This window comes from Mchenga conophoros, linkage group LG16 (assembly GCF_057382185.1).
Source record: "Mchenga conophoros isolate Kocher_MC1m ecotype Shallow Benthic linkage group LG16, M_conophoros_male_GT1.1, whole genome shotgun sequence".
NCBI classification, from domain to species: domain Eukaryota; kingdom Metazoa; phylum Chordata; class Actinopteri; order Cichliformes; family Cichlidae; genus Mchenga; species Mchenga conophoros.
In genome coordinates this window covers 4,462,554-4,566,129 of record NC_140541.1, presented here as the reverse complement: position 1 = coordinate 4,566,129, position 103,576 = coordinate 4,462,554, and the positions used below count along the sequence as shown (strand labels likewise).

At 41.7% G+C, this 103,576-nt stretch overlaps 5 protein-coding genes across 14 annotated transcripts; 3 read left to right on the top strand and 2 right to left on the bottom strand.

Moving 5' to 3' along the window:
* Positions 1 to 7,664: 7,664 nt before the first annotated feature.
* On the top strand, positions 7,665 to 30,798 carry pde9aa (phosphodiesterase 9aa). 3 transcript variants are annotated; one of them, XM_085249166.1, is made up of 15 exons: positions 7,665 to 7,738; positions 9,798 to 9,868; positions 17,471 to 17,555; positions 18,647 to 18,701; positions 19,104 to 19,178; positions 19,841 to 19,927; positions 20,077 to 20,181; positions 20,829 to 20,911; positions 22,744 to 22,900; positions 23,776 to 23,889; positions 24,241 to 24,345; positions 24,563 to 24,691; positions 30,138 to 30,233; positions 30,339 to 30,400; positions 30,484 to 30,798. In XM_085249166.1, exons 1-14 carry the CDS (start codon positions 7,665 to 7,667, stop codon positions 30,384 to 30,386), a joined length of 1,284 nt encoding a protein of 427 aa, XP_085105292.1. In that variant the 3' UTR covers positions 30,387 to 30,400; positions 30,484 to 30,798. The 3 variants fall into 3 exon arrangements, 2 of the variants coding, with proteins under 2 accessions (XP_085105292.1, XP_085105291.1); XR_014888925.1 differs by having other exon boundaries at positions 7,667 to 7,750; positions 30,138 to 30,251; XM_085249165.1 differs by having other exon boundaries at positions 7,667 to 7,750.
* On the bottom strand, positions 30,739 to 44,188 carry wdr4 (WD repeat domain 4). Its single transcript, XM_085249163.1, has 11 exons — positions 44,055 to 44,188; positions 41,494 to 41,562; positions 41,168 to 41,314; positions 40,928 to 41,084; positions 40,548 to 40,660; positions 40,386 to 40,446; positions 38,675 to 38,779; positions 36,806 to 36,870; positions 34,766 to 34,952; positions 34,261 to 34,330; positions 30,739 to 32,866 (listed from the first exon to the last, which is right to left on the bottom strand). The coding sequence occupies exons 1-11, from the start codon at positions 44,135 to 44,137 to the stop codon at positions 32,679 to 32,681; spliced, it is 1,245 nt and encodes a 414-aa protein (XP_085105289.1). The 5' UTR covers positions 44,138 to 44,188; the 3' UTR covers positions 30,739 to 32,678.
* Positions 44,189 to 47,065: 2,877 nt separating this feature from the next.
* On the top strand, positions 47,066 to 57,667 carry LOC146556127 (uncharacterized). 2 transcript variants are annotated; one of them, XM_085249603.1, is made up of 4 exons: positions 47,090 to 47,322; positions 50,212 to 50,317; positions 52,777 to 53,808; positions 57,380 to 57,667. In XM_085249603.1, exons 1-4 carry the CDS (start codon positions 47,278 to 47,280, stop codon positions 57,544 to 57,546), a joined length of 1,350 nt encoding a protein of 449 aa, XP_085105729.1. In that variant the 5' UTR covers positions 47,090 to 47,277; the 3' UTR covers positions 57,547 to 57,667. The 2 variants fall into 2 exon arrangements, with proteins under 2 accessions (XP_085105728.1, XP_085105729.1); XM_085249602.1 differs by having other exon boundaries at positions 47,066 to 47,322; positions 52,777 to 57,437.
* A 403-nt stretch (positions 57,668 to 58,070) lies between these two features.
* Positions 58,071 to 73,845, top strand: pknox1.1 (pbx/knotted 1 homeobox 1.1). Of its 7 annotated transcripts, none has more exons than XM_085248721.1 (11): positions 58,129 to 58,196; positions 59,554 to 59,666; positions 66,134 to 66,264; positions 67,097 to 67,268; positions 67,929 to 68,129; positions 68,322 to 68,472; positions 68,582 to 68,679; positions 69,100 to 69,228; positions 69,317 to 69,393; positions 69,918 to 70,069; positions 72,009 to 73,845. In XM_085248721.1, exons 2-11 carry the CDS (start codon positions 59,616 to 59,618, stop codon positions 72,188 to 72,190), a joined length of 1,344 nt encoding a protein of 447 aa, XP_085104847.1. In that variant the 5' UTR covers positions 58,129 to 58,196; positions 59,554 to 59,615; the 3' UTR covers positions 72,191 to 73,845. The 7 variants fall into 7 exon arrangements, with proteins under 7 accessions (XP_085104852.1, XP_085104847.1, XP_085104851.1 ...); XM_085248725.1 differs by having other exon boundaries at positions 58,130 to 58,196; positions 68,322 to 68,439; XM_085248722.1 differs by lacking the exon at positions 58,129 to 58,196 and adding an exon at positions 58,401 to 59,104.
* tmprss3a (transmembrane serine protease 3a) lies at positions 73,839 to 99,932 on the bottom strand. Its single transcript, XM_085248720.1, has 14 exons — positions 99,816 to 99,932; positions 99,666 to 99,706; positions 95,999 to 96,227; positions 95,408 to 95,524; positions 94,822 to 94,938; positions 94,117 to 94,240; positions 92,983 to 93,102; positions 92,228 to 92,274; positions 86,083 to 86,248; positions 80,905 to 81,074; positions 79,905 to 80,000; positions 79,649 to 79,791; positions 78,836 to 78,988; positions 73,839 to 74,031 (listed from the first exon to the last, which is right to left on the bottom strand). The coding sequence occupies exons 1-14, from the start codon at positions 99,841 to 99,843 to the stop codon at positions 74,002 to 74,004; spliced, it is 1,581 nt and encodes a 526-aa protein (XP_085104846.1). The 5' UTR covers positions 99,844 to 99,932; the 3' UTR covers positions 73,839 to 74,001.
* Positions 99,933 to 103,576: the final 3,644 nt, after the last annotated feature.

The following is a 103,576-nucleotide window of genomic DNA, read 5'->3' as shown; positions in this document are numbered from 1 at the left end:
TATTTTCTAATTTCTTAATCAGTGCGTTAGTTTGTAATGGTTCACTTAGCAAATCTTAAATATAAAATGACAGCTTTTTCTTTTCAGTTTGTTTTTGCATGTTATGCTCTAAAGATGAGTGGAGTATCTAAAGCAGAAAGTAATGAAATAACTAGATTATGCAAACTGAAAATATTGTAACTCTTCATTCGGAGGAGAAAATTGTTCTTTCTGGCATTTTATTATCTGGTTAAGAAACTCTTAAACTTCTTGGAAGTTCACTTCCTCAGTTCAAACACTTTTTGACCTTAGGAGCTCTCTTAAGGGCTGAGATGCTTTGAATAACTTCTACCCCAGGATTTATTGCTAAAGCTTGAGGGGAAATTCTTTTTCTAATTCTAAGAATTTTGTACTAGATTAACATCACTAAGCGCAGTTCTTCATACTAGGAAACTGCGTGATTATAGCCCTTGCTCGTGGAATTCACAGAGGTGATTCCTGGTAATGTGTTCATTTCTCATTTATTTTTATTGTGATGACATTTTATGCATGATATTATTTAACAATTCTAGGTGTCACCTGTGTCAGATGCTGCCGATAGCCCTGTCAAAAACAAAATAGGGTAGAAAAACCTTCACCTTTATTCTGCTGCATTTTTCATATGGTATACATATTATATAAATCCTTGTCTGGCACAGCTTTTTATAGTAAAACTACTGATTCACCTGCAAAGGTAATTTACTCCCATACTGTAAGATTGCTTGGACTGCACTCTGAGACCTAAATAAGATTCATTTATGGCTATGGCTTTAATTCATCTTAAGTCATCATGAAGTAAATAACTAGAGCAATAAATGTTTTTTCCTGCTTCCTGCTTTAATTCCTGCTTTAATTAAATAAAAATGTTATGCAATAAAAATGTACTTTATATAATTATATTCTGTTATAACAGTAGAAAATGTCATGCATAATGTTTAATTAGAAAGCTGACACAAGAGCAGTTTGCTTTAATTATCTAAACACCTTATTTCTGTAAACAAAGGCCTCAGTTCAAGAAATAGAATTGAATTGAAATTGGAGTACAGGGTACAGAAACAGAAATCTATCACCAAATAACATGACATGAAGTGAATTGTCACTTCAAAGAAATGAAGAAATTCAATTTCTGAGAAAATCATACATCTCAAAGCAAGACACGTTAACACACATCAGGCTGGAAACGATTACAGAACCAAAACATTTGGACCCAACCAGTTCACAGTCAGAGGTTGAATAAACAAATGCAATTCAAGACCATTGTTACACTCGAAAGAAGAGGTAGACAAACAAAATCGCTCCAAGAAAGAAGACATGATCGTCTTGGAGGCTATATAACTTTTAAGAAGCTAAAAGCATTTGTCACATACTTTAAAAATCGCTAAACTTCAAGGGTCCATCATAATGAGAACAGGGAACAACCATCCTGTGCAAACTTGACCAGATGACACCTAAACTAGAACTGTCTGATTTGAGAAGCATTTCGTTTGGAGACAGTAATAACACTAACCCATGATTGGCCTCAGTGCCATAGATTTGCTCTTTATCTTTCTAAGACTGCTCGCTATCACGGATGGAAATTGGTTCAGTAAGACAGCAATGCTCAGTATACAAGATATTCCATCAGGAATCCAAGAGGAATAAAGTCAGTGTTTTAGAACAGCCAAGTGCTGACCTTAATCCAAGAGAAATGTAGAAAAATGTAGCGAGCAGGTCATTTGAGGAGACCCTCCTCAATCCCAGAGTAAAAGCTTTTAAATTCCTCCAAGCCCAGGTTTAGGACTGCCCAGCGGTTACTATGAATGCTAGTTTCAGTTGTGCCTGCACCAGGATGTCTCACCAGATGCTAAAAGCAGATGTTCACATACCTTTGGCCCTCGGTGATATGGATAATTTTGATATGGTGATGTGGAAATGTCAGACAATTTTCAGCAATGAATAAAAACCACGTCTAAAATATAAGGTGGCGGTGATGCTTTGAATCACAATTTTGCAGAAATATTTGAGAAATGTAAAGAAACTTTAAACTTTTTAACAGTATATGTTAGAACAGAAGAGAGCAGGGAATACTATGGCATTAAAGCAAAGGAGAAGATAACCTGAAAATTATAAAGTCACCAGAGTGCACTTGAACTTTTTACTTAAGTGAGGAAATAAAATATTCACAGTTTGCTTTGCTTAATTGATGATGGGATTCCCTAAAACTTAAATGCTTATTAGATATGTACTCCTGGCTACATTATATCTTTCTGCCATTTTCTTAACTCCTAAGAAAAACTAAAAGTCCACTTCCTCACGCCTAACAGTTTTTAACCTTTCAGAGCTCTATTACAGACTGAGATACTTTGTGAATCACTTTTAGGCTTACCAGGATTTACTGCTAAATTTAGAAGGAAAATTATTCTAATTCTAGGAATTTTCTTAGAATCCATCACTGGGAGCAGTTCTTAGTACTACCTTACAGCCCTGGCTCATGGAATTTGCAACTATAGTTTCTCACAAGATAGTTCCTGGTAATGAGCTAATTTCCAATTTCCTTGTAGTGCGGTGACATTTTATGGAGTAAGTAAGCAAAGTTTATTTAATTACCACTTTTTGTAGACAGCCAGTCATAAAGCGCTGTACATGAAGGTTAAAATAAACAGAATGTTAAGTAACAAAATAGACAATATAAACAATACAAAAGGTTAAATGTAAATAAAAATTCAATGATTTTAAAAAAAGTATATTTAGCCATTTTCAGTGTCACCTGTGTCAGAAGCCACTAACAGAAGAAGAAAATCCCAAACTTTTATTCTTCTGCATGTTTCACATACGCACGATATAAATTCTGGTCTGGTGCAGCTTGTCACAGTTAAACTACTTATTCCCCCTCAGAGCTGCAAAGATTCCAGTGTACTGTAGTTTGTACTGTAATCTACTTGCATTTATTTAGTGTTTTTCTAGTCTTACTGACCATTGCTAAAGACTGAAAATCACATTTTAATCAGCACATTTTTTTATTTTAATTGTTTTACTTAATTCTACACACTTTAAGCATGTGACATCACATTTATAGCCAATTTAGAAAGACAAATCTACATATTGTGCATATTTTTGGACTGTAGATGGAAGCTCGAGTACTCGGAAGAAAGCCACATAGTCACAGGCAGAACATGCAAACTCCACACAGACAGGCCCCAGTCAGGCTTTAGGACTCTTCCTGCAGTGGGGCACTCCACCAATAATGGAGAAAATATGATGGGGTTTAGCAAATACATGTACAGCCAGTATGATAGGTGCCAAGACAGGAATGATGGTACTGCATAAGTCAGGAGTGGCAGAGAAATATGTGAGGGTGGTGCAAGACATGTATGAGGACAGCGAGACAATGTGAGGGTGTGGTAGGAATGAGAGGTGGGTTAAAGGTGGGGTTGGAATTATATCAGGAATCTCCTCTGAGTCACTCCTTAGGAAGGCTGGCTCTGTGGTCGACAGTGGCAGAGAAGAGGACACCAAAGAAACTGATGGAAATTATGGGCAATGCTGGGCATCCTCTGCATATGGTCATAATAAACAACCAGAGGAGTCTGTTCAGTGACAGGTTGCTTCTCCCAAAGTCTACTACCAACATACTTAAAAACTCCTTTGTCCCACACGCCATCAAACTGTTTACCTCCTCACTGGAGGGGAGGGGGACAGGAGGACAAAGGAGGGCGGGGACAACTAAGCTGTAGAGTTTGCACAACCAAACACTAAATAAGAACTAATCACTGTGCAGTGGACTGAAAAAATGTGCAGAAAATCTGAAAAAATACTAAATCAACACTTTAAGTCAACTTTGAATATTATGCCTGAGTCATTTTATGAATGTGTTTCAGCATTGCATTTCAGCCGGTGTTGTTGGGGATCTTCTCAAATTTGTATGAATTATGAGTGCAGAAGAGTGAAGTCAGATTTTGATCCATCATGCATTACTGCCTGGTAAACATTGTTTTTCCAACTGCTCTTTTGTCAGCATGACAGTGATCCCAAACACACCACAAATACAGAGAAAGCATAACTGAAGAGAAACATGCACGATGGAGCTCTACAAGCGATCTCCCCAAAGACCAACCTCAATACCATCGAACCAGTGTGGAATCGTTTTGACGAAGAACAGAACAAAACGACGTCATGTGTCAAAGAAGAGCTTTGAATGTCTCTCAGGAAGCCCGGAGAACGATTTCTGAAGACTACTCACATAAATTACAGTAAATTACACAAAGCTTGGTTGAGGTAGTTCAAGCTATGTTGAAGAATACAGCCGGTCGTACTAAACATTGACTTTTAAACTTTGTTGCCACAAACTCTGTTTTTGTATTCTATACAATATATCCCTGAATATTTGTGCATCCATCCATCTTCTTCCGCTTATCTGGGGCCAGGTCGTGGGGGCAGCAGCCCACACATAGAAGCACAGACCTCCCTCCTCCAGCTTGTCCAGGGGAACACCAAGGACTTCCCAGGCCAGCCAAGAGATATAATATATGTCCATATATGTATATGTGCATGTTTCAATAAGTTGCTGAAAGTATTTCCCATTTTCCTGGCTAAATATAAAGACTTGAGACTTTTGCACAATGTCATAGATCAGTGATCAACAAACAAAAACAAATTCCACTGGAAATGGTCAGGTACAAGGACGGTCAGGTACTGGACTGAAAACAAGTGAAAAAGCAATATCGTTGTTTTTTCAAAGTTGACCTTTACTCTAAAAGCTGCAAGGTCTGGTTGCTTGGAAACAAAAACTAAACAGAAAAGAGCAGTTTCAGAATTTTCCACAGGACTGTACATGCATAAATATCCGTCACACAGCGATACCGTCCGGTTTCTCTCCTAGCTGTTCCATACTTACCTATTAATTTCTTAATAATAAGAGGGTAAAAATGCACTCTTTGGAATTTCAATGTAGTGGTAATATCATAATAATGATCATTGCATTTACTGTGTTCATGGAAAAACAAGTGAAAAATCACCTTGACTGGTGAACTAATGCATCCACTCTATAACTGATCTTCATCACCATCGTTGAGCTCAGAAAGCCGTTCTTCCAATCCGATACCTTAGAGCGGGGCTGGCCCACCGAAGTATCCAAACTGGTCCACTGGATATCTTTGGAAAAACTGGGAATTTCAGACAAGAAGGGCATAAATATTAGACCTGTAAGTCTTCTTTCGGACAGAGTAAGTAACAGACAGATAATTCATTGACTTATGAATTATGACTGTTTTCCTCTCCTGAGTTAGTTTGCCAGAATCTCATCCAGGACGACTGCTGTGGTACCGGCCTGCTTCAAATCCACCTCCATCGTCCCGATACCCAAAAACTCCAACCCATCAAGCCTCAATGACTACCGCCCAGTAGCACTCACCCCCATCGTCACAAAGTGCTGAGAGCAGCTGGTCAACAACACCTACGCCAGAATGCTGTTTATAGACTTCAGCTCAGCGTTCAATACAATCCTCCCCTCACAACTCATCAGGAAACTGACAGGCCTGGGCATCAGTTCTCTCATCTGCAAATGGTTACTGGACTTCCTGACCAACCGGCCCCAACATGTCCGGCTGGATAACCGCTGCTCATCTACCATCACAATGAACAGTGTACCATAAGGCTGTGTGACGAGCCCTTTCCTCTACTCCCTCTTCACCCACGACTGCAGACCTGCTGATGGTTCCAACACCATCATTAAGTTTGCAGATGACACCACGGTGATTGGCCTCATCAATGACGAAGATGAGGCTTAGAAATGTGCTTAGAAATTTCCTCCTGCACCTCACCTCCATCATCAATAAAATCATCCATTTCTGAGTCATACTCATCTTCCTCATCCTCATATTTCCTCTTGTATGCAACACCGAGAAGACCAAGGAGCTCATCGTGGACTACAGGAGGAATGCTGACCCACATCCACCCATCCACATTAAGGGGACGGCTGTGGAGCGTGTGAGCAGCTTCAAGTTCCTGGGAGTCCACATCACATTTCTGTATAGTTTTCATATTTATATCCTTTTCATAGTCTGTACATAGCTTCTACACCACTACAGCCTGTACATACTTACAGTTATAGCATATTCATAACTTCCTACTGTGTACACTATTACATACCATAATAGACCCATTTCTGTAATGTATTTATATATCTATACTATTGCTAATATATATTTGTAATATATCTATATCATGGCTAAAGCACTTTTGGATAGATGCGAACTGCATTTCTTTGCCTTGTACTTGTGACACGTGCAATGACAATAAAAAATTCAAAAGCATCATAAAATTCCTCTCACACCACAATTTTGCTTTAGCAACTGATACCTAAGAGGTATCTAGTACAAATACGTCCAGTTTCCTGTGCACATCAAAGTGATGTGTAACTTTCTAATAAAAACACTTAAAACTAAGGTTTCACTGCTAAAAAGCAGCTTCAGCTCAAAGTGTGCAATATGCTGTTGAAACTTGTGCATTCTGCCTGCAGATTTGATTTTTTTAAAAGCTGCTTTCAGCTATTTGTTGTGGTTTGGCAGAGTTTTATATGAGACGCCCTTCCTACCACAACACCTGGGGCTGGAATCAAACCACTGACTCTTTGCCTGTTAGGCAAATGTGCAAACCACTACAATATGGAGTCACACGTGTGTTATTCCTGTGTTAATAACTAACCACTTTAGTAGCACTTAAAAAAATAATAATAAGGCCACTAAGTCACATCTCTGCTGCTGTAGCTGACGAGTGTTTCGTGCTGTGGAGAGGTTGAGTCCCACAGCAGACGAGTGAAAAAAGTGTCAGTTTTGCTTTTCTTGTGTGACTTGAGCCCACGTGTGAAACTGTTGGAATAAACTACTGTTGTGCTCACACATGAGATGTTGATGAAACGTTACAGAAGATCTTTTCATTTAACATCTTTTGTCACCCCTGACATGGCGCGAGCTGTGACTGTCTCCACACGATGATGAAGCAGTGTGTTTGAGTTTTCGCTCACACACACTAAACACTGGGTTCATCTAGACACGCATGCTCCACCATGTTTCAGCTGAGGCGTCTTTCCAATCACTTCAGCTGAAACAGTTTAACTAAGCACACAGAGCAATGCTGTTAACAAGTCTCCTGTCTGCAATGACCTGAGTGGATTTTTTTACAATTTCTTGTAGCGCTTAGTTTATTGGCCTGTGGCTTTGAACTTTGCCCACAATGCTGGAGCTTTAAGGCAGTAACAGGACTCTGTTTGTACATCCTGCTTGTTCCCACTGTGCGGTAAGAGGAATCAGAAGTGGCTTGTTAACACATTAAGCTGTCAGTAAGTCTCTGTTGTCTTCAAACACTATGTTAGTCACCAACAGCTAAGCCAAAGGGAAGAGGACACACTTTATTTATCTGTTCTGCCCCTGCCTTTTGTTGCTTGGCCTCTGTGACTGGTTTACACAATCTCTGTGTGTTCGTGCCTGTATGACGCAAAGAGAGAGTGTGTATTTATCCTAAATATTCATGCACAGCTCTTCTCGCTGCATTTTGTATTCACAATGAAATATTCTCCCTGAGTGGACTGAAGTTGTTTACACTAAGCCCTCAGTCTGTGTGTGTGTGTGGGGGGGGCTGGGGTGGGAGGGGGTAGTACGTAACACCGCTCCATGCCTACTCTCTCTTCAGATAAAGAGGAACTCTTTCAGAATGTACTGACGCGAGCAGCAGAGCAGTTTTCAAAGTAAGCAGATAGGTGAGTGCGCATGTTTCAGTCTAAATTTACTGTAAATGGTTTCTTTACACTCTGTTCTAACACCGTCTTTTATATTCCTTCTTTCAATTAGCTTGGCTTGGGGGTTTTGTAGAGCATTGTCCAGAAAACAGAAAACCTTGTATCTCTAAAACCTGAAACAGAATGATGAAAATGTCGGTTTTATAACTGCTGTGGCTTTTCTTTCATGTTCTTCACTTTGTATTAATTCAACGAGGCTATAACCCCACCTCGAGTTAACAGCAGCTGCAACTTGTTAATGTTACTGCTAGTTATCTGTTGTTGTCGTCGTATCTCTTCATCCGTATCTGCCTCTTTGAACTTTCACTTGTTGTTCCACAGATGATTCTGCTGCTTTTGCTCTCATGTCATTTTCAAGCCAATGAAACATTTACGCAGTGTTGTTAGTGCTGTAATTCTGCAGTAGAGCAGAGCTTTGGTGGTTTGTCAAAGTCTGAAGCTGAAATAAAGGATCTTCATGTCTGAAAATAAATTTGCTGTGAGCAGTGAATTTGCACCTGCTGTGTTTTAAGACGAGCAGAAGAATATTTAACATTATTTGACTTACTGTCACATTTTTAATACAATAACATGTTTATGTATCTATGTAGCATTCTGCATGTGCTTCCTTATGACAGATGAGGTATGAAGACGGGCACCTGAAAGAGTTAAAATACAGCGACAGGCCAAAAATGAATAAACAACGGATATGGATTAATGTGAACACGTTCACAAGAATATAAATACTCTTGCTCTTACTAAGACAAAAACTATGTGTAAACATAACTGTTCATTGATCATTAAGCTTCTCCATGAGCTCCCTCGCTCCTTTATGAACTGTCAAGCTGGAGCAGTCATGCCAAATCTTGAAGCACCTTAATCTTTGAAGATATACTTACTGTAGACATTAGAAGTAAATATATGGAGTAGAGCAGTGCAGGAATGTGCAGTTCGGTATCAGTATTTGGACCATGACACAATTATTTGTCCTCATGACACCACAGTGTAATTTCAGGTTGAAAGGGAGACTTTGTCTCAGTGAGGAGACTGTGTGGAGTGGAGAATAGGGGACACAAAAGCAAACAATACAAAGCATGGAAATAAGCTTAATATTAACTGAAAGCGAGCCGTTTTATTACAGGCTGGTTTTAACTGTACAAAACAAGAGCCGAAAGCAAAACTAAACACTACATTAAACTGGGTGAACTAAGGATAAACATAAGAAACCCTGAAAGTGAATATGAAAACATGAACCGTGAAGACTTGGCATAAGTACATGAAATCCTGGAAAACATGGCGTGAGCATAGCAGGATAGCAGACAATCAGTCAAGGAATAAATGCAGACTCAAGGACACACAGGATGTGATCAGGGCAAACACATGTGGAAACAGCTGGGTGGAATGAACATAATGATGCCACAGGGGAAGTAGAACTAAACACAATGAACATGGGACACCAGACCTCTTCAAAATAAAAGAGGAAAGATGAACACATGACACATGACAGTCTAAGACACACAGACTTAACATAACAAACTGACGAGGAATACGCACATTATAAATACACACAGAGGAAAAAGGGAACTGGAGATGAGACATAGACATAAGCACGCACAAACTGAACATGATGGGTGCGGAAACACACACACGATGGATGGAAAGGGACTTGAGGGAAAACATGTAAACAAGAGGAGAAGACGGGAGACAAGGACATAAACACAAGGGCCGAAGACACAAGAGGAATCTAATAGAAAATAAACTATAACTGGGCAAACTAGGCAAAATAGATGAGATAAAGATAACTGCATGAACTTAAACATAAATATCAAAATAGATTAAAAAGCAAAGCGCTGGGTCAAATGAGCCAGGATGGTGGCAGATTTTCACCTTTAATTAGTGACTTTTTTAGAAGCTGTTAATTGTTGATTTGATTTTGATTGTTTGGTTTAGAGTCCCAGATGGTGGCCTTTCCATTTTCATTAACAACTTCTCCATTTCCTATTTCCCACCTACTTCCATGTGTCTGCAGGGCATTCAAAATCAACAAGCTGAAGACTGAGGTCACCAACCGTCTCACAATGTTGGAAAAGAGAGTAGAGCGTAAGTTCGTTCCCACCACTCTACAGTCACATTTACTGTCTTCCGTCATCAGCTGTTAATCTTGGATATAAAAGACACATTTGAAAAAGGAATGCAGTGTTTGATTAGTCATCACTATCCTCGTGACTTATAGCCAACTCACCAAAAAGTCAATGATCATATATGTCACATAGAAAGTGACACATTATGTGTTTATAGCCCCATTTTGGATTTGGGAGACAAACCTCCAACAGGTTCTGCTGAAGGGTTCTTCCTGTTAAAAGGAAGTTGTTCCTTTTCACTGTGCTTGCTTAAAGGGGGTCATATGATTGTTTGGGCTTTCTCTCTATTATTGTTGGTTCTCTGTCTTATAATATAAAGTGTTTTGCAGCACTCTTGTCATTTGGTGCTATATAAATTCAATTGAATGGCCGAGGCACCCAGGATCTCTCTTCTGGACTATACCCCTCCCAGTCCACGAGACAGGCCAAACATCCAGTAACCTCATCACAGAGTAGGCAGGTAGTGGCCAGAGGTCACAGACGGCTGGAACAGACTGGTTTAACCCTCGATACATTGCAAGACTTACAAATGTTCATATTTCTGGGTAATTTGAGATGCATGTGACGGGATTTATGACTGACTGAAACCAGTGAAACTGGGAGACAGTTCCCTTGACTGAGTGCGGAGAGGAATGTGTTTAGCAAATAACGAGACTTTCTGACCTGGAAAATATGTTGGAACAGGAAGACAGTGATGATCGATTTGTTGTCTGTTCTGGGAGGAAGTCCTGACCAGTGTGGTTCCAGTTAATTTTCCACAGACGTCTTCAGCGACAGAGATGAAGTTAAACAAATGGGACACTGAGATCAGCTTCTTGGGATGGGAACAGAGGTAGGCTGGAGCCTATTGCAGCTACTATAGTACAAGAGGCAAGGTACACCCTGAACAGGTCACCAACCTCACACAGGGCTAACACATAGAGAGAGACACACTTTAGAATCACCAGTTAACCTAATCTCACTACCTGCATTTGGACTGTACCCAGAGAAAACAAAACGGGGAGAACATGCCAACGCCACAGAGAAAGGCCCCGGCCAGATGGTGGAGTTGAACTGAGGACCTTCTCGCCCTCTCGGCAGGTGTGGCAGGGCATCTAGCATATCACCTACTTCAGAGGGCAGACCCATGCAGAAGAACTGTCTCATGCCTTGACATCCTGGTCAGGAAACTGTCTGAACTGGGATTCCCCCCTCCCACTTGCTCTTGGTTCTTTAGCAACCTTCCAAACTCAGTCCACACCTTTCCTCTGCTGAGCACTGGCTCCCCACAAAGGTGTATGTTGAGCCTATGGCTCTACAGCCTCTACACCTCTGTCTGCAGACCTGCTTACACCAGCAAGACCATAGGGAAGTTTGCAGGTGATGATGATGACTCTGCCACAGAGACGATGTAATGAATCTGTCTGCATTATGTTGAGTAGACAGTGAACACCACAATGACACAGGAGATGATCCTGGACTTCAGAAGACACAGAGCAGACCACCTTTACCTCTACATAAATGATGACCCTGTGGAGAGACTCCAGGATTTCACATTCCTGGGCACCGTGATCTCTTCCAACCTCTCCTGGACTGTAAACACCTCCTCCATAATCAGGAAGGCACAGCAGTGTCTGCAATACTTCACAGTGCACAGAAGAAATAGCATTTGTAAGAAGACCGTCTAACGCTCCACTCATCCTGCATCTCACCTGTTCAAACTGCAGCCCTCTAGGAGATGCTGCACATTCATCCAAACCAGGACCAGCTTCTTTTGACAAGCCGTCGCGGTACTGAACACACACACACACACATCACCCCAGCACAAGACGAGTGCAATACTTCAGAGCAAACCTTGGACATCTGTATAGTCTGGTAGCCCAACTCCTCCAGGATCACAGAGCAAAACAGTCACCATCTACCGGAACCAAATTCCTTGTATGTGTCTGCACATATACTTGGCCAATAAACACAACTCTGATTCTGACTCTGATTCTTTCTGATTACCAGAAGGTTTGCTGTGTCTTTCAAAGTATTTTTGTTTATGTCTGCCAGCACAGCCTCAAGCAGATATCAAAACATGCCATTATCAGAAAATTTGCTGCATCTTTCCCAGCACAGTCTCAACAGCATGGAGGGAATTCCAGGAGACAGGCAGTTACTCTAGCACAGGAATGTCAAAGTCACTTTACATCACGGGCCAAGAACATGCTTTAGGTCATGGAAGATGAAGGCCCTAACACCGCTGGCTGGCACTCACACTTGACAAACTAAATCCAGTAAAACACCTCTGAGATATTAAATCAAACCATAACTGAGCCTCCACCGTGACAAAAGGCTGTAGACACTTACTATTTTGTAAGTGTACATATTTTATATTCACTTCTTAATCCCTGTTTAAGGCTCCGTCGTTTTTTTTCTCGATGTTTCCACTCCTAAAGAATGACGTCTTCTCAGTCACTCATCCACTGAGACAGGTTCTGATAAATCTATTCATGGATCCACAGGGGCGTAATTTCCAGGGGAGTTAGGGGGGTTGTGACCCCCGCAATAATCAGACCCAACCAATATAGCCCCCCCAATAAAATTATGAATTATCTTGTATAAATAGGCTGTTGGTTTTCTTTACTCATTTCAGTTATTATCAGCAAAATAGTTGCATGTTTAATCATCTGGAAATTTACCCAGATTTATTTATTTATTTATCTAGACAGAGACCTTGACTCCCCCAGTGTTCAGCACACCGTCATGGTTCTGGGTCTTTGTCCCAGAATTTTCAATTTATGTTGTGGTCTCATGATTTGGTTTCTTTTAGGATTTGAGATGATTTATGATCTATTTCTATATCTTGTACTTTGGAGTTTTAGATTGTTCCCTAGTTTTGTTTTCTGTGCTCTTCTGAAGATGATCTTAGTTTCTGTTTTTGTGTAGTCCATCTTAGTCTTGTCTCTGTGATTGTATCCCTTTCTGTCCCCATTGTTGTGTCCCTATGTCCCTGTGCTTTGGTTAGCTAGCACCCTGTCTCTGTGCTCACTGTTTAGTTCTGTCAGGTTAGTATGTTTTAGTCCTGGTGCCAGGGATTATTACTTCCTGTTTTATTTTGATAGGTCCTCTTGTGAGCTATTGTCTCCTTGTCTCATTAGTTAGACTGAGTTCAGCTGTAGTTCCCAGTTGTCTTCACTCTGCCCTCCTCTTGTGTATTGATGACCTCCATTTGCCTCTGTTCTGTCACATCCTTCTTCTTGCTGTGTGCCTTGTGTGTTCCTCCAAGTTCCATGGTTTCCATTAAAGTGTGAAAGTTTTTGGTGTCTATGTTTTGACCTTCATTATTTTGTACTCTATTTTTAACCAGATATGGACTTCTATTTATTTAGAAGCCCACATCTGGTTTGTGGAGAGCAGATTGTTGTGTTTAATGATTATGATTTGAATCACCATTATGAGACTAAACACACAGAGAAATATCAGAACCTAATTGATATGGAGCTGGAAAAGTTGCTCATGAGGCTACACTTTTTACTGAGATTTACACCTCCATTGATGGAGTTGTCATGTCATTCTCTGTTACGAGATTATTAAAGTGTTTACTGTCCCTCTAATATGCTCAGAGAAAAAAAAGAAGAATCTGAAAATGTGCCCCTCCCCAGGCAAGTCATAACACACAGAAGGCATCTGTAACTGAAAGAAAAAAAATAATTGGGCAAGAGAAACGAATCACAGTCCTACCCCTACATTTTGTAGGGGCAGAAAATGGTGACAGAGGCTAGCAGACAGCTGTGAGGAGGACTGGCCTGGAAAAAATGTTAAAAACAACATGGAAGAATGAAAGATGTGGAAGCTTACTCATTGTTCATGTGACACGCTTTGCATTTCCACCTCAGATACTGAACATGGCTTTAATACACTATTGTCCAAGCTCAAAAACAGGCTAGATTTCTCTTACTAACCAAGAAAAAAACCCTGAAAACACATGAAGTAAATAAACTACAAGTAACATGACTATAGCATTTTCTATAAAGTAGTCTTTGAAATGTTGCAAAAATATGCTCGTTTCTCACAACTCTTTTGGCGAATGTTGATTAAATACTAATAAAATGTTGATGTTATTACTACACCTACAGTATGTCTATTTACTAAATAAATATTAAGCAGAAACGAGTTTAGCTTATTAATGCGACTCCACAGGACTTGCAGTTTCTCATCTCTCGTCTGTTTCTCAAGGGAATTTCTCCCAAGACAATTGAGCAAAGAAACAATTTGAAATTATTTATTTAGGCACTTTGTTACTGACAGCCTTTTGCAAAAACACATTATTAGCATTAGTTTAAGAGTGCATATTTATGCAACCAGGTTTTTATACGTTTTTCATTTTTATTTTCCCCCTAAAACAGGGGTGTCAAACTCAAATACACAGTGGGCCAAAATTCAAAACTGGAACAAAGTCGCGGGCTAACATTAATATTTATTGAAATATATTTATTCCTCCAGATATAAGAATGAATCTTTTCTTATTGACTCAAACACGTTTTGCTGAAAAACTGAATATAGAACAAGCAAAGCTTAATACTAAACAATATATACATTAGCTGTATAATACCAGTAGGCCAGCTCTAATAATAATTTGGTATGGCTTCGCGGGCCAAATGTAATTAGGCTGCGGGCCAAATTTGGCCCGCGGGCCAGAGTTTGACACCTATGCCCTAAAAGATTGTTTTGCAAAATGAACTGTTTTCTCAAATGTCATAGCAATTCTCTGGAATTCTGTGGCTAAAAACAGGTTTGACATGAACCTCTTTCTGTATGGAGATTTATCAGATCATGGTGTTGTGTCAAATTATGTAGTTAGATTTTCTGAAATTCAACTTTCTGCAATAGAGGTATAAAACTATAGAAAAGACTTCACCATTAGATTACTGTAATGCTCAGCCTTATTCATGCACATTAGCGTACAGGTAACCGAGCACCTTCAATGCATTTTGTCTGAAGTTGTGTTCCTCTACAGTTAATGATACTGTGATTAGATAAGTTGATGCCCCACTGTGTGTGTGGTCTGCTAACCCACCTTGGGAGGCAGTTAACTTTGTGAGATCATTAGAGTCTATTGAACATTGACCTGTTCAGAGTATAAAAGTGTGTGCTGTCATTTTATACTTACACAACATCCAATGTAAGGTCATGCACCAATGCCATTTCCTCTAGCAAGCTTCTACCATTTTATTAAGTGCAAGCGGGAACTTTGCACTTCTGAGGCTGCCGAATTGTTCACCGTGCTGCTAGACTTAGTTTGACCAGCTTGTCTGATGGCGTCTTGGCAGGCAATACAAAGTTATGCAATATGATCAATGAATGTTGTGATCGTCTTACTTTTCTTATTCTTTTATCTTTTATAATATAGGAGTTTATTGTTAAAGTAATTACCAGCAGGAACATTTATTCTGTCGTTGTTTAGCAATGATTGCAGTGATTCAAGCAAGGCTATAATTATAGGCTATAATCTCCCGATAACAAACGTGCATTTTGTGTTTATTTGTGCTATCTTTGATATTTACATTTGTTTGATAATCTAAACATTTAAGTGCAACAAACATACAAAATAGTAGTAAATCAGGAAATGTAGTTATCACACCTGTTTTATTAACTGTGTGTTAACACTTTATATTAAGGTACCACCATAAAGTTCCACATGACTTATTAGCATAGCATGCAAAAAACACCAAAGAAAAAAACCATAAAAGCATAACTAGAACAGGGTTCAAGATTGCGTGATCCAGTAAGCTTGTAAGCTTTTCAAAAAAAGTACATTTGAAACTTAAAAAGTAAAGTTTAAAAGTAAAGACTGTGTCTGTTTTCTGAATCCAAGATGATCAAAGTGGTAGAAACACATTTTTTCTGTTGTATTGCAAATAAAGCTAAAGTAGTTATTCAGAGCAGCTAATGAAGCTCACTAACTCTGTGATGCATGATTTCTGCACTGTGAGGGCATCTTAGTGATGTAATCATGTGTTCAGAACAAAGTGAAGGTTTTTGCCAGTTTTTGATGCAACAGCAGCAGAACAACTCAGCAGGGCATCAAGAGCACACCATGAATTATGGCTTTAAACACAGCTGTTCAAACCTCATTAAATCCTGACTGTGATGACCTCTCAACATCACACTTTGGCAAAACACAACTCAAGATTTCTCCATGAAAGATATGAGAGTGCATCCTCTGCAAGTGCTCTGTCTCTATTCAATTCAATTCAATTCAATTTTATTTATATAGCGCTAAATCACAACATAAGTCGCCTCAAGGCGCTTCATAGAAAAACCCAACAATCACATGACCCCCTATGAGCAAGCACTTTGGCAACAGTGGGAAGGAAAAACTCCCTTTTAACAGGAAGAAACCTCCGGCAGAACCAGGCTCAGGGAGGGGCGGGGCCATCTGCTGTGATTGGTTGGGGTGAGAGAAGGAAGACAGGATAAAGACATGCTGTGGAAGAGAGACAGAGGTTAATAACAGATATGATTCAATGCAGAGAGGTCTGTTAACACATAGTGAGTGAGAAAGGTGACTGGAAAGGAAAAACTCAATGCATCATGGGAATCCCCCGGCAGCCTACACCTATTGCAGCATAACTAAGGGAGGATTCAGGGTCACCTGGTCCAGCCCTAACTATATGCTTTAGCAAAAAGGAAAGTTTGAAGCCTAATCTTGAAAGTAGAGATAGTGTCTGTCTCCTGAATCCAAACTGGAAGCTGGTTCCACAGAAGAGGGGCCTGAAAACTGAAGGCTCTGCCTCCCATTCTACTTTTAAATACTCTAGGAACAACAAGTAGGCCTGCAGAGCGAGAGCGAAGTGCTCTAATAGGCTGATATGGTACTACAAGGTCATTGAGATAAGATGGGGCCTGATTATTTAAGACCTTGTATGTGAGGAGCAGGATTTTGAATTCAATTCTGGATTTAACAGGAAGCCAATGAAGGGAAGCCAAAACAGGAGAAATCTGCTCTCTCTTTCTAGTCCCTGTCAGGACTCTTGCTGCAGCATTTTGGATTAGCTGAAGGCTTTTCAGGGAGTTTTTAGGACTTCCTGATAATAATGAATTACAGTAGTCCAGCCTGGAAGTAATAAATGCATGAACTAGTTTTTCAGCGTCACTCTGAGACAGGATATTTCTAACTTTAGAGATGTTGCGCAAATGGAAGAAAGCAGTCTTACATATTTGTTTAATATGTGCGTTGAAGGACATGTCCTGGTCAAAAATGACTCCAAGGTTCCTCACAGTGTTACTGGAGGCCAAGGTAATGCCATCCAGAGGAAGAATCTGGTTAGATACCATATTTCTAAGCTTTTCAGGGCCGAGTACAATAACCTCAGTTTGTTATAAAGAGAGCGATACAGTTATTTCAGAAATGCTCTTCCTTTGCTCGTGCTCCCTCATATGAATAAAGGTCAGTGTAAACTATAGCATAGACTGAGCATGTTGCTGCAATCCTTCATAGCAAGAATGGTCACTGAAGTTAAGTGTTGTACACAATACCTTGCAAATGCTAACTTTACAGGTCTGGCATGGTTTTAACGAATAACTCTGTCTGCAGTGGAGGGGATGAAGGTGATGGAGATTGAGAAGTGTCGCAATGACATCAAGAAGCTCCGTGAGGAGATCGCATCCAGAAACAACAGGTAACAGCAACACAATGAATTCTCTGCTCCTTTGAGATGACACATTAGTATTAGTGTGCTAAGCCCAGTGATGGTGATAGTTAATGCACTATTGGAACAATTAAAAAAAATTAATCAGTCATTATAAAATCAGTCAACTACTATTTGTAATTTGTTTGGCTAATTTAACCTTAATAGTAGTACATGTAGCAGCAACAGTTCTTCTTTTAGCTGCTTTCTTCAGAGGTCAACACAGTGGATCATTTTCCTTCTCCCTACCCGATCCCTGGCATCCTCCATGGTCACACCAATCATCTGCATGTCCTCCTTCAGGACAAACCATCCAAACTTGCCTCTTTTGCTTAATATCCAATTTGCTCAACCTGAGCTTGTCATGGTCGGCTGTGTGGCAGGCAGGTGGTGGACCCAAAATGCAGGATTCTTAGGAAACGAGGTTTCAACTGAAAATGCAGCTTTATTGCTGGAACAAAACATCAAGATAAAAAAACTCACAAAAGCAAACAAAACTCTAAACTGAGATGCAGGAGGACTGGAAATCATGAACACAGAGCAAGTGAAGGTGAACAGACATTAACGACGCAACGCTGACACAAAGACACACTGGGCTTAAATACACTGAGGGGGTCATCAAGGAATTAGAGACAGAAGGGGGACAGAGCTGGGAGAAATAAGACCTAACGAGACAGGGAGAGCAAAGCTGGAACACTGACATCAGACAGGAACAAGAACCTTCAAAGTAAAACAGGAAACAAAACACACTTTACTAAGACACGGACTAGACAGAGAGAGACAGACTTGACACTGACCAAAGCCTACTAAATAATCATCATAATCAAAACAGTATCACTGATAAATCAAATCATAAATCATAATCTAGAAAAACACCAAAGCATGAAAAACAGAAAGCTGGGTCAACATGACCCAGAACCGTGACAGAGCTGTCCCTCTGACTTAATGTCATGGAGCAGCAACACTAACAGAAATAATTAGGAGTTCATGTAAATGATGAAGGTTATGCTAATAAAATGGTCTTTTGTATTATGATTAATATTACAGACATAAACTGTTGTGATGTTTTTTTTCCTTTTCAGTAATTTTTTGGATGACAACAAGAAGCGGAGTCCTTGCATTCCCTCTGACCCCAAAGTAAGGCTTTTACTCCATTTTATGTCCGTCACACCTCCACAGTGCTCAAATCACAAATCCACAAATGGAGATGAAATTTGTCAAGACAAAATTTAATGTGTCTAATTTTCAGAGATTGGCCACCTTTATTAACACTGATCAGGATAGAGTCGCTGTCTCTTAGTTTGAATGTGTAAAGAGTATAATGAGTGTGGATCGTATTTATGATCCATGCTTACTTACTATGCACCCCAAGCCAGATAGATGTAAACAGGGTTAACTGCAAATCAGCTGCCTGCAGTGCATGCTGTCACAGCAGACCTGTGGAGGCAGTGAACCCACATCACCCACAATATGTGTCTCTCCTCTCTTCTTCTCTTTGTGACTCCTGTGTGTCCTGTTGTCCTTTGTGTGTGTGTCAAGTGCCATCTGTCTAAGGAGACAATGGAAGCTCTTACATTGCCTACGTTTGATGCTTGGCAGTGGGAGCCCAATGAGGTGAGATTAATACATTGATTATTTTATTTATCAATGACGGGTGATTAGCCAGTGAATGTGATTTTAACAGTTTTCTGACTGTTAACTAGTTAGCACTTGTTTTTGAGTCATGGCTTAAAGTAAGAAAGTAGACGGACATTATCACTTAAAGAGAAGTCCACAGAGTTATCACCACCTGACTAGAACTGTGCCTTACTTGGGATGAGCAGTTTAATAAATCTTTCTTGTTCCCATTTTGATTGTGATGTTCCCTATGTTTCCAACAATGTAACCTGCTTTACAGAAGTTTAGTCAGTTATGCTAGGACAGTAAACATCCCTGGATCAGGTCCAAAGCAGAAGATTTTATGGTAAAACTTGAGATCAAAATTCTTTCCTATGCCTGAAAACATAATAATAATAATAATAATAATAATAATAATAATAATAATAATAATAATAATAATAATAATAATAATATTATATCCAAAACATAAACAAATGCACTTCATTTAAAAAATAATAATAATAATAATATAAATGACTATATAATTATACATAATTATATATTTATACTTAGTTTTATGTTAAAATTGTTAAAGGACAGTAACATCTGTTGAATTTTAAGAATAAGCCAAAAATAACATCCTATACTCTGCACTAACAAACTCCTTTGCTGTCCAGATGCTGAGCTGTCTGGAACATATGTACCATGACCTGGGCTTGGTCAGAGACTTTAATATAAATCCCATCACACTGAAAAGATGGCTGGTGAGACCTTGACCCCGTACAGTTGGCTCTACCTTTTTTCTATAAAATAAACCTTACCTGAACAGAAAATAAAGAAATAATTTCCAAAAGCTAATATTTATGTTTAGGGAATTTCTGTGATGAAACTGCTGCTTTCTCTCTCACTGTAGCTGTGTATCCATGACAACTACAGGAATAACCCCTACCACAACTTCCGCCACTGTTTCTGTGTCACCCAGATGATGTACAGCATGATCTGCCTCTGCAGCCTTCAGGTAATGTGATTCTCAGAGACTTTACCACGAGTTTTCTTCCGCTGTACCCGTCATGGCCCTTGGGTCGTTGACCCAGGATTTAGAGTTTGGGGATATTTAGAGGTTCTCTGATTTTGTTTATATTTGTTTTATAGCTTTGTATTCTGAAATCTCGACATGTTGTCTTTTTGTTATGGTATTATGGTTATATTGCAGTTATCTAATTCAGTTAAGTTCAGTTGCATTTTATTTTTATAGCGCCAAATCGCAGCAACAGTTGCCCCAACAATCATATGAGCCCCTATGAGTAAGTGCTTTGGTGACAGGGGAAGGAAAAACTTCCTTTTAACAGGAAGAAACCTCTGGCAGAACCAGGCTCAGGGAGGCTGTGGAAGCCAGAGATTAATAATTATTAATTAAACACAGAGTGGTCTGTAAATAGACCCAGCAGCTTAGACCTACTGCAGTGTAACTAACTATATATATATATATATATATATATATATATATATATATATATATGTGTGTGTGTGTGTGTGTGTGTCAGCCCTCCCTTGCCCTTAAGAATTTTATTTTTGGATTATGTACACCTTTTTCCCCAGTAATAAAGCTTTTTGGTGTTTTACTTTTTAAAAAAAAATAAAACCAATGTTTATATTATGTTTTAGGAGAAGTTTACTCAGATGGAGATTCTGGCTCTCATGACAGCTGCTGTGTGTCATGACCTCGATCATCCTGGATTCAACAACATGTAAGAAAAGACACAGAAATGCAGCAATAGATGGTGCTTCTCTGTGTCATCTGTCTTCTTTTTTGCCCGTTCTATTCTTGATCACATGGAGCAAATACATGCAGACACTGGAGTCATGCCGGTTACACAAACAACAGATCAATTCAATAGGACAAACAGAGGTGCAGTATTAAACTGAGAGGATAAGTCAAAGGGATAGAAATATTAAAAAAAAAAAAAAAACTACATCAAAATAGCACAAATAATTGTAGTAACAGGATAGAGGATGAAAAAAAGAATAACAGGTATGTGTACAAACAATTTGTAAAAGACAAGTCTACACACTGATAGAGAGCTGAGAAGGGAATGAGACATCCCATATGGAAAAGAAATAGTAAAAACATATATGATTAACTCATGAAAGTGGCCACTTTCTCATTACTTTCATATATTTTTTGTAAGTATCCAAAACATACAAGTTTCATTATATAATTTTTCAAGGGATCTTATATGTGTTTTCACTCTTGTATGCTTTTCATACAAGTTTCATACAAGACAGATAAAAACTTTATAAGATTTATATATATCTTTTTCATATGGGATAGGCTGTGTCCCAATTCAGGGTCTGCACGCTTGAAGTACGCGCACTACGTGTACTACGTACGGTGCGTACTATAAGTACGCACCTTAGGGTCCTAAGGCTAGACCCCCTATGCTAAGCAAGCCTACCGCAGACATGAGCGAGACAGATAAATATGAAGGCATGCCGGCTCGACGTCGCCCGGATCAACAAGGTCCGCGTCAGGTGTTGAGGAACCAGGGCACCCTGGCGAAAAGTGGGCTACTGGAACAAGAAGGCATCGGTGGGCAAGAGACGAAAACAGGGCGTTGTTGGAATGCAACTACGCAAGTAACCCCGGCGGAAGGGGCTACATGAATAGGATGCGGGACCTATGGATTCTTTGATACCCAACATCCACAATGACGGCGAAACAACCAAGGGCTCAGAGAAGAGCTCGAGAGGATGTGGAGGGTGAAGGTGACGGTGGTCCCCGTGGTAATCGGAGCACTAGGTGCGGTGACTCCCAAGCTAGGCGAGTGGCTCCAGCAGATCCCGGGAACAACATCGGAGATCTCTGTCCAGAAGAGCGCAGTCCTGGGAACAGCTAAGATACTGCAGGACCCTCAAGCTCCCAGGCCTCTGGTAGAGGACCCGAGTTTGAAAGATAAAACCGCCCGCAGGGGCGAGCTGGGTGTTTTCTTTTTCTTTTTTTTATATAAATATGTGTGTGTGTACAGTTAATGCTGAAAGTACAAACATCACTAATGTCACATAACTTTGCCGACATGTGGCCAACAGCAATGTTTTAATGTTCTTCGTTATTAAACATTCGCACATAAATAAGTGACATCATATTCAGTACTTACTTTTGACAGTTCACTCTTCAGCTGCTCCCGTCTGCCGTATTTTGCGGCAAAATTATCCACACCCACCGCCGCGCTATGAATTGTGGGATATATGGGACCACGAAGCGTGCACCGGACCACGCTTGATATTTGGGGAAATCGACGGCGCATTTGGAGTATGCATTTGAAGTACACTTTGAATTGGGACAGCCGTCGTCGCGTGGCGGTGACGTAATCACACTTAAAATGCGTACTTCAAGCGTGCAGACCCTGAATTGGGACACAGCCATAGAACATGAGACAATTACCTTTCAAACTAAAACAGGAAGTTCTTTGTGTTTTCAATTTTCTATTAACTCAGTCTTCAGTCTCTCTCCTCCTGTCACGTTTGTCCCTGTGCCTCTCACTCCTCTTATTGATCCTCTTTGTCATAATTCCCTCCACAGGTATCAGATCAACGCTAGAACGGAGATGGCCCTTCGCTACAATGATATTTCTCCTCTGGAGAACCACCACTGTGCTGTGGCCTTCCAGATTTTCTCCCAGCCTGATTGCAACATATTCTTCAACTTTGACCCTGAGGCCTTTAAACAGATACGACAGGTACTTATGTGCAGCTGCAGAAACAGAAGTATTGTTTGGGTTAATACATGCACTACAATGGCAAAAATAATTATATTATTATTTGATGAGACCCTGCACAAAATATTTAACAGGTGCTTCAGGACTCTTTCTGCTTGGGACAGTGATGTACAAGGCCTTCATCTTTGTTCGATCTGGGTTTTATCCCTGCTTCTCTGACCTCATGTCTCTTGAGTCTCTGAAAGTCAAGATAACCTGATATTCTTTCCACTCAACCTTTCAGTGAGAGGGGTAGTTGTAGTTCTCTAGATCTAGATTCCCAGCCACCTGCTAAGGTACTTGTTGATCTTTTACTTCATTCCTTTCAGTACAGTAAATGGGACAGCATGCACTGTCATGGGCTACATTAACCTGGGGAACAGGCCATGTTGGCCTTAAACTCCCATGTAATCCACATCTATCAGTGTTCTTCAGCCATCCTTCTACTTGCTTCTCAGTGCTATGGACATTGTGGCTGTCCCTAGTGGCTGGGGTGACTGTAGCTCAGGGGGTAGTGCGGGTTACTGTATGTGCTAATAAGAAGGGCGGTGGTTTAAATCCTGGCTGCTCCAGTCTGCATGCTAAATATTCTTGAGCAAAATAGTAACCCCAAGTTGTCCTCTGATGCATCTATGAATATGTGTGAATGTTAGATTGTGGTAATATGACATTTACAATTTGCATTTTGTTTTAATTCACATTTTACATCCAACTGTTTCAAAATTAGATTTAAATGACTAATTAAGACTATTTCACACCATGCTCTTTATCTTAAACTACATCTACAGAAAATAGCATAAGACACTGAGTTCTCCGTGTCTATACTGATGATTTATTTCCTTTGTCTTGTTTATCAGGAAACTATCACATTGATCCTGGCCACAGACATGGCACGCCACAGTGAGATCCTAAAAACCTTCAAGCAGAAAGTTGACAACTTTGACTACACAAATAAGGAGCATGTTGCCTGCGTAAGGACACATTTATAAATAAATCTTGGTGCTGTCACCTACAGTTAGGATCAGCTAATCTCAACCAACAAATACATGAATTATAACACATGAATTAAAGATTAATGTGGAAAACTCAGTAACTGGACAGTTAGTAAATAAAGTATCAGTCTTGCAAGGACAGACAGTAAAATGAAAATAATGTGATTGGTAACTCCTGCTTCACTTTGCTGAGCAAACTGGAAGAGAGAGAGAAGATTAGTTCGTTCCCCAGCCTGTCCAATGGAAAAGATTACTGAAAAATATGCAAATGTACTTAGCTACATCAGCATTCATGGTAGCCTTGACCCTCTGACCCTGTGTTGTTTGCAGCTGAAGATGGTACTTATCAAATGTTGTGACATCTCCAATGAAGTGCGGCCCATGGAGGTGGCTGAGCCTTGGGTCGATTGCCTGCTGGAGGAGTACTTCATGCAGGTAGGTATAGCAGTCAAGGAGCATTTGAATACAAGCAGGCAGCATTCCAAAGTCTGTTTCATTTGTACACAGAAAGTTCTGGTTAGCTGTGATGCTACACAAGGTTAATAAATAACAATGAGACACCTGCAGTCACTTGAAGTCTAGCCTCATTTACTTTAGTAGGAGGACAAAAAAAGTGAGCTGCTTATGGAAAATATGTGTTTGTGCTGCTCAGAGTGACAGGGAGAAGGCTGAGGGACTTCCTGTGGCTCCGTTCATGGACAGAGAAAAGGTCACCAAGTCAACAGCCCAGACTGGCTTCATCAAATTCGTCCTCCTCCCCATGTTTGAGACTGTGATGAAGGTGAGTGGACGGTGACAGTCAAGGACAGACAAAATAAGAGAGGTGTAAGATAGGAGTGGGTCCTTGCTCTCCTTTATAATTCTTCAAATTGGGTAAAGGGTTCAAACTGAAAGGAAACTAGCTGCTGCTTTAGGCTAACTGCTTTCCTATTACACCTGAAGCGAGACGGCTATCTACTTTGAATTCCTGAATTTTCAGTATTACCCTGCTAATTTTAAGAATGTAGCAAACAGAGATACAACAAATATATGTGAAGGTCTACCGTGTTTATTCCTCTGCATATTATTAGAGCTTTTTATAATTTCATGTTTTGCATTACAATACCACAGAGACACAACAACTGACATATTTAAACTGTACAGTCTGAGGCAGAAATATTTCAGTAGCTAACACATTTATTCAAACTGCATGTCACTGCTGTTGTACATTAAAATCATTTGTGGAAATAGTGTCCTGGACTTTTACAAACAATTCTACAAGTTTAGCAGGTTCATTTGAGAGTGATGATGATAGACCTGAAAAGACTCAGCTTAATGATTCCTCTGCAGAAATGAAGCTCTTGTTCCTGCTGGAAAATGTTAACTGCTAAAAGGAAGATGTTTCAGATGAATCGAAGCAATATGTCCCAGGGGTGTTCTGTTGGATTTTGGTCAGGGGTCCAGTCAATGGTATCAAATCTTTGATCTTTACTGGCCTACCACCAAACCAGTCATGCAGACCGTGTCACCACTGTCACATATGCCCGGGTGAACCTGCCAGTGGCTGACCTGCCAATTCTGGTATTCTATGGCAAAGTGCTGCGCAGTGAGCGCGGAGCCCAGTAGAGGATATCGGACCTTACCTTATGAATTCTGTTTGTGATCGTTTGGTCAGAGACATTCACAGCACTGGCAACGCTAAGCCTGTTCTTCCTTCCACAAGCAAATCCTGTTTAGGCACTAGGGACCTTGTGTTGCCCTGCCCAGCTTTCAGAGAGTAACTACCTGTGCCCTCAATTATTATTATTATTACTGTATGTGAAATCCAACAGGAGTTGGACTACCTCCTGTCCAGCTTTGTGGAGTCTTTTATAAACTGTTTACGATCAGTCTGGAGAGGGTCCCAGTGCTGTGGAAGCTGTTATTGCTTGTTCCTGTACCAAAGATGCCACGCAGCAGGTTTACAGATCTGTGGCGTTAATTTAAGACATCATGCAGACCCTGGATAGGCTGATCCTCGATCAGCTCTGACCTATGGTCAGGCCACATCTGCTTACCAACCCCACCTCGGAGTTCAGAACTCCATTACTTGCTCAATCATGTCTATGCCACTTGGAACAGCAGGTGAGCACTGTGAAGGTCATTTTTTCTTTTGTACTTTTCCAGTGCATTCAACATCATCAGACCAGTCCTCCTGAGTGATAAACTAACAGCCATGCCTGTCTCATGCGCTGGATTATAGATTACCTGGCAGAAAGACCACACTATGTGTCTGACAAGTTGATCAACAACACCGGGGCACCACAAGGGGCCGTCCTCCCCCGTTACCCTATCCCCTGTTCACCCTCTACACCAGGGGTGTCGAACTCCAGGCCTCGAGGGCCGGTGTCCTGCAGGTTTTAGATCTCACCCTGGGTCAGCACACCTGAATCAAATGATTAGTTCATTATCAGGCCTCTGGAGAACTTCAAGACACTTGAGGAGGTAGTTTAGCCATTTAAATCAGCCGTGTTGGATCAAGGACACATCTAAAACCTGCAGGACACCGGCCCTCGAGGACTGGCGTTCAAGACCCCTGCTCTACACCTTGGACTTCAGCCACTGTACAGAGACCTGCCATCTACAAAGATTTTCTGATGTGGTGGATGGATGCATTAGTGGGTTTGGTGAGATGATGCACCAACCTGTGGTGGACTCCTTTGTCATGTGGAGTGAGTGGAATCACTTGCAGTAACAAAGAACAAGGAAATGACTGTGGACTTTAGGAGGATCAGGAAACCAGTGACCCATATTTCAGTTCAGCGGGTCAACACGGTGTGACAGACGTTCCTGCGGTGGAGTGGGTGCTGGGGGCTGCTGCTTTTGGGGGAGGCACAGATGGGGGCTCTGAGCCTAGCGCTAGTCAGGGGAGCTTTGCAGATACCTCCAGGGATGTCTTGGACTGGGCAGGCCTCTCACCAGAAGAACATTGCCAGTGGTTCAGGAGAAGCCAGATGGCAGTGGAAGATTGGCCTTTGGGATGGGGCTACACGACAGCGGAGGCCACACGACTCAGGGGCAAGGTGGCTACGACCTGAGCGACCAAGAGAGAAGCGCAGGTGTTAGGGCAGGTGGTCCTTGAGCAGTTCGTGGAAGGGCTCCCCTGGGAGACAGCACGGTGGCTTTGCTGCCACCAGCCGGAAGAGGAGGACCACCTGGCCATGCAGCCAGAGGAGGCAGAGGGTCACTGGAACTGGTCTCGTCCCACTGGCCGGCTGGCTCCCCAGCCCTGCCCTGGCAGAACCGCCACTGCAGCTACAGCCCACTAACCCCTTTCTCCCCGATCTGCCTCCCCAGGACCTGGCAGCGACAAACACCACGCAGGGCGGCACCGATGCCAAGGCAGGGGTGTTGGGGTTATGGGCGGCAGGGACACCTGTGGTGGGAGTGTGCCCACTGATAGACATGGAGCAGGTGTTCAGCGTCGCAGGGGCTCCAACACCCTCCTCCGGTCCAGGAGGGCCACACAGTGTTCCGGTAAGGTGCCCAGGGGATATATGCCAAGCTTTGGTGGAAATGGGCTTCACAGGCATTGTTGGACGCAGAGTGGGTGGAGGTCAGGTGTGTGCATGGAGACATTCACAAATATCCCCTAGTGGCGCTGGCTGCAGATACAGTTTCAGGGCAAAACACATAGAGTAAAGGCTTCAGTTCTGGGGACAGATTGGCCGGGGTTTAAGAATCTATTGGGTCAGTGTGTGGGGATGCATCTACAACCTGTCTCGCACACTAAAAGAACTGTACAAATTAACTGGCATTAAATCTGTTCGGACCAGTGTCTACCACCCTAGATCGACGGTTTAGTGGAGCGACTGAATAGGACTTTAAGGTCCATGATTCGTAAGTTCATTCACAAGAATGAACACAACTGGGATCACTGGATAGAGCCTCTGTTGTTTTCAGTGCGAGAGGTTCACCAGGCATCCATGGGATTTTCTCCCTTTGAGTTACTGTTCGGCAGGAAGCCAGCAGATCCAAGCCCAGCTAAGAATGAAATTCAATTTTGGACCTGAGAGCAAAGCTGCACACTTTGGGGAGGTTATCATGAGAAAAGGTGTGGATATGAACCGAGTCTCACAGGCGGTTTGATACATCAGCATTTATGGTAGCCTCGACCCTCTGACCCTGTGTTGTGTGCAGCTGAAGATGGTACTTATCAAATGTTGTGACATCTCCAATGAAGTGAGGGCCATGGAGGTGGCTGAGCCTTGGGTCGATTGCCTGCTGGCAATAATACAAAGAAAACTGAGAAAACCCTAACAATGATATGATCTCCTGTGAGCAAGTGAATTGGCAACATCATGGCAAGATTCGTCCAGATGCTTGGCTACAAGATGAACAGCCACAAGAAGCAGTATCCTCCATGGAGAAGGAGACTAGAGACCACACAGAGGGAATGCTGGAGATGGAGATAGAGCAATATTGGAAGAGCACAAGGAAGGAGGCCAGACTTAAAGCCAATTGCACAAGTTGCCATCAAGTGTGGGATTTACCAAAAGAGATGCTTTTTCCCCACTTCTGTTCTGCATAAGTCTGAATCCACTCGTTCAAATAGAATGGCTACAGATACCAACTACAGAATGGGATCTGTAGTTGGTATCTGGGATCCTCTTTATATATATAAAAGAGATGGCCGCAACCACCAAATACCTGCAGAGGGTCAGCCAAGTCCTGAAGAGCAGCTGAATGGGAAAAACAAGATCTGGGCAATCAACACCTATGCCCTGCCGGTGATTAGATACCCTGCTGGGATATATACCCTGCTGGGATATATACCCAGCTGGCCAAAGAAGGAGATAGACGGCAATGTATGCTAAGCGAAAGGAAGGAGGCCAACCACCGATGAAACAACGAACATCCATAAGTACATCGGGAAGATGGAAACAACTGACATGTGCTTAGTGAATACCTCAAGCAGCAGAAACCCAAGAAAGAGGAGGAACAAGGAGAGGAACCATCATGGAAGGACAGTATGACCACTGACAGAAGCGACTGACATTGAGAGATCTTACCAAAGATGGACTGAAAGACAGCACAGATAGCACGGGCACTAACCGCGGCAGCACAGGAACAAACTCTGAGCACAAGATTGTGTCTAAAATTTTGAAGTGACCTAACATGAAAAATGTGGACTAAATGAAGCGCTGTGAATACTTCCCAGGTGTTCTGTATGTGCTGTATGTTCTTCCTCAGATGTTACACTAAATTTCTTAGATAAAGTGAGTGTTTTCTGACCAAGCGTCTTGTTCAAACAACAAACAACATTTCCCTCAGATACGATAATGTCTTTTATTTAAACTGATGTTTGGTCTCTGAATTGTAAGTGGAGACCCAACTCCAATAACACTAATCAGAGAAGTGTTTTGATGCATGCTAAATCATCCCAAAACATTGATTCTGTTCATCTAGAATCAACGTTTTCAGTGGGAGAAACATTTCATCACTCATCCAAGTGACTTCTTAAGTCAAAGTTGGTTAAAGTTGGAAACTAGAACCACTGGTGAGGTCAGTTTCTTGATCATAAATATGCAAATTGTCATGACCACTGATCAGTGACCATTGATCAATAACAAACACATTTTCCCTAAACACGGTGTCTCTGTGGCTTTCAAACGCCAAATCACACTGCGCCAGAATCGAGGAATTGTTCACCAGTGGTGCTAGTTTCAGTCATCATGTAAATGTATCCTTTATACCCTTTATAGTCAGAGAAGTTAACACTTGCTCTCTGTGTAAGTGTGCAAGAATGGGAGAACAGGAAGTGGTGCAGAGGTCCAGTAGCAGATGGCCTTAAAGGGAGATTAGCCAAAATAGATTTTTTTTTGGTGATGGTGCAGAACTTTTTGATCACCTATAAGAATGAGTATATAAAGCAGTTTAAACTAGTTCCACCTCAAGCACCTGTTACCGTAAATGTGTGCTTTAGCAGTGACACATCAGCAATAATGATAAAATGGAGGATAATGCATAAACTGTCAAAGCAATAATTATAAATTCCAACCAGGAAGTTCCTGCTAAAATTCCAAAGTGTTACATTTTACAAGTGTAAACCTGTCTGTGCTAAGGATCTAAATGGACTGCTTATTGTTATACACTGTTACACTGTCTCTTGACTTCACACATTTTGACTCTTAGAGTTACATAAACACAAAATAATGAGGCGTTTGCAGCTTTAATACTGACTGCATGTGTGTGTGTGCATCTGTTAGCTGTTCCCACAGATTGAGGAGGTGATGGTAAAGCCACTCAGAGAGTCAAGAGACCGGTACGAAGAGCTCAAACAGACTGATGATGCCGTGAACGAGGTTGGATGATTTTTACAAGTGTGTGTGTTTTTAAATGCGGCTGCATTTAATTTATCCGATTGGTCCTGAGTGTACTTTGTAACTGAGAAAGTGTGTTTCCTTCAGGTGCAGAAAAAGAAAAGTGAGAATTTAACAATGGATGGTGAGAAGTGAAAAGTTCTGAAAAGGTAGGAACCAAACACAAGTGTTTGCTGCAATGTTTCAGTCAGACTATGCATGAACCGCTTTCTTTGTGATCCGTGTGTTTCAGGACCAGTGAGCACAGAGCACAAGTACAGTGGAATAATGAGATGTGTTGTTCCACTGGGAGCTGTAAGACCTTCCATCACCCTGTCCACTCCTCACATGGAGAAGCATGAAGGGTGTTGTCGTTTCCAGTGTGCCACAGGAAGATGATGGCCGATGTTTAAGAGCAGCTTCTTGAGCTGCTACAGGACTTGAGGACCAGAGGGACTCTGAATTGAGTGGTTTTAGCTGAATGCTAGCATTCGAATACCACAGACTACTTCAGTGAACAATATTTAGATATAATTTGTGTATTGTGTTTGTTTTTACATATTTTTATTGGCTTTTGTTATTTTATACAAAAATTAAAAGTATAATCTTAATAGCAAAGTTCTGTCTAGACTGTTTCTTTTATTTTCACACAAAATAGCCAATTATTCGTCATGGAAAGGCAGCAAAAGAGAAGAGGAAAAAAGGAGGGCAAAGATAGACAAGGACAAAATACAAGAGAGGGAGAAGCCAAAAGTTAACGAAATGCAGTGAAATGAAATGCTTCCTAATTCTTCTTGTGATTGCTCCCTCTCACTGGATCATCTGCATCCATCTTACCCTATCCTCCTCTGTCACACCCTCTGCATATCCTCCTTAACTTCATGGGTCATTGTGGCGCCAGTGTGTATGGCATGCCATCTGCTGCATCTTTTGCTCTCCACTTTGTTTTTGTTGTTGTGTGTCAAGCAAAATGTCAAGTGTCTACCGATGTATGATCACCAGACAGTTCTAAAGCTTTTTTCTACCAACTTCCGTGCTCACCTCACTGGAAGCGGCACAGACGTCAGGGTAAGTGAGGTGGGCGGTTAGCTAAAACGCCTGTTTGGCCTGCTGTCCCAAACTTTTCCTGGCCCAAAAGGAATCGGCTCCTCACCTCTTTGCTTTGTTGCGCTCGTTGGATCAGGTCTATCACATCGATCATATCTTGTGTTGTACAATGTGTGGTACAACACAAGTCTGTGGGGGGTGTGGTGACAGTGTGGGTACCTTTGATGGTGTGATGAAGCCCTGGGAATGTGACGAATCTTTCTGACCAACTGTGAAGTACTGACATCAGCTCATTTGATTTACAGCAGCCCTGCTGTGATAATACATGTGGGCTACGTACCAGTGGATATGTAAACGTAATGATGTATCAATAGCAGAATACCCATATGAGGTCCCGTATAATCTAAATATATACACACACACACATACATAACTAACCATCCACTCTGAGTTGATTTAAGTCTTATGTACATGTACATGAAGTACACGGACACACTGCACAGGTGGTTTCATGTCTGCGCAGCTGCTTTATACGTGTGCTGTGGGGAGTGGGCAGGCTAGGCAGAGTGTCTTAAAGAAGTATCTACACATCCAACCAATGGGGATCATTCCCTGTACATATGGAATATGTAACGGAGTGGAGAGAGAGTCTCGATGTGATAGAGAATAAATTATTTGACCAAAAAAAAACCCCAAAACACACACAGCACAAGAACAAAAAGCATCTCAGCAGCTGTCTGCACTGTGGTGCACAGGTAATGATGTGAGCTTCTTTTCTCGCCGCCTGACCTGGGAAAGGAGGTGTTGCAGTAACTCAAACTCCAGGCCTCAACCCTACAGTGTCAGGACAGCTATGCATAAACCATGTAAAACAGAAGAGGCCCAATTTCCTTCACAATTATATGAAACAGTCATTGAGAAAATGATTACTTCAATTTATTGCTGAGAGGCTGTGAAGCCCAGAGTGTTTAATTAAATCCTAGTCTCATATTCTTTTTAAGCTGTGGAACACATTTTCCTGTTTCATTCATTCTCATAACTCACTCAGCTTTTCCTACACGTCAGAATCCTGCTCTGGAAAAACTCTGAGGAAGTTTAGTAGTCACTTCCTCAGCTGCTGCTAACACGCACTGCAATCGCATGCAATCAGAAATGTGAACAGAGAGCAACTCTAACCCGAAGACAGTGTGAGTGCATATGGTTCCGTGAACAGCATGTTTCCTTCACTGGTGATGGTGGAAACACAGGGCAGACTTTAATGATAATGTTTCTACAACATTCTTCTTTAAAAATAAGAGAAATTTGAGTCAAACATAAGAACCCCTCATCGGGCCTGTGTGGTGAAGCTCACACATTTTATCAATGCATCAAAACAAGGAAATAAATGTTCTTCAAGTGTCTTCAGGCAAATGGCTGAGTCACCGACTCAGTTTCCTTCTTGACCTTCTTGTTGCCCTTTGCTCTTTGACCCCCGCTCCTCTTCAGGTGCTGCTCCTCCAGCCTTTGTTGTTTCCTCTGGAGGTACACCGCCACATTGTCAAAGGTCACCTTGTGCAGCTGCTCAAACCGGTTATTAGTCCTTAAGGAGGCTGGTATTTAAGAGAAGGTACAGTAAGTATATGTCTGCGTCAGTATATGAAAAATATAATCATACAGACAGATGTCCTGATGCAGGCTCAATCATCCAGGTAAGGAAATCCCAAAAGGTTGATTCTGTTCAACCCAACGTAGCGTTTTCAGCAGGAGAAACATATTGTCACTCATCCAGGTGACGTCTTCAGTCTCAGCTGACTGAAGGTTTCCAACTTTATAAACAGTACATTTGCACAATGACTGGAACCGGCCCACTGAATGAACAATGGGCTGGGAGGTCAGTTTCTTCATCAATAATTTGCAAATTTTAGGCAATTTGCAAATTGCCTAAAAATCTTAGAAATATGGTACCAGCCAGATGTTTACTCTGGGTTGTTTTGCCTTTGAGGAACCTTGGAGTCCTTTTTGACCAGGACATGTCCTTCAACGCACATATTAAACAAATATGTAAGACTGCTTTCTTCCATTTGTGCAACATCTCTAAAATTAGAAATATCCTGTCTCAGAGTGACGCTGAAAAACTAGTTCATGCATTTATTACTTCCAGGCTGGACGACTGTAATTCATTATTATCAGGAAGTCCTAAAAACTCCCTGAAAAGCCTTCAGCTAATCCAAAATGCTGCAGCAAGAGTCCTGACAGGGACTAGAAAGAGAGAGATTTCTCCTGTTTTGGCTTCCTGTTAAATCCAGAATTCAAAATCCTGCTCCTCACATACAAGGTCTTAAATAATCAGGCCCCATCTTATCTTAATGACCTTGTAGTACCATATCACCCTATTAGAGCACTTCGCTCTCGCTCTGCAGGCCTACTTGTTGTTCCTAGAGTATTTAAAAGTAGAATGGGAGGCAGAGCCTTCAGTTTTCAGGCCCCTCTTCTGTGGAACCAGCTTCCAGTTTGGATTCAGGAGACAGACACTATCTCTACTTTCAAGATTAGGCTTCAAACTTTCATTTTTGCTAAAGCATATAGTTAGGGCTGGACCAGGTGACCCTGAATCCTCTCTTAGTTATGCTGCAACAGGTGTAGGCTGCCGGGGGATGATGCACTGAATGTTTCTTCACTCACCACGTGTGTTCATACACCTCTCTGCATGTAATCATTAGCTATTATTAAACTGTGGCTCTCCTGCACTGCGTGTCTTTTTGTCTTCCGCCCTTCACCCTAAAATGGTCGCAGCAGATGGCCCCGCCCCTCCCTGACCCAGGGTCTGCCGGAGGTTTCTTCCTGCTAAAAGGGAGTTTTTCCTTCCTACCGTCGCCAAATCGTTTGCTCAGTCTGACTGTTGGGGTTTCTTTCTATTACTGTAGGGTCTTTAACAATATAAAGCACCTTCAGGAGATTTGTGTTGTGATTTGGCGCTAAATAAATAAAACTGAATTAAACTCACCTTCAAGTGTCTCCCAGTGTGGCCTGAAGGCTTTAGTCACTCTGTTAAGTTCAGGTACATGAACAACACACTAGAGAGACCCAGAGAGCAGACACGTCAGCCAGAGTCAACACACCCATACACATTTATGGGAGAGAATTAAACAGGGAATTAAACGATAGCAGCAGACTATATTTATGACTATATACACTGAAACACTGGCCAACATCCCTGGAAGAGAGAACAATACCATGGCAACCATAAAGGTACAGCTGTACTGCCCCATGTCATAGGATCTGATTCGCTGAGCCTGTGTTTCATCAGAGTTAGTGTATCACAAAGAACAAACTCGTTTTCAATACTTAAAACTATTGTCATATATCCAATATGGACCCTGGATGTGTCCAGTCTCCAATCTTGTGTATCCAGTATATGAATGTAACCAATACAGAGACTCCAATCATCTGAAAATATCTGAGTGCAGTTTCTTCTCTACATATATTCATTATGAATTATGGCATTGTACCTCCCAGGAGCTGTGTGTCAGTGAGTAGATTTGAAGTGGTGCATCACTAGAGTCCATCAGCACCCACAGTCGTCCTTCGGGGTCAAAGTTCACGTCCAGGGGACAGCAGGGCAGGGAGATCCTGCTGTGTGGCACAAGCTTCTCCTTGCCCTTCTGAGTCAGTGTGAAAAGCTGGAGTATGGGCACGCTGAGAACACACGGGGCGCAAGCAAATCATCAGTGGGACCCCTCCGTAAGACTCTAGCTTTAATTCTGAAACTGGATTAACTACTACAGAGACTTGGCTTAGTCTCTGTAGACCACATTTTTTCCTGACAAAAGCCAGATGCTAACTAAATAAAAAGTAAAGCACAAGGATAGAAACTGTGATGAAATATACTGACACTTTTTGTCAATGTTTAGAAACGAGATCGAATCAGAACTAATGTGTAGCTGTGTAGAAAGGCGGCCATTCTTATATTTTGCTTGTTTTTATGTTATTGTATTTTTGCACACGTCTGTTGCTTGTGAAGCTCGCACAAGAATTTCACTCACATGTACTGTACCAGTGTACCTGCACATGTGATGTGACAATCAAAGTGATTTGATTTGAAGTGCTTGGTGTTGGCTCTGCAGTAACATTTCCTGTTACAAAGCACAGCAGTGTTTTATGTAGCTTACGTGTGTAGCCCATTTAATTAAACACTTTTACATAACGTCTTATTTGATAGTGCAATTCACATTGGTGCCCTGCGCGAATGCACAGGATGGGTTTAAAGTTGCTGTAGGTGGGAGCTGGCAGCTAAACATAGACAGTGGGTCCCAGGACTGTCAGCAGGATGGAGAGTGCAACTGATTCTGATAACAAAACTAAAGGTGAAGAATGTTTGATCTAATGTTTGGAGAAATCGTTATAAACAAAGAAAGTAAAGGTAAAGAGCTGGACTTTGCTGCACTTCTCACAACACACAAAGTGCTTGTGTTTAGTTTTCAGTCTTGTGACTGACCCTGGTGGGCAAAACATTACTCCATTGTGACCACAGTACCACAGTCGGTGGTACTGCAGGACAAAATGTTTTGTTATTTCCTCATCTGTCTTGAGCCCAGACTACTTGGATTATCTATCAATGGAGGAAAAAACGAACACATGCATAGAAACTACGACTTTTGGGGAAGTGTGATCCATATTCTTCCCCAGCAGCTTTATTTAAATCCCTGAAAATGGCATCTCTCACAGAGTGACATATACAGCCATGATAGCAGCCTTCAAAGTAAGGACAGCAACATGTAATTTTGATCTGGATGGTTAAATAGTGCCATCATGTAGGAGGTGAAGAAGAAATGTTTCATCGTTAAAGCAAAGGTAAGCCTTACATAACTAGCTTAAACCAACTACCACACATAAGCTAGCTACTCCTCAGCCTCTTCCTCGGAAGCCTAAACAGAATCGCTCAGTGCACCACTCCACACGTCCATCTGGCTTTTACTTGGAGTTTCTATCAGATTTCTCAGGTTTTTTTTAAATCCGATTTAGTGCTTAGATTAAATTAAAGAATTATTGTGGGTGATTTTAAAATCCATCTCAACACAGCATTTAATCTATTAAAATATAAGAAATAGCTGTAATATATACAAATAGCTTAATTATAAATATCAAGGAGGTGAAAGAGATTTTACTCCAACCTGTAAAACTTCATTTGTTATTTTACTGTAGAGCAAAAGGGTAAAACTGCTGCACTGTGTATTATATAGAAGAGTTGTACAGAGAGACACAGGCAGGAATCATTTCCTGTGTCGCTCAGTGGTGCATTATGGGTAATCTGTCTCACTGAATGTGCTCCTGTGACTGGCCAGCACGTCACAGAGTGGGTGGGAGGTATAGTCCAGCATTGTCCTTATCTTAGATGACCTCCGCCTGCCACTGAGCATGATGATAAATGATAACTGTATTTGTTGTTCCATTACTCATTTTTCCTTTAATTTGGCGCTCATCTGGTTAAATTTGTAAAGTTGTATATAGTGCACAGTCCAACAACAACAGAGTCACACACGGGGACTCACCTGTCACACTGCACAGCTACATACTGACCGTCACTCGAGCTGGTAATTCGGCACACTGTTGTATCCTGAGCATTGAAATGAAAAAAACAAACAAACATACGTTGGATTGGTTCACTCTGACTACTTGGCCTTTTAACAAAGCGACTTGTTTCGACAGTCCCAGGATTTCTAATATGAAAATGTTTGGTTGGTGAGATAAATCCACAGGTCTTTTTCAGCAGTTTCCCCAACGCCTCGTGACAACTGTCATGATGATCCATGGATTTAACTGTAAAAACGTTCAGATGCCTCCTAAAGCTGTACAGCAGCAAACAGACAACTGTCAAGAAGTAAGAAATGTTTCAGACTTGGATGTCTCTGAACAGGTTTCAGTGATGTGCTACACTGACACCTGTGTCTGAAACGGAGAGAAAAGTGCTACAAATGTCTACCGTATGATCCATCAGCAAAAACTAGGAAGTGTGCAATGATTTGTGTGTAATGTCTAAGGACTCACAAGCGTGTGCTTTAATCTGCATGCAAATACTAACCAATTTGAGCACACACAAACCAATTTTACAAATGCGTGTACCCAAAGTGATCACAGTTCAAGTTCAGCTTCATAAATCGGATCATTTTTCTCTGAAAAAGCCGTCTGTGCGTGCACATGTGTAAAACTACACACACTTCCCTTTCGCTCACAACATCTTAAATGCAAGTGGACGAATCGCCTCACATGCACAGATCACTTTGCACGCCCATGTAGGGTTGTGAGACACACTGCCAGCTTCGCACAGATCCACACAAATGTGTTCAAGTCCCAGTGTGAAGCTCGGCCTTCTGCTTTCTTTTTCCAAAAAAGTGGACATTTCTTTCTCTAAATAAACAAAAAAGCTCTACTAGAAAACAGATTTGCCAATTACAGACACTACACCAGGGGTAGGCAACTCCAGACCTCGAGTGCCGGTGTCCTGCAGGTTTTAGATGTGTCCATGACCCATCACAGCTGATTTAAAGGGCTAAATCACTCCTCAGCATTTCTGAAGTTCTCCAGAGGCCTGGTAATGAACTAATCATTTGATTCAGGTGTGTTAACCCAGGGTGCAATCTAAAACCTGCAGGACACCGGCACCCGAGGCCTGGAGTTGCCTACCCCTGCACTACACAGTTCAAAGATTAACAAATGGCTCAGCTGCTTCTACATGCTGGGCGTTTTTCTGCAGGGAAAAGTGCACAGCTGCAGAGGGAACATCATATCTATACAGAACATCACTGTGGCTCAACTGGAAGAGTACGTGTATATTTTCAATATAGATATAATCCAGGTAATGTGTGATAGCACTTTGAAATTAGGTTACCATTTTCTGATAAAAGCAGGCTAACATTGATATTAGCTTAATATAAATCCCAAACACTTCAGGATGTAGCAGCAGGTTATTCAAACCATATATTAATCTTTAAAGTTTACTGTCTACAGTCTGTAATATGTAAACCTATGCTTTCTAGTAGAAGGATCATTATAGGCCACTTTATGGCCATATACAAAATACAGGTACGAGTGGAAGCCCAGATGTCCCAGTTTTACACCGGGACTTGAACGCAGGTTACATTTATGTGCACAGGAAGCTTTTTGAAAGAAAATGATGATTCATGAAGCTGAACTTAATAAATCCTGTGTAAATCATCACCAACAGAACTGCAACACATGCAGTCCTCAGATGTCACACACATCACTGCACACTTTAGTTTATATGCTATGCATTTTTAACACTTCTGAGGCAATTTCTCTCCATCCAGCTACATCGTGCAGCTTTAGAGAAGCCACACAGGTTAGGTTAGGCTGAACCTGTGTTGTAGCCTCAGTGTTACAGGATGAAACACACTGGATACCTTGTCTTTGTCAGCCTCAGAGCTTGTGGTCTCGTCAAGCTGTCTGAGGTCCAAACTCTGCAGCTCAGAACCAGATTCATAGTCCCACAGCTTCAACGTCCCATCCTGGTGAAGAAGCACACTGACACTCAAACTGCACAGTCAAAGTACTTCAATAAAATCCAACCCCAGCAAATGTGCATTTTTGCTGTTTTGACTTGTTATTTTTTCCAATCTCATTCACATGATTTGTTCATCAGTAGAGTACAGTGTGTCAAAAGACACAAAACAAGACATTGTTTCAATAAAACACATTTATGACCCTTCTATTCTATGACCACTCTTTTTTTTAATGTTGATGTAGAGTGAAGCTCATGGAGAACTGCCCATGACAGGTAACAATGGCCTGACATGCTTTACAACAGTGGGACAAACTGTGAGAAAACTCATACATAGGGGTGGGCGATAGAAACGATATACGATAGAAACGATATAAATTTGGCCAACGATAGAGATTTTAACTATACCGCTCTATCACGATAGCGCATGTTGATGATGTCATCAAGCTGCGCCTGTTTTGGTCGAAAGCATCGCAGCGGCTACAACCATCATCATCTGCAAATTATGCCGACAGTCACAGCAAAGAGATGAAGCACTTTTGAAATATGGGGAAAGCCAAAAACTGCGCTTCCTCCACTTCCGTAACATTGATTCATTAATGTTGAATTCTCTTGCAGCTGCTCTATTCCCATGTTGCTGCAGTATATTAATAACTAACCTCGTATTGTGGATGAATAATCTTAGTTGTCCAGACTGAAGTTTGGCCCGTGTACAGCATCCTGCTATGCGACTGCATTTGTCCCTGACCACCAGAATCCCTCACGTTAACTTTTATCAGTGGAAAAAAAGTTGGCGTTCAGCCTCCAGCTTCACTGTGCTAATGTTATGCTAACATAGCTGTGTCGCTAGCAATCAGGTAGCACAACATTATATACCAGCTAGTCCAACTTCAGTAACCCTGCAAACGCCACTGCTGTTTAGTTTTCTGTCTTCATTTATGTTGGAAGTGGTAGCAGAGCTGTACGTTTGAATTAGTTTCAGAAATCTCTCAGTCAGAACATGCTATGTCATGTTTAGGTGTAAACTAGCGAGCTAACTTCCTGTTAACTTCTACAGTTAACAGGAAGTGAAAACAGAAATTTAATAAATCCTGTTTTCATGGATGCCTGGATGTTAAACTTAATTGTTACACCCGATAAAGCAGCAACGCTGATGATTTTATTAAAGATGAAAGAATTTAGACCATTTTTAACTCTCAGTGTTTGTTTGACTTTGGGACCTGAATCGGACGGAGTTTTGGACCCAGCTTACTCCACGAAGCTCCTCACTACGGCAGCCGTAATGCTCTGACAATCCATCAAGCAGTGCGGCTTACCAAAGTTGTACTAAAACATTTTTTAACAGATTTCTGCAGCCAAAATCTGTTCAAGGTCAGTAAGCACAACCGGAATTCATACATAAGGAACACTCTTGATTTTTGAGAAAATTAAAGGATTTTAAGTCCTTACAGTGTGGAAAATACGTTATACAGAAGAAGAGAATATATCGCGTTACATATCGTTACTGCACATGCTTCAAATTATATCACGATATGAATTTTAGGCCATATCGCCCAGCCCTACTCATACATATACTGGGAGAACACGCAGACTTCATGTTAGATGTCACGTACCCCTGATCCAGACAGAAGCCAGTGTGGATGTGCTGACAGGATCTGCAGGGCGCTGACAAACCTGAGAGAACACATAAAAAACACTGAAGCAAACCTCACCTACACGCTGCTACAGTGAAACCGTGCACAGACAGTGTTCTCCCTTTCTGTTAACACACTCACTGACGATGTCCCAGGCAGAAGGACTGGATGTTGTATGGAGACCTGAGATGGCTCACTCTGATCTTCTCATCACGGTCAGCTGTGATGATGTACTTGTCATCCAGCGCCACTGTCTGAAAGACGGCACAAGAGCATCTTTAGCAGACATTCTGATAAAAAATACACTGATGACTACCCAACGGCAGATTTCAGTGCAGTATGTTGTCAGACAGCTGCCACTAAAGGCAAGAGCAACATGCTATAAATGACTGATGGAAACGCATACATAAAACACACATACTGCTAACATGTTTGTTTATCCACCGTGAGGAATCAGCAGCCAAAACACTTCTTTTGATAGACTTATTTATAAGGCACTGAATGATAGTGGTGTTTCTTACTAGAGCTAGCAGCATAGATAGGTGGCCCATCTTCAGCTCGCCTTCTTTCTGTGGCTCAACCACCGAGAACACGTACACATCTCCTGATTTGTCCGCCACCAGCAGCTCCTCCTCAGCCTGGGTGAACACCAGGGACGTGCACCTCCTCACCACCCACCTGTTAGACACACAGCGCCGTTCTGAACACTTCCGTGCAGTAGATGAAGCTACTGAAACTGAGTGACAGAGGTGAAGTCATACCTGATGCTGATGTAGTGCCATGAAGGCTCACAGCGAAACAGAACTAGTCTCTTGTTGTCATCAGTCAGTGCCAGGAGCTTTCCAGATGGAGATACAGCAAAGGCGAGGACTTTATCACTTCCTGTTTCTTCTGAGGAACCACCATCACTGATGAACAGAGCAGATACGTTATAGCTATATCCTAAAGCCTGACGGAAACTTCTGTGAGATTTCCCACAGCAGTCTAAATGCTGCATAAATCTGCTTCTACTCTGCGTCTATTTTTCTCTTGTTCATATTCTTATTTTCATTTGCACAATACAAACACATTACCAGCCCATTTATACCTGTTCTTCTCATCCTTTGTATTCTTAGGCTTCTTCTCAGCAGTGCTGCAGTCAAACACAAATGGATCTCTGTGATCAAGGAGAGTAAATCAGTTACAATTCCATCTGAAATTTTACTGCCCGTTATCCACTCAACAATCATATATTTCAGCAGCAATAAAGTAACAGGACAGCTGGCAGATGACTTGTTTCTGTGTTCCTATTATTTAAAAGTGTCACATTTGGATTTAGTTCATGTTAATTTGTCCCAACACAAGTTGCTGATGCAAATGAAATAATACTTTCATTAGGCTGGTAAAGAAAAAAAAGCTTATAGGAGAGCAAACACCTAAACATCCATCCATCCATCCATCCATCTTCATCCGCTTTGTCCGGGGCCGGGTCGCGGGGGCAGCAGCCTAAGCAAAGAGGCCCAGACCTCCCTCTCCCCAGCCACCTCCTCCAGCTTGTCCGGGGGAATACCAAGGCGTTCCCAGGCCAGCCGAGAGATATAATCTCTCCAGCGTGTCCTGGGTCTGCCCCGGGGCCTCCTCCCGGTGGGACATGCCCGGAACACTTTACCCAGGAGGCGCCCAGGAGGCATCCTCGCCAGATGCCCGAACCACCTCAGCTGGCTCCTTTCGATGTGGAGCAGCTGCTCTACTCTGAGCCCCTCCCGGATGGTCGAACTTCTCACCCTATCTCTAAGGGAGAGGCCAGCCACCCTTCGGAGGAAGCTCATTTCTGCCGCTTGTATCCGCGATCTCGTTCTTTCGGTCACTACCCACAGCTCGTGGCCATAGGTGAGGGTAGGGACGTAGATCGACCGGTAAATTGAGAGCTTCGCTTTTACACTCAGCTCCCTCTTCACCACGACGGACCGGTGCAGCGTCCGCATTACTGCAGCTGCAGCCCCAATCAGTCTGTCGATCTCCGGCTCCCTTCTCCCATCACTCGCGAACAAGACCCCGAGATACTTGAACTCCTCCACTTGTGGCAGGAACTCATCCCCGACCCGGAGTGGGCACTCCACCCTTTTCCGGCTGAGAACCATGGCCTCAGATTTGGAGGTGCTGATCCTCATTCCCGCTGCTTCACACTTGGCTGCGAACCGTTCCAGTGCGGACAGTGGCTGAAGCAAAAACTTGGGTGTGGGAGGAGTTCGGAGAGGCCATGGAAAAAGACTTTCGGACTGCCTCGAAGAGATTCTGGCAAACCGTCAGGCGTCTCAGGAGGGGAAAGCGGTGCTCTACCTGCACTGTGTATAGTGCTGGCGGAGCGCTGCTGACGTCGACTGAGAAAATTGTCAGGCGGTGGAAGGAATACTTCGAGGACCTCCTTAATCCCACTGACACGTCTTCCGAGGAGGAAGCAGAGTCTGGGGATGAGGGGAATGACCCGCCAATTTCCGGGGGCGAGGTCACTGAGGCAGTTAAACAACTCCTTGGTGGCAGAGCTCCTGGTGTTGATGAGGTCCGCCCCGAGTTCCTGAAGGCTCTGGATGTTGTAGGGCTGTCCTGGTTGACACGCCTCTGCAATGTTGCGTGGAGATCAGGGGCAGTACCTGTGGACTGGAAGACCGGGGTGGTGGTCCCCATCTTTAAGAAAGGGGACCGGAGGGTGTGTTCCAACTACAGGGGGATCACACTCCTCAGCCTCCCTGGGAAAGTCTATGCCAGGGTGCTGGAAAGGAGAGTTCGTCCGTTAGTCGAACCTCGGATACAGGAGGAACACCTAAACATGTACCAACAATTTGTTACTTTTTAGCATTTTATCTGTAGATAGCAACACTTAAAGAGGAGCAGAAAGAAATCACAGGCTGCCAGATACCAAGCAAACCTAGGCCTCTGTAACAAGAGCTCAGTGTTTCATATACAGACAGCTCAACCAGGAGAGCTACAGCAGTATTTTCCAGATGTCCAAAGTCAAAAGATGCCATCATGAATGTACTCAGAGGTTTGAAGCAGCTGAAGGTGGTGGCAGGCGGCAGAGCATCTCAGAGGAGGAAACTATTCGCTAATGTTCATCGGTTCCAGACTTCAAGCAGTCTTTGACGCAGAGGATGTTAATCTAATGTTCAAATAACCCTCATAACTTTGCCGGCTCAGTTTCTGTTGAGCCTGTGGAAATGGAGGAACCCCTTTAATTAAAGCTGAGAGCTTTCAGCTTGTTTTACATCACTTCCCCTGTTGGTGTTTGCAGGAGCAACACTGCAAAAATGTGATCCCCGTACACGTTTTTGTGGAACCAAGTGTAATTCGTAAGTGGCGGTTTTTATCATTTGAAACCATCGTTGTGTCATGATTTATATATCTCTACACAATAAACAAGAGTTACCCCCTATTCACAGATTTTCTTGTATGATTATCCACAAGTATAGATTGAGCAAGGAGAGCGCTTGGTTGGGTGGGGTGTAAGGGTAACAGCACTTTCTTTAAACAGTATAATTAAGTATGACCTCCTATTTTAGAAAGCCCTAAAAGCAAGCTAACCATACGTCCATGTCCCAGTGTATTCGCTCTAACGTGAAGAGCTGCGAGCATTTCTAACACGGAGCCAATGAAAGAGATTTAAAGTCAAACCTGGCTTCCTTTGTATGCACTGCAAACAGTTTTTTGTCGCAGGTGATAATAATCCAGTTTCCACAAAAACCTACAGCACTCATGATGCTTAACGCGACTGGGCACCCATGTGTGCGACGGGAAACTGCCGTATTTTGTCGCGTACGAAATACGTCACGGAACGCCCCTTGAGTACGGGACGCACATAAGAAGCGCGGCCGTGTCCACAGGAGAAGAAGTACGAGTAAAAATAACTTTAAAATCGGAGCAAAACCTTGAAAATTAAGATTTAAAGACTGCTCATACTTCCAGCACAGGTAGCGCTTAGCTTGAAAGGCGGGGAAGTTTATTATTGAGGTATTTTAACATTGCTGTGATGCTGCTGTTCAGGTTTAGGGTCTGTTGTTTTAGTGAATGGCTCATTGTGCCCAGCGCACGCAGGCTGTACAGAAATATGTACAACAGCTCGAGCACTGGGGCCTGGCAGCATGGCAGCCCCACCCTGTCAACATGGCATCTGTTGTTACAGTTTTGCTCATATCCATCATACCCACGGGGATACCCACAGTGAATACTTTTTTAAACGGCATTTGTGGGAAACTTGCACCATGTCACTGAGATGGCATCCAGCCACAGGGAGGGATACACGGGGCAACGCAAGCAAGCTCTAAATGAAACCGTTTCCCTTGTGAAATAGAGCAAGGTGCTGGTGAAAATTCTCCATAAGACCCAGTGACAGAGAAGCCTCATAAGAAACTGGGTCTGTTGTCAGCTGTGGCTGTGGCTCAAATAGTAAAGCAAGCTGGAAGGTTGGTGGATGAATCCCTTGCCCCTCCTGTCCTGTGTCAAAGTATCTTTGAGCAAGATGCTGAACCCTGAGTTGCCCCCAGTATGTCCAAAAGAGTATATGTATGTGAATGTTAGGGTATGAGTGACTGTGTTACTCCCTCTCCATGGCAACCATAGGACCCGGGGGATTGCATCCAAAGCTCGTACAGCTCCACCCTCGCTGGGAGACAGACTGACCTGTACTTTGATTTTTCCCCCTTTTTTGAACATACTGCACCCTTTTATTTATGTCTGTGACAGCGTTGTTCTGCACCTCTTTGTGCAGGATGGCTTGACACATCGGCGCAGTTGGCAACAACTGAGGCAAAACACTTTTTATCGTAATGTCTCTGTGGACCCTGTTGGTGGGACACCTGGTCCTCAGATGCCTGGAAAGGAGGACCCTTAAAGCCTACATTAGCTTTTTCTCAATTCAGGAGCTGCATCCTTCGGGGGACCCGGCCTTCACAGTCTACGTGGGCCAAGTCCTCCGAAGACTGAGAATGCTGGAAGTGAGTGGCTGTGAAAGGGGACGGTCTAGCCTTCAGATTTGTGTCACCAGCTGTCTCAGTGGAGTTTAATAGACTCAGCCGTCTGCTCCTTGTTACTTAAAATATAACAGGACACTGGAGTAAATTCTCTACCAACTCCAAAAGTAGAAAAGTTGTAACACTGTGTAAAATATAAATAAAAACAGAATACAGTAATTCATGATTATAATTTCTCATTTTGAATTTGATGGCAGCGTCAGCTCTTCGAAGTTGGGGTGGGGAGAACAAAAAGCTGGAAAAGTAAGTGTCATCAAAAGAAATATCTTTTGCCATTGATTATGTTAACTGGCCAGGTCAGTGACATGATTGGGTATAAAAAGAGCAGCTAATGCATAATTTATGGTCCCAGAAACACGTCTGTCTACATACATGTTCTAACAGCAAGAGCAAGCTGTTCACCCACTTCAGATATGCTCCCATGAAAGCCTTTAAGATCCTAATTGTACATCGCTGGGAGCAGATGTAAAACTAAATACAGCAAGAAAAGCATAGACAGCATCTGTCGTGGACATTTTTTCATTACAATTAACAGTCAGTTTCACTTCAGCTCTCCAGGTACTTTCGTATATCTTCCCTCTTCACCGCCCTGGCTGCTTACTTTGTACAGCACAAGCAACAGTGGCCCACAGACTATTCATACAAATTGTCATATACAGATAACATTGTAGCAACATGTAGTCCTATTGAAATTCTTAGACGCGTGTCCCCCAACTTTACATGAACATATATAAAGTAAACAGGTATATTAAAGAAAAAATAATAATACTAAAATTAAAAATGTAATAAAAATACTAAAAGTGTTAAAAATTATGGAGAATTTAAAACAAATAGTTTAGCATTTACAGTTTGTGCAAAACTGTGCAGTGAGCATTCAAAGTGGCATTGTTTAAAGTGACAGTGTGTAGAGTCCAGTAACTGTAGTGAGTGTGTACAACACAGTAAAGCACTGTGTTGTACGGATACACAGTGGCTGTGGTGCTCATGCTCAGATTTAGGTTTTATCAAGTCTGGCAGAGATGAATTTGTATTTAAGCTGATGATGCTTAGATTAATTCACTGAACTCCAGCTGTACACTGTCAAGTGTAAAGACAGTATAAACTGTATAGTGTCAGTGTGGGGGATGAAACTGCTGACATCTTGTTAAATTCAGTTGTTTAAGGACACAGAGAGCAGCAGGTCAGCAGATTACAGCATGTGCATAAAGAAAATCTACAGAAGCCCACAATAGAAATTGCTGGGAGTCGATCCTTCTCCCTATGTGGAGCCATTACAGCCAGTGTTAGGGTTTTCTGACCTGCTGAATCCTACTTGGAAATGCAGCTGGAAACCTGTGTGCTTATTGCAGCAAACACAGCAGTCTCCTCTCTGTGTGTTTTACGTTATAAACTGATTTATTGTAAAGAGCAGCACGATTGTTAACAGAGGGAGAATCCATTACAGTCACAGCTTGTTGTCTTTAACAGTCTCAATATTTTTGTTTGTTGTTTGTGTGGATTTCTCCGAAATTTGTGTTGAGTTATTCACAGTCACAGTATAATAAGCAGTTGTGACCACAGCCAAATTGGCCAGCAGGTGTCACTGTGGAGATGGGTTTCATCTCCACGGGGATAGATGGAGGCAGGTGATCCGCTGTGGCGCCGCCACAAGAGTGAGTCTCGCTTATTTACACGAGGAGAAGCCTCCAAATGTCTGTACTGACACAACCTAAATCACTATATAGTAAAAGTAAAAAGAAGGCCTATCGAATCACGTCGCTTTTAAATCCTTTAAAATCAAAACATTGTTTTTCAAAGTTCCATTGGTATCACGGAACTCTTGTATTTAAGCCCAGTTTCCGACCGGAGAATAATATTGGGAACACGAAATGGCGACTTTCTTGTTTCGCATAGGACGATTGGGTCCTCTCAAGGTAACAAGAACTGTACTAGCTCTCAGTGTTTTACTGTATCGGTGTCGTGTTTAGTTGTACTAGTACAGATACAACACTTGGACTCAGTCACATCAACGCTGGCGTCTGTAGTACAGACCAGACGGCAACTGTCGGAACAGGACAGGCCAACCGCAGCACCGACACATGACCCTGAAACTGTCACAGTTACAGGTCACATCGTTTGTTCCTGTTGTTATTGGAAAGAGGCGAACCACTTTGAAAAAGGGGAAATAAATGATCTCTGTGCTCTGATAGTTTAAGCCGGTTTTTATCACGGTTAGGACTGATTTTTTTCTTAGGGGGGATGGATTGCACAGCATACAGGCACAAAACTGAATTGTTGGTGGCTGATGGCTCCTGTCAGATGATGATGATGATGGTCCTCACGTACTTTTTGTCCCTTGGTCCAAAATGTGAACATCGGCATCCTTTATGTGCAGGTGTACAACTGAGTCTTACGCTGTGGTGGCTCTTCCATGTTGTGGGATGGCTGTTTGGTTTCTCCTTTGTAGAAGTCCCAGCATTCCCTGCTGCACTTGACTGTATACATGTTTTATACATGTTTTTAGCTTGTGTTTGGGAGTGTTGGCCTTGGGACCGACTTTTAGAACCCTTCCCAGGCGTGTCAGCCCCAACTCACACCTTTCCTCGGTGACTTGATAAAATAGGTGATAAACGAACATAATAAAGCTAAAATGTCTTCACAGTCTGATTTTATGAATAGATGAATTTACTCATCAGGCATAACATTATGATCATTGACATGTGAAGTAAAATTTTGATTTGCTGACCTGATTTGGAATATATTTGGGAGTAAGTGGACATTTTCTCCCCAAGCATCATGTGTTAGAAGCAGGAAGAAACGGGGAAGCATGAGGATTTGACTGTTTGATAAGGGCCAAAGTGGGATGGCTAGACGACGGGGTCAGAGCATCTCCTAGTGTGACGGCAATGTGATGCTTTGGGTAAAGTTCTGCTGGGAAAACGTGAATCTTTGTGGGTATTCTCTGATGGCCGAGGTAATGCATGCTGCCACGGAGCAAAAAGGTTCAGAAATGGTTCATGGTTCACAACAATGATTTTGAGGCACTCACTTGGCCTCCAAATCCCAAGATCTCAGTTCAGTCGAGCATCTGTGAGACGTGTAGGACAAAAAAGTCAGATCTATGGAGGTCCCAGCTCGCAGCTTACAGGACCTGAAGGATCTGACATGTTGGTGCCAGATTCCACTGCGCACCATCAGGAGTCTGGTGTAGTCCATGCCTCGGCCTGAAGTCAGGGTTGTTTTGGCAGCTGAAGGAGGACCAACACTATGTTAGGAAGATGATTATAATGTTACAGTTGATCAGTCTAAGTAAGAGCGCTCAAAACGAGCAGTGTGTACAGTTTAGGTCAGAAGTTTATATACGCTCATCACTGGGCATGAATGTCACACTAATTTGACTTGTTCTTTTTTCCAGGGTGGAATGATTGTACAGCATATATCTTTAATGGCTTTAAAGTTTGAATTTATTTTGGATTTTCCATACACAGTCAAAAATATACATACTGGCTTGAATATATGCAAACACTGACACCTCAACCAGATGCTTTTGGTAGTCACCAGTAAACCTCTGGCATAATTCTGGCTGGTTATATGACCAATCTTTCTGGTACAATTGGTAGAGTTTATTTAAATTGGTTGGATTCCTGGGATGGATCCAACTTTTAAGTGTAGTCCACAAATTTTCAATAAGGTTGAAGTTGGGATCTTTGGGAAGGACATTCAGTAAGGCTGCGTTCACACTGCAGGCGAAAGCGCATCAAATCCGATTTTTTTTTTTTTTTTTTTTGTGACCCTATTCGACCCATCTATCCGATCATGGTGTGACAGTGTGAACGGCACAAATCCAATCTGGGTCACTTTCGTATGTGGTCCTGAATCCGATACATATCTGATGTTTTAGAAAGCATTTTATTTGTACTGTATAATCTGCAGATTCTGACAGAAATCTGCAGCTATCCTTTGAAGCAGCGCTCCTCTAAAACAGCAATAAGGATCATTATTAGGTTATTTACATTATTATGTCAATAACAAAATAACTTAAAGCAAAAATTGGAAAACGTAAAGTCTGAAGTCTTTACATTAAGGGCCATCAGTCAAACATGCTGTTGTTCTGGGTCTAAACAGAGCGCGTTGTGTGTGACGTCTTCTTTTGCGCATGCGGCCGCTTTGAGCGTTCACACTAGAGCGCGTTTGCTGTCGCATTTTATTTGTAGTGTGAACGAGCAGACAAAAAAACCGGATTTGGTCAAAAAATCTGAATTGAGCATTAAGACCTGCAGAGTGAACGTAGCCTCAGTGTGATGTTAGCCTGCTCTATCCATTCTAAAAACACTTTTGATGTGTGTTAAGGATCATAGTTTATTCAGATGTGTTGCAGCAGGGACACATTTAAACGTTTCAGGACTCCGGCCCTCGAGGGCTGCAGTTTGACACCCGTGCCCTAGTGTGTCCAAGTTTCAGGTGGTTTGAGGTGAAGTCGGAGAATTTGGAGGTAGACCAGAGGTTTCTTAATAGGTCAGCACCCTCTCAGACCATGACAATGTAAAACTCACTTCACGGTGGACAGTGTTGATGGTGTTCAGGCAGTTTCCTCTTCGTGGCAGACTTTAAAATTGGTCAGATAAATAAATGCTTAGTGGTGGTGGATGCAAAAATGGTGCAGATAGACTTAAAGTGACTATAAAGAAGTTGATGTGTGTCAGGTCTTTTCAGACAGGATTAAGAAAATAGGACACTGCGAGAACCAGTGAAATGATCACAAAAACGAGCCTGAATGTGTGGTTCTGTACTCTCACTGGACAATGTTTTGTTCTCTTCTGCAGCGTCTCCAGTTGGAGAACTTGGGAATCCTGAGGACTTCTCCAGCTGCTTCGTTCTGCACCAAGACTGAAAAACCAGCAAAACCTGGGAAGAAGACCAAGAGTGCAGGCAAGAAAAAGACCTTTGGGTTCTGTTAACTGCTTTACGCTGTGGCTTTTTAAGTTGTGCTGGGTGGTTGCTTTTGTTCATTCATACAATAATGCATATGTGCATGATGAGTATATGTGTACTTTCAGTTATGATGCCTTTAAAGCGTAACATGCACCTCTTTCCACAGTGAAGCTAATGTGCCATATGGTCAAAGAAGCTTGCAAAGAAAAGCGTCTGGACTTCTTTAAGTTGCTTGAAGACGTTTCACCTCTCATCCGAGAAGCTTCTTCAGTTCTAAGGTCAAATGGTGGAGAGTCCCAGATATAAACCTAGTGGGAGTGACCCCCCACAGAGGGACAAAAGGACCCCCTGATGATCCTCTAATCGCCTGAGCCAAGGTGTGAAACTGGGTGTGGGTCCCAATCAGCCAGAGTTTCGGGTGAAGAAGCTTCTCGGATGAGAGGTGAAACGTCTTCAAGTAACTCAAAGAGGTCCAGACTAGGGCTGCCACAAACGATTATTTTGATAGTCGACTAGTCACCGATTATTTTTGCGATTAGTCGACTAATCAGATCATCATCCATTGGACGTAAAACTACAGCTTATTGCACCAGCAGCATCTGCTCTTATATAACTATCATTAGCTTACAGCTTTAAGTGTTTAAGGTCTGTGCTAACTAAAAATAAAGACAAGATGATAGTTTATTAAATTTTAATGAAATTTGCAGATTGTTTCGGTGAAGTTTAATAAACTCCTTGCTATCTAAAATATACCCCAGAATATGCTCCAGAATATACCCCAGTGTCCTGGGGTATATTCTGGAGCATCTCACACTTCTGATAATCAGTTGTCTGCTTGAGTTTATTCAGCTGTGTAAAAACTATAACTTTAATCTCAGACAAACTGATTTACTCAGGAACAAATAAAATACTAAAAAAAAAGCCAAACAATAACATTTTAAGTTATCTAAGTGACTCATATATCATGTTTAACCTGAGTAGCGAAAGACGGCGGTGGGTTTGAAAACGATTTGCGGGGAGTCCGGTGTTCTCGCGGCGCTAGTGAGCCTAGCCCCCGGCTCGCTAACGAGCTAGTGGGTAACAGATGTCTCCGAAAACGTCGGAGCGCTTTTGAAAATATGCGGTGTCTTGATAAACTGAGCAGATATTTGAGGTTTACACAGCTACATTCTCGCCTGAAAATATGTTAAACGTTTATTTTGTGACCCAGAAAGAATAATAAGAGTAACATTAAAACTAACTAGCTGCCGCCATTGTTGGAAACTGCGCTGGGCCGCGCTATGAATTCTGGGACACAGCTGCTTCTTCTTCTTCTTCGGGGTTTAACGGCAGCTGGCATCCTTGTATATGCAATGCTGCCATCTTCTGTTTCAGTCCGTTATTACACTCTTAAATCCTGCTATTATTCCTGCGTCTTTTGTGATCTTACAAAGCTTCAAACGACGCTTCGACTATTAAATCAGTCGTCGACGATTTTGATAGTCGACGTAATCGTGACTAGTCGACAAATCGTGGCAGCCCTAGTCCAGACGCTTTTCTTTGCAAGCTCCTTTGACTACGATGACCTGGATGACTGAGAACCTTCACAGACAATGTGCCATATGATTTTTACATTTTAGAGCATGTGGTACATTTGAATCATTTTAATTGAATTCACTAGAAGTCTGTAAGGGAGAAAGCTGCTGCTGTTTTACTCTGTGACATGTTAGTTTTGTGGTCCTTCTGTCTAATAGCCAATTTTCTAAATTTGTACGACGCTATTCTGAATGATCTTAAACATGTTATTTCTTGATAATCAAAATTCCCCATCTCCTATTTTAGTGTAGAGATGCAGACTTTGGGTCGTCCCTCTTCTCTTCAGTGTTCATGCCCGTTTTAATGTTGTGGAGCTTGAAGCCCTAAAAATCCAGTATTTGTTTGCAGCACGTACCTGCTTAGAGATTCTCTTAATTCTGATTCTTTTGATGATACCATGAACTGCAGCTGACGCGATTTCAAAGTCTCCATAATTTTACGTTATACTGAAATCGTTCCACAGTTTGCAGAGGCAGTTTTTAGAAGTTGGTGATCATCTGTTCATCTTTGCTTCTTTAGAAATTCGACCTCATTAAGATGCTCTCTTCAATCATGTCACTGACCTGTTGCCTGTTAAACTAATCGGTTACAAAATATTTTCCCTGCCATTTCTTTTTTTAGTAACACTTTTCAAAAAAGCTTATATTGTTCATAAAATTGTAAGATGTGTCAGAAAACATCAAATGTTTAAACGATGTTCTGTTACGTATACAATAGGTTTGTGAGGTAACAGTTCCAGATTCTGGGATTGGGGAAGTACATTTGACTCGAAGTGGGATTTAAAAGTATCTAAGAGGAGTTGTGAATGCACACCCACAAATCAAATTGAATATATTATTTTATTATTTAACTGTTTATGTTATATTTACCATTTTCTTCAGCAACAGAGGCTCCAGATGAGAGAGCAAACCTGTTAGCCTACAAGACAGCAGTTGCCTTCCCAGTTAGACTTTCAGGGCCTGGATGTTTCCCAGCACAGTCTGTGGATGGAACGGGACCAGCGGTTGTCTCCACTGCAGAAAGCATTGTAGCTGCACAAGCCATCACTCCTGTTACTGCTGCCAGTGAGCAAGTAGCTGCTGAACCAGCAGCCGACTCCGATTCAGACTCTACCGACTCCGATTCGGACTCTACCGACTCCGATTCGGACTCTGACTCTGAGGATGAGAAGAAGAAAGAAATCAAGGGCTTTGCACCAGAGGCAGAACCCCAGAGGATCACAGTCACAGGAGTAAAGGCAGGCACTATCGAAGCTCAGAATGAATATGGGGCTCCTATCACACCTGGTGTAGAAACACCAGCACCCTTAGGAGCAGCTCAAGCTACAGTGACTGTACCCAGTGTTGGTTTTGAGAAGCTGGTGAAGTCAGGCCCAGAAATCATCACTCGAGAGGTGACTGGGTCTGACGTTTCAGCCAAAACTGCTGCAGGAGTGACAAAAGATGCTGCATTTCCTGTTGATGCTCAAATAGAAGCCATTGGTGAGGCTCTAAAAGACCCAAGGTCTTCCTCTGCTGAAGCTGCTCCTGTGGCTGGAGGCGAAGCTGCTGAAGCTGGAGCAGAAGACGCCCGTCCTGCTGAAGCTGTTGACGCTGCTGCTGAAGCTGGAGCAGAAGACGCCCGTCCTGCTGAAGCTGTTGATGCTGCTGCTGAAGCTGGAGCAGAAGACGCCCGTCCTGCTGAAGCTGTTGACGCTGCTGCTGAAGCTGGAGCAGAAGACGCCCGTCCTGCTGAAGCTGTTGACGCTGCTGCTGAAGCTGGAGCAGAAGACGCCCGTCCTGCTGAAGTTGCTGCTGCGGCTGAAGCTTCAGTCTGTGCAGGGAGCACCGAGGAGCAGATGGACCTTGCTCCTATTGTAACTGAAACTGCAGGAGAGGAACTGCAGACAGAGGCCACAGCTGAACACTCTAAGGGTACACACTACACTACCCTGACCCTTAAATCTTTACCTCCCTCTCTTTTTATTTATGGCTCTTCTAGAAATGACCATTGTTTTTCTGCCTGTGCCTCCAAACACAGTCTGAGTGCTGTTGCTCTGTTAACCAGGCGGCAGCTTCCCTCACATGTAACAGTTCATGTTGTATTTTAAAAGTATCGTCCGTGTTTTCTATTTAATGGCCTCCTTTAAGCGTCTCTAGGTGTTGGTTTTATTATCAGAATGCTACTATGTTTAGCACCGTTTGTCCAAGACAAATTTCCCATGTGGGACAAGAGGATAAGAATAAACATTATTAACTTAGAAGTTACAGCAACTAAAGCAATATCTCTGATCCCAACATAAATAAGGGAGATGCAGTAGTTTAAACTTGTCTGTAATATTAGAGAGTACTTTGGGATATGCAACTTGTTTTTCTCTGACAAACCCCAAAACACTGGCAACAATGATGTTCAGGTTAAAGACAAATGTCGGAGGTTTGTTGTTCCTGACATTAGAATATGCCAACTTTACACTGATGTTGATTGTTTTAAGTTCCCTGAAAGTTCTGCTCATCCGCATAAGAGAACTGAAAAAGTAAACGGGATGAAAACCTCTATGGAGGTCATCTTTGCAGATTGAACTGCTTGCCAATTTAGTGCTGGCAAACAATAACGGGACTAGAAAGTAGACTGAAATCATCTCAGGAACATACTGTAGGCACATGAAAACTGGCACAATATCATGTTTGTGACAGAAACAAGCTTCATTGAGTTTTCTTCGTTCTTTCTGGGATCGATTATATTGGAGTGCATGATGCCAGATAGTGTTTTCTGCAGCTCCTGACCCCTCCCACACCCTCTAGTCACAGAATGGCTAAAATGCTTATTTCCTGCTAATAACATTGAAGCGATCATATAGTGGACATATAGGGAACACAGGTTGAGCTGATTTCAGTTGTGCTACAGTGGTTACTGTACTCTAATGTGGAACACTTCTTTTTTTCTTTTTTTAATATACACTGCCGGTCAAACGTTTTAGAGCACCACAGTTCTTCCAGTTGTTTGTTGCAGTTCAAGTCATTCAGGTCCAATGAACAGCTTGAAAATGTACAAAGGTAAGTGGTGAACTGCCAGAGGTTTACAAAAAAAAAGTTACCCAAAACTGTAAAATAATGTACAGAATTATACACAAAGGCCTTTTTCAGGGAACACAACATAGGTTAACAATTTAAGGCTGTTGTGCAGCAAAGGAGGTTGATCAAGCCTTGAAAGCTGCTGCTACTAATTCCTACAGGTGTTCCAACCTTTCTGGATTACTTCCCCCTCTGCCTGCATAAAAGCAGTGTTGGAACACACTGTGGTACCATACCCTCGTGAGCATCAGTTGAACTGTATTGTACTGCTGAAAGTAGAGTGTTGCTACAAAAATAGCGAGAAACAGGCAGTTAAAAATGGAAGAGAGATGGACCATCATAACACTTAAAAATGTCTTCTACAGAGAAACTGCAAAGAAAGTCCAGGTGTCAGTGAGTAGTTTCTTTCACCATCCAAAGGCTCAGAAACAAACTGTGACAGGAAGAGGTCTGCAGACCCAAAGACACAACTGAATCAGAGGACAAGTTTCTGAGAGTTAACAGCTTGTGTGATGGCGGCTCACGGGACAACAGCTCAATAGTAGTCGTAGTAAGCCCCAAACCCCATCGAGCTGGTTTGGGATGAACTGGAGAGAAGAGTGGAAGCAAAGCAACCTACAGGTGCGACATTTATGGGAACTTCTGCAACAGATATTGGAAGAACTTTGTGAAGAATATTTGATTTCTATTGTAGAGAGAATGCCACGGGTGTGTGCTGCTGTTATATCTGCCAAAGTGGCTACTTTGAGTCAAAAGTTTAGAATACATTTTACTCTGTAAATTGATTCTATGATTTGTTTTTTAACTCAAATTGCTCATTTGTACCGTTGTTTCATTTCAGAGTGCAATGAGACATTGAACTGCATAATTTCCACTGAAAATTGGGATGTTCTAAAACTGTTGACCGGTAGTGTATATCACGAGGTGGAATCTTTTAACTTCCTGTTAATCATGATAGAATCATTTTAAATTGGAATAAGTAGTTCTTCTCCAGTTGTGCTTTCTACTGTACACACTGTGGGTCGATGCTTGTAGAGCTTTTGGGCTCTTTTCATCCATACTCTGTTATGCTACTGTTGGAGGATTTACTTGACTTGTATACTCAAACTGAAGTTAATTGTTGTGGAGGATCAAGGGCAAAGGTGTATGTGATTAAAGGTTTGTCATCAGATGAACTTACTTCTTGCATACTGCTACACTAAACCTGCTTGTGCAGTCTTCCTTTTGACTTTGTGACCAACTGAACTCTTTCACAGTTTGAGTGTTCTTGTCCTAGGACTGCTAACAGTGTCTGTTTTCCCTCACAGAGTAGTTGACTGCTATTTTCTCATGTTAACGTCTGTTCACATGGGCTCATTTGCACCCTTATCTTTGTGTGTATGGAATGTGAGTTACAGGTGCCTGAGGTAATGTTGAGGTCACAGATCATTAACCCTGGTGCATCAGTGGCTCATGATTGTAGTGTAGATGAATATACTGCTCTTCCCTAACAGCAGCTGGACGAGGAGAAGCTGGGAGTGGCTGCAGTTGGTGGGAGTACTCCAGGAATCAGGATTGCAGGCCCTTTTTTAAAAACTGAGTCCCAAAAAAGAAGAGTGCAAATCCTTTCAGATGATCCAACTACACAGCTGTTAGATGTGTTTGAAGTTGGAAGTGTCCCACACATCCCAAGACTGTATTCCTGCTTCCTGAAGTAACCTTCCTTCCCCACTCCTCACCTTGCACCACTTGTTTATTTCACATTTTGAAATCCTAGCTTTTGGTTTATCTGGAATCATATTCGTTAAGTGTAGGTGGAAAAAAGTTTTTAATGTATTTTCATTTAAAAAAGAAAAACAAAACTTTACTGTCACAGCATGCTGGCAGATTTACAGGAAATCCCTCTCTCTTGTATCTCTGTTTAAGAGTAACATAGCGCTGTGCGGGTGTCGGACATCCCCCCCCCCCCCTTTTTTTTTTTTTTGGACTTGTTCCATTTCTTTTCTTACCTCTGCAGTATCACTCTTTCTCTATGATGGGCTGTTTTACTCTCTGGAAACATGTTTTTCTTGACATCCTTTTTCCAGTCACAAACATGATCCTTGATGCTCCTTATGCTAGTGTCTCCATACTCCATTGGGGGTTGCTGCCACTGTAAAATGTGGCCACAAACCTCCTTGGGTTGGCATGAGTAATGTGGAAATGTGCAGTCCCCTCAAAAAACTCTTACAAAACTGCATCTTTGTTCTCATTTTTAGAAATTATCAAATGTGGTGTGATGAATCCCTTCAAGCAGCAGTTACTACTTTAAAATCAGTAACAGGGACACAGGACTAAACCTAGTACTGCATTAACTGACCTGGTTTTATTTCTGTTCCCAGACAAGACATTTTGTAAAGCTCACCCTTCTACCAGTTTTCTTACATCTTTCTTTCCCTCCCCCTCCTTACTGCAGAAGCTGCAGCTGTGCCTTCGGAGCCAGAAGAACTGTTTGATAACAGCACTTACAAAAACTACCAGCACCACAGCTACAACCCCTACACATTTGCAGACCTGGATATGCAGATGGCCAAGTTTCGTCTCCCTCAGCCCTCCTCTGGCAAGCCTTCACCCAGGCACTAAAAAGAGCTGATATGACCATAAGTTATGGCTTAAAGATGACAGTGATGGCAGTGTCTCTTTTTTCATTGTCCCCCTACTTCTGTTGTTTTTAAAGTAAATCATTAAAGTCCACACATAAGAATTGAGGTCTGTTTTTTGCCTGACTTGGTTGTTTTGTCTTGTATAAAGCAATTGGTGTATAAAGAAATGGGAAAGATCAAACAGTTCTTTTATCGTGCTTTTCTGCCTTAGGGGCATCATTTGAATAGAGCTGAGTGTGCAAGTGGTTTATCTGTGGTTCTATTTTAATGATTACAATTTTGACTCGTTTAGCATGCCTGCATGCACATAATGTTCAAATTATCCATACGCATTCGTTTAGGAATAAGCACTCAGCAGTCTGTTGTCTTTCACGCATTAGTATGTTGATGATTAAAACGCGTGTATATAAAGGAACGAAGCATAAAGCGAGGGAAGTGAATCGCTTTTGCTAAGACAAAAAAAACAGCAGGGCGCAGGACTCGCAGGCAGCAGAACGTCATGTCTCCGCCCACCTAATACATAATCATGAGTCCTGCGCCCCTGCGTGCCCTTGCGCGATGACGTAACGCAACAACTGCGGGTCCCGATTGCTGCAGCCGCTTGTCAGTGTGACGAAGATTGGCACTCAGGTAAGCTGTCACTCAAAGTCCCTCTTTTTCCGTTCCCTATCAATCAAACAATCTGGGCCGCACGCAAAAATGTCCCGGGGCGAGGAGCGCGGACTTAGTCAGGGCAGCAGAGGGTGTTTTTTAGAGGAAACAGAAGCGGCAGAGCTCTGTGAAGGATAAAAAAAACTGTATACATGGGAGGGGGGGTTAAAAAATATGTCGGCGTTTTGGGGGCTGAGGAGGATTGTGGAAAAGCAAAGGGCGAGCGCTAGAAACGAGGCCCAACACTTTACCACGTAGGGGAGGGGAAGTAGAGGGCAGCTGTCCCCGCTTGATTGATTGACTGAAAAGGGGAGGAATTTAGGATCAACCGGGCTAGCAATCCAATACTTAATAATTTCTTTGCTGCCCAATTATTTCATATAGCTGACAAGAAATATAATTTAATTTTAAATGCATACTGTTAAGCGACCGACGCTGTCTTATTATTTGGTAAAATGGCTTACTTCGTATCAATCCGCAGGAGGGTCTTTTTCTGTACCTGGCTAGATTGGTCAGCTAGCTTGTTTTTTGGCCGCGATTACCTTCGCTAAATATGGCGCTTTGCGTTTTGGTTGCACTACCAACACGAATACACTTTGAAGTTAATACTTAGCTACGTCGAAGACGTTAGCTCGGCCATATGGTTGCTTATTTGACTGAAGCCTAGGTTGGCTTCGTGAACTAGCGCAAATGTGTCGTTTACGTTACTGGATAATTGTTAGCTGTACGAAAACGACCGTTTTCCCAGTCGGGCTGCTTTGTTTACGAGTAACGTTAGTCGGGTTATAGGAGAGTAGGCTAATATTAGCCCAAAGGATTTATTTCACTTTAATGTCCCCTTGCCGCCACGGTTGCCACAGCTAACACGAGCTAAAGGCTAAATCGTGGTGGGTGTGTTAACATCAATTGCAAGACACGCTAAGATATAACATCAGCATTATTATTTGTACAACACCCCTTAGGTTCATGATACCAGCCTCTTCTTGGCTTTTAGAGGTGAGCTGGATAAGCTATATGCAAAGAAGAGTAACGTTGGACCCCGTAGTGTGCTTTCGCTACTAGCACGTATGAAGACAACATTCATATTCAACATATCATTAGCTCCTCTCCATTTCTGTTCTAATATTGACATTTTGTATATATTTTGCATCTTGGTGTTACAAAGGGGAACGGTATTATGTCCATACTTCTGTATTTTACCGTAACAATGCCAACCTAATTAACAAAGCCAGTAACACTGATAATAGTTTAATAATGAAATCAGAACAGTTCTGTCATTTGAAGCTTATGTGCAAACACCTGAGGCAGTCTAACTGAAACTGTGTGTACTGTGTAGGTTGGCCACCAGTCCCTGCACTCTATAATGCCCCAGTGTTTGCAGCATCTGCAGTGAACGTGATGGCAGCCCACTCAGTCTCCATAGATAAGTACCCAAAGGGAGAGCAGCAGGTGGGTGAGAGGGACAAACTTTGCTTGGACCTGCAGGGAGCTATAGTCTGCTCTTTTGAGATACTAGTTAACTAAAGAGAATAAGCACAACAGCAGGACGGGATACTGTTTATAATTGGGACAGCTAAACATTCTAGGCTAAAACTTTGAGTGTTCTGGACTCTGCCTAATAGATAATTTATTTTTAGTGGTGAGAAGTCAGCCTTGGTAGCAGAATAACGTGAACACGCAATCGGTGTCAATGCTGTTACACCAGTTTGAGTAATATATAGACTGTGAGCTTGTCTCTGAAACGCAGTATGGGAGACATCAGTAATGCATTGTAAGCCTCATTTCCTCCTAGTATTTATCTGTATGCATATTTGTAAATTGCTTAAAAAACATCTTTATTTAGGTGCTAAAATTTGTGGGTGTTGAGAGCTAAGAATGAACTATGACTAAGAAGAAATGTTCCTCCCTACGCAGGCAATCATTTTTGGTCTATTTGTGTTCAATCTAAGTCATTGTTGGCTGCAGTCACATGGTTGGGGATGCTCCTTGAAGGGACTGTGTTGCCGGTAGGCAGGCACAGTGTAAAAAGGGAGAAAGACTTTGCTCAATAAAGTATTTTGCAGAGCCTCTGCTCACATTTCAATTCAATTCAGTTTTATTTATAAAGCACCAAATCACAACTACAGTCGCCTCAAGGTGCTTCATATTGTAAGGTAGACCCTACAGTAATACAGAGAAAAACCCAACAATCATATGACCCCCTGTGAGCAAGCACTTTGGTGACAGTGGGAAGGAAAAACTCCCTTTTAACAGGAAGAAACCTCCGGCAGAACCAGGCTCAGGGAGGGGCGGGGCCATCTGCTGTGACTGGTTGGGGTGAGAGAAGGAAGACAGGATAAAGGCATGCTGTGGAAGAGAGACAGAGATTAATAACAAGTATGATTCGGTGCAGAGAGGTCTGTTAACACAGGTGTATAGAAGTTGGGGGAGTGTATTCTCAGTTGTTATTCTTTGGACACCAGAGATGGTAGTGTTTCACTTTCTGGATCATGAGGGTTCTGCCAGACCTATGCACTGGGGACTTAAAAAAATATTTCAGAAAAGGGTTACAACCTAATGAATCTTAATAGCTTTCCATTTCTTTTAACAGTTTGTTTGAAAAAAGTATGGAGATGTTAACAAAGGGAATGGAAGTAGTGACTCTTAGTGGAGGAGTTGTTGATCTCCTGTCTACAGCCCCACAGGATGTAAGCGTGAGCATATCCCATGTGCTTTTTATGTAGCCGGGGTTGTTCAGTTTTAACATCTCTGCTGGTGGTTTTACTGCTCCTCAAGACTCAGGAAATTAAGGCAAATAAAGCCATGTTGGTTTAATTAAAAAGGCACACATCTTACCATACTATAGTTGTATACAACATCTAACATCCTCCTCCTTCATCCTTGCTAATTTGTTAGTTGGATTAGCAGTTAGCACACACACTGTTAGAAGCTTGTTGTTATACACCAGTGTTGCTCATAGTCGAGATGTTTGACTTATTAGTCAGTGTAACTTTGTTATCCTGACTTTAGACAAGAGAAATGACAGCTACATACACACCTCAGAAACACAGTGTTACTGTAATTATCTAAAGATTCAATGTTGCCTTTTGAGATTTTAACATAAAGAGAACTGGAGACTTGCACTCTCTGAGCAGTATAATTTTTTTTCTTTTCATTTAACAACATGACCCAGAGTAGTAGTAGTTTGTTTTTTAAATCAACAGCTGCATTTACTCAGCTAAAAACAAGTGAGGGAGACTATCAGAGCCAACTGGGTCTGGATTCTTGGGTCCAGTGATTTGTAGAAACCTACTATTCTTACAACACAGCTGTCCTGTGCCAGATGTTCGTTTGACCCACTGAGGCAGACATCGTGTCAGAAACATCAGGAGGACTGAGGTTCATTAGAGGGATCAAGAAGAGCTCAGGCTTCAGCATCAGCTCCCTCAAAGGGAAATCTTCAGATCTCCACCGTAGGCCTAAAAGGAGGACAAACCCAGCACTTAAACAGTGTTTCTCAACTTTTACACAATGGTGTTACATTTAGTTCAGTAGAAAATTATTTAAAATCTAAACATATAGTAATCACAGAAGTGTTGCCCTAATATGTACAGAAGCTGAGCACAGCGGACATCATCAGTTTTCTTGAATCCCAAACTGAGTAACTGTTTATGCGCCTAAAGGTAAAGAGGATAACGGTACATATGATACCAATTACATGGATATATAATCCCTTTGACTTTCTTTCATGAACTTCCTCAGTAAGACAGCTGCAGCCTTCACTGACGGTAAATAATCTGGCAGTTTAGCCTTTGTTCTTTTTTAATCAGGTCATTTTTGAGTTACTATAATTTTGCTCCAAAGTTAAATAAGTGAATTTAGCATAAAGAGTGGGCTTATTGGATGATTCGTCTGTCACTGGGTGGTGCTGAGAGCAACTCCTGTAATCAAAGAATCATTGCAGTCAAATGTGAAGTTTATCCTTTAAAGCTCATCCTTTCATTATCCTGACACACTTTGGTTCTGAACGTCTTATATATTTTACAGTCTGCAATTCTGATGACAGCTGACATGCAAAGTGTTTGTTAAAAAACAAAGCTTTATATAGAGCAATACAATAAGCATTAGTTCTTTCCATGGATTTTTAAATTGGATTCAGGTCGTGTGATTGGCTGGCCCTGATGGCAGTTGATTTTTATCAGGAATGTCGGTATATTTTTCCATTCATCCTTCCTTCAGATATATGAAGTGTGCGAGTGCCGTATGCTGGAAAAATGGCCCCACACCATGATGTTCTCACCTCCAAACTTCACTGTCGGTTTGGGGTGTTTGACTTCCAAACATGGTGTGTATTACAGCCAGTGTTGGTCAAGTTACTTGAAAAAAGTAATCAGTAACTAATTACTGATTACAATTCTACTTTTTCTGCATAATCCATCATGCAAAATGTAATCAAATGGAAAAGTCTCTTTTTTTTTTAACTTGTTTTATCAGTTTTAATCTTTTAACTTTATGCATCAAGCAAAAATTAAATTATATGCAACATTCTCTGACTGGAAGAAATTAGTTTAACATTTAAACCTATTTTCTGCACATTCCAGCGCATAAAATAAAATATTTTTTGTGTCTACACTCAGTCTTTCAAAGTAAGTAAGTAAAACACAGCAGAAAATAAATAAAGTCAAAGACTAGTGGTCCTGTTGCTCTATTTTCACCTGTAAAGTAGGAGTGGGGCAGGCGGAGGTTTACCCTGGTGCAGGTGTGCCGCAGCGGTCAGTGGAAGAATCCGCGAGTTTTTGTGAATTTCCCATTACGTCGTTGTGCACTCGGTGCTTGTTTAGGGGTTTTTTTCGCTGTAAAAAGAAGTTTTCTTCCCACGCACAACTGACACTAATGTTTTTGTCACTTTTTATGGAATCAAACTCAAAGTAAGGTCAGTACTTCCACGCTTTAAACGCTGCACGCTCATACTCTCTCCCGCACTCGATATATTATCCACTGTTGATCTGCACACAGCTGTTGTCACGAACGTCGCACTCGCTTACGTCACTGTCTTGAGACATTCTAACGCATTACTGCCCATCTCTGATTACAGTATCCAAAGGTTTCAGTTTTGGTCTCGCCTGACCAGAATATGTTCTCCCAGTATTTCACAGGCTTGTCTAAATGTTGTTTAGTCAGGCTTAAAACACACTTCAACATGCTTTTTCTTCAGCGGTGGAGTCTTGTGTGGTCATTGTGCATACAGGCCAGTCGTACCTGCTAATTCCAGATCTCTTCTCATAATTCTTTTGACTCCTCTATGGGCTCAAATTGTGGTCATAAATATTTTGTACTTGTAAATCAGTTTTGTATGTGTAAAAAAAGATTTGTGTGTGGACTTAGCCAAAGAATACATGTGAAACTCTGCACTCAAGTTTCAAGTTACAAGTACGAATTTTGATCCTATTTTTCTTCCTTTCATCTGATTGGTCAATGTCATGTCAATCACAAATGTAACTATTCAATCAGAAAACAGATGGGTTTGGCTGTCGGAGGGGCGCTTTTTTGAACTGCAGGTCCTTGAAGGGTGATACAGTTTGAAGCTGGAGGATCTCTATATAAATTAGAGATGGCACGATACCACTTTTTTATGTCCGATACCGATATCATAAATTTGGATATCTGCCGATACCGATATGAATCCGATATAGTGTTTTTTAATCAATAAAACTGTTTTTTTAATATCTTGCTGCTTTTTGTATAAGTTCATACTCAAGTTAAAAAAAAAAACAAAAAGCACTAAAGCTATTCTGTTATACCTGTATGCCAAAAATACACTGCACCCAAAATATTTCATAGTTCAGCAACACTGATCAATCTAACAAACTTAAACCTGCTCCATCCTCCCTATTCTGGTATTTTAAAGAGTAAGCAACCTAACTAATAGGGTCCTAAAACTCCCAGCAAAAAAAAAAAAAAAAAAAAAAAAAAAAAGGGAACCACCCACCTCATGATGCTTAATCGACGTAATCAACTTTAATTTGATGCAGTGTGAAAAAAAAATGCACATAAATCAATTATTCTTTTCAAGAATAATTAAATAGATTCAATAGATAAAGTACTATAGCTTACTGGGGTATATTAGACTTAACAGTTACTATATACAGTAATGGACTTCTATACATTTTACATCAGATTAAAACTTTGGGTGTAAGATTCAGATAATTATTTATTAAAAGCTCGACATTTTAAATGAGAATAAGAAAGAAAAGTATGTCTTTGTGCCCCCTTTTCCCTGTTCATGCCCTATCGGCCCCCCTGACTAAACTTTTCTAGATCCGCCCCTGCACAGTTACCAGCCGTCAGCTGTAGAAAAGGATCCTGGTGTAGAAATTAATATTAAATACATTCTAACAGCAGCTTATCAAGCTTAAACGTGCTGCGGTTGTTCAGCCGCTGGTTTCCTCTTTCTGGCGCGAAGTGGGCGATAAACAAAGAAGAGAGACGGACTCGCGACAGAAAAGCCGATCAGCTGATCATTGATCAGTGTCACGATTGAAGTAGCAGCAGGAGAGGGAGGGAGAGAGAGGCAGTCGCTCCATATCGGTTGTTAAGCTTAACACAGGAATGCTTTACAAACATTCAGAGATGAACTTACACACTTGCTTTACTTCTCTCTGGGAAAACTTCCTCGGAGATAAAATGCTGGTTTGGTAGCGAGGCTACAAATACACACAGTCTCTCTATCACGTGAGCATACTGCTCCAACGTTCTAAGGTTATGAGCCGAGTTACGCCATGTCGCAAGTTTTGTGAGGTGCTTTTTTGATATTTAATGGATCGGATTACATTTTTTATTTCTCTCAAATATCCGATCCAGGAGTTTACGTCAGTATCGGACCGATACGTAATATCGGATCGGTCCATCTCTAATATAAATATCTAGCAGCTAGGTCCCCTAACTTTCAGCAGCTGTTGAAAGGATAAAGTTGTGGTATATCTAGTGGTTAGAAATACCATCATTAATTTTGGATTAGTTTAACACAAAGTCAGGGCTGACCCGGGACCATTGCTGTGAATCACAGTGCGCAGCATAAAAGTCCTTTCACATCAGAGGCAGCATGTGCTGCTAATGCTAACTAAAAGCAAAGGATCCAGAATTTGTTACGCTGGCTGGTGAGCTCTGTGGGGTTTTGCAGCAGCTCTACCTGTATTAGATGCACCTGCTCCTTGTCGCTTCTATCTCTGACTTCATGTCCTCTACAAGAGTTTGGTTTTTTTGCTGGTTCTTCAAATGTTCAATAAAACCATGTATGCTAATTCATAACGAAGAAAGCTTTGTAACTATCCCCACCAGTGAAGACTGTCATTTCAAAGCACTTGAATTAATATGTGTAACTGGGTGTAGAAACATGTTCTTTCTGTTAGTCCAGTTTCCTTATTGTCAGTTTGAAACAGCAGGTTGTGGTTATGGAAGGTAAACAGACCTTCTCTCAGTATCTAGACTCTGCCTCCAGTTCCCAAGCAGATACACCCAAATTTCTCTAACTGTTGCTGCTAATCAGACTTCTAAGAAAGGTGACTCCTTGAACCCAAATCAACATGAGTAGTAGTAATGGCAGTACTAGTACTAGTAATCTGAGGTGAACTTCTTTTGTTTTTGTTTGAGCCCTGCCCCATTTGCTAACAGAGAGGGTGGGCTTTATGACCTGTACTGCAGCCTCACACCAGGGGGCAGTAGATACTTTTTGAGGAGCTGTCAGGTCGTCCAGGTTTTCTGTAGTCATTTGTTAGTAACTTGTGGATCTCAGAAAGTAGTCGTTTTGCTTGAAAATTCCTATGACTTTGAAAAGGAGTGCTATTAAAATGAAGCCACACGCTGTCACATGTCATCTTTGTCTTGAACGCTTCGTGCTGTAATTGTCTGTTTCTTGTCTGTTCTCACCTTCCTTGCAGATGCAAGGCATCATAAAGGTAGACAGTGATTCGGAGCAGAAGTTTATGGAGGGTACGTTGGGAGAGGTGCCCAGCCCGGCACCAACAGAGCCACAGACACCCATGGACGCTGACAAGGCATCCATATATCGGTAGGAGTGTATGTTTGTTTAAATAGAAATAGAAAATCAGACATTCTCAACAGTAACAGTATATGCAAGCTGTTTAATTAAAATTAAATCAAACTATATATGAACAAAAGTTTGCACATGCATATTTCCTCTGGAGAAGGAAGCTTCTCCACCACTGCTCTCTCTCACACCTCTTTTTCTCTTCATCCTCACCTCCAAACTGACTTCCTGAACTGAAGTCAAATCTTTAATACATGAAAACGTGCATAGACATGATTATTTATTCCAAATGTTGTCCTAATTACATATCGTCAGCAGATTAGACTTGTAACCCTGCTGCCCCCTGATCGCTTACAATGAGCATCATGTTAGCTTATAACCATTGTTGTTTAGGCAGCAACAGTTGGTTATAAGCTAACATTATGTCAGCTGATGTTAGGCTAGTGTCCTAAAAGGGTCCAGACAAAGAGTTTGGTTACATCCTCACATCAAATGAGAGTTTATTTTCCAAGTGTTAGAGTCCAACAACGTGAGCTCCACTTCGAAGAAAGTTTCACCAAGTTCAGGATATCCTCCACACCTCACCTGAGGAGGGAAGCAGGTTGAACGGTTGAAAGAGTTTAGGACTGTGTGTGTATGTATTTGTGTGTGTAAATATACATATATTAAATGTCTGATGTCAACACAGAGTTCTGATTCATTTAGGTCTCATGTCCTGCTGCTAATACTTTTTTTGTTTTTCCCCGTCCTTGTGGATTTTCCAAGTTCTTACTGATGAAGCTTGAAGTGATCCTTTTTCTGTGTGTGTGTGTGTGTGTGTGTGTGTGTGTGTGTGTGTGTGTGTCTTTCGTAGGCATCCTCTGTTCCCTCTGTTGGCCCTGCTGTTTGAGAAGTGTGAGCAGTCCACGCTGAGCTCTGATTGCATCACCTCAGCGAGCTTTGATGTGGACATTGAGAATTTTGTCCGTAATCAAGAGAAGGAGGGGAAGCCTTTCTTCAGTGAAGACCCTGAACTTGACAACTTGGTGAGACATTGTTGCTTCAGAAAGCTAAACCTTATTTCACAGCATTTATGTTTGTACATGCAGAGGGCTGTGTAACCTATCCGAACACGCTTGCATATTGTCTTCCAAACAACCAACAACTTGGAGCTCAGCAGGGATGTCGATACACCGATTGGTTGAAAAGAAAGGGAGTGACAGAAGGTCAACACAAACCACAAAAACTAAACTATAATAAAAGATAATCAAGAACAGCATGAAAGGCTTTAGTGGACACTTTTCATTGTTTTCACTTCAGCTCTTTGTTTGTTGATTTCACTTCTCTCTGAAGGGCCAGCAACAGTAGAAGCCCACAGACTTTTGTGACAGTAAATGGCTACAGGGGCCAGAATCGGCCTGTTAAAGACAGCCCACGGGATGGCTTTGGAAATGTGAAGGAGGGCATAAATTTGAGACTTTTTTAGGTGTATTTTCCTTCTGAGAAAGACCTTGTGCTACAACAAATAAGTAGTAATTAAATCTTCACAGGGTGGCATCGTGCTGTATTGTAATTCTGTGCTGTGATCGGAAGCGACTGTCATAACTGGACCTGACCTTTGACCTCCCTGTAATACCCTCAGGTAAACATTTGTTAAACAGAAAGATGTTGAGCCTAAGAACTCTTTCCATTCCTTCTATCTGAAGATGGTGAAAGCCATCCAGGTGCTGCGGATCCACCTGCTGGAGCTGGAGAAGGTGAGCGACCTGTGCAAGGACTTTTGCAGTCGCTACATCGCCTGCCTCAAGACTAAGATGAACAGTGAGACTCTGCTGAGTGGTGACCCGGGAAGCCCATACTCGCCTGTACAAGGCCAGGCCCAGAGCTTCTCACCCACCAAGTCTCAGGTATGCAGTGTAGGTGAACTGCAGGCGTCACCACCAAATGCCTCAGGTGAAGAGTTAGCTACCACTGATCAGTGCCCCTGCTGGGGTATATTAGCCAGCTAAATGGGAATACTTTAAAAATGGCGTTATAAGAGTTAGCAGCATGGAAGACATACATGCGCCTACTTTATGTATGCATGCTCTATTACACAGACCCCCAGCTCCATATCAGGGACCATTAGTCCCCAGGGTCAAATTGTAGTTCCAGCATCGGCCCTGCAGCAAGGAAACGTTACTGTGACAACTGTCAACCCCACCCAGGTGGTCGCAGGTATGTCATCTTGGCGTACGACCCCTTCCTCAGGTACTGCACTAATGACTGTAGCCCAGATATTCACATGTACCAACAGGACTCTGATTGAGTCTTCTGCACTCAGCTGAGCAGGTTAGAAAATTGTGTGTTTGTATTTCAGGCGGGACTGTGTACCAGCCAGTCACAGTTGTAACTCCTCAGGGCCAGGTGGTAACACAGGCTCTTTCTCCCGGGACAATACGCGTCCAGAACAATCAGGTAATACATCTGTCTATGTTGCTGCCGTGCTATTAAGTGGAATCCCTGTCATTGAATTTTACTGCTCCCACTTGTGGTTCCTAGAGTATTTAAAAGTAGAATGAGAGGCAGAGTAAAAGTTAATTGAACTAAATGAAGACAAGCTTAGAGGTGTTGGAGGGCTTCATGTTGTAACTTTGTTCTATAACAATGTAACAACAACCTTTGCTGCGTATTGACTATGGCAGATAATGTGTTGTCTGCTCCTAATATCAAATGGTGTAGCTTTTTAAGATCGGTGCTCTGTCATTAAGGGCAAATAATTCAAAATTAGAGCTGAGGTCCTTGGTTAAATGATGTGGAACAGTATTGTAATTTAACATAACCTTTCATTCTGTTGAGATAATTAAAAGATGGCTAAACAAACATCTGTGTACTCAGCTTCAGCTGCAGTTTCACCAGGACTTGAACCTCTTTAGTCATGAGGACAACTCAACCAAGAACAAGCGCGGCGTTCTTCCAAAGCATGCCACAAATGTCATGCGCTCATGGCTCTTCCAGCACATCGGGGTGAGTCTCTGTGCATAAATCATCTGCCTGTATAGAACTCAAGTCCTTACAAAATAGTGATGCATTTCAACCCTGTTCTGTTGTGCAGCATCCGTATCCCACAGAGGATGAAAAGAAGCAGATTGCTACTCAAACAAACCTGACACTTCTGCAGGTCAACAACTGGTGAGTTGCTCTTTACCCAAGAAAATACTAACTACATCACTATTTACAGTCATGTTTGTGATGGCAGGCAATTTTCCACTAATTGTTGTAGTATAATTGGTCAGCCAGGTAATTGTGCAGGGCTTCCTGCGATAAGCTGAGGGTTTCTTCTTTGCTCATCTCGTTTCACTTTTCACTGATGAAACTCTGACTTGTTCCCATAGTTTGCCATTTGACCTCTCTGCTTTTTTGCCTAATGAAAACAAAACAAAAAAGATGACATTTAACTTTGCCCTAAGTTAATAACTGCAACTTCTTTAAGTAAAGGTGGGAAGTGTCACCTTTTTAGCTAAGTTTAAGGAGGTTACGGTGTATTTAATATGTACAGGACATCAGACAGTTCCTATTCTTTGTGTCCTTTGAGTCAGGGTGTGTAAAATCCAGCTAACCATACAGCTGTCCATACCTGACAGTGAGCCTAATCAGCACCTGTTAGCATTTGAAGTGCAAAGGTCTGTACAGCCAGCATCACCCTGTGTCTGCAGGTTTATAAATGCACGGAGACGGATCCTGCAGCCCATGTTGGATGCCAGCTCTTCAGAGACACCCAAAGCCAAGAAAAAGACACCTCAAAACCGGCCACTGCAGCGCTTCTGGCCTGATTCCATCGCAGCAGGAGGAGGGGCCATGCCTGATGGTAGGCAGCACAACACCGTATCGAGATGCTTTCGTTGTTGTACTTGGCCCATATATTAGAGTTAATGCAGAGAAACAAACACTAGTCAATGTAGTGATACCAGCAGACTTCCTGTCCGCTGCTGCTGCTGCTGCTTAACAAACTGTTGTTCTAGTTTGGCAACAAATGTCATCACTGTATCACAAATGTTGCTGCTTTTAACAAATTGCTGACAATGTCACTAGGACTGCAACATTTCACAACTTGATTGTTTAAAAATCCTCGACACAAATGGTTTGATTCAATGCTTTAATGTACAGCTCTGTAGCACTCAGGTGTCACTATTAAGTAGCTTAATGTGGAAAGCACAGAGGAGTTGGTACTGTTACAGAGACGGTGCACTCAGGTAGAGAAAAAAAGATTTTTCCAGCATCCAAAACAACAGTGCTGTCGCTATGACAGGAAGTTTTACTAGGAAAAAGCTGGCAGGAGTTCTTGAACAAACCACCTGATCAACAAGCTCCAGCATGAAGAACAGTGAACTTTGTAAGCTGCTCTGGCCACCCCCGTTTGTTTTACACAGCAAAAAAATCTGGACTACAGACATTAAACAGATGAACTAAAGACTCACTGCTGCTCTAATTTGGTGGTCCAACTTAAAACCAAGGTCAGTAACAACAGGTTTAAAATAGATTTCCAGAGGTCCCAAATCTACAGAGGACGACTTGCAGGGACCACTAGGTCCAAACACCAACAACTCTGTTTTATTTTCATTAAAATTTAAAAAGTTTAGAGCCAACCAAGCTTTAATGTCATCTAGACATGTCAAGAGAGGTTTTATGGAGATGCCACCTTTCTGCTTCAGTGGCAAATAAACTTGGCAGTCATCGGCATAACAATGAACTGCGATCCCATGCCTTCTAAGGGTGGAACCCAGAGGCAATAGATACAATAAAAAGAGCAGAGGCCCTAAGATTGAACCCTGTGTCCCACAGGCCGCATGACAGAGGAGCAGAAGATGATTCGGAACCGAGAAGGCTGACAGAGAAAGTTTCTCTAAAACCTTGGAGACTAAAGGCAGCTTGGAAATAGGCCTATAGTTCACTTAAACTGTGTGATCAAGGCCAGGTTTCTTAAGCAGTGGCTGCACTACTGCATGCTTGAAATTTGCAGGAACCACACCAGAAGGCAGACTGCTATTAATAATTTCAAGGACATACTGTCATATACTAGGAAAAATTTCTTTAAAAAATTGTGGAGGAAAAGGATCCCGAGGGGAACCTGTGGGCTTAATATGGCGAACCACAGCCTCTAAAGTGGAGAGCGTCACAAGCTCAAACTGAGTGAAAACAGCAGTGCGAGGGACAGAGACAGAGGGTCAGAGTCAGGAGCTGTGATAAGAACCCTGGTGGTGACAACCTTTACAATAAAAAAGTTAAAAAATCATTGCAAATATCAGGAGAAACTTCCAAACAGACATTCAATGGAGTATTTAGAACAGTGTCAATGGTCCTAAATAACACACGTGGGTTATGACCGTTGTAGCAGGAACAAACTTGGCAATGACAGACGAGCAGCCACACACACCGGCGCCATCTTGTCAATCCCAACTTAGTCTGATACAGTTTGAGTTTAAACAAAGATGCTGAAGGCTCACAGCAGCTCTTCTACTTCATATAGTGAGATGAAAGAGGACATGAGGTGTAACAGACCATATTTATTTCAAGGCTGCAAGGCAGATTGAAACAAATACAGTTTTAATTCAACAAAAACAAAACTGTAAGATCATATGTGTGTTTTACATGATACAGCAGAATAAAAGCACACAAGGCAAACGTTTGTCATTTCCTGGAAAACAACGAGACATGTTCGTGACTCGTGTCGGGAGTTTCCAGCCACAGCTTTTCCCTTCTGACTTTTTTGGTAATAAGCTTTTAAAAAAACTGTCTCAATATTTTAGGTACAATGGTGACGATGAACGTGGAGGGTCTGCAGAGCCTGACATCAGACGGTGCCACGCTGGCAGTACAGCAGGTGATGCTGGGAGGCCACAGTGAAGACGAGTCGGGGGACAGCGGAGATGAGGACAATGACGCGGACATGGCGGGGCTGGGCCTGGACAATAGCAACTCATTGCAGTAGAGGACAAGCACCGCCCACACGCAGAGGACACACAAAATGAGTTCGACAGAACAGAGGTGCGTCCGTTTGATTTCCACAGAGCACAGGACACACTGGGATGGACCCTGCACTCTTCCAAGCCTCCACCCTGCTGAACGGCGGTTGTTGCTGCACGTGTATGTCAGGAGTGTCATTTCACAAACAGTTTTTTATTGTATAAATGATGTAGGTGAGTGCACTTTTTGTATATTTAAGCTCAAAAAGATGAAATCAAACTGAAAAAAACAAGTGTTAAAAACACCTGAGACAAGTTTGTATACTCCGTTAATAAACGTTGACTTTTTTTGTCCCCGCCCCCGTCCCCCCCTGCTCCCAGCTAGATTGTCATTTTGGATGAGACCACTTCTGTCTTGTTCTTGTGTCTCTGGTTTGTCTTGACTTTTGCATGCTTGTGTTTTAAGTAGACGTGTGTGCTCTTATGACTGACTCCATGGCTCACACTGCCCCCTGCAGGCAGAGTAGAGCACAGGTGGAGAGATTAAAAGTAAATTAGAGGAGAGATGCTTATTTTTCTATACAAACATATGAAATGAGTGTTTTTTTTTGTTTGTTTGTTTTTTGGTTTCATTTTTGTGTTCTCCTGTTTTGTAAGAAATATTTATGTACAGATTCATAATAAATGCTGTGACCCTGTTTTCCAGGGTTCTTTTGAAGTTTTCTAAAAAACAGAAAAAGGAATTGAATGCTGATGAAAATTACTATTTAAATTGGTTTTAAGCTTAAAATATTAACAAGGCCTTATCTGTGTTCTTTTCTAAAATAAATCTTACCAAGAAGCACAAAAAGGAAGTATGACCCTTGGAGAAATTGGCCAAAAAGACACTAAACAGTGGAACACTTGTGGCTCCTTAAAGCATATTTTTACTTTGTGTACTGCAGTATCACAGGAACCCTCTCCAGCAGCAAAGCGACTGCAGCGTTCCCGTCTTTGTTTGGCCCACAATGTGTATACCATACATTGTCTTTTAACCATTTTACAGTAGTAGCATAGGTGTCACTTTCTAAAATGCACAATCCAGAACACTATGCTAACCACACAATCAGGAGGGGTTACGGACTCCATCAATAAGAAGCAGTGGACTTTTTGCACGCATTTAGCTTTTATTTTATGTACACGCTACATACATGCTGTTGCATTGAAAACAGAGCAGCTGGAAACTTGGAGTCATTGCCCTCCTGAAGGAATGATCCCCAAGGGCTGCAGCTGCGACCATGACCCCCCGCCCCACTACACACACACACACACACACACACACACACACACACACACACACACACACACACACACACACACACACACACAGTGAAGGATCTGAAAGCTCCATCAGTTTGACATTACTGCACATAATGGGGTGCCTCTTGTTTAAATAACTGTAATGCTGTACTGTAAAACAGTTGTTTGTAAGTAGTTGCAGTAACTTGGTTTTTATCCTTCTTGTAAAGTTAACTTTGTTCATTTGATTCAGCCTGAGGGTTTAATGGCTACGCGTTGCCCTCGCTGAACTCTGTCACCTCTGTCTAGCTTTTTATGAAGCATTCACTTTTCTCTTGTACTTCTCGCTCGTCTGTTTTGCCTTAGAGCTTTCTATTTTGGAATAAATGATGCCTAACTCTGCTGTCCACTGTCTCTTTACTCTTTTTCCGTCATGTTCTCCACCAGACAGGACTGCTTCAAAGTCTCTGTGATAATGTGTACAGTTTGTCTCTACAGGTACTTGTTGCCAAATGTGGAGACATGTGGATAGTCCGGTGAGAAGTCACTGTGGGGGGATTCAGTTTCCTGTTTTCAGAGCCTCTTCTTTCTGAAATGTACAGAGATGCTTATTAATACATAAAATGCACTCGATATGTTTTAAAACATGCAGTTTTATCTTTACTCCAGGCTGCAGTGCTCAATTTGAAATCCTTGTGGCTTTGCACAAATGTTAACCATGTTCCTAAACACCAAGGATCACAGACCTTAATGGCTGTTGTTCTGAGGTCTGTACTCGTGAAGACATTTGAGCGTCTGGTACTATATCATCTCAGATCCATCACTGACCCTCATGTGGACCTCCTTTTCACTTACAGAGCCAGCAGGTCAGTAGGTGATGCTGTTAACATGGGACTGCACTGGAACCTATGCAAGTGACATTTCTTAGTATTGCTTTGAATACAATCATCCCGCCTCTGCTGCAGGACAAGCTCCCCAGCTGATTCTTCCTGCTCCCACCTGCACTTCCTGTCTGACAGCAGGCAGCATACGAGACTGGGCAGGCACGTCTCAGACTTCCAGTGCATCAGGGCTGTGTACTTTCTCCTCTGCTCTTCTGCCTGTACACAGGGTTCGTACGGGTGCTTGAAATCCTTGAAAATGCTTGAATTTTAATGTTGTCTTTTCAAGGTGGAAGTATAGCTGTATTTCATTCACCACAAATAACTATCTGATTGAATAGTTTTCTTATCAGATAGAGAAATAAAATGAGTCGCAAAATGTAAAAGCAAATTTTCCCCGCCTGGCTGCCTTGCGTCTGTTTCAACGTGTGACCCCGCCCCTCCCTCGGACAGTCGGGGATGAGTGCGCTAACATACCTGTAGGCCGCTGTTTTAATGAGTGTTTGATGGAAAACAACAATGGTGGAGTTTGCGCTCTCCAGTCGCATGATAGGTGAGTCCTAGTAAATAATTTTCCAGTACGTGTACGTTACACATGCTATTTTTTAAAATTATGATTATTATTACTATTAATACAACAGTGGCGTTTACTCCGGGAAGAAACGGTAAAAACGGCGTTTTCTAAGGAGAGCGCTAGCAGACACGCTTTGCTTGTGAGTGAAAAAAGAAAAGGAAAATACACACTACTTCCCTATTGGTGGAAAAATATACCACGTCGACCAATCAAAAAATGATATGGCAACATGTGGCATCTGGTTGTTTGGGAAGAGGGGGAAGTTTTAGGAGTGACCGGCAAGAGAGAGTTTTGATACATGAGACATTTGTGACGTTTACCGTGTTTGGAGTCTCAAGTTAGTGTGTTGTCTTGTGTAGTTAGTGTGTAGTGTAGTCGTTGTTTTGTTTTGTGTGTCAGTTCTACAAGTGATTGTCACAGTTGCTGCAAAAAAGGCAGATTGCAGTGTAAACGCTGAGTGACACACCTGCTGTCAGACCTGCAGGTTTATCCCTGTGCTGTTCTCATCTGTGTTATAGTGACACAAACTATTTTTTGGAGTTGCATAAATAATTTGTGTGCCTTCTTCTTTGATGCAGAACAGCTGATTGTTCTGTAAATAGTTTTAAAGGGTTATATAAAAAACGTCTGAGCCTTGGCTGCATTTTTAGGTAAATACTTTGTTTGCAAAACTTGTGCATATTTTTTAAAAATGTACAATTTCTATTTGCATTTCAAGTTATGAAAATGATTCATTAAACATGCTTCTGGTTTTTACAGTCAAAAATATCACTTTCTACTCTTATTTTAAATTTTGTCTGAATTTAGATAAATTGTGCTGATACAGTTTGTCAAAATGAGTAAACAACAGATTGGCAAGATAAACAGTTTTTAAAGGTGAAATATAGAGGCCAAATCAAAAGTAGTCATAAACGGCCAATTGTACCCTGGACCCCAGAGGGTTAGAGGCTAAAAGCAAAGTTGTCACCAAGTACTGTTTATATTTGTGTGTATAGCTGCAGCTTTTTTGAGTATTAACTTGGTGCCTTTGGGTGAAATAATGGTAATATGAGTGATCCATATGGTCACAAAGAATAGCCTCTTGTTTCTGTGCCACCAAAGTTCCCCGGCTTTCATTCAAAATGTGTTTATCGTCAGCACCGACACATTAAACTACTTAAACATTATAAATGTCTTCAAGCTCACACTGAGGCCTGTGGGGCACAATCAGCCACTGAGACAGTTCACACATTTATATGTGTATTTGTATATGAATATTTCATATTTTAAGGCTGCCTGTTTAAGGCAGATGAACAAAATACACTGGATTTGTACAAAATAATATCACAGATGATAAATTAAATAGATTTTAAGTGGATGCTTGTGCATCCTTAAAGTCTTATATGTTGAATTGAACTATGTGATCTGTTCAAAGCCTCCCAGTCAGTGCTGTTCTCCATGCCTGTCTGACTGTGCATGATGTTATTAGCACAAACACTTTAAAGGTGACGTTTAGGACTTCAGCAATAATACAGACAGCAATGTAGTTAGCAGTAAAACAGTTAGTTTTATTGGGAATTACCTTAAAAAACAAACAAACATCTGTCTCCTATTTTTTTGTCACACAGGAAAGAAGCATCAATATCTGATGAGAAGACTTATTTATTCTTTTTTTGGGGGGGGGGTCAACAGGAGATGAATATCTCTAACAAGTTGATTTGTTCACATTTTCACATCTTAATTTTTAAGTGAAATGTGCATTTTGAGTTTATACACGATGTATATAAGGCGACCGTTTCCATTTGCAGTATTTTTGTATGGTGCGTTTTTCTATGTCTTAACAAAAGGGGAACAAAGGTGTTTAAGTTCACCTAGGATGATTTGTCTTAATTTTCACATGGTCTTTATGAGGTGATGTGAATTGAAACATGCATTCTTTTTTTTTGGCGGGGAGGGGGGGGAATGTGCTGCAAAAGTTTGAAAAGGGACCTTGAAAGTGCTTGAATTTGACCCTGAAAAAGGCGTATGAACCCTGTGTAAGACAGTGAAGTCCTTACACTTACACTTTAATTGGCTGCAATCTGCCTTCCCTACAAGACCTATTTAGGGATTTATCTACCTTTAAAAGCAGGGTCAGACCATCCGCAGCTCTTATTACGCTGCCTTGACGATGTCAAAAAGTGGTTGTCATTAAATTTTTTAAAGCTAAATGAAAATAAAACTCAGGTTGTCATTTTTGGAAACTTAATCATATCGACAGCACTCTGGGCCTCCTTTCCTCGTATTGTAAAACACATGTAAAAAACCTCGGTGTCTATATTGATGGTTCTTTTAAATTGAATAAGCAGGTGAGTGCAGTAGTTCAGTCCTGCTTCTTTCAGTTAACGCAGCTAGCCAAGGTAAAGCCATACCTCCCGGCTAACATCTTTGAGCGTGTTATTCACCTTTCCCTTACTTGCAGATGAGACTACTGCAATTCATTGTATTATGGTCTAGATCAGGCCACCATCCATCGTCTTCAGATGGTTCAAAATGCAGCTGCTCGCCTGCTAACTGGTACCAAACGGAGAGAGCATATAACCCCAGTTTTAGCTTCTTTACACTGGCTTCCTGTCTCCTACAGGATCCAATTTAAACTTTTACTTTTTGTTTTTAAGTCACTTAACGCCCGAGCCCCTCCTTACCTGTCTGAGCTCCTCTGTGCTTATGCTCCAGGAAAAACCATGAGGTCTAGCTCAGAATTAATGTTGTCCATCCCACAGACTAATCTCAAATCTCGTGGTGATAGATCCTTCTCTGTGGCAGGTCCCAGACTTTGGAATAGTCTCCCCTTAAATATTAGATCTGCACAAACACTTGAGCAATTTAAATCATTAATAAAGACACATTTTTATGCCCTGGCTTTTAACACACTATGACCCAAGCATTTTGATCTTATTTGAAATAGTTTTAGTTATTGTTTTAATTCTTTTATAGTCCTATTATTCTTTTATATTGTTATTGTATTACATTGCTGCTTTTTAATGCTACTTTTATATTGTTAAGCACTCTGTGCAGCATCGGCTTTTTGAAATGTGCTCTATAAATAAATTTGACCTTGACCTTGACCTGCACACCTCCAGGACACTGAAACGGGCGAAGAAGATTGCTGCCACTTTGCATATCATGCCGTACCTTATATATACCTTGCATACATATTTCTTCATTTCTAATTTGTGATCTATATCTGTAGGTAGTTAGTATATATTCTCTTTGTGTGTATTTCTTTTTCATATTTGTAATATTTACATAGAAATGTACCATATATTCTATCTCTGTACCACAACAAACAGTGGTACAGAGATAGAATATAACAACGACAAATTCCTTGCTTGTGTTCAAACTTCGCAATGATAGTGATTCAGTTTCTAAATATAGCGTTGTGGTGGAATTAAGGCACGACGGGACCACAGATCCATGTTTTCTTTATTTAACATTTGCATCACAACCACCACCAACCCCTGAGTCCCCGTGTTTTAACACGGCGGGCGTGATTGCGGATGCCGTACAGGTGCGTCCGCACGGCACCGCAGACCACGCCCCACCACAAGCGTCTTAAACATTAACATGAGAAGTAATTGCATCTTTGTATATGCATGTTGCAAACTTTGAATAAGTTATGTGGATGATGACATCTGATGCATACATTTTTGCATTTTCATTGCATAATAAAACGCTTTGTGTATCTGTTCACAAGCTAATCAAAACGCACGGACTAAACCCGCTATGTGTGTAAAGACATTTAAACCAGTTGCGCGTAGATGAGCCTCAAGAATGCTGCATGTGCATTAATAGTAATATTACATTCATAATCAGTCTGAATCCATTTTTAGACATTGTCTGCTGGATGTGACAGACAGGATTAGTACTTGACTCAAGTCAAGATTTGCTACATCGGGACCTTAAATATGGACACTGACCTCCATCTGTTTGTGGATCCAGCTGAGAGCGAGTGTGATGCGGGTGTAAACGCCCGGCTTGTTTATGTGAGCACAGCCAATGCCCCAACTGGTTGCTCCCACTAGCTTCCACACAGACGAGTCCTCACAGGCAAGCGGACCGCCGCTGTCCCCCTGGAAACACCAGATAGGTGAAAACATACATACGCCCCTTTTCCATTATTACCTAATCATGTCGACTTGCCACGGATTGTGTCATGTATTTAATATATAATCTTAGTGCTTATTGTCTGATTATATTGTTTTATGTATGCCAGACCCAGATGAGAACTATGTTAAGGGTGACAGGTTGCCCTGGCAACAGACTTTAGAAAGAGGAAGTGCAAAGCTGCACCGGAAATTTGACACAAAGAAAAGAGGAACTATATAATGTTTGTATCGAAACTGGGTGTGACGTGCTGCAAAATATAGCAAGACGGGGTGCTGATGCCTCAGACTTGGGCTGGCGTGTTTGTGTGTCTGCTCAGTCTCCATTTTCCGGAAAATGTAAAATTAAAGATCATTTTTTGAGTTAGACCACTTTGAGCCGTGTCTTTCTTTGCTGTTAGAGAATACAAAGAACGGAATTTAATAATAGACTCGACTCGACTCGGATCGACTGGTTTGCCATTACAACCCTTGTACCTTGTTTGCGTGCTTGTGGTCATAGCAACGCGTACAGTAGTTTAAATCTGTGCTCTGTCATTCTCCCTTTCAGACTCTCATCTGTGCAATCCACCTCCTCCCCATAAAACTAATATATCTCATTTTAGTGCAAAAGGAAACTAGCTCTACCTGACAGGAGTCAATTCCACCTTCCAGGTATCCTGCACAGATCATCCAGGAGGAGATTAAGCCCTTGTAAACCTCTGGTTTGTTGCAGTTCTGGTTGGAGATAAGTGGTACCACAGCTGAGCGCAGAACAACACTAGTGTCTCCTGTTAAAAAGAAGAATTTCAACCATATAAATGTGGCCCCATCCCCACAAAAACACCCTAAACAACACCTAACTAAACAGAATACAAAATAAGCTTTAGATGTCTACACTCACCATCTTCCTCTGTTGCACCCCAACCAGAGATCCAGCACAAGGTGCCCTCCTTAAACTCCTCTCCATGGCTGGGCAGGCAGATGGGCTGCACAGAGCCTGCAGGGAAAAGTGTTACTGATACATGTCAGACTTATTCATACAATCTGATCTATGGGACTCCAAGGTCAGGAAGAAAATATCCTAGGAGAGAAAGTAAAGCAGAATGGTAAATGGTAAATGGCCTGTATTTATATAGCGCTTTACTAGTCCCTAAGGACCCCAAAGCGCTTTACATATCCAGTCATCCACCCATTCACACACACATTCGCACACTGGTGATGGCAAGCTACATTGTAACCACAGCCACCCTGGGGCGCACTGACAGAGGCGCCCCAGGGTGGCTGTGGTTAGGGAAGAGAGTGGAAGAGAGTGAAAGATCCCTAAACAGGACTGAAAGGAAGATTATCTGATAGCTGTCACGTATTTTAAGTTTGCCAGACACGGAACGATCTTTGATGCAGTGCACTATGCAGTTTATAGGTCTAAAAGTACAATATGGGAAAAAAATAAGGCCGTCAATAATTTAGATTTACCAGTGAACCGAGAACGTACACCAACTCATGGGGCAACTGGTGTTCAGTGTGCAATCACTGTTGGGAACCCATTTGAAGTGGGATGTGTTCTGATATGTGCTTTTCTATGTAGTAAAATCTATACTAATAAGGATGCATTTACTGTTGTATGTAGTAAAATGTATTTGCATAGCCATGCTCATTGTTCGCTTGCAGTATGTGCTGAAGACATTCTAACAAAGATGCACTTACAGGAATATGAAGTAAACTACAAAGAATGTGAATAACAAAAGTAGTAAATCTGCCTGGTCTGGGGATTGAACTGCATCCTGTGAGTCTGCCAATGAAGACACCTGGATCACTCTAGCTTTGGCTATAAATAATGAGTGTTAGGGAGTGTTGTCAAGGAAAAAAGTTGTAGCGAATGAGAGGTTGAAGGATACTAATACCATTAACTTCAAGTTGCTTGGCCAGTTTCATCAGTGCGATGTCATAGTCGAGTCCTTTTTGTCGGTAACGATTATGGTATACGATTTTCTCAACAGCCAAAGCCTGGGCCCCGTGAAGCGGCTGCTCTGTCAGTCCCACATAGACCGCCCACATGGAGGAGTTTACAAACCTGAGCACAAACAGCAAGAAAAGATCCGGGGGGTGGGGGGGACAAAACGGAAAAAAGACATGAGCACACAACAAATAGGGTAGGCTCAGTCTGTCCCAGTCGTTCCATCAGCCTCAGTGTGATCTTATAAGTGCGGCAAAGTGTGAACAATAACAGATGATAACTGAGAAAAGCTTACGTCAATCTAAAATGTTCCTGATGTTTGCATTTAATAAATAAACATACTGAACGTGACCTCAGCCGTTGTTGGCCAGCAGCGTGGTACATTGACTTGTTCTTATAGAGCCTTTCTGCTCTACCTGTACACTCAAAGCATTTTAGACAACATCAGTCATACTCTGATGGCTTCATCAGAGAGCAACTTTGGAAATGATCAGTAGCTTGCCCACAAGTTTTTGGCAAGCAGGCTGGAACAGTCACCAAAATAGCAACCCTCTGATTAGCAGATGAGCTGCTCTACCTCCTGAGCTACAGCCACTCAGCGTGGAAATTATGTTACTGAAAACAGAGTAGAAGGAGAGGAGGAAAACCTGTTTGAGATAGAGAAAGAAAAGGAAACATTGGAGAAAGGAGGAAAGAATCAGGGCTATGACTGGTAAATAGAGCGAGCTGGCTGATATGGGAGGCAGAGCCTTCAGTTTTCAGGCGCCTCTTCTGTGGAACCAGCTTCCAGTTTGGATTCAGGAGACAGACACTATCTCTACTTTTAAGATCAGGCTTCAAACTTTCCTTTTTGCTAAAGCATATAGTTAGGGCTGGACCAGGTGACCCTGAATCCTCTGGAAAAGGAAAAAGTTTTTCCTTTCCAGTCACCTTTCTCACTCACTATGTATTAACAGACCTCTCTGCATTCAATCATATCTGTTATTAACCTCTGTCTCTCTTCCGCAGCATGTCTTTATCCTGTCTTCCTTCTCTCACCCCAACCAATCACAGCAGATGGCCCCGCCCCTCCCTGAGCCTGGTTCTGCCGGAGGTTTCTTCCTGTTAAAAGGGAGTTTTTCCTTCCCACTGTCGCCAAAGTGCTTCCTCATATGATTGTTGGGTTTTTCTCTGTATGCATTATTGTACGATCTACTGTACAATGTATGGCGCTTTGAGGTGACTGTTGTGATTTGGTGCTGTATAAATAAAATTGAATTGAAATTGAATATTGTTGTTTTGGAATGCCAGGAGACATCTTTTTCCAATGTCTACTGAACATCTAGTGTTGTTGTCTGTACGACCTCCATGTATGGGCCAAAATGTGGTTGTTGTGGACGTCTTTTCACTGTCAAACTTCAACTCATTACAGACATGTTTTTATACTGCTTTGATAGGCTCTGTAGTCTCATGTTTCGAGAGGGTGGAGGGCATGTTTTATGTACCGAAACAGTTATGTGTGAAGGAATGCAGAGTGATTAGTGGACAACTCCAAGATGCTAAAACAAAAGTGAGCAGCTGCACTGTGGATTTCGAGCTTCTCACAGGCGGTTTGCAAAATGTGTGCATGGACACGGACTATCAAGCAGTCTGGTTCATACAAATACAAATCTTCTTGTAATTTCCGTTGCAACTTCTCTCAATCCTGCTACCGATCACAACCACATTCACTTCTTCTTACAAAGCTCTTCACAATAAAACAGGATGCTTGTAAAATTGAACCATGATACAAATGCTCTTTTAAACGTATTAAACACAGTGTACTCCATGTTTTGTGCTCTATATTTCCCCCCTGGTCCAAATCATTAGGCATTACAACAATATTTCCTATCATCTCTATGCTGATGACATTCAGTTACACTGTTCTTTCAAAGTCTGAGTTTTAAATGGTCTTGTTTAAGTAATTGCCCGGCAGATATCAAGCAATGGTTAAACAACAACTTCCTTGCCAGGAAACTTTAGGTTTCACTTTAAAATGTTGGTTTTAACCTTAAGGGCCCTGCATGGTCAAGCTCCCCATTTTATATCTGATCTGCTGAAACCTCATCCCTCTTCCCGAGCGCTGAGGTCATCAGGTCAGAGGCTGCTGTGGATAGTAGTGATGTGCAGATTGATATTGAAATATCGATTCTTCCGATACCAGTAATTTATGTTCTAGAATCGATTCTCATCGATATTTTAGTACTTTGGGGTAAATTTGTAGTTTATCATTAACAGGAACACAGTGGAAAGAAACTATATCATTCGGATCGTCTAAATCGGAAGGAACTACTTCCTCTTCCGCCTTTCATAGTCATGTGCGAAACACGGCTGTATAAATGTGTTGCAGCCACTGGCGTGCGCACTCACAACAATGGCTGAGTGAAACGGAGTCATGTGTGGACGTATTTTATCTCCACAAACGGCCACGACACGGTTTGCGATACATGTGGCAAGAAAGTGAGATGTTGTGGCAACAGCACTGACCTCGTCAAACACCTCAGAGTAAATCATATCACAGAATAGGATGAAATATGTTGAGGCAAAGTGAAGAGGAGGACAGGGACAGGTGCTGCTAGGGCGAGACAGACGTCTCTCACAGAGTCCTTCAGTGCTGCAGGCAGGCAACGTGTTCAAATAGGCACAACTTCAGTTTTTTATTTCTATATCACAATTCTGCATTATTAAGCTATTATTATTATTATTATTATTACGCGATTACCAGTTTGTGGTTTTCTTTTTTACAGACACAAAGAGTGAGAGAGATCATGTTCTACATTACTTTAAAAGAAGAAGAAGGGATTTTCAGAGCTGTACATATTTGAAGCAGACATCATAGAAACATGGGTCAACCCTGTTTTTGGCATTGAGTGTTAAATTGTGAGAGTTTGAAAAAAACTTGCAAGTTCCTACATTTACACTGTAGAGCAAAGAAAAGTTAGACGATGCGTGTACTATTGAGAATAACTATATACACAAAAACCACGTAAACAGACATGAAAAAGGATGTGTCTGTAAAACTGTCTGTAACCTCTGAGAGCTGTAAGATAGACCGTTTCTGCTATCAAAACAGTTTGTGTTGTTTAATCCTGAACCATTCTTGGTCAGGACACTTACATCATCAGAGAAAGCTCATGTTACTCCACACACAGTTAGGAAATCACAATGTTTGACCATAAAATCCCAGAATCATTCTGGGACAATCATTTCTGCAGCAGCAGAAAAATCTTTTTCCATGCCACTGTGCTTTGAAAACAGAAAATGTTGAAACTTTTTAAAAATGTAAAACATAAAAACAACAAAGACTTAAAATGTTGAAGATGTACTGATGAAATCTGTGAATGTTTAGATTCATTGGTGTTTCTACAGAGCAAACACAGAAGTTGGGTTTTAGAAATACAAGATGGGAACACGAGAAGTAAATGCATCACAGAAGCTCCCTGCATGTGTTCAAATAAAGTACAAGTGATTTGCAATAAATAAAAAAGAAGCTCCATGAGACTGTTCACATCATCTAAGAAAGACTCGAACAGAACCTCGAATGTTAAAGTTCACTTCCTGTCTGTGTGGTCATTGTATTTTTATCACCTGAGCTAATGTGAATGCTGTAAAAGCACCCTGGCTTAAAAAGAAGCACACATTTGGAGAAATTGTGCTGTAACTTCAAGTTTTCCATCTTTTCTTTGATAAAAGAAAAACAAGTCATAAACTCCTTGGTATGTTGATATCATGTCAGTAATTCACACAGACATGGTGTCATAAAGGCGAGCTTAACAGATAAGGTACGGTCCTCCATACAGCCTGTACTTCAACATAACCCTGACTGCCGTTTGGAAATTTAAATGACATTACAATTATTGTACATTACTCTAAAATCAGTGCTGTGAGAGTGACTTTAAGATCACATCCAGCTTTAAAACTGAATCTAACATCAGCATTCTTGGAAATAGCTCGAAGATATTAAGAGAATATGGCAAATGCAATCACAGGATGGCAAAAAAAAAGGACTTTAAAATGAGATCTTCTTGTTTCATTGGAACAGAAAAGTACCACAACAAAGAATATGTGCAGCTATGTAAGAACAAGCATCTGCTTTGGAGTTTTTCATGTTTTGCATGCAGACTCAGGGCTGCTGGTCTCCTCTTGGCATTTTCTTATTTAAACGTTAGAACCTCAACACTGCATTGCCTTTTGCCATCAAACATTTCTTTCAGCCATCTGAAACACTGGGTTGTGGGGCAGCTGGTAAGGACTTGTGTGTTTCTGGAGAGTCTGCAAAGCTGTTTTGGTTGAAAAAAACTCTGCACGCTTCACTCGTCAGAAGGCCGTAAATTCGGCTCATTGGTCAGATCAAAACCATCTCCAACTCTCTTAGTGGCCGAAGCGAGAGCCCGCCTCTCTGAAAGGACTTTTCAGGTAGGCCTGGTGGGCGTGTCCTGTCTAGAGGATGGCCACACCTGAAGTAGATGATCACATACACCTGCAGCTAATGAAGCGTCGTTGGGGAGCTTCTTAAGACTGTGGCTGAGTGCTCCTCGGTGTGGGATTGTTGTGTGAGACTCCATGTTAGTGGTGATAAATGTTAAGTCCGGTGAGTGCATGCCTGCGGTAGTCGAGTGTCCTGACAAGTTGCCTCTTTGTTATTTTCTCCAGCAAGGAGCAGGGAAGACAAGAGCAGCGAGCACAGGGTGCGAGGGCACACAGGAGAGGAAGAGCACGGACTTGTGGGTGAAGAGACGACACGGAAGTCAAGGGGAAAACACGGGGATTTATTCTGTGAACTATTACACCACTGTAAATAAACACACTGCCTTCATCATTAAGTCCTGCATCTTGGGTCCTCATTCCTCTCATCCCCACGGTCTGCCACACAGACCGTGACAACCTGAAGTGGTTTGGACATGTGCAGAAGAGGGATAGTGGATACATTAGGCAAAGTTGGAGCTGCCAGGCATTAGGAGAAGAACCCTTGGATACAACAAGGACTTAACAGACATAAGCATAATAGTGTTTTTATGCCCGCTCAACAAACAGGCCTTTGTTGTCAGTATTAAGAAGAACCAGATGTTTGTAGAGAATGTAAAATATCTACATCTGATTGACTCACCCATACACACAATGTGCTGCAGTGATGACCCAGTATGGTGATATGATGGAGCCTCCACACAGGTGTTCATTCCTAAAATGGAGGCTAACTTGCCAGGGGAACTGGCCTTGTTTCGTGATGTTACCTCCAACAATACGTGTCCTGTACTGAGGCCTGAGACCGCAATCTGAGGGCACAGAGAAACAAAGTGTCAAGCAGTTATAGTGTCACCACCAGAAGGTTAGTACTGTCCTATAGTGACAGTGTGTCGGCTGGGAACGAAATTTCTTTTAGAGCTTTAGTTTTTTCTTTTTTTCCTTTCTGTTTTTTTTCTGTTCAAGTTGTGTGTGATTGGCCGACTACAGGACATCAAATAGTCATTGCTATGCACTGAGCAGGAAGGGGAAGGGCGGGGGGAGGGGTTACAGACTCAGCACACACAAAATAAAAAGGGGGGGGGGGGGGCTGAGACAGAGAAAGAGTATAGCACTACAAAGATAACAAGCTGGAAAGGTGAGGAAATAAGTGATACACTTCAGTTGTTAAAATTGTTACATGGATGCTTTTTTTGAGTTTTACATATTTTAATTTATGTTATGTTGTTTGATCTTCTGTGTTGTTTCACTGTAAATAGTTCAAAGTTTATGCATATTGTACATACAATCAGTGAATGGATCTTTTCGTCCACCTGATTATAAACTGGTTTGGTATTTATTTTTGTACTTGAAAATTAATTTTTTTGCAGCATTGTCGTATGTTGAGGTTAATAAGCCAAATAAATAATAAACATTTGATATAATGTCTCCTGGGCTTATCCATTTCAGGGTCACGGGGATCCTGGAGCCCATCTCAGCTGCCATATGGCAGGAGGAGGGGCTTACCCTGCCCAGGCAGTTGCAGGGCTGACACAGAGAGACAGACAGCCAATCACACTTACATAACCCAGGACTTTCTTCTGTGCTGACCACTGCATCTTGAAATAATGCGTGTTTTGTAAATTAGTAATTTTACAGAGTAACGACAAACTAATGCAACAAGTAGCGTAAAGAATTTGTTTTTCCAGTGAAGAATTAAGGAATGTAATGGATTACTTTTAAGAAAATGTTACTTTTAGTAAATGTAATTAGTAGCAATGAAAGTGATGAGTAATGTGTAATACCTTACATTTGTGGGGTAACGACTTCAATACTGCTGACCAAAAAAAAGCCACTACTACTGCTACTTTGATGAAACCTTGCTCTGTACTAAACAATCTTGAAGGAGAAGGTCTCGCCTTCAGTTTAGGCCCTGAATCTTAAGCCCTTAGGCCTTGATTATGCAGCAGGTATGATCTGAAACATGCAGCAACTCCACTGCTTAAAGCCTAAAAGAAGGGGAAAAGAAGCAGATTTTGGAATGCCTGGCCTGCTGAAAAAACAAATTTCTACCATTTATACCGATTTAAGCATCACATTTAAGCATTTAAACAATGCTTAAATCGCAGCAAAACAGTTAAATTTGGTTTATTAAACATTAGGTCTCTCTCTTCTAGGTCCCTATCAATAAATGATTGGGCAGATATAGAGAGATAAAAGTCAGAAGGATAAACCAGATGTTCTCCATTAAACCATCCAAGATGTTCTTTCAGTGCCAGAGGAACAGTCTGAGAACATCATCACCAGGGCAGGAGGTGCAGCACTACTGGAAGAGCATATGGGAGAAGGATTGCATAACAATAATGCTCAGTGGTTGGTGGATCTAAGAGCAGACCATGGTAATCTCCACCCTGAACATGCTTCAGTCACAGTCACAATGGGAGACATCCAAGAAACAGCATGAAGAGTTGGACAGGACCAGGGCCTGCTCTCCAACTTGCTCAATAAGTTAACTGCACTCAATGAGTGTCTGGCAGCACAAACTAACCAGCTGCTAATGCATTTGATGCACCCAGAATGACCAGCTGCAGGCCAGATAGTCCTGATCCTCAAGAATCTCCAAAAGGGACTGGTCCCATCCAACTACTGGCCAAAAATCTGCCTCAGCACAACACGGATGCTCCTGGCATCATAGCGGCTAACATGAATAGGCACATGGTTCATATTCTAATATCTAGAACTGTACAAGATTAACAGGACCCTAAGAGCCGTCATCAAGAATAAAATGAAGATGGGCGGAAAAACACAAGAGGTTAACTGTTCGGTGTAGGCCTAAACCCCCCCCCAGCCAGATCATCAGCAAGTCTGGCTACAGATACCGAATTCCGAATGGAGCAAACACCCTCTACATGGATGACATCAATCTTTTCGCCAGGAGTGAACGAGACATCAGTTCACTGATCCACACCACTAAGATCTAACAGAAGTGACATTGAAACTTCATCCGGTCCGGAGAAGTGTAGTCAGATGGTAACAAAGAGTGGGAGAAGACAACATTACAGACATCAAGGACCTCAGAATCCCAAAGGCAAATATGAACCATGAAGAGGCTGCTAGAAAAGCTGTAACCACCAAATACCTGCAGAGTAAGGTAAGTCCTGAGGACTCAGATGAATGGGAAGAAAAAGATCCGGCCAACACCTGTGCCCTGCTGTTTGTCAGATACCCTGCTGATACAATAATTGGTCAAAGGAGAAGACAGAAGACACTTACATCAGGTCAAGAAAGCTCCTTACCATGCCACGAGGGTTTCACCCCAAGTCCAGCAGAAGCAGAAGAAAGGAGGCCAAGGACTAGTGTGTGTCTAAACCACTCTCCATCAGCAGAAACCCAAGAAAGAAGAGGGGCGAGAAGAGAAACCATTATAGAAGGACGTGCCCTTGTACAACATGTACTGGCAGATAGAAGAAGTAACTAATATTGAGAAATCCTAACAATGGCTGGACAAAGCTGGACTGAAAGACAGGACAGAGGCAATAATCATGGCAGCACAGGAACAAGCTCTAAGCACAAGATTGAAAGGAGCTGGAGTTTACCACACCAGGCAGGGCATACATGGAGCGCCATAACCTAGTGGCTAGAATAGTACACAGTGACATCTGTGTCAAGTATGGCTAGGAAGCCCCTTGGAAGTGAAAATGGGATATGCCCCCCAGGGTGGTTGAGAATGACCAAGCTGAGATCCCGGGGGACTTCCAGATACAGACAGCCAATCTGGCATTGACACTGCATGAAGAGTAGGCTAAGTATCAGGTTATGCTTTATAAGCAGGCAGTATATGAGAAGGGATTTGTACTCTTCTGGATTTGTTTGTACCCTGGAAGCAGCAATGTTTGGGTTTTAGCATGACATGTAGAGGAGGTCAATTGATCCTCTGACTCATGTGTTGTAAAAATATGGCTAAATAGATTCCTTTATTAAGGCTTTTATCTCATTAATAGTGATGATCAATAGATCATTATGAGACTGAGATTTGACAAGAGGTTTATGGACACGTTTAAAGTATCCAAGCAAATTTAAGTGAAATGGCTGTTTTGATTCATGTACAAGGGAACTTGGTTCAGCTGTTCCTAGTTCTTCTCTGCCAGGTGTCAGAACGAGTTGCAGTAAAATGAGTTGCTTAAATTACTGCTAGAACATGATGCAAGGAAACAAAATGCAGAAAATGAGAAGCAGTTAGCAATGGAGAGAATGTGTTTTGAAAGCTGCGGAGAGATATAGGCTATATTTGATTAAAAGTGGAAAACTGAAATCTTGTTGAGCTGCGGTATTCTTTATTTTACCATTGGACTGAAAAGTATTATATTTTGTGCAACCTGACACTGTTGTCAAAATTTAATGAAAATGATTCAGAAAACTTTTTTCTCCTTGCTCGAACATGTTTCACATCAATGACAGTAGTTCGATACTGGTGACACTAATGCTACAGTTTGCACTGGAAGTTTACTAGAAAGACAAAGTTCAAGGTTCTTTATTCTAAGTTATTATATTGTAAAAGCAGCTTTCTCTACGCTTACAGGGAACGATTTGGGACTTGGAAAAAAAGGAGGACAAACAATCTTGAGTTTATCTGTTCACATCAAACCCTGTAGGCTGGGTTAGGCTTACGGGGTTATAGTCTTGGATCAGTTTAAAATTTGGATTCTTGAGGCTATAGTTGCACATCAACAATTAAAAAGCAAACACTGCTACTGAAGCTGCTGCTCTAGCAGAAGATTATATGGTGGCTCATGAGTGTGTTTTGGGGGATTCTCATAACCCTGGTACTACAGTTGAAGCTAGTGCTGATTCTGTTAGTGTTTCTGACCAGTCAGGTGGATCAGAGGTCAACTTGTACAACCTGGACAAAGTCTGTAACTTTTGTCATAAAAAGGGCCACTGGAAGGCTGCTTGCTATGCTCTTAAAGCTAAATCTAGACAAAATAGTTTTTGTCTAGAGTAGTTTGTTTAGACTAGTTTTCAAAGGAGAGTGACACAGGTTCCTCTCTCCTAATTGTAGGGGATATATATATTTGCTCTATATTTATATATTTTATAGCTTTATTTCAAAAAAAGCAATGAAGGATTAAAATCGATTAAATTTAAGTTTTCACCTCACGCCTTTCTACATACAATAAACTCAAAATTCTTGCAAATTTATTGAAAATAAAAAACATAAAATGCACAGGATTGTATTGAGGGATAGATCAGGGAGAGGGTAAAGAAAATGTTCCACAACAAAGAGCACAGCAGCCACCATCATTCATAAATGAAAGAAAGACCATGACTCTTCCTACAGCTGGCCAACCAGCCAATCTGATCAATAAGGGTAGAAGACCATTAGTCATAGAGGTGACCAAGAGCGTTGCTCTGTAGAGAAGGACTGCAGCTCTTCACCACTACTCAACTACTCTTTCAAGGATGTTTGATATAAAGGAAGGTTGGAGATTGGCCTATAATTAGCTAAGACTGCTGGGTCTAGAGATGCTTTTTGAGTAAAGGTTTAACTACAGCCAGCTTGAAGGCCTGTGGTACATAGCCGATCATTAGAGATCGAAGCATTAATTAATGGCAGGACTTCTTTGAGCAGTTTTGTAGGAATGGGGTCTAAAAGACACGTTGATGGTTTGGAGGAAGTAATTATTGAAGTTAACTCAGAAAGATCAATTAGAGAAAAAGAGTCTAACTTAACATCAATGGTACTAAGAGTAGCTGTAGATAATATTACATCTGTGGGATGATTACTGGTCATTTTTTCTCTAATGATAAAAATGTTATTTGTGATGAAGTTCATGAAGTCATTACTGGTTAACGTTAAAGGGATGGTTGGCTCAACAGAGCTCTGACTGTTTGTCAGCCTGGCTACAGTGCTGAAGAAAAACCTGGGGTTGTTCTTATTTTCTTCAATCAGTGATGAATAGTAAGACGTTCTGGCTTTGCGGAGGGCTTTCTTATAAAGCAGCAAACTATTTCTCCAGGCTAAATGATGATCCTCTAAAATTGTGACACACCATTTCCTCTCCAGATTACGAGTCATCTGCTTTAGGCTACGTGTTTGAGAATTATACCACGGAGTCAGGTACTTCTGATTAGAGACCTTTGAGCTACAGTATCCAGAGTCGTACGTTGTTAAAACAAGATCTAGAGTGTGATTAAAGTGGTGGGTGGGTTCTTTTACATTTTGAGAGAAGCCAATTGAGTCTAATAACAGATTAAATGCCACGTTGAGGCTGTCATTTTTAGCATCTACATGGATGTTAAAATCACCCACAATAATTATTTTATCTGAGCTCAGAACTAAATTAGATATAAAGTCTGAGAAATCAGACAGAAACTCTGTGTAAGGCCCAGGTGGACGATAGATGATAACAAGTAAGACTGGTTTCTGAGTTTCACAGCTGGGTTGGACAATGTTAAGCATCAGGCTTTCAAATGAATTAAAGTCTGTCTTGGTCTGTGGTTGATTAATAGAGGAAAATAGGTGTGGCAAGCTTGTAGCATCATACTTGAAAAGATGTAAAACTGTAAATCCTGTCCAAGGTGCTTCAACAAAGCATTGAGCAAACACTGTGAATACTTAAATACGCATGTTATATTTTTTCCCTTTTTTTGTCATGATGGGGTATTGTTTGCAGAATTTGGAAGTGAAAAGCTAATTTAATCCATTTTGAAATAAGGCTGTAATATGACAAAACACAGAACAAGTAAAGTGTGTGGAAAACTTTCTTATATAATAAAAACATCAATAAAACAAATGCTGCATGCTTTCTCACCTAGACATTTTAGAGTTGTCACCAGCCCTGAGCTGCACTGTGTCTTACTGTGGTGAAATAGAAACCATAGGTCAAATGACACGGAAGCTCAGCCGAACTGAACACGTACAACAAGTTAAAACACTCTTATACCTTAAAACGAAAGCTTCAAAATACTTTGATGGTGTACTGGACTAAAAGATCTTTTATTAATCTCGTTCCCTCTAAGCTTTAATATGACCTCTTCTACTTCTTCTCTTTAAATGCTCAGCCACTGGACAGCTGTAGATCACGAGGTAATTGGTGGGTTGTAATTTGATGTCTGGCTCCTCTGGTCTGTATAGTAAAGTGTTCTTGATACTAAAGTGTATGTTTGCACACTGTTTTACCCAAAGTATTTGCTTTGGTTGGGTGAGTGAATACTTTGGCAGAATTGATTTCAATAGTGTTCTGTAGCAGTCTGTGGTCATCAGAAGTCTTTGATGTTTTCATGCAGGGTACGTCTGTAGAGTTCAGATGTGGCTGATATAGTAACAGTTTGTCTCTTTTGAATTTGTAATGTTTTCATAGTTTCGTGAAAATATTTATAGCGCTCATTGCTGTGTAACAGACCGTTTTTGGAGAGTATTTTGTTTGACTGGTTAATATTGAGGCGCAATTTCTTCTTTTCTTTTTTTTAAATTCTGATTGGCTAATTGGATGACAACAGCAGTGTTATCACTTTGGGGCAAATACACACTTTCCATTTACTCAAACAGGACAAAAGGTGTGTACACCTGATAGATGGGGCGTTCTGAAGCTTGATTATCTGTGACTTGTTCCAGTGAAAAGACATCAGGTCAGTCTGAAGGTCCTTCTCAATGTAGGTCAGAGAGATGAAGAAAGACTCTAAATAACTGAAAAACAAAAGGGTCAGGGTTATGTTCATATATCTTCATATATCTATCCTTCATAGTCTGACATCCTGTGAGACTTTCATGTCTTGGATCTGTTACGGCTCACACAGATACATTTCAGGGTTTGACAGTCCTGTTTGTCTTTTCCTCTGAAGGTGATGCACGTTGCAAAATTGTCTCTGTTAAACCAACGGTTACTGTTGTTTCAAAACCATAATTACTCTGTGACCTAAACCATCTATTTCTTACTGTAGTTGGAATGATAAAAGCCCTGTAAACACAGTTGTTTTCAGCTCCAACTAAACTCTAACTGTACTCTCTTATGTGCAGTAAGAGTTTAGTTTCATGACACTTAATGTCTTTTAAACGTGCTATACAATTAAAGCTGACTTGACTCTTACTTTCATTTTTAAATACATTTTTGGTTCAGCAGTCTTTATAATTTATCTTCTGCTGCCAGCATAAACCAAACTAGCCAAATTCATTTTGCAGCATAATAACAAGCCCGAACATCGAACCACAGTCACAGAGAATCACTGATGTGAACAGAGCAGGGACACAAGGAGGGAGGGTTCAAGGTAACAGCCATTTAACCAAGTAAGCAATCCTTTCCTTCAAGCATTATTTTGAAGTGATGTCAGTTGCAGATGACGTTGGACACAAACTGAATAAGTTTTCTTCATATTTTTGGACATATAGTATCTCTAGTACTATATTATCAGTATCTCAGATGTTACAGTATTCATGGATGTTCCATCTTCCACAAGTTAATAAATAAAATACATCCCAGACAGTTTCCCAGTCTATTGCAGTAACTGTACTGTAATTTAATTGGAGATAGTTTACTCTGGTCAAATGGACCACTGGTCCACCACCTTTGGAGCAGTGGTCCACTTTTTAAAAGTCCATCCAAAACAAGAAAATGTGCTAAACAAAAAAAGGACACGAATAAGAAATGTATCATCTCAGCCTGACAACTAGACACTGCAGAAATGAATGAAACATTGGTGCAACCTGGAGTATCCAAGCTGCTTGCAGGCAGCTCTGCCCAGCCTGTTGTTCCAATCTTCTGAGCAGACTGTCCTCCATTTTCCCTGGATCTGAACCTGCAGGACTGAACTTCTGCCACTCAGACGCACTGAGAGACAGACACATGCGACACAGACAGGAAATTACAAGAAGGGAGACGGTACACTATCCTGTTTTCTAAAACATAGAACTGCTGTTCTGGCATCTTCAGTTAATGCCAACTGAGCACATCTGAGCTCAGGAGCTAAGCAGAGCCAGGCCTGGTTGTATGGGAGTCCACCTGAGATCCCCCAGATCCTGTGTGTTTGTCCTGCAGGCTGGCATTGCTGTGAGCTGACCACACGGAGAAACTCACACAGTAATATGAAAACAGTGTCATCCCACAGCCTGTTTACACCCTCAACACATCCTTTTTTCTTCTCATGCTTGTGGTGCTGTAGATGTCACTAAAGTTGTGGCCACTTCATTTCAAACTGTTAAAAAATCCCAGCAGAAGCACAAATATTTCTGCACAGTTTGCACAAAATGTGTCTGCTAGCTAAACGTACAGTTGCTGTATTTCCACATGTGGAAATATTAAAAAACTAGTATGGCTGTGTGTGTGTGTGTGTGTGTGTGTGTGTGTGTGTGTGTGTGTGTGTGTGTGTGTGTGTGTGTGTGTGTGTGTGTGTGTGTGTGTGTGTGTCTTACCACAGCCAAGCTCGTCTTCCCCATTTTTGCAGTGAAGTTTTCCGTCACACAGGTAAATGCTGTTGATGCACTGAGACGAGGAGCCACACTGAAACCTCCCCGAACAGCTCAGGCCCACTGTAGGCACAGATGAAACTGTCGATAAGGAAGGTTCTAGAAGTACTGAATGATCTTGTTCAGTGTTCGGTAATACTGCAGACATAAAGAGAAAAGATGGGCAACCTGCATTGTTTCCTGTGGGCACCAGGCAGGAACACCTCTGCTGGTCTGTAATAAGTTGCTTGTGTGGAGTAAATGTTATTTTTGTTTCAGTATTTTTTGTATTTATTGATTATTTACTGAACATTTTATTAATTTGTGTGATTCTGTCTGAGTTGCCATGTTAAGTTTTGTGAATTAGAGCTTTGATAAATAAAAATAATGCTCCACTAAATTCTGCCTCTGTCATTCTTGGTCATTCTTCACACAGTCCTATTAAGGTTGTGACCACCAACCACGTGACATATCGAACGTGCAACAATCCTGACACTTCAGTGGCTCCATTTTTGCAAAATGTAGAGAGTTACCACAGCACTGAGCTCCTTACATCCAAGGCCAACGCTGAGCAGGACAGCCACCCCGAGGATGCAGCAAACAGCGAATATCAGAACGGCAAAGCGATGGGCTAAGATTCTGCTCTTCCAGCTTTTATCCATGTCATCTTCTGTGGACAGACGGGGTTAGTGAAAATTCGCTGTGCCAACAATATACAATATGAGCACCTGAGTTTCAAAAGTTTTTCATCTCCAACACTAAATGGCTCTTAAGTTTAGGCTTTATTACACTGACTGTGTGCTTTATTTAGTCATCGCATTTTACATCCGAGGAAACACACTGTGTCCCTTTGCAAACACTGATCTAGCAGCAAGATTATTTTGACATTTTTCAAGACGATTGTCAAAATAATTTTCTTCAATATTACTCAGACCTTTTTGGTAGAAAGCAAATTGTAAAAGTCATTTTAAAAAGGGAGACGTAAAGACGTTCATGTAAGAAAGAGCTGAATCTGTAAAAGATCTTTTGCATTGTATTTAGTTGGATTTTGTGCTGATCTCCTTTTAGTTTTAGCCTTGAACAGTAATATTTCCATTATGTCATGCAAGTACATATTCACCCCTGGAGTATCACAGCATCTCACCATGCATAAATGGCTGCACTTTGGTAATGGGCATGGCTGGACTGGGTGGAGGTTGGGGATCTGCGGGTTTAGTGCAATAGTTCCCTGACTGTGGCTCAATGACAAAGCTGCCCAGGGGGCTGATGTTCAGACTGGTGGGGGTCTCGACAGTAGGGAGGTCTTCTTCTGTCACCGAGACCACATCTATCGTGGAGGAGCCTGGTTGCTCCGGTGCGTCTTTCTTTGGTTCCTACGTGTAAGATTGAAAAACAAAAAGGGCAAATCAGATACAATACAACTATAACAATGTTCAGTTTATTTGATAAACTATGTGACATTTACAGCCAACACAAGACTTGCTAGAAAAATGTTTGTGTTATGTGTGACTGTCAAACTAAAACGTCTAAATACCCAAATTTGCTGTAAACCAGAACTAGCTTGGGCTAGCAGCAACATCTGGGCCTGATGATTAAATAGTTGAATTGTTTTCCTAATTGAACTATAAGTCATGGACATGACTGCTCGGGCCCACAGGTCAGCTGACACTGGCCACTATAACTGTTTTAAACACTGGATTAACAAGTATGCAAGTGTGTGTGTTAAAACTATATAAGTAATGAATGCTGCTTGTTAATCAAACTGGCTAAACAAGGCAGATAACAAAACGCTCCACCCTCTCATCAAAATATGATAAATTGTAGCACAAACAAACAAACAAACAAAACGGTCCCTGCCAAATTGCTAATGTTGAGAACTTAAAATGCAAATTCCAGTGGTTATGTCCACCTGTCAACAATTTACATGAACTTGAAACGAGTCGTCACTCATCCAGGTGACTTCTTCAGTCTCAGCTGACTGACCCCAATCTTATAAACAGTACATTTGCACAATGACTGCACCACTGCACCATTAGCACCACTAACGAACAATGAGCTGGGAGGTCAGTTCCTTGATCATTAAGATGCAAATTTTATGACCATTGATGAACAACAACAAACATCCTTTTCAAAAGGTGTTTGAATGAACTGAGAAAGCTCATCTAGCTCAGCAAGAAAAGTCTAAGACCAGGCAACGAAGGACGTTTGACTTATTTGCTGCGTGCTGTTCGTTTGGCTTACTTATTGTAATATGGCGCTCACATCACTTAGTAATGACAACAACGTCCAGCAGACATGGGTAGGTGCACGATTCTGCCAAACTAGAAAGACTATCATGAGAAAACTTTGTGAGACGTGAGAGATGGAGGCAGATGAAACCATGGCCTTGTACGATGTTACATCTCTCTTCACTTGCATCCCAGTCACTGAAGCGTTGGGGGTAGGTTGTAAGAGATTACAGGATGACCCCAACCTCAGCAACAGCACCACTCTCAGCATCAACCAAGTGCGTTTGCTTTTGGAAAGGTGTCTTCTCTGTGAATGGTTCTCATGGACATTGATCATTGGTTGCTGATCAATGTCCATGAGAATTTGCATACTAATTATCAAGGAACTGAACTTACTGCCCATTGTTCCTTCAGTGGGCTGGTTCAGTCATTATGCAAATGTACTGTTTATAAGATTGGAAACCTGCAGTCAGCTGAGACTGAAGACGTCACCTGAACGCTACGTCCAGATGAACTGAATCAACCTTTTGTGATTTCCTTACCTGGATGATTGAGTGTGCATCAAGACAATTTACTTGAACAGACCTCTGATTAACAGATGAAATTCTATTGGCTGGGATTAGATGAGCCATCATGCCGGGGGACAAGTGTGATGTAGGGAGCAGGTTGTGGTGAATGTATTAATCTGTCAAACGCTCTTTATCCCGAGTTGATTGGGGTTTGATTATAACCAAAACAATTCTTTTTTCGGATTAAATTTATTTACATTTTTGCCCTTATTATCCTCACTTTTCACTTTCAGATTGGCACAAAAATCCCTTAAGAGAAGGAAAAGATTGACAGTCTGGTCGTAAAATTTGGAGCTTTACAAGATTAACAACAAGTTTTACGAGAATCTCTGGCAAATAGCCCTGAAATGAAATATCTCTCTTGTTACTTTCAGATAAAAGCCTGACTAACAAAGCGGTGTCTGGTCACCTTCCTGATAAAGACACGTGTTACTCAGCTTTTGGCAGCAATCAAAGCTTGGTTTATAGCATATAGCATATACTTAGGGCTGGATCCTAAAACCTTCCTTTGTTACGCTGCAATATGCAGGGGACACGCAACCTCCGGGTGGCTTCCCCTGATGTACTCAATCACCTTTTTTACTGTCTATGAGCTCACACAACGCTTTTCATTTAATCATTAGTAATTACTAACTTCTGTCTCTCTTATTAATTTCTGTCCCGTGTCTCTCCACTCACCTCCAACTAGTGGTGGCAGACGGCTGCCCCTCCCTGAGCCTGGCTCTGCGGGAGGTTTTTCCTTCCCACTGTCACCAGGTGCTTGCTCATAGGGGTTGTTTAATTGTTGGGGTTTTCTCTGTACTATTCTAGGCTCTTTACCTTACAATATAAAACGCCTTGATGTGACTGCTATTGTGATTTGGAGCTATATCAATAAAATGGAATTGTTTTTAACAGAATTGTCTGAAAATGACAGATGTCTTTATTTTTCTTGCTTTGCAAAAACACGTCTCGTTGTTGTTGCCTTGTGAATGCAGATTAATGAGATTTTGAATATATGAATTTAAATTTTTATTTATATCACTAAACATGTTTATAATTCAGCGTTCAGATCGATAACAAACTGTCAGGAAATTATTTTAGTGAAAATATGTTCAAACCACAGCACACTCCAGAGGGTCATCAACATGGCCCAAAAAATCATTGGACATCCTCTTCCCTCCCTGAAGGACCTGTACAGCACTCGCTGTCTCAAGAGGGCACGCAGCATCCTACGGGACTGCACACACCCAGGATACCGGGTGTTTAAGCTGCTGCCGTCTGGCAGGAGGTTCAGGCTGCTGAGGTCCCGAACAAATAGACTCAAGGACAGCTTTTACAACAGGGCAATAGCCCTGATCAATGTAAATAGCTGACCTGACTGGATACCTCCCTGGACTTTTTAGGGGGAGGTAACAATGTTTAAAACGATAACAATAATTTTTATATTTATAACAAGGTGCAATAATAATTAATGTGCAATAATAACAGTGTGCAATACACATACACTTATTCTTCTTTTTTATACTAAGTTAATATACTGTGTTGTGTTGTTTGTTACGTTGTGATGTGTCATATCGTGTCGTGTTGTGTTATATGTAGTGCCGACGTAGGACAGTTTTTCCAATTTCATTGTACTACTGTACTATGTATGACTGTGCAATGACAATAAAGACTTATCTTATCTTATCTTATCTAAATGGCTTAAAATAATGTAAAGTTTATTTATATAGCCCTGCTTATGAACACAATTCACAAAGTGCTTTTAAATACAGAATAAGAAACAGCGATTAAAATGGTGTAAATAGTTAAAACTAAATAAAGGAAAGCCTGAACAGCCGTGTCTTCCAAGTGAACTGTATATGATTCTAGTTTGTTATTTACATTTACAACCTTTAGATTAAAACACAGTAGCTTTGTTAGTCACTCTGAAGCAGTAACTCATGTCTAAGGCATGGATGTTACATAACCCCTGGTGGCCTTCAACGAAGAAGAAAATACAACGTTTCTCATGCACTCGATTTTGTCCACTTACTGTTGAGGTGGATGATGTGTTATCAGCACTAGCAGCAGGACCTGTGGGAATAAAGAGACAGCGCTACAGAGAGGTAACTGGAGATGTTACTGACAGAGTAGATATAAATTCCTAAATAGATTCCTAAATTCGAAATTATGTCCAACGTACTGATCTTCTCACAGTCTTCAGTCATCATGCCATCGTCCACACTCAGCTACACTTTGACTAAGACCATAAGACCTCAAACTCCCTAATATCTCTTCATTATGATCACTGTCTTTTTCCTTTTTCGTCTTTGTCCTAATGGCTGCCCTCCCGCTGTGCCTCCGCTCTGATACAAACTGACACCTGAGCAGGTAAATGTTCCCACACAGCATGAAGATCAGGTGACGCTGTATCTCCTGCTCTGTGGGTTGGGTTACAGAGTGTATTCGAAGCATAGAGACAAGTTTGGGAGGAAGAAGGCTGTTGATCACCTGAACATTGATTCCTGCAAACAGACCTCTCTGAATAAGCAGGAAACAGCTGGAGAGTAAGTAAAGCACATACACCTCTTTGTGAACTGTGAATTCAATGAAACAGTATTTACATATTGCCAAATCACAACAACAGCTGCCTTAAAGTGTGTTATATTGTAAACACTCAAAGGGTTTACACGACATGCACTCCCCAAACATACTCTATACTCCCAGGTCCAGGTATCACCGCCCCCAGGGGGGCAATCAGGCCCCAGACCCAGGAGATGTTACCCTTTTCCCTGGGTAAATTCAATTCAATTCAATTTTATTTATACAGCGCTAAATCACAACAACAGTCACCTCAAGGCTCTTTGTATTGTAAGGTAGACCCTACAATAATACATACAGAGAAAAACCCAACAATCATATGACCCCCTATGAGCAGCACTTTGGCAACAGTGGGAAGGAAAAACTCCCTTTTAACAGGAAGAAACCTCCAGCAGAACCAGGCTCAGGGAGGGGCGGGGCCATCTGCTGTGATTGGTTGGGGTGAGAGAAGGAAGACAGGATAAAGACATGCTGTGGAAGAGAGACAGAGGTTAATAACAGATATGATTCAATGCAGAGAGGTCTGTGAACACATAGTGAGTGAGAAAGGTGACTGGAAAGGAAAAACTCAATGCATCATGGGAATCCCCGGCAGCCTACGTCTATTGCAGCATCACTAAGGGAGGATTCAGGGTCACCTGGTCCAGCCCTAACTATATGCTTTAGCAAAAAGGAAAGTTTGAAGCCTAATCTTGAAGGTAGAGATAGTGTCTGTCTCCTGAATCCAAACTGGAAGCTGGTTCCACAGAAGAGGGGCCTGAAAACTGAAGGCTCTGCCTCCCATTCTACTTTTAAATACTCTAGGAACAACAAGTAGGCCTGCAGAGCGAGAGCGAAGTGCTCTAATAGGCTGATATGGTACTACAAGGTCATTAAGATAAGATGGGGCCTGATTATTTAAGACCTTGTATGTGAGGAGCAGGATTTTGAATTCTGGATTTAGAGAAATCTGCTCTCTCTTTCTAGTCCCTGTCAGGACTCTTGCTGCAGCATTTTGGATCAGCTGAAGGCTTTTCAGTGAGTTTTTAGGACTTCCTGATAATAATGAATTACAGTCGTCCAGCCTGGAAGTAATAAATGCATGAACTAGTTTTTCAGCGTCACTCTGAGACAGGATATTTCTAACTTTAGAGATGTTGCACAAATGGAAGAACGCAGTCTTACATATTTGTTTAATATGTGCGTTGAAGGACATGTCCTGGTCAAAAATGACTCCAAGGTTCCTCACAGCGTTACTGGAGGCCAAGGTAATGCCATCCAGAGTAAGAATCTGCTTAGATACCATATTTCTAAGCTTTTCAGGGCCGAGTACAATAACCTCAGTTTTATCTGAATTAAGAAGCAGAAAGTTAGCGGCCATCCAGGTCTTTATGTCTTTAAGACATTCCTGCAGTTTAACTCATTGGTGTGTGTTATCTGGCTTCATGGACAGATAGAGCTGGGTGTCATCTGCACAGCAGTGTAAATGTATGTTATGTCTTCTAATGATGCTGCCTAAGGGAAGCATGTATAATGTAAACAGAATTGGTCCTAGCACTGAACCCTGTGGAACTCCATAATTAACCTCAGTGTGTGAAGAGGACTCTCCATTTACATGCACAAACTGGAGTCTATTAGATAGATATGATACAAACCACTGCAGTGCAGTACCTGTAATACCTGCAGCATGTTCTAATCGCTCTAATAGGATATTATGGTCGACAGTATCGAACGCTGCACTGAGGTCTAGCAGGACAAGCACAGAGATGAGTCCACTGTCAGAGGCCATAAGAAGATCATTTGTAACCTTCACTAAAGCTGTTTCTGTGCTGTGATGAGCTCTGAAACCTGACTGTCCATCCATCCATTCGCTTCCGCGTATCCTTTTCAGGGTTGCGGGGGGCGCTGGAGCCTATCCCAGCTGTCATAGGGCGAGAGGCAGGGTACACCCTGGACAGGTCGCCAGTCTGTCGCAGGGCCAACACACAGGGACAGACAACCATTCACACTCACATTCACACCTAGTGGCAATTTGTATTATCCAATTAACCTATCCCCACAAGCTGCATGTCTTTGGACGGTGGGAGGAAGCCGGAGTACCCGGAGAGAACCCACGCAAACACAGGGGGAACATGCAAACCCCACACAGAAAGATCCCGGCCTGATGGTGGAATTGAACTCAGGACCTTCTTGCTGTGAGGCAACAGTGCTAACCACCATGCCACCGTGCTGCCCTGTTTTGTAGGAATGGGGTCTAAAAGACACGTTGATGGTTTGGAGGAAGTAATTATTGAAGCTAACTCAGAAAGATCAGTTGGAGAAAAAGAGTCTAACTTAACATCAATGGTACTGAAAGTAGCTGTAGATAATATTACATCTGTGGGATGATTACTGGTCATTTTTTCTCTAATGATTAAAATTTTATTTGTGAAGAAGTTCATGAAGTCATTACTAGTTAACATTAAAGGGATGGTTGGCTCAACAGAGCTCTGACTGTTTGTCAGCCTGGCTACAGAGCTGAAGAGAAACCTGGGGTTGTTCTTATTTTCTTCAATCAGTGATGAGTAGTAAGATGTTCTGGCTTTGCGGAGGGCTTTCTTATAAAGCAGCAAATTATTTCTCCAGGCTAAATGATGATCCTCTAAATTTGTGACACGCCATTTCCTCTCCAGCTTATGTAAAAACCTCTGTAACTTTGCTCTGCTTCAGCAGCATCAGGTAATGTTCAGATGTTGATTCATGGTTTTCTTCAGTTTTTGTTCTACTGCAGAATATTTTTAACCTCCTAGGACCTGGCGTCCACATACAGTGGGGCAAAAAAGTATTTAATCAGCCACCGATTGTGCAAGTTCCCCCACTTAAAATGATGACAGAGGTCAGTAATTTGCACCAGAGGTACACTTCAACTGTGAGAGACAGAATGTGAAAAAAAAATCCATGAATCCACATGGTAGGATTTGTAAAGAATTTACTCGTAAATCAGGGTGGAAAATAAGTATTTGGTCAATAACAAAAATACAACTCAATACTTTGTAACATAACCTTTGTTGGCAATAACAGAGGTCAAACGTTTACTATAGGTCTTTACCAGGTTTGCACACACAGTAGCTGGTATTTTGGCCCATTCCTCCATGCAGATCTTCTCGAGAGCAGTGATGTTTTGGGGCTGTCGCCGAGCAACACGGACTTTCAACTCCCGCCACAGATTTTCTATGGGGTTGAGGTCTGGAGACTGGCTAGGCCACTCCAGGACTTTCAAATGCTTCTTACGGAGCCACTCCTTTGTTGCCCGGGCGGTGTGTTTTGGATCATTGTCATGTTGGAAGACCCAGCCTCGTTTCATCTTCATCAAAGTTCTCACTGATGGAAGGAGGTTTTGGCTCA

What these genes read in the sequence shown, in the direction of transcription:
- pde9aa (XM_085249166.1), top strand. Translation starts at nt 7,665, where the DNA reads ATGCCTACTCTCTCTTCAGATAAAGAGGAACTCTTTCAGAATGTACTG. An exon ending in GGCAGTGGGAGCCCAATGAG is followed by an intron (nt 19,179 to 19,840) that starts GTGAGATTAATA and finishes TTTGCTGTCCAG; the next exon opens with ATGCTGAGCTGTCTGGAACA. An exon ending in CATCCTGGATTCAACAACAT is followed by an intron (nt 20,912 to 22,743) that starts GTAAGAAAAGAC and finishes TTCCCTCCACAG; the next exon opens with GTATCAGATCAACGCTAGAA.
- wdr4 (XM_085249163.1), bottom strand. Translation starts at nt 44,137, where the DNA reads ATGAGTGCTGTAGGTTTTTGTGGAAACTGGATTATTATCACCTGCGAC. An exon ending in TGGCACTACATCAGCATCAG is followed by an intron (nt 41,085 to 41,167) that starts GTATGACTTCAC and finishes TGTGTCTAACAG; the next exon opens with GTGGGTGGTGAGGAGGTGCA. An exon ending in GTAGCTGTGCAGTGTGACAG is followed by an intron (nt 34,953 to 36,805) that starts GTGAGTCCCCGT and finishes GTGTGTTCTCAG; the next exon opens with CGTGCCCATACTCCAGCTTT.
- LOC146556127 (XM_085249602.1), top strand. Translation starts at nt 47,278, where the DNA reads ATGGCGACTTTCTTGTTTCGCATAGGACGATTGGGTCCTCTCAAG. An exon ending in GACGATTGGGTCCTCTCAAG is followed by an intron (nt 47,323 to 50,211) that starts GTAACAAGAACT and finishes TCTCTTCTGCAG; the next exon opens with CGTCTCCAGTTGGAGAACTT. An exon ending in GAAGAAGACCAAGAGTGCAG is followed by an intron (nt 50,318 to 52,776) that starts GCAAGAAAAAGA and finishes CATTTTCTTCAG; the next exon opens with CAACAGAGGCTCCAGATGAG.
- pknox1.1 (XM_085248721.1), top strand. Translation starts at nt 59,616, where the DNA reads ATGGCAGCCCACTCAGTCTCCATAGATAAGTACCCAAAGGGAGAGCAG. An exon ending in GGCTCTTCCAGCACATCGGG is followed by an intron (nt 69,229 to 69,316) that starts GTGAGTCTCTGT and finishes TCTGTTGTGCAG; the next exon opens with CATCCGTATCCCACAGAGGA. An exon ending in CTTCTGCAGGTCAACAACTG is followed by an intron (nt 69,394 to 69,917) that starts GTGAGTTGCTCT and finishes CTGTGTCTGCAG; the next exon opens with GTTTATAAATGCACGGAGAC.
- tmprss3a (XM_085248720.1), bottom strand. Translation starts at nt 99,843, where the DNA reads ATGATGACTGAAGACTGTGAGAAGATCA. An exon ending in AGTGCAGCCATTTATGCATG is followed by an intron (nt 95,525 to 95,998) that starts GTGAGATGCTGT and finishes GTCTGTCCACAG; the next exon opens with AAGATGACATGGATAAAAGC. An exon ending in GCTCAGCGTTGGCCTTGGAT is followed by an intron (nt 94,939 to 95,407) that starts GTAAGGAGCTCA and finishes CTGTGCCTACAG; the next exon opens with TGGGCCTGAGCTGTTCGGGG.